Source organism: Podarcis raffonei, chromosome 8 (genome assembly GCF_027172205.1).
Source record: "Podarcis raffonei isolate rPodRaf1 chromosome 8, rPodRaf1.pri, whole genome shotgun sequence".
NCBI lineage: Eukaryota > Metazoa > Chordata > Lepidosauria > Squamata > Lacertidae > Podarcis > Podarcis raffonei.
In genome coordinates this window covers 14,246,623-14,390,801 of record NC_070609.1, presented here as the reverse complement: position 1 = coordinate 14,390,801, position 144,179 = coordinate 14,246,623, and the positions used below count along the sequence as shown (strand labels likewise).

General features: G+C 42.7%; 4 protein-coding genes across 4 annotated transcripts; all 4 read left to right on the top strand.

Annotated features, from left to right (window-relative positions):
• Positions 1–30,562: 30,562 nt before the first annotated feature.
• On the top strand, positions 30,563–51,664 carry LOC128418375 (phospholipase A2 inhibitor and Ly6/PLAUR domain-containing protein-like). Its single transcript, XM_053397985.1, has 4 exons — positions 30,563–30,644; positions 35,177–35,326; positions 37,885–38,031; positions 51,495–51,664. Exons 1-4 carry the CDS (start codon positions 30,593–30,595, stop codon positions 51,662–51,664), a joined length of 519 nt encoding a protein of 172 aa, XP_053253960.1. The 5' UTR covers positions 30,563–30,592.
• Positions 51,665–55,643: 3,979 nt separating this feature from the next.
• Positions 55,644–70,385, top strand: LOC128419200 (phospholipase A2 inhibitor and Ly6/PLAUR domain-containing protein-like). The gene is made up of 5 exons (XM_053399620.1): positions 55,644–55,935; positions 59,727–59,849; positions 61,997–62,146; positions 62,632–62,778; positions 70,222–70,385. Exons 1-5 carry the CDS (start codon positions 55,644–55,646, stop codon positions 70,383–70,385), a joined length of 876 nt encoding a protein of 291 aa, XP_053255595.1.
• Positions 70,386–86,501: 16,116 nt separating this feature from the next.
• LOC128419199 (uncharacterized) lies at positions 86,502–96,444 on the top strand. Its single transcript, XM_053399619.1, has 5 exons — positions 86,502–86,829; positions 91,096–91,215; positions 93,786–93,935; positions 94,418–94,564; positions 96,275–96,444. Exons 1-5 carry the CDS (start codon positions 86,502–86,504, stop codon positions 96,442–96,444), a joined length of 915 nt encoding a protein of 304 aa, XP_053255594.1.
• Positions 96,445–116,936: 20,492 nt separating this feature from the next.
• Positions 116,937–137,165, top strand: LOC128419198 (urokinase plasminogen activator surface receptor-like). Its single transcript, XM_053399618.1, has 7 exons — positions 116,937–117,272; positions 119,087–119,139; positions 120,380–120,438; positions 121,654–121,788; positions 127,901–128,048; positions 135,094–135,239; positions 136,992–137,165. The coding sequence occupies exons 1-7, from the start codon at positions 116,937–116,939 to the stop codon at positions 137,159–137,161; spliced, it is 1,047 nt and encodes a 348-aa protein (XP_053255593.1). The 3' UTR covers positions 137,162–137,165.
• Positions 137,166–144,179: the final 7,014 nt, after the last annotated feature.

Below are 144,179 nucleotides of genomic sequence, written 5' to 3'. Positions count from 1 at the left end.
TATCTGGAGGTCAGTCCATCCGGTCCTGGAGATTTTCCCAATTGCATGTTCTGAATGGCTCCCTCAATTTCTTGGTCAGTTATCTTCTGATTCAAAATCACTCTCCTTTGTTCCGAAGTTTTTTGTAACCCATATTTTTAAAGAAATTCTTCAATTTCTTTTTCGTTCTCCGGCCCTTGTGCATAGAGTTTCCTGAAATAGCTCTGAAAACAGTTTCTAATCTCATTTGGTTTATAAATGTTCTTTCCCTCAACTTCTAAGTTGGTAACCGTATTCTGTTTTTGTCTCTTCTTCAATTGCCATGCCAAAAGTTTTCCACATTTATCTGCCGATTCAAATGTCTTTTGTCTCATTTGTTTTATTTTCCATTCTATCTCTTGATTCATCAATTCCATATATTGTCTCTGATGAAACTTAATTTCTCTCAAAATTTCATGAGACTTTGGTTTAGATCTCAATCTTTTTTCTCCTTCTTTTATCTTTTCCATAATCTTATCCTTTCTCTCATTCTGTCTCTTCCTTTTTACGGCATTCTGTTGTATTAAAAATCCTCTCATGACAGCTTTGCTTGCGTCCCAAACTATTCTTTTTTCCACTTCTGTTCTCAGATTTATCTCAAAGTAGTCCTTAACCGCCTTCTGGGCCTTTTTATATACCTCTTCATCTCTAAATAGGGAGTCATTCATCCTCCATCTGAAGGAACCAGCTGTTGTTGGGTTCATTTCCATCTTTACAGCGTTATGGTCGGAGCAAGTCTTTGGGCAGATTTCCACTTTCTTGACCTTTGCTGCCATCCCACTAGTTATCCATATTTGGTCGATTCTCGTCATTCAGTCCCTGAATGAGGAGAGTGGAGAAGCTTTAAGAGCAATGGAAAGGAAGGAGAAGAAAGGCGGGATTTTGGCGTTCATGGATACGATGTTCCAAGACCCCCAGAGGCAGACTGCCGCTTCCAGGCAATTGCTTAATTTGAGGCTGGGGAGTAGAATAGTGATGCAATTTTGGGTGGAGTTCAATATGTGGTGGCAACAGCTGGAGTGGGGGGAGAAGCTCCTCGTGGCATTGTATCGAGCCGGGCTTAATGGGGACTTACTGGATGAGCTGGCCAGGATGCGCACTCTCCTCATTAGAGAGCATGGTACAGGCTTCTCTCTGCAACTAGATCACCACGCTATGGAATGAAGGATCAGAAGGAGGGGGCCAGGCAGGCAGCCATTAAAGATGGCTGGCATTCCTGACATTTCAGTGCGAAGGTTTGGCAGTATGCCCAGAGACGAACTGGGGGAGGCAGGCTCCAGACTTCACTGGCAGAGCGAGAGAGAAGGAGAAGAAAGAGGCTGTGCTTTGTCTGTGGCACGCCATACTCTGGATGTGTTTTTCTTGTAAACAAACTTACATAAAACTGACAGAGAGTCCTTGCCGCTTATCAGGCTGCATGCCTGCCAGAGATCATTATAGGGGCAGCAGATCTGGCCTGCAAGGAATTCCTTGCCCATTGCTGCTGGCACAGTGGCAGCAACAGCTGCACTCCTTAGAGACCTGATTTACACCTCCCCTCCCAAATCAGGTCACCTCTTCAGTGGGCTCTTGGAGAATTAGGAGGTGCTGCTAGTCTCCTCCATTCCTTGTTTCCTGTGGAGATTATATCTATATCTATATCTATATCATCTATATCTATATCTATGTATCTATCTATCATCTATCTATCTATCTATCTATATCTTTATTGAGGTCCAAAAAACCCATAGAACAACTTCAGAACAAAATACAGTTAAGACAGCCAACCACAAAAGATAGAGAGAAACTGAGGTGGTCATTTTGTTTTGCCTCCAGCTTGATGATCTTTGTTTCTTTTGACCAACTAAAACTCATTGAACACAACAGGGCTAGACAGTTCTCTGCACACCCCTTGAGATTCATCTGCAGTAGCAGAGGGGTCAAGTTCCCAGTCGATGCAAGCAATTTCATCCTCAATATTTTTTGCAAACAAGTCACAGCATTGACAAGTCACAAGTACCCTGCCTGGCTCCCAATGACATGCCCTCCCCATTTTCACCTTGGAGAATACCTCACCCAGCCTCTCACCCTGGGAGATGTCCACTTCTCCACTTCTCAATCTGGTTACTGGCATCAGGTTGAGATTTCCCTCACCACCACTGGCAGCACATTAAGCCTTATTTTATTTTATTTTTTCATTTTATTTTATTGTAAAAGCTCAGACCAATGCTTTCATATTATCATGTGGTTGAGATATCTTAAATTCTAAGATTTGGAGATAGCTGAATACTGTTAGTATCAGAAAATACGAAAGACACACCTATACAAAGGAAATGAGTAGAAAGAGGTATATTTAAATAGAAATAATAGCAGAAATGATGGTAATGGTGATGATGTTAGGGTCTATAAAAGAGAGAACAGCATAAAAGTAGGAAAGAGAGGAGAAAAGAAAGGGGGTAATAAGAGAAAAAGGAAAGGAAAGGAAAGGAGGAAGGAAGGAAGGAGAGGGGAAATAGAAATATGGGGAAGAGAGGAATGTTTCTTTGTTTAAAATGCAGATGAAAGCTGTTCGGAAGGCAGATCACTGAAGATAGGTCATAAGAGGAGATGTTATCTACAAACTTTTCATTCCTGTAGCTTATGAAAAGGACCCATCATTCTAAGAGCTTGTTCTCTTGTTGGCTTCTGATTTCTGTTCAACAAAAGGCCAAACTCCCAGAATATTAGGATGTCACCACTCTTGCTAGCCATTCTTCCCTTCAGGTCCAGGAGACACCTGTGGGTACAAAGGACATCTGGGTGACCCAGAAAGCAGAAACTGTTGCCCGATGTCTCTAGCAAAATATATCACCCAGAGTGCACAAAGAGAGCTGATGTTCTGGTTTGAATCAACACTGTATCCAAATAAGCACAAAAAGTACAGAATACATATTTATTGAATAATAATAATAATAATAATAACAACAACAACAACTGTGAAGTAAGAACCCTGTTACCATCTAGGAATAAAAGATCATAGAAGAAGGTCACTTAAGAATTAGGGAACATTTGGGAAAATGCATACACAGAAAACAACAAATCTGACTTAGTCTAAGCTAGTGTATTTTAACACCAATTTCTGATCCTCAAAGAGATGTGGCAACCATCAGTGAGTACACATTCATTTAAAGTACCTGTTCACTGACAATGTAGGTGTGGCTAGACTGGAAGAGACATCTGGCTGACTCCCACAGAGTTCCTTAAAAAGATTGCATGCAATATGAAAGAAGAGCTTTGTGTTACAATATGGAAATATAGGATTTCTGGGAAAGCATGCACTCTCTATTTCCATAATTTTCTGCTCCTCAATGGAACAGTCCTTCCTAGTTGGAACATTTCCTTGGCCCATAAATCTGTCCAAGTCAGCTCCTTCTTCTTCCATAGGTCACCTGCTGGTTCGTTCTTCCTTGGCTTTTGATCACTCTGGCATTATGAGGGCTTTTCTGAGTATATAGTTTTTCTTTGCACATTTGGTTTAGACTACTGCCTAGGCTAAACAATGCAGAGGTGTGGGAACAGTGCAATGGTTGGGCAAGCCCCTTCTTTCTGGTCTGAAAGAAGCAGCAAAAGGAGGCATTTGTAAGGCTTCTGGCAGAAGGTGTGAGGATTCTGACAGTGTCCTAAGTACTACCCCCTTCTTCCCAAAGCCAGAGCTGGACCATAAAGAAGGCTGATTGTCGAAGAATTAATGCTTTTGAATTATGGTGCTGGAGGAGATTCTTGAGAGTCCCATGGACTGCAAGAAGATCAAACCTATCCATTCTTAAGGAAATCAGCCCTGAGTGCTCACTGGAAGGATATATCCTGAAGCTGAGACTCCAATACTTTGGCCACCTCATGAGAAGAGAAGACTCCCTGGAAAAGACCCTGATGTTGGGAAAGAGGAAGGGCACAAGGAGAAGGGGACGACAAAGGACAAGATGGTTGGATAGTGTTCTCGAAGCTAGCAGCATGAGTTTGACCAAACTGCAGGAGGCAGTGGAAGACAGGAGTGCCTGGTGTGCTCTGGTCCATGGGGTCACGAAGAGTTGGACACGACTAAACAATTAAACAACAATAACAAGTAGTCCTAACATAAATCATGACGCAAAGAGAAGGACACCCCAAGATAGACAGCTTAGTGCAGAATGTCCTCTGTGCCTTCTGTGCTGTGTGTGGCTAAAATGTACCTTGGGTGGTGGGAAATGAGGGTATTGCTCTGTCCCTCAACAGTTAAACATAAGGGGAACATGCTGGATCAGGGCAATCACCCCTCAAGTCCAGCATCTCAACAGATCCCTGTGGGAAGCCTGAAAGCTGGACTTGACTGCGACTGTGACAATATTCTGTCCATCAGCAATTCGCAGGTACCAAGTATTCAGAGGCAAACTTCCTTTGACAGTAGAGGTAGAACATAGCCTTTGTGGGTAACTTTGCCCTGCCTGAATTTCTCTAATCCTCTTTTTAAGTCATCTAAATTGGTGGCCATCAATGCCTCCTGTTAGAGTTGCCATATTTTGAAGAGCAAAAAAGAGCACAGCCAGGGTTCTTCTTATCCTTTGAAAATGGTAGATGGGATTTCAAGCGGGTATAAATAACTAGCTGGGGTAAATTCAAAGCAATGTGGCTTAGGAGAGTCATCACCAAACGGAACAGCTTAGTCAAGGTATCTCTCCCTGTCCTGACAATCTGACACAATTAGACCAAGGAGGGGCAAAGTTCTGTAAAATGATTTAATTAGCTCCCAGTAATGATCTTGGAGTCATTGTATTCTATTCATTGCCTACCAGTGTGTCCCTGACACCTTTCAACAGCCCTGAGGTATGTCTAGCTTTTCCAGCTGAGCAGTGACCTGAGCAGTACCTTGAGGCTTTCATTGCACTTTGATTAGTGGCCTGGAAGATTGTACATTGTTCTTTCCAGTTCAGTAAGGCCCTACATCAAGTAAGAGCAAAGACAGAGGCACTGGCTCAGAATATACCTTTATCCATCAAGGAGCCATCAACTTCCCATAGACCTTTGATGTGATAGTATTAGCAGTTTGTGCACAACTGGAAGGGAAAGGAGAATGTTAGCCGCTTTGAGACTCCTGAAGGGGAGTGAAAGGCGGGATATCAAATCCAAACTCTTCTTCTTCTTCTTCTTCTTCACATGTCTGTAGCAAATGAGGGCTATAGCCAGGCACTGAAGAATATGGTTTCCTGTCTCAGCCATTGTGGGGAATCCTTAGATGGAGGCTATTTTGAGGGGCTTTTCTGTAGGTGATCTCTGGGCTTTTGCCCTCACCTATTTTGCTCTAAATTGCTTTCTTGAGTGTCTTCACCATTTACATTTAAATTGTAAATTATTTATATCAAAAAAGAAATCTGAGAAGTGTCTATCAACAACTAATGAGATCATAGACAATTCCTACGCTGAGCTTTGAATTTCAGTATGTTCCTCTTTATCTTTGTGGTGAACAAACAACACCCATTCCCGGACCTCACTGAACTATTTGTTCCCAAGTGTTGCCTGCGCCATGAGTCCATGGCCTATAAATTCCTCCAGGTAAGCCTCTACCTGCATCCATCTCTGTTCTGAGTCTCTTAATCTTTCTAGAAGGATGAAGGCACTCCTGAGCACATGCCTCCTCTTGGCCCCACTTTCTGCAGGTAAGATGGGGAACATTTAATTATCTTGGAACAGATCACATTAACCCACTTAACCCACAGTAACCCACTGGTGAGGATCCAGAGGATTCTGGATTACCTATTACTACTCGTTGGTTGTGGAAATCTGAGAAGCTGAATTTAAAAGAGCCCGTGTGCTGTTGTGATTAGAGTGTTAGACAAGGATCCAGGAGGCCAGGGTTTGAATCCCCACTCAGCCACGAAGCTCACTGGGGGATCCTAGACCAGTCACTATACCTTGGCTTAACCTACTTTACAGGAATCTTCTGAGGATAAAATGGGGAGGGGAGAACTATGCACACAGCCTTGAGCTTCTGGGAGGAAGTGACTGCAGATAAATAAATAAATTGGAAAAAATAGAAATTAAGAGCAAGTGACATTGATTTATTGGTTCATCCCTAGTCCAGGATCCTGTCCTCACACTGGCCAACCCAATGACTATGGGAAGCTCACAATCAGGACCTCAGCACAGCAGCATTCTGCCTTACCGTGGGTTCCAGCAACTGAAAGAGGAAATATGTTACTTTTGCTATTGGAGGTAGTACATAGCCATCATGATTTGTAGCCACTGAGAGTCTTAGTTTAATTGTACCCAGATCTAAGCTTGTAACCAAACAGTGGGAATAAAATGTATTTAAGTGAGAGTCTGGATGGGAGGAAAAGTGGGCCATGGAAAGGGAGGGTTAACCTCCCCACCTCTTGGAAATAATTCAGCCAGTGTTCTGAATGATGACTTCGAGAGTTTTAATTAATGAATGTTTATTCATTTCATTTCATTTCATTCTATTAAAATGCTTTTAAAATTGAACCCCTTTTAAGTTAAAAGTTTTAATTTACTATCACCGCCTCCTCTTAGTCTCATTAAGCAAACCGCAAAACCAACTAATAATAATGTTAGTTATCATAATAATCCATGAAGTAAACTTTTGCTTCTGTCTTCAGTATTACCTCTGGACTGCAGATATGCTTATAACAATACTGGAATGACATACGATGGCTATCTTAAAACAACTTGTGACTGGAAAAGAGGTTCCTGTGTTGCCAGTGTTCTGCGTACAAATATAAGTAAGATTTTCCTGCCATTTTGTCTTTTGCTGTTGGATTAGATCCAGGTTAAGATTGTTGAACTTTAAGGGTTCTACTAGCATATAGAAGTCTATGCTAGGACAACTCACCCATGAAAAAAGTGAGTTGAGGAAGCTGTAGCACTTCAACTATAGATGAATTAGAACTCCCATCAGCTTCAGCTAGCCTGGCCACCAGTCAGGGATGATGGGAGATGTAGTCCAACAACATCTGGAGGATCACAGCTTCCCAATCCTGAAGTAAGCAATGGTTTGTAAATGAAAATGGGGAACCTAACATCACCTGATCACAATCAGTGGCTGGATCTGGGTGCTGTTCTCCAAGCTTGGACACTTTGATTTGCATTAATGAGAAATCCCTGCTTACCCTTCTAAAAGTTTTGACTGTTTACAATGGTTTTTAAGATACATTATAAATTTTCCCCATTCCTTATTAAAATTCCAGTCTTCCTGTTTTCTGATTCTTCTAGTCATTTTTGTCAATTCAGCATAATCCCTCAACTTAATCTGCCATTCTCCTCTAGTAGGGAGTTCATCTTCTTTCCATTTCTGGGCCAATAACATTCGTGCAGCCGTGGTCGCATACATAATTAGTCATTTCTGTTCCCTTGGGATTTCGGCACCTAGGATTCCTTAAAAAAAAGCTTTAGGGGGTTTTTAAATAAAAAAGTTATTTTAAACATTTTTTAACTCATAATAAATCATTTCCCGAACCTCCAATACGATCTTACATGTCCACCACATTTCTAACATACAATTGACCCAGTTTTGTACATTTTTGCTAATTTACTGCTATTTACATCATTTTCAAATAATTTTTTTTCAGCATGTAACATGCTGTAAATTTTAAATCCCAATCCGATAACTTCTCCCACGCTGTAAATTGTATGTTATCCCCAAAATCTCTGGCCCATACTAGCCATTAAGTATACATTGATATCAGTTTCTTTACTTTTAATACAGTTTTTATTGTTTGCTTTATGCATTAAAGCTGGAAAACATTTTGATATTTTTCTTTCTATGATATAGTGGTGTATACATATTTTAATTAATAAAAAAGGAACAGCCCATCACTTTAGACTGACAAATTTAATAACACTTTGTATATTGTTAGTTTGAAAAGGTCCTCATTCAGACAATACAGACAATACAAAAAAAAATGGAACCATTGCAACGAATGTGCCTGAGTAACAATAGACCTGCATATTTCCCGCCCCCACCCCCAAACTGGGTATTTCTTTCAAATTCTTTTTCATAGTGAAACCCCAAGTGCAACTTTCGAATAAATGCTCGTCATCCAGATTCTGTTCCTCAGGCAATTACAGCTTCACTGCAGGCGATGGTAAATTCTTTCAGATGAAGAAGCACTGCTGCAAGACGGAACTGTGTAACAATGCAATTCTCAGCCGTAAGTTTCTGCATCATTTTAGAATCCTTAACATGTTAAGGCTGTGCACTGGATTTGGCCAAGGCCTGGATCCTTAGTCAATCAGCAGTATTCAGAGGACCTGTGCCTCATTCAAATGGGGTGAGCAGCTCAAGACTATTAGGGACTCTCAAGGTCAGGCAGGATGGGGAGGCAGGCATGAGGAGAAACTGTGAAAAAGAGGGACCTACTGGGCAACCACAGCTCTGCCTGAGAAGGGATGGGTTGCCTAACACTAACCTTATACCCGGTAGTCTTAGGGCGGTTCACTAAAACTCACAGGTTATTGCTGAAGAGCAGAAGAGAGACATAATCTCTGTACAAAAATAGGGTTCTAAGATCCTATAATTTCAAAGAGGCTACACCATAACCAATGGCATGAAAACCTTCAGAGAGATCAAGAAGGAAAAGAAAGTTCACACTCCCCCCACCTGAATTTTGGGAAAGATAATTCATCTCAGAGACCAATGGTGACTTTGTCCCATGCTCAGTCCTGAACCCGGACTGTGTCCAGATTATATTTCATCCATGAGTATGTGCAGCTACCCCACCAAAACTATAAGGGCCTAGGGTGGGTTACAATAATATAACACAGAGATACAAAAACAGACAAAACCATTAACAGCCTCACTATACATTTGATTTTGGCAGTTCCTGGCCGCAACATGCTGGCTGAAAATGGTTTGCAGTGCCCAGCCTGCTTCTCCAAAGGAAAGAAAAAGTGTAAAAGTGAGAAGACCATCAACTGCCTTGAGAATGAGACCCAGTGTGTTGTTTTTAAAGGATCTCTTTCTAGAGGTAACATTGCTACTCAGATGGGGAAAGGGCCTAGTCATCAGATGGTTCATGCAGACTCCCTCCTGTTCTCCTATTCTCCCTCCCACCCTTTCCCTTTCCCTTGCATGTTTCTGGAAAAATGAGAGGGACCACATCTTTCACTGGCCCCACTGTGCACCATTCCTTAGTGTTTTGCCTGCCTACACTGTATCCTTTAACACTCATAATGCCACTAGCTTGTCCAGAAGAAGGATTGAGAGTGAGATGTGTATATAAAATACCCTTCTGAACAAAAGTAAAAAGTGCATTCATGGCTTCACCCCAGTTGCATCTGGATCTCTCCACCACTGGAATGTAGTCCAGGACAAAATTTATTCCTCTTCCTGAAAAAACATATTATGTAAAAGGATTGTAATTTTGTTGTTTAGTCGTTTAGTCATGTCCAACTCTTCGTGACCCCATGGACCAGAGCACACCAGACACTCCTGTCTTCCACTGCCTCCCACAGTTTGGTCAGACTCATGTTAGTAGCTTCAAGAACACTGTCCAACCATCTAGTCCTCTGGCACCCCCTTCTCCTTGTGCCCTCCATCTTTCCCAACATCAGGGTCTTTTCCAGGGAGTCTTCTCTTCTCATGAGGCGGCCAAAGTATTGGAGCCTCAGCTTCATGATTTGTCCTTCCAGTGAGCACTCAGGGCCAATTCAGGGCTCAGGGGATTGTAATACATTTCCTTAAATTTTGTGACAATGAGCGGTATCTGGCTAACTCAGACCATTACTGCAAGGATTTATAGTGCATCAGAATTCATGTATATTCATGTTCCAGTGAAATTATGATATTTTTCAGATTTCTTAAATATGCACATTTTAATACTAACTTAGTAAAATTCCCTTTTTAGCATCACAGGCATCCTCTCCTATTCCCTGGGTAAAGGACTAATGTCAACATTTGTTTTCTTTTTTCCCTAGCTCTCTTTGAGGAGCACGATTTCACTTTCCAAGGTTGTGGAACAACAGATTTTTGTGCACTCGGGAAAAATGGAAGAGGTGTAACTGGAGCGGGGAGCTTTCTCCTTTTAGTTATCCAAAAAAGCTGTTATAATGCTTCACGAATCTCACACTAGCTTGAATATGAAGGGTAAATGGGACAGTGTAGACCCCTCCTTGTGTATTCCAAAATTCATGGCAATGAGAGGGAATTAGAGGCCTAGTGGTGAAATCCAGGACTCAGGATCTCTGGTTCTTACTTTTTTGCTTTTGGTGGCAGTAAAGCGAAGCAAGGGGCAGAGAAAAAGGATTCAGAACTGTCAGTTTGCATTTCTTGGTGCAGAAAATATTGATCTGGTGTATAATAATAATAATATAATATTTTTATACTCCGCCCATCTGGCTGGGCTTCCCCAGCCACTCTGGGCAGCTCCCAACTGAATATTAAAACACAATACAGCATTAAACATTAAAAACTTCCCTAAACAGGGAGGCCTTCAGATGTCTTTGAAAAGTAAGATAGTTGCTTATTGCCTTGACATATGATGGGAGGGCGTTCCACAGGGCAGGCACCACTACCGAGAAGGCCCTCTGCCTGCAGACATCTTCCCTATTCTGATTAATTCAAGGGGGCTCTGGAAACTTCTCTGTATGAAAGAAACAAGCAGAAGGGTCATGATGTTTAGGTAACTCCTTCAGAGAAGCTTAGTACTGCTGGCTTGAACTGGTTCTGTTATCTCTTTTTTAAGGTCATATTAAGAGGCCAGAAGGAGCCCGGGTTTCATTTCTCTTTCTATATCTCTTCCTTCTGGTGTGGAGTTCCGTATATAGTGTTAAAGTTTAGACTTATTGTAAGTTATTGTAAGTTTATGTGAAGTCTGCTGCAACTGGATTTCTTGTGGACAGTGCCAATCCTGAATGCATTGTATATGTGACCATTGTGTTCATTTGCCTTCAGTAGCAGTAAAACTCTGCTGGATGAAATATTAATTGCCTCCGGTCTATTTTTGGGGGAATCCTAAAACGTGTTTAAGTTTTTACTCTGCTAACTATACATAGGGATCTTCTCTGGATTGATATTGAGTAGAATTTCCATGACAGTTGTGTGGGAATTGTGTATTATAACTACAAAGAACCCTGCAATGTTTCAATAAAAAATACTTAAGTTTTCATTATGTTCATTACAATACGAAATAAATGGTTATGGGAAATAAAATGCCGGATCTCAGATCTGTTTCTTTCAGATACAAATGCAAGTATTATTTATTGGTTTAGCCAAAGAGATTACAAAAGATAAAATACATAAAAGAGGTTAAAAACAAAATACATTGCACAGAGTTCATACACAGAGTCTCATATGACAGAGTTCATACACTGGAGTTGTAGAGCTGTAAAAGCTTTTCCCCATTTGGTATTTGTAATGCTGGTTACATACTGAGGGTGAGGGGGCTGAATGAGTAGTCTGGCATTCTAAAGTGCAGGACTGTCCCAACCATGAGGCTAGGTGTGACAACCATCTTAGGCGGCTGGGTCCATAAGAGCAGAAGATCTGGCCTCCAGAGAATTCCTTGTCCACTGCTGCTGCCTCAGTGGCAGAAACAGCTGCACTGCACTCCTGAGAGACCAGATTGGCCCCTTCCCCCAAAATCAGGTCACCTCTTCAGTGGCCTCTTGGGCAATAGACAACAGGGCCAGACTGTGCTCTGCATACCCCTTGAGATTCATCTGCAGTAACAGAGGGGTCAAGTTTCCAGTGGATGCAAGCAATTTCATCCTCAATAATTTTTGCAAACAAGTCACAGCATTGACAAGTCGCAAGCACACTCCCTGGCTCCCAATGACATGCCCTCCCCATTTTCACCTTGGAGAATTCCTCACCCAGCCACTCACCCTGGGAGATGGCCACTTCTCCACCTCTCAACCTGGTTACTGGCACCAGGTTGAGATTTTCCTCTGGGCCCAAGCACACATGCATATTGTATAAAGGTGCAAAACCCTTCTTTCACACTCTGTGAAACATAAATGCACAGTTTTTTAAAAAAAAACTGGGCAACTGCACGCCACCTGCTTGTGACTCCTGAGCCTTCCCCGATCTCCTTCCCCTTCCCCCTTTGTTTGACAGATCAGGGGAGGCTCGGGAGTAACGGGCTGACGGCCGTTGCCCAGAAGGGGCCAGCCTGGGAGTGCAGTTGGCTCTGCTTGGTTTCAGTAGCTGCTTGCTGTTTGCTGCCGTGGGGCCACGGTAGAGAGCAACTCCTGAAGCCAGCCAAAGCCAACTGTGCTAACAGGCTGGCTCTGGGCTGCTGAGGCTGCCTCTGCCACATTTCCCAGGGACAGATTTGCAAATCTGGGGACATTCCAGGGACAGAATTTGTCCAGGGACAGATTTGCAAATCAGGGGACTCTCCCCGGGAACCGGGGACATCTGGTAACCCTACAATAGGAGGTGCTACTGATCTCCTCCCACTCTTGTTTCCAATGTAGCTCTTTGTTCCTCACCTCTTGCATTCTTCCTGATGTCAATCTTAACTCAACCCTTCTTTCCTGGAATGGAGAGGCACAATTTTGTGGTTTGCCTCATCTGGCAACATGTCTTGGGGAAGCCTTGCCAAGGAGCACATTTGACCAGACAGGCAGAAGTGTGATTAGCACAGAAATCATGATTTTAAATATGAGATTTCCTGAACTCATCCAGCTCATCTCTCCTGAAATTGAACTATAGGCCAGGGCATGACAACCGGTCTGTCTGTCTCTCCTAGATGCCTTCAGACAGGGTGCCATAGACAGTGTCCCGTCCCCCAAATTCCACGGACTGAGCAACCTGGCAGGAAACCTTGGTCATGCTTACAACAGGCACCACTAGTTTAAGGATAATACCTCCTGTCAATTGCTTATGCCTAACCCCCCAGAGTTTGATGGATGATGTCATATGATAAAGTAGGAGGAGGAGGAGGAGGAGGGTTTGGAGTTGATATCCAGACCCTATGGAGTCTCAAAGCGGCTAACAGTCTCCTTTCCCGTCCTTCCCCACAACAAACACTCTGTGAGGTGAGTGAGGCTGAAAGACTTCAGAGAAGTGTGACTAGCCCAAGGTCACCCAGCAGCTGCAGGTGGAGGAGCGGGGACACGAACACGGTTCACCAGATTACGATTCTACTGTTCTTAACCACTACACCACACTGGCTCTCTTAACCCTTAACATAGCCACAAATCACACACAATATCACCGCTGAATATCGCCTCCTCGTGGCAGCAAATCCCCCAATGCTGCTTGGCCAGCAAGTGCTCTAGGGAGCGTTTCTTGCCCACGGTGCTGTGGGGAGGGGGGAGCAGCTGCCCACTTTGCCAAAACCCAGGAACGGCCCTGCTGGGGCGATGGTACATGTGCCAACAGAGAGGGCCACCAGGCCATTGTTTGCAGGATCATGGAGAACTCTAAGAGATCAGCTTCCTCTAATGATGGCTGGAGTCAGTGGCGGAGGAAGGGAGGGGTGCCGAGAGACAGGGCGAACCGCCTGGCAGCGCACGCGCAGCGCCCACACTGACGATGCCCTACAGCTGGAGGGGGGAGGCAGTGGGCAGACAGCGTGGAGCCTGCGGGCTCTTGAGATGCATGGCTTGGGCATGCTGCAGGCCCTGCGGAGAGTGCCACCTGCCATATTGTCACCACCCATCAGGGTGACACCCGAGGCGGACTTCACCCACCACACCCCACTTCCTACGCCCCTAGCTAGAGTTTCTTTTCTTTCTTTCTTTTAAAAATTTTTTTTATTAGGCTTTTGGTCCCTTTGGAGAAGCAGTCTGGGCATGTTATATTATTGTAATTCACCCAAGGGCTTTACAGTTTTGGTGGGGCACCTGCAAGTATTATTCGATGAAAAGATTATCTAGACCCAATCTGGTTTTAGGACTGACATTGGGACAGATTCAGGAGAGGCCTATTTAATTTTTGTTTATTTATTTAAGTGTGTGTGCAGTGCAATATCATAAAAGGAAAAAATATCAAAATGTTTTTCACATAAACATTAAATACATAAAAGAGATAAAAGAACCCTTAAGTTAAACGATCTTAACCTGGATCTAATCCAACAGCAAAAGACAAAAAGTAAGGCAAATCTTACCTAGATTTGTATGCAGAACACTGGCAGAACAGGAATATTTACTGGAGTCACGACGTCTTGTTAAATTGCCATGTGGTGTCATTGTAGTTTCGGATATATCTGCACATCAGAGGTAATGCTGAGGACAGGAGCAAAATATTACTTTGTGGATTATTAACATCAGTATTATTTGGTTTTGTGGTTTGCTTAATGAGACACAGCAGAGGAGATGATAGTGAATAAAAATGTTTAAATTAAGAGCGGTTCAATTTAATAAGCATTTTAATAAAATAAAATAAAATAAAACACCCATTAATTAAAATTCTTGAAGCCATTGTCCAGAAAACTGGTTTAATTATTTCCAAGAGGTGGGGAGGTGAACCCTCCATTTACCACGACCAACTTTTCCTCCCATTCAGACTCTCACTTAAATATATTTTCTTCCCACTGTTTGGTTACAAGCTTAAATCTGAGCACAATTAAACTATGGAATTTTCTACAAGACATAGTGAATGCCACCAATTTGAATGGCTTTAGAAGGGAATTAGGCAAATTGATGGAGAATAAGACTCTCAGTAGCTACAAATCATGTGGCTCTGTCCCAGCTCCTCCAACCTAACAGATTCAAAGCATACTAGTGCAAGCAGATAAAGAGGAACCTTTGTGACGGGAAGCTAAATGGCGTTTCTGTGGGCTCTTGCTTCCATCACAGTGTTCCATTACATCAGAAGTGGTTCAGTCACGCTGACCACATGACCCGGAAAGCTGTCTGTGGAAAATTGTCAGCTCCCTTGGCCTGAAAGCGAGATGAGAGCCGCAACCCCATAGTCGCCTTTGACTGGACTTATCCATCCAGGGCTCCTTTACCTTTTCCTTTTTTACTGTCACATCCAAAGTCTATGGGAAGTTGCTGGGTCCTTCATGGATAAAGAGCAATATACTGATCAAAGTGCAATGAAAGCCTCGGGACTTCCGGGTGGCGCCATCGGAAAATGGCTGACTCCCCTTAAACGGAGGGGACTGGCTCCGCGGAAACTGGGGTTCTTACCGCTACGGCGCAGCGGGGACCCGTAAAAACCACAGGCGGGTGAAGCCTGTGGCCGTGGGACTCGGCGGGCACCTTTTTGTGCCCCCCCAATCGGCAAAGGAGCTCAATTTTGGGTCCCGGAGCTGAGCGGGGAAGTGGCGCTGTGCTGTGAGTCGTCTGCTTGTTCCGTGGAGTGAAGCCGCTAAGCCGTTGCCGGAGAGCGCTGCCTTCTTCCTTGAAATTTGAAACCAAGACCAACGATCCGTGAGTAGGATTAATTTGACAATTAAAGGAATTGACTTAAAAGATTTGGCACCGAAGGCGGAGAGGTATAAAAAGGAAGTCTGCCTCCCGTTTTTTGTAAAGAAGTAAAGCAATGAAGTTGTAAGCAGGAATTTAAAAGGACGTTGTTAAAGCTTGCAATCCGAACATTAAACAAGTTTCAACCCCCCCTCTGATGCAGGGAGAGGAGGGGGGAAAGATCTGAACAGCATTTCCCTGTAAAAAGAGAGAGAAAAAGCAGCTAAATCCACTGCTCAAACCCCTGAGATCGGCTGCCGTGAACTGTAAATACTGCTTGGGGAAGTGTGCTGTCGCTGAAAGTATCTCTACCTTGCAACAACTAACTCTGCATTTGAGGATATAACTAAGATACATTTTTATTGTTTGGTTTCTCCTGATTTGAAAGTAACATCTTACAAATAAATTGAAACAAAAAAACAAAAACGTTGTCCTTTGGAGACTGGGGGACGAAAAGGAAAGTAAGTGACTTTAAAAACATTATTGGTTGCTGTTAACATTGTGTCCCCCTAGAGGAACTTGGAATGCTGCAACTGCAGCTGGATTAAGGGAATTTTCCATTTCAAAATAAGCTTTGTCTCTGAGTGTGGGACTGACCTTGAAAGACTCTGACTCTGATTTTGAATGCGCAACTGACCTTGGCTTCTATTTGGAGGTTATGGCTGATGGGAAAGACAAATTAGAGTCTCAACAAGCAACCAGATCTGGGAAAGTTTTGCGTACAGATATTGGACTGCAGAGGAGAGGTTCAGTACCCAGCTCCTCTGGTTTGCCAACAACAACAACACCATTGGTACAACCTAAATCTAAAGGTATGGCGGCTGATGATGCTTTAGCTCAAGCTCTGAGTAGAATAAATGAGTCTTTGGACAAAATAAGTAGACAACTCGCTGAAGCATCAAATAAAATTGATCAGAACACTACAAGTATCAATCAAAATACCACAAGTATCAATAACTTGGGTCAGAAAGTAAACACTAATACTGAGACCATCGAGAGGCTAGTCCAGGAATCATCTTCAATACGAAAAACAGCTGATGAGGCAAAAGAAATTGCAACCTACACAGCTACTGTGGTAGAAGAGAAGATACCACCAATACATAGACAACTACAGGAGCATAAATCAACTCTTTCCATGTTTGAACTGAGAGAGAAACAGACAAATTTAAGGGCCAGGGCGATCCCTGAATTGGAGAAGAATAATCTGATTGAATTCCTTACAAAAGAGTTTGCTGATTTTTGGAACCCTGACTTAGAGAAGGACAGTTTCAAGATAGTGAGTGCTTTCAGACTGGGGAAAGGAGGGAGAAAGAACAAAGTAAGAGATTGTCTGATTACCTTTCGAACTAAAGAGGAGAGGGATAAAATTTTGAGCTTACACTTCCAGAAAACCTTGGTAATACATCAGTCAAGAGTGGAACTATTTAAGGATATTCCGAAACATCTTTTGGACCTTAGGTCCAATTATAAAGACTTGACTGCTCTGCTGAGAAGCAACGGAATCCTCTTTAGGTGGGAATTCCCTCAAGGTCTGTCTTTCAGTTATAAAGGCAAGAAGATAAGAATAAAATCAGAGGACGACAAAACAAAATTTTGGAGAGACCACGGAGAAGATCTGCAGAAGAAAGCTCAAGGAGAGCTAAGAACACTTGTAAGTGAAACCTTGGATATACCAGATCTTCCTCCTGAGTTAAAAGAGCGGCTGAAGAAGGTGGTACCACCAACAGACCAGGAACAGGCACTGGGTGCAGTGGGAGGAGAAGCATAGTACCTACACCATGGCTCTGCAACTACTAAGCTGGAATTGTAATGGTCTAAATTCCCCTCAGAAGAGGAGATCTGTATTTCATTTATTAAAAAAGGAGCAATTGGACTTGATTTGTTTACAAGAAACTCATATAATAAGATCACACAGGAAATTGTTGGTTAACAAAAGACTTGGTCAGGAATTTATTTCATCGGATAAAGTGAAAAAAAGAGGAGTTGTTATATATGTAAAAGAAAGATTGCAACCGAAATTCATATTTAAAGATGACCAAGGAAGAATTGTGGCAGTCGAAATTCAAATACAGGGAGAGAAATTTTTGATAGTAGGTGTTTATGCTCCAAATGAGGGGAAATCTGAATTTTTTAAAAGGTTGCATGAGACCCTGATGGACTATATGGATTACAATCTCGTTTTGTTGGGAGATATGAACGGAGTGGTATCTACACATATGGACAAGGCACAAAAGCAGGTAGTCACCAAGGATGGTAGACTACCGAAGACCTTTTTTGAGATGACAGACAATTTGGATTTAGTGGACATTTGGAGAATAAGGAACCCCTTGGCTAAGGAGGGAACCTTCTTTTCTGAAGCCAAAATGACATGGACTAGAATTGACCAAATATGGGTAACTAGAGGTATGGCACCAAAGATTAAGAAAGTGGAAATCTGCCCTAAAACCTGCTCTGACCATAATGCTGTTAAAATGGAGATGAAATTGATATTAACTGGCTCCTTCAGATGGAGGATGAATGACACCTTGTTTAGAGATGAAGAAATCTTAAAGAAGGCCCAAAAAACCTTGAGAGACTATTTTGAGATAAATATGAATACTGACGTGGAAAAAAGAGTAATCTGGGATGCTAGTAAGGCGGTGATGAGAGGGTTCTTGATACAACAGAATGCTTTAAAAAAGAGAATCCAGAATGAGAAGAGGGAAAAAATTTTGGAGAAAATAAAAGAAGGCGAAAAAAAATTGAGAGCTAAACCCAAGTCACAGGAGATATTGAGAGAAATAAAGTTACATCAAGTGGAACTCATGAAAATGATGAATCAAGAGATTGAATGGAAAATTAAACAAATGAGACAAAAGACATTTGAGTCAGCCAATAAGTGTGGGAAACTCCTGGCTTGGCAAATGAAAAAAAGACAAAAACAAAACACAATTATAAACTTAGAAGTGGAAGGAAGGAATATACAGAACCCAGCTGAAATTAGAAACTGCTTCCAGAGGTATTTTAAACAACTATATACACAAGGGCCACAGAGAGAAATTGATTTGGACCAATTTTTGGTGAAAAATGGATTACAAAAAATCTCTCAAGAAAATAAACTAATGTTAAGTGATAAAATAACTGAACAGGAGATAGAAGGTGCCATCCAAAATATGCAATTGGGTAAATCTCCAGGACCGGATGGACTGACTTCTAGATATTACAGATCTTTAAAGGAATGGTTAGTGCAACCTCTGAAAGAAGTCTGTAATGAAATAATGCAGGGGAAAATGGCACCAGAATCGTGGAAAGAAGCATATATTACACTTGTACCGAAAACAGAGACTGAAAAGACTCAGCTTAAGAACTACCGTCCCATATCATTGCTTAATGTGGATTATAAAATTTTTGCTGACATTTTAGCAAAAAGACTAAAAAAGGTGTTAGTGGAAGTGACACACAAAGACCAAGCTGGCTTTCTCCCAGGAAGACATCTTTCTGATAATGTGAGAAATATAATTAACATTATAGAAAAATTGCAAGAGAATATAAACACTAAGGCAGTTTTGATATTTGTAGATGCGGAGAAAGCCTTTGACAACATTTCTTGGACTTTTATGAAAAAGAATCTACAGGGTATGGGGGTAGGCCAGGGTTTTGAAAATGGTATAAGTGCAATATATTCAGAACAAAAGGCAAAATTAATTGTGAACAATGTGGTGACGGAAGAATTTAAAATAGAAAAAGGGACACGACAAGGCTGCCCAATTTCCCCATTGCTTTTTATATCGGTTCTGGAGGTTTTGTTAAATATGATTAGAAGGGACCAGTTAGTGAAGGGTATACAGGTTGGAGCTAGACAGTACAAACTGAGAGCATTCGCAGATGACCTAGTTTTGACCTTACAGGAGCCAGAATCTAGTGGTAAAAGGGTTTTAGAGCTGATACAAGAATTTGGTCAGGTTGCAGGGTTCAAACTGAACAAGTCAAAAACTAAGGTTTTAGAGAAAAATTTAACACAAACCGAGAGGGAGAGGTTTCAGAATATGACAGGTTTAACAGTGGTTAAGAAAGTTAAATACCTGGGGATCAATATGACAGCAAAAAACGGGAATTTATTTAAAGATAACTATGAAAAATGCTGGGGTGAAGTGAAAAAAGATTTAGAAATATGGTCAAATTTGAAACTTTCCTTGCTGGGCCGTATCGCAGCTATAAAAATGAATGTATTGACGAGAATGCTGTTTCTGTTTCAGGCATTGCAAATTGTGGACAAGATGGATTGTTTCAAGAAGTGGCAGAGAGATATTTCAAGATTTGTCTGGCAGGGCAAGAAGCCTAGAATAAAATTTAAAATATTAACGGACGCAAAGGAAAGAGGTGGATTTGCCCTGCCGGACCTTAAACTTTATTATGAATCAGCAGCTTTCTGCTGGCTGAAAGAATGGCTACTTCTTGAAAACACAGACATTTTGGATTTGGAAGGGTTCAATAATGTATTTGGATGGCATGCATATTTGTGGTATGATAAGATCAAAGCGCATAAAGCATTTAAAAACCGTATTGTTAGGAAAGCACTGTTTAATGTTTGGATAAGGTATAAAGACTTATTGGAAAATAAAACCCCAAGGTGGTTGTCACCGATGGAAGCGAAAGCTCAGAAAAAGCTCAATATGGAGGCTAAATGGCCGAAATATTGGGAAATTTTGGAACAAGATGGAGATAGATTAAAATTGCAGAGTTTTGAGAAATTAAAGAACAAAGTGCGAGATTGGCTCCATTATTAACAGATAATGGAGGCATATAATCTGGACAAGAAAATTGGCTTCCAGGTGGAAAAATCAAAATTAGAAACAGAATTGCTAGATCCCAAAACTAAGATACTTTCAAGAATGTATAACTTGCTGTTAAAATGGAATACGCAGGATGAAACGGTTAAATCTGCAATGATTAAATGGGCACAAGATGTTGGACATGACATAATGTTTGCTGACTGGGAACAGTTGTGGACCACAGGTATGAAATTTACGGCATGTAGTGCCTTAAGAGAGAATATTATGAAAATGATTTATAGGTGGTACATGACCCCGGTCAAGCTTGCAAAAATTTATCACTTGCCCGATAATAAATGTTGGAAATGCAAAGAAAATGAAGGCACATTCTTTCACCTTTGGTGGACGTGCCCAAGGATGAAGGCCTTCTGGGAGATGATATATAATGAATTGAAAAAAGTATTTAAATATACCTTCTTGAAGAAACCAGAGGCCTTTCTCCTGGGCATAGTTGATCAATCGGTGTTAAAGAAGGATAGAACTTTCTTTATGTATGCCACAACAGCAGCAAGAATACTTATTGCAAAACATTGGAAGACACAAGATTTACCCACTTTGGAAGAATGGCAGATGAAGGTGATGGACTATATGGAATTGGCGGAAATGACCGGCAGGATCCGAGACCAGAGGGAAGAGTCAGTGGAAGAAGATTGGAAGAAATTTAAAGAGTATTTACAGAAATATTGTAAAATTAATGAATTTTAGAATAATGTTGGATTAAAATTAAAGAGATTTCTAGCTGTAATGAGTTAAAAGAATATGAAAAAAAAATGGGTTTACAAAAGTAAAATATTAAGAACGTAACAATTTAAGAATAAAGACTTGGGTAGAATAAAGAGGGAAACAAATTGCTGAGTTAATAAAGTGAATTGGAATACAAAAAAGAGAGGTATGAGGAGGTCCAAGAAACAAGTAAATGAAAAATAATGTGATGGAAAGATCTTTTTTCTTTTTTTTCTTTTTTCTTTTTCTGTTTGTTTTTATTTTTTGTAATGTAAAAATCTCAATAAAAATCTTATAAAAAAAAACAAAGTGCAATGAAAGCCTCAAGGTACTGCTCAGGTGACTGCTCAGGTGACTGCTCAGCTGCCAAACTAGACATAGCTGAGGGCTGTTGAAAGATGCCAGGGACACCGGTATGCAGTGAATAGAATACAAGGACTCCAAGATCAACACTGAGAGCTGATTAAATCATTTTCCGGGACTTAATCCCTCCTTGTTTTAATTATGTCAGATTGTTGGGACAGGGAGAGATACTTTGACTCAGCTATTCTGCTTAGTGATGACTGTCCTTGGCCACGTTGTCTTGAACTGAATCCAGCTAGCTGTTTATACCTGCTTCAAATCCCACCCTCCATTTTCAGAAGACAAGAAGAACCCTGCAGTGTAGCAGTATCCTACTTGGAGTGGCTGATCAGATGTCCATGGGTACAGGACTATCATAACAGGAGGGCAGTAACCCACTCCCACTGTTCTCCCCCAGCAACTGGAAAGAGTACATCCCTCAGAATTAATAGCCCCTGATAGCCTCTTCCATAAATGTGACTAGTCCACAGTTAGGTCTATCCAACTGTGGCTTTCATTGCTGATGTGGGTTTTCTATAGCTCAGCCAGTAGAGCATGAGACTCTTAATCTCATGGTCGAGTCCCATGGGGCAAATTGAGGTGTTGGACTAGATGGCCCTTGGTCCTAGAACAATAGGATCCAAAAGGCAGCAGTCTGATTGGTCCTAGAACAATAGGATTCAGAATGCAGCAGTCTGATTGGTCCTAGAACAATGCAGCAGTATGATTGGTTGGCAGGAACCACCCAATCATGCTCCAGATAGAAGTGAATCCACAACCTGATTGGCTTACAGTAGAATTCCGGAATTAGCCAATCATGTGCAGCCCATTGTGTAAATAATGTATATAAAGCAGATACTTTGAGGGGACATTCATTCATTCCTCCTCACTACTATGAGCTGAATAAAGAGCATGAAATCACTTTGCGACTCTGAGTATATTTCACTGGCGACGAGAATGGGATCCCGCTGAGCTGACTGCCACACACAGCACCGCAGCACCGCCACCTGCCGCACTGCTGCCTCGCACCGTGTATCCAGGCTTCAGCTCCGGGACACAAGGAACTCAGAATGGCAACCAACAACAGCTTCTCGCCATTCAACCCAGCATCTGGAGACTGGGAAGCGTACGTCTCCCGTTTCACCTTCCTCCTAGAAGCCAAAGGGGTCACCGATGAAGAAGACGCCAAGAAGAGGGCAATATTCTTCAGCGTCTGCGGAGAGGAGACGTTTGAAATCGCCCGGGCTCTCCTTGTGCCTGAAGACGTTGCTACTGTTGCATACAAAACAATAATGGAACAGCTGAAGGGGCACTTTTCACCACAGCCCTCAGTGGTGGCTCGTCGAAATGCCTTCTACGCAAAGCGGCAAGCCCATGGGGAAACCATAACTGGGTTTGTGACCTCTCTCCGCCAAGCTGCCCGGTTCTGCAACTTCTCAGAGCTGGAGAACATGCTTCATGACCGCCTCGTCGATGGCCTGAAGGATGAGAAGCTGCAACGACGCCAGTGGGCATCCAACCATCCTGAGAGACAATGGAGTGCACCTCGAGCTTTTTTGTGTGTGTGGCTGTTGACTCATGCCAGGTTCAAACACTCAATGCTCCCACACCAGGGAGGGAGTGTTGTTTTCAAATCTTGCTGTGTGTCCACAGCACGTGACTTTTAACATGCCCAGGAGATGGAAGGGATAGAATTCCTCCCATTTTATTCAACTCAGCTGCACACTAGAATTTGACCAGTTTAATCTAGTTAATTAGGCCTGTTTTCAGATCCTCTAATTTCATTATATTTTATAAATATAACCTGTTTACTAATAATCTTCATGTCTTGAGACTCCTTTGGGTATGATGGCCATTCTGAATTACATATGAGTTATTTTTTTTTATCTGAACTTCATGTTCAAAATTTTGTATATTCATGTTCCGATGAAATTATATTTTTCAGATTTCTTAAGTATACACATTTTAAAACTAACTTACTAAAATTCTCATTTAGCCTCACAAGCACAATCTCCTAGTCCCTGAGTAAAGGACTAATGTCAACATTTCTTTCCTTTTTTTTCTAGCCCCTTTTAATTGCCACATTTTCATGTTCCAAGGTTGTGGAACAACAAATTTTTGTGCCATCACGAAAAACAGAAGAAGACTTGGAAGTGGGGGATTTGTCCTTTTTATTACCCAAAAAAGATGTTATAATGCTTCAGGAATCTCACACCAGCCTGAACATGAAGGGTAAATAGGACAGTGTAGACATCCTCCTTGTGTATTGCAAAATCCATGACAATAAGAGGGAACTGGAGACCTAGTGGTGAAATCCTGGACTTCGGATCTTTGGTTCTTTTTTTTTTTTTTTTTGCTTTTGGTGGAGGTAAAGGGAAGCAAGGGGCAGAGAAAAATGGGTCAAAATGTGGGGATTGTAATTTCTACCTACAAAGAACCATATAGCGTATCATTAACAAATAGTTAAGTTTTCATTATGATCATTACAAAACAAAATAAATGGTTATGGGAAATAAAATTTAGGTTCTTAGTTCTGTTTCAGATACAAATGCAATTATTATTTACTGGTTTCACTGAAGCAATTACAAAATCAAATATACATAAAACAGGATAAAAGCAGAATAATTTTTTTTTCATTATAATCATCACTGTCAAGGCGGAACAGACCACTTTTTCAGAGGTGTATGGGCACTTGTCCCTTAATAAAAATTTAATCATATACCCAATCCATCTCTCAGTTGGGAGAATTAAATATTTCAACAAAACTACTGTTAAGTCCTCATAAATGTCACAAACCAGCAAGTAGTTGGGTAAATATTTAGGAACCTTATCTCCATGTAGGCAAACTTTTTCTACATAGAGAATCCAGCGATAGCAACTTTCAACTATGACAGACTTCATACACTGGAGTCGCTGAGCTGTAATTGCTTTTCTCCATTTGGTATTTGTGATCCTGGTTACATAGTGAGGGTGCTGAATGTGTAGTTTGACATATCATGGTGTCGGATTGTCCCACCCATGAGGCAAGGTGTGGCGATCATCTTAGTGGCTGGATCCATAGGGTCGTCAGGAACATGGCACCCCTCAGAAACTGAGCTGAGCTAGCAAAGGGCTAACTCTGCAGATGCAAGCTATGTGTTTGAGTTTAGAGAGGACAGCCCACCCTCCTTCCCAGGGAATAATCTGTTCTCAAGAGGAAGAGATGAAGAGTTGGAAGGCAGGCAACCATCAGATAAGCCAGAGTCTGAGGCGGTGTCTTCTGGGGAAGAAAGGTAAAAAAGGTAAAGGACCCCGGATGATTAAGTCCAGTCAAAGCAACTATGGGATTGTGGCGCTCATCTCGCTTTCAGGCCAAGGGAGTCAGTGTTTGTCCACAGATAGCTTTCTGAGTCATGTGGCCAGCATGACTAAACCACTGTATCCAAATAAGCACGAAAAGTACAGAATACAAACAAACAAACAAACAAACAAATAAATAAATAACAGTGTAGTAAGAACCCTGTTACCATATAGGTATAAAAGATCATAGAAGAAGGTCACTTAAGAATTCGGGAACATTTGGGAAAATACATACACAGAAAACAACAAATCTGACTCAGTCTAAGCTAGTGTATTTTAACACCGCTTTCTGACCCTCAAAGAGATGTGGCAACCATCAATGAGTACACATGCCTTTCCGGGGCACATCTTCCACTGTGATGTGCAACAACTGGTATTAATAGGCTTAATGGCTCTCATACTGAAGGGAAGGTAGCCATCATGACTGCATAAAAAAGAAAATACTGATAAGCTACAAAACTGCTGGCACAAACTTGAATGGCCCCATGGATACAAGCAGGTTCCAGGTTCACCTGATTTCTGGGAAGAGCATGTGTGTGACATGGTAATTGTTGATTACTTTGTGCCTCATTAGGATTAGGTTGTTTCCAGTTCAGTTTTACCATAAAGCCCAAGGGAGGAACACATTTATTTAAAGTACCCATTTACTGGCAGTGTAGGTGTGGCTAGACTGGAAGAGGCACCTGGCTGACTCCCACAGAGTTCCTTAAAAAGATTGCATCCAATATGAAATAAGAGCTTTGTTTTACAATATGGAAATATAGGATTTCTGGGAAAGCATGCACTCTCTACTTCCATAATTTCCTGCTCCTCACTGGAACAGTCCTTCCCAGTTGGAATTCCTATGCAATATTTTTCTTTACAGCATTGGACTTTCCTTTCACTTCCAGGCATATCCACAGCTGAGCAACCTTTCAGCTTTGGCCCAGCCGCTTCATCAGCTCTGAATCTACTTGTACTAGTCGTCCACTCTTCCCCAGTAGCATGTTGGACGCCTTCCGACCTGAAGGGCTCATCTTCCAGTGTCATAACTTTTATATGCCTGTTTTCTTTGTCCATGGAGTTTTCTGGAGTGGCTTACCGGTTCCTGCTCCAGGTGGATCATGTTTGGTCAAAACTTTCCACTATGACCTGTTTATCTTGGGTGGCCCTGCACGGCATAGCTCATAGCTTCTCTGAGTTATTCAAGCCCCTTCGCCATGGCAAGGCAATGATCCATGAAGCGGCAGGCACCAAGTATTCAGAGGCAAACTTCCTTTGACAGTAGAGGTAGAACATAGCCTTTGTGGGTAACTTTGCCCTGCCTGAATTTCTCTAATCCTCTTTTTAAGTCATCTAAGTTGGTAGCCATCACTGCCTCCAGTTAGGGTTGCCATATCTTGAAGAACAAAAAAGAGCACAGCCAGGGTTCTTCTTTGAAAATGCAGGATTGTATTTCAAACGAGTATAAACAGTGAACTGGCTTCAGTTCAAGACAATGTGGATTAGGGCAGTCATCATCAAACAGATCAGCTGAGTTAAAGTATCTCTCTCTGTCCTAACCATCTGACACAATTAGAACAAGGAGGGTCGAAGTTCTGTAAAATGATTTCATTACCTGTCAGTAATGATCTTGGACTCATTGTTTTCTACTCAGTGTCTACCAGTGTGTCCCTGGAACCTTTCAACAGTCCTGAGCTATGTCTAGCTCTACCACTGCAGCAGTCATCTGAGCAGAACCTTGAGGCTTTCATTGCACTTTGATTAGCAGCCTGGAAGATCAGAAAAAGTATATTGCTCTTTCCAATTCATTAAGACCCCACATCAAGTAAGAGCAAAGACAGAGACACTAGTTCAGAATATACCTTTATCCATCAAGGACCAAGCAACTTCCCATAGATCTTGGAGGTCATAGTATTAGCAGTTTAGGCACATGTCTGTAGCAAATGAGGGCTACAGCCACGCACTGAAGAATATGGTTGGCGGTCTCAGCCATAGTGGCAGGAAATTTAAAAACCTTATCACAAACCATTCAAGCACTCTGTTTGCAGTAGAACAACCAAAGCACTAAATTAGTTGTTCTGCTTTAATGATGAGCATTAAACCACTTGACTGGTTGAGAGAATGGCCATGGCAGTGATGAGATGGTTTTTTTACTCAACAAAATGCTTATCAAAAAAAGTTTGAAGAGGGTAAAAAGAAAGAAATATTGGAAGAATTTATTTAAAAACCTGGAAAAGATTCAGAGGTGTTAGTGAACCAAGAAACTGAATGAAAGATTAAAATGTTAAGGCAGATTTTTTAAAAAAAAAAAGCGAACAAATGAGGAAAACTTCTTGCTTGCCAGTTAAAAAAGAAACATGAATTGAATGCAATAAATAAATTGAAAGTAGAAGGGAAAATAATTGATAACCCGAATGACATTAGACAACAATTTGTAAAATATTATATAGAGCTATATCGAGCCAGTAAAGAAAATAAAGATAGAACTGGAGAATATTTAGAGCACATTAAATTACCAAAACAGAAAATCAATTATTTAAACGCACCAATAATATTACACGAAGGGCAACAAGAAATTAACCAATCAAAATTAGGTAAATTGCCAGGGCCAGATTTATCAGCAAAATATTATTAAAAAACTGCAAGATTTTCTGGGACAACTGTTGAAGGATGAAGAATGTAAAAGAGCTAATTTATCAAGATCAAGCTAGCTTTCTTCCTGGCTGACAGATGAAGGATAATATAAGGAAAATTAATTGATACAAATAGAGTATCTGGAAGTCAGGAATGAAAAGCAAGCAGCTTTGATGTTTGTGGATGCAGAGAAGGACTTTGATAATGTGTCATGGACCTTTATGGGGGGAAAATATGGAGATGATGAATTTTGGAAAATCATTCCTAAGGGGAATTGACGCAAGTTATGCAGACCAGAAGGCAATGTTGATAGTCAATAATGTAGTATCAGAAAATGTAAAATTACAAAAGGGAGTAGACAGAGTTTGCCCCTGTTGCCATTACTGTTCATTTTAGTATTAAAGACCCTGGTGAGGAATATAAGATCTGATGAAGAAATAAAAGGTATAACAGTTGAATGCAAAGCATATAAGCCGAGAGCATTTGCAGATGACCTTGTAATGACCGTAGAAGACCCATTGGCAAGTATATCAAGGGTCCTAGATAAAATATCTGAATTTGGTCAGTAGCGGGATTTAAGATAAATAAAAATGAAATGAAAGTACTGGTTAAAAATATGACAGAACAACATAAAAATGAGTTACAACTAGCAACACATTTGAGAATTGAAAAAAAGAAGGTGAACTGTTTGGGGGTTTGGTTGACAGCTAAGAATATAAATTTCTTTAAGGATAACTGTGTATGGAACTATGGAAAGAAATAAAGGGAAATATGGATGCTTGGGGAAGGATGAATTTATCACTATGGGGAAGAATTTCAGCAATGAAAATGAATGTATTCCCAAGAATGTGATTTTTATTTCAAACCATACCCATAGTCAATGGAGCAGAACACTTAAAAACGATGGCAGAAATATCTTTCTAGATTTATCTGGCAGGGGAAGAAATCAAGGATTAAATATAAATTATTAACAGATGCCAAAGAAAGAGGTGGATTTTCACTGCCAGATTTGAAGTTATATTATGAAGTGTCCTGTGTCTGCTGGCTGTGGGAGTGGATAATTTTTTTAATACATATATTTTAGACCTTGAGGGTCATGATAATAGATTTCAATGGCATGCATTTATTTGGTATGAGAAGACTAAAGTGCACAAAGGGTTTTAAAATCATTTGGTAAGGAAATCCATTTTCGCAGTATGGGAGAAATATAAAAACCTGTTAGAAGACACGATGGTGGCTTTCCTCACAGGAAGCAATATCCTTGAAAAAAACTTTTGAAAAAGATGAATGGGCAACCTATAAAGAGTTGCTAATGGAAACAGAACAACAATTAAAGTTGAAAAGATTTGAGGATACAAGACATTTAGTAACAGATTGGTTGCAATACCATCGATTAAATGATGTGTTTAACATTGATAAGAAAAATGGGTTTAGTAAGGAAATTTCAAGGTTTGAAAAATATTTACTGGAATACAATGTGAAGTTACTTTCCAAAATATACATTTTGTTGCTAGAATGGCATACTAAAGATGAGGAAGTTAAATTGGTAATGATAGAATGAAGAAAATATATTGGGCACAATATATTGGGCAGAATATTCAATCTTCAATTTTCATCTTGGGAAAAGTTATGGAGGAGGACTTAAAATTTACAGCATGCTGTGCATTGAAGGAGAACTATATGAAAATGATGTAACACCTACAAAATTAGCAAAGATGTATAGAACTACTTCAAATGTATATTGGAAGGGTACAGAGAAGGAAGGCACATTCTACCACATGTGGTGGATGTGCAAGATAGCAAAAAAATTCTGGGAACTAATATATAATGATCAGAATGAATGTTTAAAATAACGTTGGGGGGGGGGGCAGAAGCTTTTTTACTAGGAATTTCAGGTGGAGAGATACCAAAGGAGCAGAAACGATTATTTATGTATGCGAGGACAACAGTGTGGATACTACTGGCCCAAAGATGGAAAAAAGACAAAGTCTTGACCAGGCACGAATGGTTGATGTAGATGATGGACAACGCCAAAATGGTTAAAATGACCAGGGAAATCAGAAATAAGGAATGGAAAAAAAATTACAATTTACTTAAGAGAACACTGTAAAGAACTAAAAACTTTGACAGGATTTGAGTAACTCTTGCAATGTACTAAAAGCTAAGGTAAAAATGGATTATTTTAAGAAAAATAGAGAAAATAAATGATGCAGTAGAAAAAGTTTGATAATGGAAACCATGGAGGGGTGGAGGGAATCCTAAATGTTGATGATTGTGACTAATGTTTGCATTCAAATGAATTGTGTAAAATTGAATAAAAAAGATTTTCTTTTCTTTTTTTTAAAAAAAGAGAGAATAGCCATGTTTGTGTAGCTCCCCAATAGAGAAAGCTCCATGACCAGTGCTGGCTCTAATCGAGACCTTCCTCTTAGCTGTGTAAGTGGCTGATTCATACCTGGCACACTCAGCCATTGGCACATTCAACTCCTGAGGTCTCACTTCATTCTTTTCACCCTCTGGAAACCACGTCAAAGACAGCAGGATCAGTATTACTGCTTAAAGCCTCCATTGCATCCACAGCCCATTCTACACTTTCCAGCCTTCTTGGAATGGATCTAGTATCCAGGCTTCTCCTGAAGAAGCGTCTCCACCCCACCCCCAATTCAGCCCAAACACTGAGATCTAGTTCTGAGGGCCTTCTGGAGTGCTTTCTCATTGTGAGAAGTGAGGTTAGAGAGAACCAGGCAGAGGGCCTGCTTGGCAGTGGTACCCACACTGTGGAATGACTTCCCATTAGATGTCAAGGAGATAAGTAATTATAGAACTTTTGGAAGACATCTGAAGGCAGTCCTGTATGGGGAGATTTTAAATGTTTGATGTTTTATTAAGTTTCTTCATATACTTGAAGTGGCTGAGATAACCCAATCAGATGGGGTGGGGAGTAGAAATAATAAAATTATTATTATTACTATTAAGAGGAATCCTTAGATGGAGGCCATTTTGAGGGGCTATTTTGTAGGTGGCTTCAGGGCTTTTGCCCTTGCCTATTTGGCTCTAAATTGCTTTCTTGAGTGCCTTCATCATTTACATTGTAAATTGTAAATTATCTATATCGAAAAATAAATCTGAGAAGTGTTTATCAACAACTAATGAGATCATAGACAATTCCTTCACTGAGCTTTGAATTTCAGTATGTTCCTCTTTATCTTGGTGGTGAACAAACAACACCCATTCCCGGACCTCACTGAACCATTTGTTCCCAAGTGTTGCCTGCGACATGAGACCATGGCCTATAAATAACAGCACGTAAGACTCTACCTGCATCAATTCCCTTGTTGATCCATCTCTGCTCTGAGTCTCCTAATCTTTCCAGAATGATGAAGGCACTCCTGAGCGCATGCCTCCTCTTGGTCCTGCTTTCTCCAGGTAAGATGGGGAACATTTAATTACCTTTAGAGGACACTGAAAAGAACTCGCAGCTAGGGAGAGAAGGGGAGTTAGAAGTGCAGATCAACACCCCAGAGAGCAAGGAGGGCAGGGTTACCAAGAGAAAGTAGCAGAGAATTAAGTCATGAATATTTCTTGTGTTGTCATTATGATGGGCCCGAAGACCCTTTTCCCCCTGGCACCGTTGGGCCCGTTCTCTCACTTAAGTATAGTGCACCCAACTCACAGAACACCAATCCCACGGATTTCCACAGTCTACCTGAGATTATCTTGTAGGGGATTTGCATGAAGTAAAACTTAATAATTAGGAGTCTCGGGCAGGATTTGCTCAAATAAACAATAACAATTTTATTTAACAAGGAAGTTCATGACACGAGTAGATAAAACTGAGGATACTTCAGTTTACAATGTTATTTCACTTCAAGGTTTTCTCACTTGTGTCACACTTAATACTTTGGTTATTAACAAGGTGGTACTTTCTGTCAGTTACACACCCCTAGACAACCCTGCTCCTGAGGCACTCCAAGGTTTCACTGGTTTGGGAGTCTTCTCTTACTAGAAGAATCTCTCCCCTCCTGACTGGAATGAGACCTAAGTAGACTGTCTCTTTACAGCTTCTACTTCTCCTGCCTCAACCTCAGCCCCCCAGTTAATTTCTGGCCTAAATACTCTTACAGGACACCACACACTGTCCTTCACTCTAAGCTCAGAGACTCCTTTCTCTAGCATGTGATATTTTCCTCAGAGTGGATGTTTCTGCCCAGAACCAACTCTCACTCCCTATCTTCCCACCTATCCTCTCAATCCCAACCTACTCCAAAACCTCCTCCCAACACTCCCTCCAAAACTCACTCCTCCTTTCTCTCGAAATCCTCTCCTTTTCATCTCCCCCTCCTGGAACATTGGCCAATCAGAGGGTGTCGTACATTAACCCTTTTCTGGCATGGGGAAAAGAAAAAGAAAATTCTTGGGGACCCAACCTGCCCCAGCAAAAACAAACTTTTCCTTCACAGTCATCGGGATAAATGATGTCATAGAGATAAATAATGAATACCTCACAGGAATCTTCTGAGGATTAAATGAGGAGGGGAAAACTATGTACACAGCCTTGAGCTTCTTGGAGGAAGTGGATGCAGATAAAAAAATAAATTGGAAAAATAGAAACTGAAAGTTAGTTAAATTGATACATTGGTTCACCCCTAGTCCAGGATCCTGTCCTCACACTGGCCAACCCAATGATTATGGGAAGCTCACAGGACCTCAGTGCAACAATACTCTGGCTTACTGTGAGTTCCAGCAACTGATATCTGAAATATGCAACTTTTTATACTGGAGTAGTACATAGGCATCATGTTTAGCAGACATTGAGAGTCTTATTTTCCATCAATTTGTTTAATTCTCTTCTAAAGCCATTCAAATTGGTGGCATTGACTACCTCTTGTAGAAAATTCCTCCCCCCCCCCAAAAAAAATTAATAGTTTTCCAAATTTATAACAAACAAATAGAAAAAAGAACACCAAAAAACAAACAAACAAACATTTATCCTAATTTAATAGTTTCACTTTTGTTAACATTGTTGGGTGACTTCCTTGAGTCCCCCTGGCTAAGTTTCCATATAAGTCATTGTAGCAGTTTTCCAAAACTATTTTCACAAATAATTACTTAGTCAATTAACATCTTTCTTTCTTTTCATTTTAACATAACATAGTATTCTACAACATCACATATGTAAATCCTAGGCCTATCTGATACTCGCAAGTAATTCTATTTAGGTTATCTTAACATATTTAGCTAAGTAGTCTTTGAATTTCTTCCATTCCTCTTGGCACTCCTCCTCCTTCTGGTCGCGAACTCTTCCAGTCAGGTCGGCTAGCTTTCAAAAGTCCATCACCTCCATCTGACACTCCTCCACTGTTGGAACTTCTTGTGATTTCCAATTTTTGGCCAACAAAATTCTAGCTGCAGTTGTGGAATACAAAAACAATCTGACATCTTTCTTGGGCAATTCCAAACCTGTTATTCCAAGTAGAAAGGCTTCTGGTTTCTTAATAAATGTATATTTCAACATTTTTTTCAATTCATTATAAGTCTTTTCCCAGAAGTCTTTCACCTTGGGATATTATAGAAAATTCCATAGTTTAATTGTGGTAAGAGGTAATCAAACAGTGGAAAGAAAATGTACTGTATTTAAGTGAGAGTCTGGATGGGAGAAAAAGTGGGTCGTGGGAAAGGGAGAGTTCAACTCCCCACTTCTTAGAAACAATTAAACCAGTGTTGTGGGCAACGGCTTTGAGAGTTTTAATTAATGAGTGTTATACTCATTTCCTTTTATTTTACTCTATTCTGTTAAAATGCTTTTAAAATGGAACCCCTTTTAATTTAGAAGTTTTAATTTACTATCACCTCCTCCTCTTAGTCTCATTAAGCAAACTGCAAAACCAACCAATATAATAATGTTAATGATCATAATAATCCATGAAGTAAACTTTTGCTTCTGTCTTCAGTATTACCTCTGGACTGCAGATATGCTTATAACAAGACTGGAATGACATACAATGGCTATGATAAAACAACTTGTAACTCCAAGGAAGATTCCTGTGTTGCCAGTGTTCTTCGTACAAATATAAGTAAGATTTTCCTGCCTCTTTGTCTTTTGCTGTTGGATTAGATCCAGGTTAAGATTGTTGAACTTTAAGGGTTCTACTAACATATAGAAGTCTATGCTAGGGCAACTCACCCATGAAAAAAGTGAGTTGAGGAAGCTGTCGCACTTCAGCTATAGATGAATTAGAACTCCCATCAGCTTCAGCTAGCCTGGCCACCAGTCAGGGCTAATGGGAGATGTAGTCCAACAACATCTGGAGGATCATAGCTTCCCAATCCTGAAGTAAGCAATGCCTTGCATATGAAAATGGGGAATCTAACATCACCTGATCACAACCAGTGGATGAATCTGCATGCTTATCTCCAAGTTGGAGAACTTGATTACTTTCAACCAGAAATCCCTATTGATGTGATCCCCTTGCCAGTGTGGTGTAGTGGTTAAGAGTGGTAGACTCGTAATCTGGTGAACCAGGTTCGCGTCTCTGCTCCTCCACATGCAGCTGCTGGGTGACCTTGGGCCAGCCACACTTCTCAGCCCCACTCACCTCACAGAGTGTTTGTTGTGGGGAAGGAAGGGAAAGGAGAATGTTAACCGCTTTGAGACTCCTTCGGGTAGTAATAAAGCGGGATATCAAATCCAAACTACTACTACTACTACCCTTCTTCTTCTTCTTCTTCTTCTTCGTCTTCTTCCTTGTTCCTGATTAACCCACCCCTTCTACCGTGGAGGACATGGGTGCCATTTCTGGTTTGTTTGAGGTGCCAAAATGCCTTGGGGCAATCCTGGGTGGGATGGTGGTGCTCACTTGACCATCTGTTCCAACATCACTGCTACATTCTTGGAGGGAGAGGGGCAAGTGGGCAGTAAGGTTGGTGCAATGCAAGTGTCTTGCCAAGTGTCTTGTGTTCAACAACAGGAGTTCCGTGAAACATGCCCCAAACCTGCAAACTGTTATGATCGACTAGCAGAGAGAGTGCAGTGTATGTCAGATGTATTTTCAGATGTATAGGAGAAGGCATGAGTCCTCGTGCTTGAAATTTGATGTGAAATGAAGTTCTGCATACATTCCAAATTTAAAGCATTATACAAATTAATTGCAAACATAAAAACAGAGGCTGGTCCTATGGATTAAGGAGGCAAGAGACTACTGCTTGTGGCAGAGAGCTGAACTCATAAATGCATGCAGAAAACTATTCTGTTCCACCAGGGTTATGCAGATCATTAAGAATAGATCTTTCCACATGTTGGCTATTTGCAGATTAGTTGCGCTGCAGAAAGCATGCTGGGGAGACCACACATTACAAGGAACACAAATATAACTTTTGCTAGGTTTTAATAACAAAAACTCCTTTTACATTAATTATAATATATCAATAAGCATGACCCATCCACCAAGGCAGTGAGAGAGCTAGGTGCTGCTTTTTATATACTATACTCAACAGCTTAATTACCACACCTTAACAGCACCTGCTATACTGCTTCACAGCTGTAAAACTAGGTCACGTTATTTGCTCTGGCCCTTAAAGAAATACACATCTTGTGGAACAATAACGAACCTTCAAATTTAAATAAACCATTCAACCTACACTGGTTAATTGATATCTATCTATTTACTTTTAATGTTTTTTTTATTGTATCTCTTATGTATTATTACTGAAAATCATTTTGATATTTTTTCCTTTTATGTTATAGCAGTGCACACGCATTTAAACAAACAAACAAACAAACAAACAGCACCTCACTTTAGATTGCCAAATTTAATAATACTTTCCATATTGTTAGTTTGAAAAGGTCCTGATTCAGGCATCAAAGAAAATTGGAACCATTACAATGAATGTGCCTTAGGAGCAATAGTCCTGAATATATTCCCCAGATCTAGATATTTCTTTCAATTTCTTTTTCATAGTAGAACTCCGAGCGCAACTTTTGAATAAATGCACGTCATCCGACAATTGTTTCTCAGGCAATTACAGCTTCACTGCAGGGGATGGTAAATTCTTTGAGATGAAGAAGCACTGCTGCAACACTGAACTGTGTAACAATGCAACTCTCAGCCGTAAGTTTCTGTATAATTTTAAAATCCACAACATGTTAGGGCTTTGCATTGGATTTGGCCAAAGGCTGGATACGTAGTCAGTCAGCAGTACTCAGAGGACCTGGGCCTCATTCAAAAGGGGTGAGCAGCCCCAGATGGCTATATGAGTTGAGCAGCTCAGCACTATTAGGGCCTCTCAAGGGGTGGAGAGGCAGGCAGGACGAAGAAGCAGGCATGAGGAGAAACTGTGAAGAAGAGGGACCTACTGGGCAGCTACATCTCTGCCTGAGAAGGGATGGGTTCCCTTTCCAACCAGGCCTCTCCTTTTTTTAATTTAATATTTATTAGGATTTTCAAAAAACACACAACAAACAAAAACAAGAAATAAACAAAACAAAAGAGAAAAAAACAAACACAAAAATACAAAATATTCAAAACTTAACACCAATAAAAACACATAAAAGTTTCTGATACTTATTGTTCTTAACCTTATTTCTCAGACCTCCTCACACCTCCCCTTCTTGTATTCCCATTTAAATTGTCAGTTCAGCAAGTCCTTAACTTATTTCTTTACCTTAACTTATACATTTATTCTAACTTACTATTGTTTTACTTTCCTTCTTTTTTCCATTTCCTCCATTTATTTTTAACAATCTTATTTTCAATTAATTTAAAAAGAAAAAACCAATTTTACCTTATTAAAAACACACATCCATACTTATACCCCATTAATTATTCTTAAACCTTTTTCCTGAAGTCGACCGACATTTCCCTTCCACGATTTGCCCAATTTCCTTACCATTAACTAAATTATAAAAAACAAATTATCCTTATACACCCTTTGGATTCCCAACCTCCGCCCACCCTTTTCCCGGTTCCAGACCCCAACCAATGTCCATCAGTCTTTATGTTATTTATTTAGCCTGGAGATCTCACGACTTCCGGGTTGGCGCCATTGTTTAATGGCGGATTCCCTCCGAGCTCCGGAGGGAATCGGCTCCGTAGCGTCTGGGTCTGGCCGCTGCGGCGAAGCGGGGACCCTTAAAATCACAGGCGCGGATGCCTGTGAACACAGAGACTCGGCGGGCACCATTTGCGCCCCCCCAATCTGCGACGGAGCCTTTTTAAAGGCTTCGGAACGGAGGCAGGGTGAGGCGTGGTGCTGAGAGTACTCCCTCGCCTACGGAGTGAAGCCGCAAGCCATAGACAGAGAGCGCCAACTTCTTCCAAGATCGATTGGACTCTAAAATATAAACCCGTGAGTAATACGGAGATTGGGACTTTATAAAAAATTTTAATTCTGGATTTGGAACGAGCGGGAAGGGGCTAAAAAGGAAGTCACCCCCCCCTCTTTGTAAACAATTTAAAGCAAAGGACTGAGCAGCTAAGGTCGAAAGAATTTGCTTCTTGTTTTTTTTAATGAAAAGATTTTGATTTCACGGTTTTGACACTATAAGAAGATTTACTGGAGGATAAAAAGAACTTGGGGACTGAAATTTTACCCCCCCCCCCAGACCCGGGAACGCCCTATGAGAAAGCCTGGTGTATGGAAGATTTTGACAGCTGTCAAGTGAGCTGTTAGTCAGCTAGCTGTCAGCTGGAAAAAGAAAACATTGTTTCTGCTGTTTCTGCTGGTTTATTTGGTACAACTTTGTTAAAAACAAGGAGGGCTGATACAAAATAACTGGACTTTTGGTTTTGAGCTGAAAGGAACATTAAGGAACTAAAATCCCTCTAGAGGGGGAATAAGGACATTACACTACAAAAATGACTGGAGTATGTAAATTCCAAGCAGAACTAGACAGAGTTTTCGTTCTCTTGGGAAACTTGAAAGATGAATACAATGCTTTGTCTACAAACGTATCATTACTACACTGGACAGTAAACAACAGCTTGGAGCCTGTTAAGGACTTGAAACAGGAAGCCTATTTAACTGAACAAATAAATGAAACTGAAAGCGTAGAAACGATGGAGCAATGTGTTGTTTTTGAAGAAAATGAAGGAGGAGCAGGAGATTTGCAGGAGTTAAAGGAGAGTTACAACATGAGGCCTGACATGATGACAAAAAAGGATAATAAAAATTGGATGTGGAAAGCCTGGTCTGAATGGGAATCTGGAAAATGGAAAGATCTCCTCGGGAGGAGACCTGAAGACCTGAGGATTACAAATTGGTTGAAGGTGAAAGCTGGAGCTTTGGGGACATTTGGATCTGTAAGAAATCTGAAACAAGAGTTGGAGCACCCCATAGGCTTTGCTTTTAAGTATGGAGGACTGGCTGGAAGCAACATGGATTCTGTTGGGCCGGAGCCCCTCCGAGACTTGGGGCTTAACATTAAGGATCATCAAAGAGACCGGCGGAAAGGAACTGAGAGAGATATAAGGGCAACCAGGCCTCTCCTGAATCTGTCCCAGTGTCAATCTTAAACCCAGACAGGGTCTAGATAATCCTTTCATCCAATAATACTTGCAGGTTCCCCACCAAAACTGTAAAGCCCTTGGGTGAATTACAATAATATAACATACAGGTACAAAAACAAATAAAACCATTAACATGCTCACTATACTTTTGATTTTGGCAGTTCCTGATCGCAACATGCTGGCTGAAAATGGCCTGAAGTGCCCAGCCTGCTTCTCCGAAGGAACCACACAGTGTAAAAGTGAGAAGACCATCAACTGCCTTGGGAATGAGACCCAGTGTGTTGTTTTTAAAGGAGCTCTTCATATAGGTAACATTGCTACTCAGACAGGGGGGAAGGGCCTAGTCATTGGCTGGGTTATACAAACTCCCTCCTGTTCTCCTATTCTCCCTCCCCCCGTCTTCCCTTTCCCTTGCATATTACTAAAAATGTGAGAGGGATCACATCTCTCACTGGCCCCACTCTGCAACCATCCTTAATGTTTTGCCTACCTGGACTGTGTCCCTTAACTCTCATAATGCCACTTACTTGTCCAGAAAGAGTATTCAAGGCGAGATGTGTATATAAAACACCGTTCTGAACAAAAGTAAAAAGTGCATTCATTGCTTCACCCCAGTTGCTTCTGGGTCTCTCCACCATTGGGTTGTAGTCCAGGACAAAATGTGTCCCTCTTGCTCAAAAAGCATATTTATTATGTAAAAGGCATGTAATAAGTTTCCTTAAATTCTGTGACAATGAGCAGTGTCTGGCTAACTCAGCCATTAGTGCAAGGATTTACAGTTGTGCAACAGGATTTCCGCTCTCTTCTGCCTGTATGGGTTCTGTATCTTCCCAAAATCTGCTCCACAGAATTGGGGAAAACCCCAGAATGTATTTAGGTGGACAAATAGAGGGAGGATATACTCAGTTCCACAAGCATACATCATTTTGCTGATGTCATGATTTAGCTACATTAGTAAAGATATAGCATTTTTTATTTATTAAAACACTGTGACACCAGATGGCATGATGGAATCCCATCTTTCGTCATTCGCATTTGCTTGTATGAAGTTTGCAATGCATTTAACTGAATCGCACTTTTGATGTGTCTAGATCCAGCCTTAGATGGATACCTCCCTATCAACATAGTTTTGAGGAATAATGCTGTTTGGAGACAAGGCAAATTTGCCAAATCCCTCCTTTCTGAAAAGAAGAGGGTATTTGGAATGAACGGGGGAAGGGAATCTGGGTTGATTTGCCCCATAAAGGAAGAGGCAGAATCAAGGCCCTTCGAGCTGCTTCTGCCCTACATTCTTTCTTCTTATCCTTCTCCTGCCCTTTATAGCCTGGGCTGTGCAAATTTCTCTTCTAAGGGCTGAGTAAGAATTCTGAGAGGAGTTCCTAATTGGCTTTTGCAGTACCCCCTTTTCACTTACTTCATGTTAGATGGGTTTAACATGAAACTTGTAAAATAAAAGGAGGATTCACTGGATGCTTAGATCACAGTTTGGGACAATGAGGAAGCCTCAGTGGGCATCCAACCATCCTGAGAGACAATGGAGTGCACCTCCAGCTTTTTGCTTGTGTGGCTGTTGACTCATGCCAGGTTCAAACACTCAAGGCTCCCACACCAGTGAAGGGAGTATTGTTTTCAAATCTTGCTGTGTGGCCACAGCATGTGGCTTTTAACATGCCCAGGAGATGGTAGGGATAGAATTCCTCTCCTTGTTTCTTTTTTCTTTTTTGCAACTGACATGCACACAAGAATTTGATTTGGTTAATCTTGTTAATTAGGCCTGTTTTCAAATCCTCTTATTTCATTATATTTTATAAATATAACCTGTTTACTAATAATCTTTGTGTCTTGAGACTCCTTTGGGTATGATGGCAATTCTGAATTACATATGAGTTATTTTTTTACCTTAACGTCTGATGTTGAAAATTTTGTATATTCATGTTCCAATGAAATTATGATATTTTTCAGATTTTTTAAATATACACATTTTAAAACTAATTAAAATTCTCATTCACTGTCACAGGGTAAAGGTCCCTGGTTAAAGGACTTAGTCAATATTTGTTTTCTTTTCCCTCAGCTTTTGCTAGGCTCCACCGTATCACGTTCCAAGGTTGTGGAACAACAGATTTTTGTGCCATTCCGAAAAACAGAAGAAGACTTGGATCTGGGGAATTTGGCCTTTTTATTACCCAAAAAAGATGTTATACTGCTTCAGGAATCTCACGCCAGCCTGAACATGAAGGGTAAAAAGGACAGTGTGGACCTCCTCCTTGTGTAGTGCAAAATCCATGGCAATGAGGGGGAATTGGAAGCCTAGTGGTGAAATCGAAGACTTAGGATCTGTGGATCTTTCTTTTTTGCTTTTGGTGGAGGTAAAGGGAAGCAAGGGGCAGAGAAAAATGGGTCAAAATGTGGGGATTGTAGATTCTAACTACAAAGAACCCTGTAGTGTATCATTAACAAATAGTTAAGTTTTCATCATGATCATTACAAAACAAAATAAATGGTTATGGGAAATAAAATTTTGATTCTTAGTTCCGATTCAGATGCAAATGCAATTATTATTTATTGGTTTAGCTGAAGCAATTGCAAAATCAAAAATACATAAAACAGGATAAAAGCAGAATTATTTTTTCTCCTTATAATCGTCACTGTAAAGGCAGAACAGACCACTTTTTCAGAGGTGTATGGGCACTTGTCCCTTAATAAAAAGTTTATCATATACCTATTCCATCTCTCATTTGGGAGGTTTAAATATTTGAACAAAACTTCTCTTAAGTCCTCATAGATGGGACCAACCAGCAAGTAGTTGGGTAAATATTTAGGAACCTTATCTCCATGTAGGCAAACTTTTTCTACATAGGGAATCCAGCAATAGCATCCTTCAACTATGACAGACTTCAGACACTGGAGTCACAGAGCTATAAATGCTTTTCCCCATTTGGTGTTTGTGATGCAGGTTACATAGTGAGGGTGCTGAATGTGTAGTTTGGCATATCAAGGTGCAGGATGGTCCCACCCATGAAGCAAGGTGTGGTGACCATCTTAGGTGGCTGGATCCATAGGAGCTGTCAGGAACATGCCCCCCCCCCCAGCACAGCAGGACAGTCAGCCTCAGAAATTGAGCTGAGCTAGCAAAGGGCTAACTCTGCAGACGCAAGCTGTCTGTTTGAGTTTAGAGAGGACAGCCCACCCCTCCTTCCCAGAGAATTATCTGCTTGTTCTCAAGAGGAAGAGAGGAAGTGTTGGAAGCCAGGCAACCATCAGATAAGCTAGAGTCTGAGGCAGTGTCTTCTGGGGAAGAAAGGTAAAAAAGGTAAAGGATCCCTGGACGATTAAGTTCAGTCATAAGCAACTATGGGGTTGTGGCACTCATCTCGCTTTCAGACCAAGGGAGTCAGCACTTCTCCACAGATAGCTTTCTGGGTCATGTCGCCAGCATGACTAAACCGCTTGTGGTGCAATGGGACACTGTGACGGAAACCAGAGCACACGGAAATGCCATTTACCTTCCCACCGCAGCAGTACCTATTTATCTACTTGCACTGGTGTGCTTTTGAACTGCTAGGTTGGCAGGAGCTGGGACAGTACAACGGGAGCTCACCCCGTGATCGGCAAGCCCAAGAGGCTCAGTGGTTTAAACCACAGTGCCACCTGCATCCCTCTGGGGAAGAGACAGGCCCGCCATTCAGTCCCTGAATGAGGAGACTGGAGAAGCTTTAAGAGCAATGGAAGGGAAGGAGAAGAAAGGCGGGATTTTGGCGTTCATGGATACGATGTTCCAAGACCCCCAGAGGCAGACTGCCGCTTCCAGGCAATTGCTTAATTTGAGGCAGGGGAGCAGAACAATGATGCAATTTTGGGCGGAGTTCAATATGTGGTGGCAACAGCTGGAGTGGGGGGAGAAGCCCCTCGTGGCATTGTATCGAGCCCGGCTTAATGGGGACTTACTGGATGAGCTGGCCAGGACGCACACTCTCCTCATTAGAGAGCATGGTACAGGCTTCTCTCTGCAACTAGATCACCACACTATGGAATGAAGGATCAAAAGGAGGGGGCCAGGCGGGCAGCCATTAAAAATGACATTTCTGCACGAATGTTTGGCAATATGCCCAGAGAGGAACTGGGGGAGGCAGGCTCCAGACTTCACCAGCAGAGCGAGAGTGAAGGAGAAGAAAGAGGCTGTGCCTTGTCTGTGGCACGCCATGCTCTGGATATGTTTTTCTTGTAAACAAACTTACATAAAACTGACAGAGAGTCCTTGCTGCTTATCAGGCGGCTTGCCTGCCACAGATCATTATAGGGGCAGCAGATCTGGCCTGCAAGGAATTCCTTGCCCATTGATGCTGCTACAGTGGGAGCAACAGCTGCACTCCTTAGAGACCAGATTTACACCTCCCCTCCCAAATCAGGTCACCTCTTCAGTGGACTCTTGGAAAATTAGGAGGTGTTGCTTGTCTCCTCCATTCCTTGTTTCCTGTGGAGATATATATATATATATATAATCTTTATTGAGGTCCAAAAACCCATAGAACAACTTCAGAACAAAATACAGTTGAGACAGCCAACCACAAAAGATAGAGAGAAACTGAGGCAGTCATTTTGTTTTGCCTCCAGCTTGATGATCTTTGTTTCTTTTGACCAACTAAAACTCATTGAACACAACAGGGCTAGACTGTGCTCTGCATACCCCTTGAGATTCATCCGCAGTAACAGAGGGGTCAAGTTTCCAGTGGATGCAAGCAATTTCATCCTCAATATTTTTTGCAAACAAGCCACAGCATTGACAAGTCACAAGCACCCTCCCTGGGTCCCAATGACATGCCCTCCCCATTTTCACCTTGGAGAATTTCTCACCCAGCCTCTCACCCTGGGAGATGGCCACTTCTCCACCTCTCAACCTGGTTACTGGCACCAGGTTGAGATTTTCCTCTGGGCCCAAGCACACATGCATTTTGTATGAAGGTGCAAAGCCCTTCTTTCACACTCTGTGAAACATAAATGCACAGAGTTTTTTTAAAAAAACTGGGCAACTGCACGCCACCTGCTTGTGACTCCTGAGCCTTCCCTGATCTCCTTCCCCTTCCCCCTTTGTTTGACAGATCAGGGGAGGCTCGGGAGTAACGGGCTGACGGCCATTGCCCAGAAGGGGCCAGCCTGGGAGTGCAGTTGGCTCTGCTTGGTTTCAGGAGCTGCTTGCTGTTTGCTGCCGTGGTGCCACAGTAGAGAGCAACTCCTGAAGCCAGCCAAAGCCAACTGTGCTAACAGGCTGGCTCTGGGCTGCTGAGGCTGCCGCTGCCACATTTCCCAGGGACAGATTTGCAAATCTGGGGACATTCCAGGGACAGAATTTGTCCGGGGACAGATTTGCAAATCGGGGGACTCTCCCCGGGAACCGGGGACATCTGGTAACCCTACAATAGGAGGTGCTACTGATCTCCTCCCACTCTTGTTTCCAATGTAGCTCTTTGTTCCTCACCTCTTGCATTCTTCCTGATGTCGATCTTAACTCAACCCTTCTTTCCTGGAATGGAGAGGCACAATTTTGTGGTTTGCCTCATCTGGCAACATGTCTTGGGGAAGCCTTGCCAAGGAGCACATTTGACCAGACAGGCAGAAGTATGATTAGCACAGAAATAATGATTTAAAATATGAGATTTCCTGAACTCATCCAGCTCATCTCTCCTGAAATTGAACTATAGGCCAGGGCATGACAACCGGTCTGTCTGTCTCTCCTAGATGCCTTCAGACAGGGTGCCATAGACAGTGTCCCGTCCCCCAAATTCCACGGACTGAGCAACCTGGCAGGAAACCTTGGTCATGCTTACAACAGGCACCACTAGTTTAAGGATATTACCTCCTGTCAATTGCTTATGCCTAACCCCCCAGAGTTTGATGGATGATGTCATATGATAAAGGAGGAGGAGGAGGAGGAGGAGGGTTTGGAGTTGATATCCAGCTTTATCACTACCCTACGGAGTCTCAAAGCGGCTAACAGTCTCCTTTCCCGTCCTTCCCCACAACAAACACTCTGTGAGGTGAGTGAGGCTGAAAGACTTCAGAGAAGTGTGACTAGCCCAAGGTCACCCAGCAGCTGCATGTTGAGGAGCGGGGACACGAACACGGTTCTACTGCTCTTAAACACTACACCACATTGGCTCTCTTAACCCTTAACATAGCCACAAATCACACACAATATCACCGCTGAATATCGCCTCCTCGTGGCAGCAAACAATCCAACCAATCATGGTGTTTGGGGGGTGGGGACAGTGTGGTAAAATATCAGCTGGTTGGCTGGCGTACAAATCCCCCAATGCTGCTTGGCCAGCAAGTGCTCTAGGGAGCGTTTCTTGCCCACGGTGCTGTGGGGAGGGTGGAGCAGCTGCCCACTTTGCCAAAACCCAGGATCGGCCCTGCTGGGGTGATGGTGCATGTGCCAACAGAGAGGGCCACCAGGCCATTGTTTGCAGGATCATGGAGAACTCTAAGAGATCAGCTTCCTCTAATGATGGCTGGAGTCAGTGGCGGAGGAAGACTTTCCAGCACCCAGGGAGGGGTGCCGAGAGACAGGGCGAACCGCCTGGCAGTGCACGCGCAGCGCCCACACCGACAATGCCCTACAGCTGGGGGGGGAGGCAGTGGGCAGACAGTGTGGACCCTGCGGGCTCTTGAGATGCATGGCTTGGGCATGCTGCAGGCCCTGCGGTGAGTGCCACCTGCAATATTGTCACCACCCATCAGGGTGACACCCGAGGCGGACTGCACCCACCACACCACACTTCCTACGCCCCTAGCTGGAGTTTCTTTTCTTTCTTTCTTTTTTATTTTTTTTATTAGGCTTTTGGTCCCTTTGGAGAAGCAGTCTGGGCATGTGTCAGCGCTGCCCAAGGTCCCAGCTCACACAAGACCAACGCTGCTTCTTTCTCTAGTATAAAAGTCTTTATTGAAGTTCAGTTTCACTTCCACACGCGCAGCGTGCAACGCTACGTCTGTACCTTAGACCGCCGAAGCTCCATCTGAATCTCCTCCCCCCTGACACCAGTTTAAGATTCTAGCCTTACTCCACCTCTTCCTCTGTTCCTTCCTTCTCTGGGTCCGCCTGCTAGTCGGAGTCTCAGCCTTCCTAGACTCCTCTGACGCTGAGTCCCCTGACTCTTCCTCCTCCCTCCTTCGGGCTTTTGGACCTGGCTCCCAATCCGGATCTTCTGCTGCCCCGCGCTCCTGCACATTTGAACTTGGCGCGCGCGCGCAGCCTCCCACTTTCCTTCTGACCGTTACACTTGTGTCACTGCTCCCTCTTTCGGGGAGGCTAGCTGGACCTGGCCTTCCCTCCGTTTCCCCATCTTCCGATGGGGGCGTGGTTATCCCTGACTCATCTTCTCTCCCCGCTGGAGGAGAGGCTGGTCCTGACTCATGTGACTCTTCCCCCCCACTGTGCTCTGGTGGGAGAACTGGTCCTGATCCTCCGCTGCTCCCTTGGGAGTCCCCGCTGGCCCCTTGTTTCTGGAGCGTCACCCCTGGGACTCCCCTTGCCCTTACCATAGACGCCCCCTTCTGGGAATCTTCTGATTCGCTGGAGAAGCTCATGGAATCTCTCGGGTCACTGTCATATTCCCCTACGCTCCCCTCGGATTCCTCTTCTCCGCTCTCTATTTGCTCTCTCCCCTGTGCTTCTGCTCCTGAGCCTCTGACAGCATGTTATATTATTGTAATTCACCCAAGGGCTTTACAGTTTTGGTGGGGCACCTGCAAGTATTATTCGATGAAAAGATTATCTAGACCCAATCTGGTTTTAGGACTGACATTGGGACAGATTCAGGAGAGGCCTATTTAATTTTTGTTTATTTATTTAAGTGTGTGCAGTGCAATATCATAAAAGGAAAAAATATCAAAATGTTTTTCACATAAACATTAAACACATAAAAGAGATAAAAGAACCCTTAAGTTAAACGATCTTAACCTGGATCTAATCCAACAGCAAAAGACAAAAAGTAAGGCAAATCTTACCCAGATTTGTACGCAGAACACTGGCAGAACAGGAATATTTATTGGAGTCACAACGTCTTGTTAAATTGCCATGTGGTGTCATTGTTGTTTCGGATATATCTGCACATCAGAGGTAATGCTGAGGACAGGAGCAAAATATTACTTTGTGGATTATTAACATCAGTATTATTTGGTTTTGTGGTTTGCTTAATGAGACACAGCGGAGGAGATGATAGTGAATAAAAATGTTTAAATTAAAAGCGGTTCAATTTAATAAGCATTTTAATAAAATAAAATAACACCCATTAATTAAAATTCTTGAAGCCATTATCCAGAACACTGGTTTAATTATTTCCAAGAGGTGGGGAGGTGAACCCTCCATTTCCCACGGCCAACTTTTCCTCCCATTCAGACTCTCACTTAAATATATTTTCTTCCCACTGTTTGGTTACAAGCTTAAATCTGAGCACAATTAAACTATGGAATTTTCTACAAGACATAGTGAATGCCACCAATTTGAATGGCTTTAGAAGGGAATTAGGCAAATTGATGGAGAATAAGACTCTCAGTAGCTACAAATCATGTGGCTCTGTCCCAGCTCCTCCAACCGAGCAGATTGAAAGCATACTAGTGCAAGTAGATAAAGAGGAACCTTTGTGACGGGAAGCTAAATGGCGTTTCTGTGGGCTCTTGCTTCCATCACAGTGTTCCATTACATCAGAAGTGGTTCAGTCACGCTGACCACATGACCTGGAAAGCTGTCTGTGGAAAATTGTCAGCTCCCTTGGCCTGAAAGCGAGATGAGAGCCGCAACCCCATAGTCGCCTTTGACTGGACTTATCCATCCAGGGCTCCTTTACCTTTTCCTTTTTTACTGTCACATCCAAAGTCTATGGGAAGTTGCTGGGTCCTTCATGGATAAAGAGCAATATACTGATCAAAGTGCAATGAAAGCCTCAAGGTACTGCTCAGGTGACTGCTCAGCTGCCAAACTAGACATAGCTGAGGGCTGTTGAAAGATGCCAGGGACACACTGGTATGCAGGGAATAGAATACAAGGACTCCAAGATCAACACTGAGAGCTGGTTAAATCATTTTCCGGGACTTAATCCCTCCTTGTTTTAATTATGTCAGATTGTTGGGACAGGGAGAGATACTTTGACTCGGCTATTCTGCTTAGTGATGACTGTCCTTGGCCACGTTGTCTTGAACTGAATCCAGCTAGCTGTTTATACCTGCTTCAAATCCCACCCTCCATTTTCAGAAGACAAGAAGAACCCTGTAGTGTAGCAGTATCCTACTTGGAGTGGCTGATCAGATGTCCATGGGTACAGGACTATCATAACAGGAGGGCAGTAGCCCACTCCCACTGTTCTCCCCCAGCAACTGGAAATAGTACATCCCTCAGAATTAATAGCCCCTGATAGCCTCTTCCATAAATGTGACTAGTCCACAGTTAGGTCTATCCAACTGTGGCTTTCATTGCTGATGTGGGTTTTCTCTAGCTCAGCCAGTAGAGCATGAGACTCTTAATCTCATGGTCGAGTCCCATGGGGGGAATTGAGGGGTTGGACTAGATGGCCCTTGGGGTCCCTTCCAACTCTACAATTCGATGATTAAACTGAAGAATTTTGCTGATGCAGATTATGCTTTGCTTCAGCAGAATTTCTGATGACCTGGAAAAGCTAAACTAATTTATCTAGGCCTATATAGCAATGCAACATCTTCCTTGATAGCCAAGGATGCTTCTCAAGTTTGTACCCCATCCCTCACTAATAAATATATTTGGCTGGAAGGATGGGAGGCAGGGGGAGGATATTTTAGCAGACCTTGCCCATACCTTTTGCTCATTCTCCATTTGTTTCTGGCAAGACTTACTGTTATGTACTGAGTTGAATAGGATCCAAACTGCAGCAGTCTGATTGGTCCTAGAACAATAGGATCCAAAAGGCAGCAGTCTGATTGGTCCTAGAACAATAGGATTCAGAATGCAGCAGTCTGATTGGTCCTAGAACAATGCAGCAGTATGATTGGTTGGCAGGAACCACCCAATCATGCTCCAGATAGAAGTGAATCCACAACCTGATTGGCTTACAGTAGAATTCCGGAATTAGCCAATCATGTGCAGCCCATTGTGTAAATAATGTATATAAAGCAGATACTTTGAGGGGACATTCATTCATTCCTCCTCACCACTATGAGCTGAATAAAGAGCACAAGCCTCAAGTGGTACCATAAGGGTTTTAAAATAAAACAGCTAATACATGTTATTAGTGGTTTGGCTTCCTTGGGTTAAAATTGAACTTGAGTCCGCAATACCCTCTTCTTAAACCCTCCTAGGCATGCACTGGTAAAACAGATGACCCAATCTTGCATATGACTTTCCAGATATGGATGCAACTTTGGCCCCTGTCTGTCCAGTGATAATCAATAACTTTCAGTTTGTATAGCCCAAGGATGTGGACAAGGTCCTTGGAAATGTGAGAGCTAATGCATGTGGCAAGCAGGAAAACTTAGGCTGTTTTTCTGGCTCGGAGTAAAAGAAAGGGATGGGGGAAGGATATAATGAAAGGCAAGGAGGGCTGGTGATGTCTCCCCCCCCAAGCTCCAACACACAGTTTGGCTGCTTCACTTACTAACATTCTTCAGCATCCTCACTGAACTCCCTTTCCCCAGCATTCATTTCAGGCTTTGACTTTTTCTGCTTAGTCTTCTACATCTTTAGGCATGCTGGGTGGGGCTCAGGAGGAATAAATGGATGCACGAGGGTGTCGCGAATTCCTCACGGCGCTTTTTAGCGAAACGCTCAGAGTCCCAGGTTTTTCCAGTGCAGTCTTTTTAATGTGAGCTATATACAGGTATTTACAAAAACAGTCCATACAGAGTACCTGCTCCTTAAGGCAAACGAATACTCTCCACCACAGCACCCCGACACCACAGCACAACCACCACTTACTGTTGCACAGGCTTTCCTTTTAAAACAGGTGATAGCCAATCACATTAATCACACTCCTGCTGAGTCACTCTGACCCAGCACTTCGCAGAGTATTGCATCATCCTGTTGAAGCCTGCAGACTTACTCAGTATCCTGCGAATCCCAACAGAGGGCTGAGAAACTTGAGCCATCATTAAAATAACAGAAGCCTTTTTGTTAGGTAGAACAGGTGAAGAGTTACCAAGAGAAGAAAAAAGACTTTTTATGTATGCAACAACGGCAGCTAGAATGCTACCAGCCCAGTGATGGAAGGAAGGAGAAGTACCAACAAAAGAAGAATGGCAGATGAAACTGATGGAGTATATGGAGATGGCAAAACTGATGGGGAAGATCCGAAATCAGGAAGATCAAGTATTTACTAAAGGCTGGAGTAAATTTGTAATTTACTTAAAAGACCACTGTAAATGCTTAAAATATTTGGCAGGGATGTAAGGACACTTGTAATGTGGAATTATTTATGATAAATATGGTTAATTAATAGATAGATAATGGTAAAAGATGCGGCAAACATACATTTAAATATGGAATCCATGGAGGGAAGGAAGGAGGTCTGAAGGTTCAAAAGAACCTTTTATTTGAATGTTTGAAAAGGTTGTTTTATATATATATAATTATCAAAAAACTAATTAAAAAATACTGTAAAAAAGAAAGAATGAAAAAAACCCCACCAGCTAGGGGTGCAGGAAGCATGGTGTGGTGGTTGTGGTCCGCCTCGGGTGTCACCCTGAGGGGGGTGACAAAATGGCAGGCAGCACTCACCACAGGGCCTGCAATGCACCTGAGCTACACGTCTCGGATGCCCGCAGGCTCCGCACTCTCTGCCCTCCAGAAGTGCTGTCTGTGGACAAACGTTAGCTCCCTCGGCCTGAAATCGAGATGAGCACTGCAACCTCATAGTCTCCTTTGACAGACTTAGGACACTTGTAATGTGGAATTATTTATGATTATTATGGTTAATTAATAGATAGGTAAAGGTAAAGGGACCCCTGACCATTAGGTCCAGTTGTGACTGACTCCAGGGTTGAGGCGCTCATCTCGCTTTATTGGCCGAGGGAGCTGGTGTACAGCTTCCGGGTCATGTGGCCAGCATGACTAAGCCACTTCTGCCAAACCAGAGCAGCACACGGAAATGCCGTTTACCTTCCCGCCGGAGCGGTACCTATTTATCTACTTGCACTTTGACATGCCTTCAAACTGCTAGGTTGGCAGGAGCCGGGACCAAGCAACGGGAGCTCACCCCATCGTGGGGATTCAAACCACCAATCTTCTGATCGGCAAGTCCTAGGCTCTGTGGTTTAACCCACAGCGCCACCCACGTCCAAATTAATAGATAGGTAATGGTGAAAGATGTGGCAAATTACTTCACTGCTTCACCCCAGTTGCATTTGGATCTCTCCACCATTGGTTTGCAGTCCAGAACAAAATGTGTCCCTCTTGCTCAAAAAGCATATTTATTATGTAAAAGGCATGTAATAAGTTTCTCTAAATTCTGTGACAATGAGCAGTATTTGGCTAACTCAGACCATCAGTGCAAGGATTTACAGTTGTGCAACAGAATTTCTGCTCTCTTCTGCATGTATGTGTTCTGTATCCTCCCAAATGTATATAGGAGGACAAAGAGAGGGAGGATATACTCAGTTCCACAAGCATACATCATTTTGCTGATGTCACGATTTAGCTACATTAGTAAAGATATAGCATTTTTTATTTATTAAAACACTGTGACACCAGATGGCATGATGGAATCCCATCTTTCGTCAATCGCATTTGCTTGTATGAAGTTTGCAATGCATTTAACTGAATCACTTTTTTGATGTGTCTACATCCAGCCTTAGATGGATACCTCCCTATCAACATAGTTTTGAGGAATAATGCTGTTTGAAGACAAGACAAAATTGCCAAATCCCTCCTTTCTGAAAAGAAGAGAGAATTTGGAATGAATGGGGGAAGGGAATATGGGTTGATTTGCCCCATAAAGGAAGAGGCAGAGTCAAGGCCATTTGAGCTGCTTCTGCCCTACATTCTTTCTTCTTATCCTTCTCCTGCCCTTTATAGCCCAGGCTTTGCAAATTTCTCTTCTAAGGGCTGAGTAAGCATTCTGAGGGGAGTTCCTGATTGGCTCCTGCAGTCCCCCCTTTTCACTTACTTCATCTTAGATGGGTTTAACATGAAACTTGTAAAATAAAAGGAGGATTCTCTGGATGCTTAGATCACAGTGGTGCAATGAGGAAGGCTCAGTGGGCATCCAACCATCCTGAGAGACAATGGAGTGCACCTCCAGCTTTTTTTTGTGTGTGGCTGTTGACTCATGCCAGGTTCAAACACTCAATGCTCCCACACCAGGGAGTGAGTGTTGTTTTCAAATCTTGCTGTGTGTCCACAGCACGTGACTTTTAACATGCCCAGGAGATGGAAGGGATAGAATTCCTCCCATTTTATTCAACTCAGCTGCACACTAGAATTTGACCAGTTTAATCTAGTTAATTAGGCCTGTTTTCAGATCCTCTAATTTCATTATATTTTATAAATATAACCTGTTTACTAATAATCTTCATGTCTTGAGACTCCTTTGGGTATGATGGCCATTCTGAATTACATATGAGTTATTTTTTTTTATCTGAACTTCATGTTCAAAATTTTGTATATTCATGTTCCGATGAAATTATATTTTTCAGATTTCTTAAGTATACACATTTTAAAACTAACTTACTAAAATTCTCATTTAGCCTCACAAGCACAATCTCCTAGTCCCTGAGTAAAGGACTAATGTCAACATTTCTTTCCTTTTTTTTCTAGCCCCTTTTAATTGCCACATTTTCATGTTCCAAGGTTGTGGAACAACAAATTTTTGTGCCATCACGAAAAACAGAAGAAGACTTGGAAGTGGGGGATTTGTCCTTTTTATTACCCAAAAAAGATGTTATAATGCTTCAGGAATCTCACACCAGCCTGAACATGAAGGGTAAATAGGACAGTGTAGACATCCTCCTTGTGTATTGCAAAATCCATGACAATAAGAGGGAACTGGAGACCTAGTGGTGAAATCCTGGACTTCGGATCTGTGGTTCTTTTTTTTTCTTTTTTCTTTTGCTTTTGGTGGAGGTAAAGGGAAGCAAGGGGCAGAGAAAAATGGGTCAAAATGTGGGGATTGTAATTTCTACCTACAAAGAACCATATAGTGTATCATTAACAAATAGCTAAGTTTTCATTATGATCATTACAAAACAAAATAAATGGTTATGGGAAATAAAATTTAGGTTCTTAGTTCTGTTTCAGATACAAATGCAATTATTATTTACTGGTTTCACTGAAGCAATTACAAAATCAAATATACATAAAACAGGATAAAAGCAGAATAATTTTTTTTCATTATAATCATCACTGTCAAGGCGGAACAGACCACTTTTTCAGAGGTGTATGGGCACTTGTCCCTTTATAAAAATTTAATCATATACCCAATCCATCTCTCAGTTGGGAGAATTAAATATTTCAACAAAACTACTGTTAAGTCCTCATAAATGTCACAAACCAGCAAGTAGTTGGGTAAATATTTAGGAACCTTATCTCCATGTAGGCAAACTTTTTCTACATAGGGAATCCAGCGATAGCAACTTTCAACTATGACAGACTTCATACACTGGAGTCGCTGAGCTGTAATTGCTTTTCTCCATTTGGTATTTGTGGTCCTGGTTACATAGTGAGGGTGCTGAATGTGTAGTTTGACATATCATGCTGTCGGATTGTCCCACCCATGAGGCAAGGTGTGGCGATCATCTTAGTGGCTGGATCCATAGGGTCGTCAGGAACATGGCACCCCTCAGAAACTGAGCTGAGCTAGCAAAGGGCTAACTCTGCAGATGCAAGCTATGTGTTTGAGTTTAGAGAGGACAGCCCACCCTCCTTCCCAGGGAATAATCTGTTTGTTCTCAAGAGGAAGAGATGAAGAGTTGGAAGGCAGGCAACCATCAGATAAGCCAGAGTCTGAGGCGGTGTCTTCTGGGGAAGAAAGGTAAAAAAGGTAAAGGACCCCGGATGATTAAGTCCAGTCAAAGCAAATATAGGATTGTGGCGCTCATCTCGCTTTCAGGCCAAGGGAGTCAGTGTTTGTCCACAGATAGCTTTCTGAGTCATGTGGCCAGCATGACTAAACCACTGTATCCAAATAACCACGAAAAGTACAGAATACAAACAAACAAACAAACAAATAAATAAATAACAGTGTAGTAAGAACCCTGTTACCATATAGGTATAAAAGATCATAGAAGAAGGTCACTTAAGAATTCGGGAACATTTGGGAAAATACATACACAGAAAACAACAAATCTGACTTAGTCTAAGCTAGTGTATTTTAACACCGCTTTCTGACCCTCAAAGAGATGTGGCAACCATCAATGAGTACACATCCCTTTCCGGGGCACATCTTCCACTGTGATGTGCAACAACTGGTATTAATAGGCTTAATGGCTCTCATACTGAAGGGAAGGTAGCCATCATGACTGCATAAAAAAGAAAATACTGATAAGCTACAAAACTGCCGGTGCAAACTTGAATGGCCCCATGGATACAAGCAGGTTCCAGGTTCACCTGATTTCTGGGAAGAGCATGTGTGTGACATGCTAATTGTTGATTACTTTGTGCCTCATTAGGATTAGGTTGTTTCCAGTTCAGTTTTACCATAAAGCCCAAGTGAGGAACACATTTATTTAAAGTACCCATTTACTGGCAGTGTAGGTGTGGCTAGACTGGAAGAGGCACCTGGCTGACTCCCACAGAGTTCCTTAAAAAGATTGCATCCAATATGAAATAAGAGCTTTGTTTTACAATATGGAAATATAGGATTTCTGGGAAAGCATGCTCTCTCTATTTCCATAATTTCCTGCTCCTCACTGGAACAGTCCTTCCCAGTTGGAATTCCTATGCAATATTTTTCTTTACAGCATTGGACTTTCCTTTCACTTCCAGGCATATCCACAGCTGAGCAACCTTTCGGCTTTGGCCCAGCCGCTTCATCAGCTCTGAATCTACTTGTACTAGTCGTCCACTCTTCCCCAGTAGCATGTTGGACGCCTTCCGACCTGAAGGGCTCATCTTCCAGTGTCATAACTTTTATATGCCTGTTGTCTTTGTCCATGGAGTTTTCTTGGCAGGGATACTGGAGTGGCTTACCGGTTCCTGCTCCAGGTGGATCATGTTTGGTCAAAACTTTCCACTATGACCTGTTTATCTTGGGTGGCCCTGCACGGCATAGCTCATAGCTTCTCTGAGTTATTCAAGCCCCTTCGCCATGGCAAGGCAATGATCCATGAAGCGGCAGGCACCAAGTATTCAGAGGCAAACTTCCTTTGACAGTAGAGGTAGAACATAGCCTTTGTGGGTAACTTTGCCCTGCCTGAATTTCTCTAATCCTCTTTTTAAGTCATCTAAGTTGGTAGCCATCACTGCCTCCAGTTAGGGTTGCCATATCTTGAAGAGCAAAAAAGAGCACAGCCAGGGTTCTTCTTTGAAAATGCAGGATTGTATTTCAAACGGGTATAAACAGTGAACTGGCTTCAATTCAAGACAATGTGGATTAGGGCAGTCATCATCAAACAGATCAGCTGAGTTAAAGTATCTCTCTCTGTCCTAACCATCTGACACAATTGGAACAAGGAGGGTCGAAGTTCTGTAAAATGATTTCATTACCTGTCAGTAATGATCTTGGACTCATTGTTTTCTACTCAGTGTCTACCAGTGTGTCCCTGGAACCTTTCAACAGTCCTGAGCTATGTCTAGCTCTACCACTGCAGCAGTCATCTGAGCAGAACCTTGAGGCTTTCATTGCACTTTGATTAGCAGCCTGGAAGATCAGAAAAAGTATATTGCTCTTTCCAATTCATTAAGACCCCACATCAAGTAAGAGCAAAGACAGAGACACTAGTTCAGAATATACCTTTATCCATCAAGGACCAAGCAACTTCCCATAGATCTTGGAGGTCATAGTATTAGCAGTTTAGGCACATGTCTGTAGCAAATGAGGGCTACAGCCATGCACTGAAGAATATGGTTGGCGGTCTCAGCCATAGTGGCAGGAAATTTAAAAACCTTATCAGAAACCATTCAAGCACTCTGTTTGCAGTAGAACAACCAAAGCACTAAATTAGTTGTTCTGCTTTAATGATGAGCATTAAACCACTTGACTGGTTGAGAGAATGGACATGGCAGTGATGAGATGGTTTTTTTACTCAACAAAATGCTTATCAAAAAAAGTTTGAAGAGGGTAAAAAGAAAAAAATATTGGAAGAATTTGTTTAAAAACCTGGAAAAGATTCAGAGGTGTTAGTGAACCAAGAAACTGAATGAAAGATTAAAATGTTAAGGCAGAATTTTTTTTAAAAAAAAAAGCGAAGAAATGAGGAAAACTTCTTGCTTGGCAGTTAAAAAAGAAACATGAATTGAATGCAATAAATAAATTGAAAGTAGAAGGGAAAATAATTGATAACCCGAATGACATTAGACAACAATTTGTAAAATATTATATAGAGCTATATCGAGCCAGTAAAGAAAATAAAGATAGAACTGGAGATAATTTAGAGCACAGTAAATTACCAAAACAGAAAATCAATTATTTAAATGCACCAATAACATTACACGAAGGGCAACAAGAAATTAACCAATCAAAATTAGGTAAATTGCCAGGGCCAGATTTATCAGCAAAATATTATTAAAAAACTGCAAGATTTTCTGGGACAACTGTTGAAGGATGAAGAATGTAAAAGAGCTAATTTATCAAGATCAAGCTAGCTTTCTTCCTGGCTGACAGATGAAGGATAATATAAGGAAAATTAATTGATACAATAGAGTATCAGTATCTGGAAGTCAGGAATGAAAAGCAAGCAGCTTTGATGTTTGTGGATGCAGAGAAGGACTTTGATGACGTGTCATGGACCTTTATGGGGGGGGGGGAATATGGAGATGATGAATTTTGGAAAATCATTCCTAAGGGGAATTGACGCAAGTTATGCAGACCAACAGGCAATGTTGATAGTCAATAATGCAGTATCAGAAAATGTAAAATTACAAAAGGGAGAAGACAGAGTTTGCCCCCTGTTGCCATTACTGTTCATTTTAGTATTAAAGACCCTGGTGAGGAATATAAGATCTGATGAAGAAATAAAAGGTATAACAGTTGAATGCAAAGCATATAAGCCGAGAGCATTTGCAGATGACCTTGTAATGACCGTAGAAGACCCATTGGCAAGTATATCAAGGGTCCTAGATAAAATATCTGAATTTGGTCAGTAGCGGGATTTAAGATAAATAAAAATGAAATGAAAGTACTGGTTAAAAATATGACAGAACAACATAAAAATGAGTTACAACTAGCAACACATTTGAGAATTGAAAAAAAGAAGGTGAAACTGTTTGGGGGTTTGGTTGACAGCTAAGAATATAAATTTCTTTAAGGATAACTATGTATGGAACTATGGAAAGAAATAAAGGGAAATATGGATGCTTGGGGAAGGATGAATTTATCACTATGGGGAAGAATTTCAGCAATGAAACTGAATGTATTGCCAAGAATGTGATTTTTATTTCAAACCATACCCATAGTCAATGGAGCAGAACACTTAAAAACGATGGCAAAAATATCTTTCTAGATTTATCTGGCAGGGGAAGAAATCAAGGATTAAATATAAATTATTAACAGATGCCAAAGAAAGAGGTGGATTTTCACTGCCAGATTTGAAGTTATATTATGAAGTGTCCTGTGTCTGCTGGCTGTGGGAGTGGATAAGTTTTTTAATACATATATTTTAGACCTTGAGGGTCATGATAATAGATTTCGATGGCATGCATTTATTTGGTATGAGAAGACTAAAGTGCACAAAGGGTTTTAAAATCATTTGGTAAGGAAATCCATTTTCACAGTATGGGAGAAATATAAAAACCTGTTAGAACAGAAGACACCGTGGTGGCTTTCCTCACAGGAAGCAATATCCTTGAAAAAAACTAATGCAAAAAGTGAATGGGCAACCTATAAAAAGTTGCTAATGAAAATATAACAACAATTAAAGTTGAAAAGATTTGAGGATACAAGACATTTAGTAACAGATTGGTTGCAATACCATCGATTAAATGATGTGTTTAACATTGATAAGAAAAATGGGTTTAGTAAGGAAATTTCAAGGTTTGAAAAATATTTACTGGAATACAATGTGAAGTTACTTTCCAAAATATACATTTTGTTGCTAGAATGGCATACTAAAGATGAGGAAGTTAAATTGGTAATGATAGAATGAAGAAAATATATTGGGCACAATATATTGGGCAGAATATTCAATCTTCAATTTTCATCTTGGGAAAAGTTATGGAGGAGGACTTAAAATTTATAGCATGCTGTGCATTGAAGGAGAACTATATGAAAATGATGTAACACCTACAAAATTAGCAAAGATGTATAGAACTACTTCAAATGTATATTGGAAGGGTACAGAGAAGGAAGGCACATTCTACCACATGTGGTGGATGTGCTAGATAGCAAAAAAATTCTGGGAACTAATATATAATGATCAGAATGAATGTTTAAAATAACGTTGGGGGGGGGCAGAAGCTTTTTTACTAGGAATTTCAGGTGGAGAGATACCAAAGAAGCAGAAACATTTATTTATGTATGCGAGAACAACAGTGTGGATACTACTGGCCCAAAGATGGAAAAAAGTCCTGACCAGACGTGAATGGTTGATGTAGATGATGGACAACGCCAAAATGGTGAAAATGACCAGGGAAATCAGAAACCAGGATATAGTCACTTTAATAAGGAATGGGAAAAAATATACAATTTACTTAAGAGAACACTGTAAAGAATTAAAAACTTTAATAGGATTTGAGTAATGCTTACAATGTACTAAAAGCTAAGGTAAAAATGGATTATTTTAAGAAAAATAGAGAAAATATATGATGCACTAGAAAATGTTTGATAATGGAAACCATGGAGGGGTGGAGGGAATCCTAAATGTTGATGATTGTGACTAATGTTTGCATTCAAATGAATCGTGTAAAATTGAATAAAAAAGATTTTCTTTTCTTTTTTTTAAAAAAAGAGAGAATAGCCATGTTTGTGTAGCTCCCCAATAGAGAAAGCTCCATGACCAGTGCTGGCTCTAATCGAGACCTTCCTCTTAGCTGTGTAAGTGGCTGATTCATACCTGGCACACTCGGCCATTGGCACATTCAACTCCTGAGGTCTCACTTCATTCTTTTCACCCTCTGGAAACCACGTCAAAGACAGCAGGATCAGTATTACTGCTTAAGGCCTCCATTGCATCCACAGCCTATTCTACACTTTCCAGCCTTCTTGGAATGGATCTAGTATCCAGGCTTCTCCTGAAGAAGCGTCTCCACCCCACCCCCAATTCAGCCCAAACACTGAGATCTAGTTCTGAGGGCCTTCTGGAGTGCTTTCTCATTGTGAGAAGTGAGGTTAGAGAGAACCAGGCAGAGGGCCTGCTTGGCAGTGGTACCCACACTGTGGAATGACTTTCCACTAGATGTCAAGGAGATAAGTAATTATAGAACTTTTGGAAGACATCTGAAGGCAGTCCTGTATGGGGAGATTTTAAATGTTTGATGTTTTATTATGTTTCTTCATATACTTGAAGTGGCTGAGATAACCCAATCAGATGGGGTGGGGAGTAGAAATAATAAAATTATTATTATTACTATTAAGAGGAATCCTTAGATGGAGGCCATTTTGAGGGGCTATTTTGTAGGTGGCTTCAGGGCTTTTGCCCTTGCCTATTTGGCTCTAAATTGCTTTCTTGAGTGCCTTCATCATTTACATTGTAAATTGTAAATTATCTATATCGAAAAATAAATCTGAGAAGTGTTCATCAACAACTAATGAGATCATAGACAATTCCTTCACTGAGCTTTGAATTTCAGTATGTTCCTGGGGAAAAAAACACCCATTCCCGGACCTCACTGAACCATTTGTTCCCAAGTGTTGCCTGTGACATGAGACCATGGCCTATAAATAACAGCACGTAAGACTCTACCTGCATCAATTCCCTTGTTGATCCATCTCTGCTCTGAGTCTCCTAATCTTTCCAGAATGATGAAGGCACTCCTGAGCGCATGCCTCCTCTTGGTCCTGCTTTCTCCAGGTAAGATGGGGAACATTTAATTACCTTTAGAGGACACTGAAAAGAAATTGCAGCATGGGAGAGAAGGGGAGTTAGAAGTGCAGATCAACACCCCAGAGAGCAAGGAGTGCAGGCTTACCAAGAGAAAGTAGCAGAGAGTTAAGTCATGAATATTTCTTGTGATGTCATTATGATGGGCCCGACGACCCTTTTCCCTCTGGCACCGTTGGGCCCGTCCTCTCACTTAAGTATAGTGCACCCAACTCACAGAACACCAATCCCACGGATTTCCACAGTCTACCTGAGATTATTTTGTAGGGGATTTGCGTGAAGTAAAACTTAATAATTAGGAGTCTCGGGCAGGATTTGCTCAAATAAACAATAACAATTTTATTTAACAAGGAAGTTCATGACACGAGTAGATAAAACTGAGGATTCTTCAGTTTACAATGTTATTTCACTTCAAGGTTTTCTCAGTTGTTTCACACTTAATACTTTGGTTCTTAACAAGGTGGTACTTTCTGTCAGTTACACACCCCTAGACAACCCTGCTCCTGAGGCACTCCAAGGTTTCACTGGTTTGGGAGTCTTATCTTACTAGAAGAATATCTCCCCTCCTGACTGGAATGAGATCTAAGTAGACTGTCTCTTTACAGCTTCTACTTCTCCTGTAAACTAGTGTTGTCGGCAATGGCTTCAAGAGTTTTAATTAATGAGTGTTTTACTCATTTCCTTTCCTTTTATTTTATTCTGTTAAAATGCTTTTAAAATTGAACCCCTTTTAATTTACTATCACCTCCTCTTCTTAGTCTCATTAAGCAAACTGCAAAATCAACTAATAATAATGATAATGATAATGATAATAATAATAATAATCCATGAAGTAAACTTTTGCTTCTGTCTTCAGTATTACCTCTGAAATGCAGATTTACTTATAACAACACTGGAATGACCTACAATAGCTATCTTAAAACAACTTGTGACTCCAAGCAAGATTCCTGTGTTGCCAGTGTTCTGCGTACAAATATAAGTAAGATTTTCCTGCCTTTTTGTCTTTTGCTGTTGTATTAGATTAGGGTTCTATAGCATATAGAAGTCTATGGTAGGGCAATTCACCCATGAAAAAAGTGAGTTTCGGAAGCTGTAGCACTTCAGCTATAGATGAATTAGAACTCCCATCAGCCTCAGCTAGCCTGGCCATCAGTCAGGGATGATGGGAGATGTAGTCCAACAACATCTGGAGGATCATAGCTTCCCAATCCTGAAGTAAGCCATAGCTTGCATATGAAAATGGGGAATATAACATCACCTGATCACAACCAATGGCTGAATCTGGGCGCTTATCTCCAAGCTTAAGGAACTTGATTTGCATCAACATGAAATGAATAATGAACTCCAATTTAGTTTTGGTTATCAAACTAGACAATAAGCCTAGAATATAACATGAATATCCCCTTTGCCATAAATGACATTGAAATTGAGACTCCTTTCACAGATATATAAAAAAAGCTGAGCAATTGGGATGGGAAACGAAGGTGCTTCACACTTTCATGGCTCCCCCTCTCCCCTCAAGTAATTTTGAAATAACTCTCAGTGATGAAATGATTAGGAAGGAACCATCATTACGGGAGTATTCTTGCAGTTCACCTATTAAAAAGGGTTTCCATTACCCAGCTTGATTCAGTGTGGGCCCCTCCAACCTGATGAACTTCTTTCATACTTCAACCATTGGTTAAGGTTGTTTTGATCCCCTTGCTTGATCCTGATTCACCCACCCCTTCTACCTAGAAGGACATGGGTGCCATTTCTGGTTCGTCTGAGGCGCCAAAATGCCTTGGGGCAATCCTGGGTGGGATGGTTCCAACATCTGGGTGGGATCTGTTCCAACATCACTGGTACATTCTTGGAGGGAGAGGGGCAAATGGGCAGTAAGGCTGGTGCAATGCAATGTCTTGCCAAGTTTCTTGCACTGGGCAACAGGAGTTCAGGGAAGCATTTCCCCCACCCTGCAAACTGTTATGATCGACTAGCAGAGAGAATGCAGTGTATGGCACATGTATTGTCAGGTGTATAGGAGAAGGCATGAGTCCTTGTGCTTGAAATTTGATGTGAAATGAAGTTCTGCATACATTCCAAATTTAAAGCATTATACAAATTAATTGCAAATATAAAAAAAGAGGTTGGTCCTATGGATTATGGAGGCAAGAGACTACTACTTGTGGCAGAGAGCTGAACTCATAAATGCCTGCAGAAAACTATTCTGTTCCACCTGGGCTATGCAGATCATTAAGAATAGATCTTTCCACACTGGTTAATTGATATCTATTGATTTACTTTTAATGTGGTTTTTCTTATATTTTTTACCATATTTTTCGCTCTATAGGACACACTTTTCCCCCTCCAAAAATGAAGGGGAAATGTGTGTGCGTCCTATGGAGCGAATGCAGGCTTTCGCTGAAGCCTGGAGAGCGAGAGGGGTTGGTGCGCATCAACCCCTCTCGCTCTCCAGTCTTCAGGAAGCTATCCGCAATCCTTCAGAGCACGGTGGGAACTCCCGCCAGGCTCCGAAGGCTTGCGGATAGCAGCCTGCAGCCCGAAGCCCGGGGTGCGGGCTTTGGGCAGCTGCACAACTTTGTCTCCGCTCCAGGACCTGTTCTGGGGGCTGGGGTCGGTGGAAGCTCGGGCTTCCACCACCCCAGCCCCACGGCAAAAATCGAAGCCCCACACAGCCTCTCCTGGCTGGAGAGGTTGTGTATGGCTAAAGAGGAAGCCAAGACAGCCAGCGGGATGGATCCCACTGGCTGTCTTGGTTTCTTTGCTCTTTGGGGCTGGGGGGAGGGGAATAAAACTAGGTGCGCCCTATGGTCCGGTGCGCCCTATGGAGTGAAAAATACGGTATGTATTATTGCTGGAAAACATTTTGATATTTTTTCCTCTTATGTTATAGCAGTGCACACACATTTAAACAAACAAACAAACAAACAAACAAACAAACAAACAAACAGCACCTTACTTTAGATTGCCAAATTTAATAATACTTTCCATATTGTTAGTTTGAAAAGGTCCTGATTCAGGAATCAAAGAAAATTGGAACCATTACCAAGAATGTGCCTTAGGAGCAATAGTCCTGAATATTTTTCTCAGATCTAGATATTTCTTTCAATTTCTTTTTCATAGGGGGACATCGAGTGCAACTTTTGAATAAATGCACGACATCCTACGATTGTTTCTCAGGCAATTACAGCTTCACTGCAGGGGACGGTAAATTCTTTGAGATGAAGAAGCACTGCTGCAACACTCAACTGTGTAACAATGCAACTCTCAGCCGTAAGTTTCTGTATAATTTTAAAATCCACAACATGTTAGGTTTTTCATTGGATTTGGCCAAGGGCTGGATACTTACTCAATCAGCAGTACTCAGAGGACCTGGGCCTCATTCAAAAGGGGTGAGACCGCCCCAGATGGCTATATGGGTTGAGCAGGTCAGCACTATTAGGGCCGACTCAATGGGTGGGGAGGCAGGGAGGGCGAAGAAGCAGGCATGAGGAGAAACTGTGAAGAAGAGGGACCTACTGGGCAGCTACATCTCTGCCTGAGAAGGGATGGGTTCCCTTTCCAACCAGGCCTCTCCTGAATCTGTCCCAGTGTCAATCTTAAACCCAGACTGGGTCTAGATAATCTTTTCATCCAATAACACTTGCTGGTGCCCCACCAAAACTGTAAAGCCCTTGGGTGAATTACAATAATATAACATACAGGTACAAAAACAGATAAAACCATTAACATGCTCACTATACTTTTGATTTTGGCAGTTCCTGATCGCAACGTGCTGTCTGAAAATGGCCTGAAGTGCCCAACCTGCTTCTCCAAAGGAGCCACACAGTGTAAAAGTGAGAAGACCATCAACTGCCTTGAGAATGAGACCCAGTGTGTTGTTTTTAAAGGATCTCTTTCTAGAGGTAACATTGCTACTTGGGCAGGGGGAAAGGGCCTAGTCATCGGATGGGTCATGCAGACTCATTCCTGTTCTCCTATTCTCCCCCTCCCTTCCCTTTCCCTTGCATATTACTAGAAATGTGAGAGGGTCCACATCTCTCACTGGCACCATTCTGCACCCTTCCTTAGTGTTTTGCCTGCCTGGACTGTGTCCTTTAACTCTCATAATGCCACTTGCTTGTCCAAGGAGTATTCCCCTTGGCTAGGGAGGGCGGGGTATAAATAAATAAAAATTATTATTATTATTATTATTATTATTATTATTATTATTATTATTATTAAAAAACACCCTTCTGAACAAAAGTATAAAGTGCATTCATTGGGCACTTCCGGTCAGCGCCAGCGACCGAAATGGCGGATTCCCTCTGAGCTCCGGAGGGAATCGGCTTTGCGGAGCTGGGTTCTACCGCTGCGGCAAAGTGGGGACCCGAAAAAGTCACAGGTGGGGAAGCCTGTGAACCGGAGGCTCGGCAGGCTCCATTTGTGCCCCCCTCCGCTGCGAAGGAGCCTTTTTAAAGACTCCTGAACAGACTGGGGGAGAGCGGCGCGGAGCTGAGAGCTGTCTAACCGTCTCCGCAAAGTGAAGCCGCACAGCCAGGGTCGGAGAGCGCTGATTTCTTCGCTGGACTATTGGATACCAAAAAAACCTACCCATGAGTAGGATTTAGAGACTTATTTGGAACAAATTTATAAAGAATTTGGCACCGAAACGGGAAAGGTAAAAACAGGAAGTCTGCCTTCCCGGACTGTTAAGAGATCAAAGCAAAGGGACTTTAAAGCTGTGACTGAGAAAGACGTTTTTGAAAGGATTAAAATCTAGCACCAAAAAGGAAATTTCCCCCTCTGTTTGCAGGGACAGTGGGGAGAGACTTAAGAGATACCTGTCCTGCAAGAAAAGTGAGATTAAAAGTATATCTGCTGATTTTAAAACCTGGAAACGGACTGCCTTTGACAGGGAAGCTGATCAGTGGGAAGAACTGTCAAAACTGCAAGAGTAAAAAAGTTCTGACTTAACTCTGCAAAGGAAACTTTGTATAGAATTATGTTGGAAAGTAAAGTAACTTTTTAGGACTTTGAAAACTGGACTTTAGAGATATTGGGGACCTATTAGGACTTTATTTGTTTAAAAGTTGCAAAATGAAGCTGGAATGTGTCCCCTAGAGGTGACTATGTTGCAATAACATCTGAGTCAAGTAACCAAGCTGTGGAAAATTCCTTTTCAAAACAAACTTCCTAGGCGTGGGACTGACCTTGGGTTGTGTATGAGAGTGTTATGGCAGATGGAAAAGGGAAGATAGAGCTGGCACAGGAAAAAACCACCAGCTCTGGTAGACAATACAAGACTGACACTACACATCAGAGAAGGGCCTCAACAGCTGGAGCAGCGGGTACAGCAGGAGTTGCTGCCTCACAGGCAAAATCAAAAGTTATGTCATCCGAAGAGTTATTGGCTCAAGCATTGGGCAAGATAGATGCATCTTTGGAGAAATTAGCCAACCAGGTTGCAGAGACAAATAGACAAGTGGCTGAGACAAATAAACAAGTAGCTGAGGCCTCAGCAAAAATTGATCTGAACACCTCAAGTATCAATGAATTGGGAAAAAGGTGAATTCTAATACACAGTCTATTGAAAAACTATTGGAGGAATCGGCCTCAACTAGAAAGTTAGCGGAGGAAGCCAAGGAAATTGCAACCGCTGCTCAAGAGAAGATACCACCGGTATATAAGAAATTAGAAGAGCATGACCTGACATTGTCCATGATAGAGTTACAAAGGAAGGAGAGGAATTTAAGACTTAGAGGCGTACCAGAAAGTGAGAAAGATAACTTGGTAGACTTTCTCACAAAGGAACTGTTACAATTTTGGCAGCAAGACCCGGGGAAGGAAGAATTCAAGATAGTGAGTGCATTTAGACTTGGTAGAAGACAAGGAAAGAATAAAGCAAGAGACTGCTTGATCATTTTAAGAACAAAGGAGGAAAGGGATAAAATTCTGAAACTGCACTACCAAAGAACTCTGGAAATTGAAGACGCCTTCATGGAAATGTTTAAGGATATACCTAAACATATTTTGGATGTAAAGGCCTACTACAGAGATTTGGTCATTCTGCTGAGAAGAAATAGAATACTTTTCAGGTGGGAATTTCCCCAAGGTCTGTCTTTTAAATTCAGAGGAAAGAAAATAAGAATAAGGACAGTAAACGATAAGGACAAGTTTTTGAAAGATTACGAAGAGGACCTACAGAAGGAAGTGGAGTCTGGTGAGGACCCATCAGCGTTAGGAAAAGGAATTTTGGACATAGCAAATTTATCATTTGGATTCCCTGGTTCAGGGAAAGACAAGCCACCGACAGAAGAAGAACAACAACTTGGTGCAGTGGGAGGGAAAACTAAGTAACCAACCATGTCTCTGCAACTTTTAAGCTGGAATTGTAATGGACTGAATTCCCCTAGAAAGAGAAAAGCTGTTTTTCACATATTAAAAAAAGAACAATTGGACTTGATTTGTTTACAGGAAACACATGTAATGAGGCTACACAGGAAAATACTCATCAATAAAAGATTAGGACAAGAGTTTATTTCATCAGACAAAGTTAAAAAGAGAGGAGTGGTGATATATGCAAAGGAGAAACTTTTACCGAAATTTATTTTTAAAGATGAGCAAGGAAGATATTTGGCAATTGAAATTCAGTTCCAAGGAGAGAAATTTTTGATAGTAGGGGTGTGTGCACCGAATGAGGGGAAATCTGATTTTTTCAAGAAGTTGCATGAGACTCTTATGGACTTTATGGACTATAACATAATTTTGATGGGAGATATGAATGGAGTTGTATCTACTAATATGGACAAGGCGCAAAAACAGGTAGTCACCAAAGATGGTAGACTACCAAAAACTTTCTTTGAAATGACTGATAACATGGACTTGATTGATATTTGGAGAACTAAGAACCCCCTGGGGAGAGAGGGAACTTTTTTCTCTGAAGCCAAGATGACATGGACCAGAATTGACCAAATTTGGATTACTAGAGGAATGGCACCGAAGATAAAAAAAGTGGAGATCTGCCCTGAAACTTGCTCTGACCATAATGCTGTAAAGATGGAGATGAAGCAAACAACAACCGGCACCTTTAGATGGAGGATGAATGACACCTTATTTAGAGATGAAGAAGTGTATAACAAGGCCCAAAAGACTTTAAGAGATTATTTTGAAATAAATTTGGCAACAAATTTTGAAAAAAGAGTAATCTGGGACGCAAGTAAAGCTGTGATGAGAGGGTTTTTGATACAACAGAATGCATTAAAAAAGAGAAGGCAAAATGAGAAAAAAGATAAAATTTTGGAGAAAATAAGAGAAGGTGAGAAAAAATTGAGAGTCAAGCCAAAGTCGCAGGAGATCTTGAGAGAAATAAAGGTTTATCAAATACAATATATGGAACTGATGAACCAGGAAATAGAATGGAAAATCAAACAGATGAGACAGAAGACATTTGAATCGGCGGACAAAGGTGGGAAATTACTGGCTTGGCAATTGAAAAAAAGACAAAAACTGAACACCATTACAAACCTGGAAGTAGAAGGAAAAGACATACATAATCCAAATGAGATTAGAAATTGCTTCCAGAAGTACTTTAAACAACTATATGCACAAGGGCCACAGAATGAAAGGGGTATTGATGAATTGTTGAAAACAAATGGATTACAAAAAAATTCACAAGAAAGTAAAGTATTGTTGAACTGTAAAATTTCTGACCAAGAGATAGAAGGTGCCATCCTAAATATGCAATTGGGCAAGTCTCCGGGACCGGATGGGCTGACTTCCAGATATTATAGATCTTTGAAGGATTGGTTAATCCAACCTTTGAAGGAGGTCTGCAATGAAATTTTGGAAGGGAAAAGGGCACCAGAAACGTGGAAAGAGGCCTATATTACACTTATACCGAAGACAGAGACTGAAAAGACTCAACTTAAGAACTACCGTCCCATATCCTTATTAAATGTGGATTACAAAATTTTTGCTGATATTTTGGCTAAGAGATTGAAAAGAGTATTGATTGAAGAGATTCATAAGGACCAAGCGGGCTTTCTACCGGGAAGACACCTATCTGATAATTTGAGGAATGTCATTGACATTCTGGAAAAGTTAGAAGTGAACATAAACACTAAAGCGGTTTTGATATTTGTGGACGCGGAAAAAGCCTTTGACAACATTTCTTGGAGTTTTATGAAAAAGAACCTACAGGGTATGGGGGTAGGCCAAGGTTTTGAAAATGGTATAGGTGCAATATATTCTGAACAAAAGGCTAAATTAATTGTAAATAATGTGGTTACGGAACAATTTAAGATAGAAAAAGGGACAAGACAAGGGTGCCCAATTTCCCCATTATTTTTTATATCGGTCCTGGAGGTTTTGCTGAACATGATTAGAAGGGACCGGCTGGTTAAAGGTATTCAGGTCGGAGCCAAACAGTATAAATTGAGAGCATTTGCAGATGACCTAGTTTTGACGTTACAGGAGCCAGAATCTAGTACCAAAAGAGTTCTAGAACTAATTCAAGAATTTGGTCAGCTGGCAGGATTTAAACTGAATAAGTCAAAAACTAAGGTTTTAGAGAAAAACTTAACATTGTTTGAAAGAGAGAAGTTTCAGAATGAAACAGGTTTAACTGTTGTGAAGAAAGTGAAATACCTGGGGATCAATATGACAGCTAAAAATGGGAATTTGTTCAAGGATAAATATGAAAAATGCTGGATGGAAGTGAAAAAGGATCTAGAAATTTGGTCTAATTTGAAGCTTTCCTTGTTGGGTCGAATTGCAGCTATAAAGATGAATGTATTGCCTAGAATGTTGTTTTTGTTTCAAACACTGCAAATTGTGGACAAGATGGACTGTTTCAAGAAGTGGCAGAAAGATATTTCTAAATTTGTCTGGCAGGGCAAGAAGCACAGGATAAAATTTAAGATTTTAGCTGATGCAAAAGAAAGGGGTGGATTTGCCCTGCCAGACTTTAAACTTTATTATGAGTCAGCAGCGTTTTGCTGGCTGAAAGAGTGGTTGCTTCTTGAGAACGCAGACATTTTGGACTTAGAAGGTTTTAACAATGTTTTTGGGTGGCATGCATATTTGTGGTATGACAAGGTTAAAGCACATAAAGCATTTAAAAATCATATTGTTAGGAGATCTTTGTTTAATGTCTGGATTAGATATAAGGATTTATTGGAAAATAAAACCCCAAGGTGGTTGTCGCCAATGGAAGCGAAAGCTCAGAAAAAGCTCAATATGGAGGCCAACTGGCCGAAATATTGGGAAATTTTAGAACAAGAAGGAGACAGGTTGAAACTACAGAGTTTTGAGAAACTAAAAAACAAAGTGCAGGACTGGCTTCATTATTATCAGATAATGGAGGCTTACAATTTGGACAAGAAAATTGGCTTCCAGGTGGAAAAATCTAAATTAGAAACAGAAGTGTTAGAACCTAAAACTAAGATCTTGTCAAAAATGTATAAGTTGCTGTTGCAGTGGAATACGCAGGATGAAATGGTTAAATCTGCAATGATTAAATGGGCACAAGATATTGGTCATAACATTATGTTTGCTGACTGGGAACAGTTGTGGACCACCGGTATGAAATTTACGGCATGTAATGCCTTAAGAGAGAATATTATGAAAATGATATATAGGTGGTACATGATACCAGTCAAGCTTGCTAAAATTTATCACTTGCCCAATAACAAATGTTGGAAATGTAAGGAGACTGAAGGTACATTCTTTCACCTTTGGTGGACGTGCCCAAAGATTAAGGCTTTCTGGGAGATGATTTATAATGAAATGAAAAAGGTATTTAAATATACCTTCTTGAAGAAACCAGAGGCCTTTCTCTTGGGCATAGTCGGCCAATTGGTGCCAAAGAAGGACAGAACTTTCTTTATGTATGCAACAACAGCAGCAAGAATACTTATAGCAAAGCACTGGAAGACGCAAGATTTACCCACTCTGGAAGAATGGCAGATGAAGTTGATTGACTGTATGGGACTGGCAGAAATGACTGGCAGAATCCGCGACCAGGGAGAAGAGTCGGCAGAAGAAGATTGGAAGAAATTTAAGGACTACTTAAAGAAACATTGTAATATTATTGAATGTTGAAGGGGGTTGGATTGAAATTAAGTGGTCTTTAGCTGTTATGGTAAAAGATTATGGAAGAAATGTTTTCTTTTTTTTTGTATAAATAATGTTTAAGTCATAATAATTTAAGAAGTTGAATAGAAAACAAGGTGTTAGCTGATTGTGATGCTAAGAGATTAGGATTTGCGGGATAAATAATTTGAACTAGAAAACAAGAACGGGAGGTATGAGGAGGTCAAGGAAGTATGTTTTTGAAAACAGGCTTTGAAAATTTTGTGTTTTTAATATTTTTTCTTTTCTTTATGTTTTCTTTTTTTGTTTGTATAAAATGGAAAACCTCAATAAATATCTTATTTAAAAAAACCATAAAGTGCATTCATTGCTTCACCCCAGTTGCATCTGGATCTGTCCACCATTGGCTTGCAGTCAAGGACAAAATGTCCCCCTTGCTCAAAAAGCATATTTATTATGTAAAAGGCATGTAATAAGTTTTCTTAAATTCTGTTACATTGAGCAGTATCTGGCTAACTCAGACCATTAGTGCAAGGATTTACAGTTGTGCAACAGAATTTCCGCTCTTGGAAACTTGTAAAATAAAAGGAGGATTCTCTGGATGCTTAGATCACAGTGGGGCAATGAGGAAGCCTCAGTGGGCATCCAACCATCCTGAGAGACAATGAAGTGCATCTCCAGCTTTTTGTTTGTGTGTCGCTGCATCACACTGTTGTCTCATGCCATGTTAAAACACTCAAGGTTGCCACACCAGGGAGGGAGTGTTGTTTTCAAATCTTGCTGTGTGGCCACAGCATGTGACTTTTAACATGCCCAGGAGATAGCAGGGATAGAGTTCCTCCCATTTTATTGCAACTCAGCTGCACACAAGAATTTGATCTGCTTAATCTAGTTAATTAGGCCTGTTTTCAGATTCTCTACTTTCATTATATTTTATAAATAAAATGTCAGAGGCTGGACTGAGGAGGAATGGTGGGAGCTGCCCTCTACTTTTCTGATTTCTTGAAGCCTGACAGATAAACTGTTTATTAATAATCATGAGACTCCTTTGGGTATGATGGCAATTCTGAATTACATATGAGCTTCTTTTTATCTGAACTTCATGTTGAAAATTTTGTATATTCATGTTCCAATGAAATTATGATATTTTTCAGATTTTTTAAATATACACATTTTAAAACTAACTAATTAAAATTCTCATTCACTGTCACAGGCAGAATCTTCTAGTCCCTGGGTAAAGGACTTATGTCCATATTTGTTTTCTTTTCCCTCAGCTTTTACTAGGCTCCAAGATTTCACGTTCCAAGGCTGTGGAACAACAGATTTTTGTGCCATCCACAGAAGAAAACTTGGATCTGGGGGATATGTCCTTTTTATTACCGAAAAAAGATGTTATAATGCTTCAGGAATCTCACACCAGCCTGAACATGAAGGGTAAATAGGACAGTGTAGACCTCCTCCTTGTGTATTGCAAAATCCATGGCAATGAGGGGAAATTGGAGGCCTAGTGGTGAAATCCAGGTTGCAGGATCTGTGGTTCTTTCTTTTTTGCTTTTGGTGGAGGTGAAGCAAGGGGTAGAGAAAAATGGGTCAAAATGTGGGGGTTGTAGATTCTAACTACAAAGAACCCTGTAGTGTATCATTAACAAATAGTTAAGTTTTCATTATGATCATTACAAAACAAAATAAATGGTTATGGGAAATAAAATTTTGATTCTTAGTTCTGATTCAGATACAAATGCAATTATTATTTATTGGTTTAGCTGAAGCAATTACAAAATCAAAAATACATAAAACAGGATAAAAGCAGAATTATTTTTTCTCCTTATAATCGTCACTGTAAAGGCAGAACAGACCACTTTTTCAGAGGTGTATGGGCACTTGTCCCTTAATAAAAAGTTTATCATATACCCAATCCATCTCTCATTTGGGAGGTTTAAATATTTGAACAAAACTTCTCTTAAGTCCTCATAGATGGGACAAACCAGCAAGTAGTTGGGTAAATATTTCAGAACCTTATCTCCATGTAGGGAAACTTTTTCTACAAAGGGAATCCGGTGATAGCATCCTTCAACTATGACAACTTCATACACTGGAGTCACAGCTGTAAATGCTTTCCCCCATTTGGTATTTGTGATGCAGGTTACATAGTGAGGGTGCTGAATGTATAGTTTGGCATATCAAGGTGCAGGATGGTCCCACCCATGAAGCAAGGTGTGGTGACCATCTTAGGTGGCTGGATTGATAGGGGTCGTCAGGAACATGGCCCCCCAGAGCACAGCAGGACAGTCAGCCTCAGAAATTGAGCTGAGCTAGCAAAGGGTTAACTCTGCAGACGCAAGCTGTCTGTTTGAGTTTAGAGAGGACAGCCCACCCCTCCTTCCCAGAGAATTATCTGCTTGTTCTCAAGAGGAAGAGAGGAAGTGGTGGAAGCCAGGCAACCATCAGATAAGCCAGAGTCTGAGGCGGTGTCTTCTGGGGAAGAAAGGTAAAAAAGGTAAAGCACCCCTGGACGATTAAGCAACTATGGGGTTGTGGCGCTCATCTCGCTTTCAGGCCATGGGAGTCAGCGCTTCTCCAAAGATAGCTTTCTGGGTCATGTGGCCAGCATGACTAAACCGCTTGTGGTGCAACGGGACACTGTAACGGAAACCAGAGCACACGAAAATGCCATTTACCTTCCCACCACACTTATCTACTTGCACTGGTGTGCTTTTGAACTGCTAGGTTGGCAGGAGCTAGGACAGAGCAACGGGAGCTCACCCCGTGATCGGCAAGCCCAAGAGGCTCAGTGGTTTGGACCACAGCGCCACCCGCATCCCTCTGGGGAAGAGACAGGCCAGCCATTCAGTCCCTGAATGAGGAGACTGGAGAAGCTTTAAGAGCAATGGAAGGGAAGGAGAAGAAAGGCAGGATTTTGGCGTCATGCATACGATGTTCCAAGACCCCCAGAGGCAGACTGCCGCTTCCAGGCAATTGCTTAATTTGAGGCAGGGGAGTAGAACAGTGATGCAATATTGGGCGGAGTTCAATATGTGGTGGCAACAGCTGGAGTGGGGGGAGAAGCCCCTCGTGGCGTTGTATCGAGCCGGGCTTAATGGGGACTTACTGGATGAGCTGGCCAGGATGCGCACTCTCCTCATTAGAGAGCATGGTACAGGCTTCTCTCTGCAACTAGATCACCACGCTATGGAATGAAGGATCAGAAGGAGGGGGCCAGGCAGGCAGCCATTAAAGATGGCTGGCATTCCTGACATTTCAGTGCGAAGGTTTGGCAGTATGCCCAGAGACGAACTGGGGGAGGCAGGCTCCAGACTTCAGTGGCAGAGCGAGAGAGAAGGAGAAGAGAGAGGCTGTGCTTTGTCTGTGGCATGCCATGCTATGGATGTGTTTTTCTTGTAAACAAACTTACATAAAACTGACAGAGAGTCCTTGCCGCTTATCAGGCTGCATGCCTGCCAGAGATAATTATAGGGGCAGCAGATCTGGCCTGCAAGGAATTCCTTGCTCATTGCTGCTGCCACAGTGGCAGCAACAGCTGCACTCCTTAGAGACCAGATTTACACCTCCCCTCCCAAATCAGGTCACCTCTTCAGTGGGCTCTTGGAGAATTAGGAGGTGCTGCTAGTCTCCTCCATTCCTTGTTTCCTGTGGAGATTTTATATATATATATATATATATATATATATATATATATATATATATATATATATATATATATATATAATCTTTATTGAGGTCCAAAAACCCATAGAACAACTTCAGAACAAAATACAGATTCATCTTGAGATTCATCTGCAGTAACAGAGGGGTCAAGTTCCCAGTCGATGCAAGCAATTTCATCCTCAATATTTTTTGCAAACAAGTCACAGCATTGACAAGTCACAAGCACCCTGCCTGGCTCCCAATGACATGCCCTCCCCATTTTCACCTTGGAGAATACCTCACCCAGCCTCTCACCCTGGGAGATGTCCACTTCTCCACTTCTCAATCTGGTTACTGGCATCAGGTTGAGATTTCCCTCACCACCACTGGCAGCACATTAAGCCTTATTTTATTTTATTTTTTCATTTTATTTTATTGTAAAAGCTCAGACCAATGCTTTCATATTATCATGTGGTTGAGATATCTTAAATTCTGAGATTTGGAGATAGCTGAATACTGTTAGTATCAGAAAATACGAAAGACACACCTATACAAAGGAAATGAGTAGAAAGAGGTATATTTAAATAGAAATAATAGCAGAGATGATGGTAATGGTGATGATGTTAGGGTCTATAAAAGAGAGAACAGCATGAAAGTAGGAAAGAGAGGAGAAAAGAAAGGGGGTAATAAGAGAAAAAGGAAAGGAAAGGAGGAAGGAAGGAGAGGGGAAATAGAAATATGGGGAAGATAGGAATGTTTCTTTGTTTAAAATGCAGATGAAAGCTGTTCGGAAGGCAGATCACTGAAGATAGGTCATAAGAGGAGATGTTATCTACAAACTTTTCATTCCTGTAGCTTATGAAAAGGACCCATCATTCTAAGAGCTTGTTATCTTGTTGGCTTCTGATTTCTGTTCAACAAAAGGCCAAACTCCCAGAATATTGGGATGTCACCACTCTTGCTAGCCATTCTTCCCTTCAGGTCCAGGAGACACCTGTGGGTACAAAGGACATCTGGGTGACCCAGAAAGCAGGAGCTGTCTCCAGAAAAATATATCACCCAGAATGCACAAAGAGAGCTGATGTTCTGGTTTGAATCAACACTGTATCCAAATAAGCACAAAAAGTACAGAATACATATTTATTAAATAACAACAACAACAACAACAACAACAACAACAACAACAACAACAACAACAACTGTGAAGTAAGAACCCTGTTACCATCTAGGAATAAAAGATCATAGAAGAAGGTCACTTAAGAATTAGGGAACATTTGGGAAAATACATACACAGAAAACAACAAATCTGACTTAGTCTAAGCTAGTGTATTTTAACACCAATTTCTGATCCTCAAAGAGATGTGGCAACCATCAGTGAGTACACATTCATTTAAAGTACCTGTTCACTGACAATGTAGGTGTGACTAGACTGGAAGAGACATCTGGCTGACTCCCACAGAGTTCCTTAAAAAGATTGCATCCAATATGAAAGAAGAGCTTTGTGTTACAATTTCAATATCTAGGAATTTACTTTCAGTATAATATGGGATGGAAAGCGCATATCACATACTTACAAAATAAGGGCAAAAGCCCTTATCTACGCTCTATTACGCTTTTTCTTTACAGAGGGGGCTATGCATGTTCCATCTGCCTTAAAAGTTTATAGTGCAAAAGTGGTTGCAACTATGGCCTATGCGGTCCCTTTATGGGGCGCTTTTGTAAACCTCATGCCTCTGGTGACATTGCAAAATCTTTTTCTCAGACGCCTTTTGAAACTACCCTCCTGTGTAAGCAACTCGGCTATTCGCTTAGAACTTAAGACCCCCTCCTTAGAGATCCTGATGTGGAGACATGCCTTTAATTACTGGCTGTCCCTTTGGCATAAATTGCCCAATTACCATCTTACCAGCCCATGGGCAACAAAAATCCATTCCAAACTGTTCTCTTATGGAATCTCTCCTTCCGATATACTAAATTTAGATCTAATTACAGCAAAAAAGGTCATCAAACAAAGATTGGAGGAGGTTGATTTGCCACAAAATCTTACTACAGGTGGAGGAACATGTTCCCCGATAAATCAGGGCATTACATTTATGTCCCAGATACCTCGATATCTGTCTACCTTATCGTTTGTGTCGCATAGATTCGCTTTTGTTAGAGCCAGATTTAATGTGTTCCCCTCAAATGTGCTGAGTAATAGATTTACTAACGGTAAAACCTCTGTTTTATGCGCATGTGACAACAAATCAATAGAATCTCTTTATCATATCTTGTTTAATTGTCCTTTATATATTGTTCCCCGATCAAGGATTCTGAGTTCAATCATCTTGGAAACTGTTGCTAAACCACCTGAATTACATCTAGCCTATCTACTCCAGGACATTGACTCTTATAGAACATTACAGATTGCCAGATTCCTGAATTCAGTTCTTTCATATAAAAGACTTCATGGAATGCTGCATGACTATTAAAAATCTAGTAAACTCTATCCACCATCTTTATATTCAAGGCCACAATATGGTACATCTAGAGATTGTATGTAACGTGAAGGAGATTATGCGTTGAAATATTTTAGTTGATATTTTAGAATGTAAAATGCTATTTTATTTATTGATTGGTTTTACCTTGTGGGCTTATAGCCGAATAAAGTATTATCTATCTATCAATCTTTTTTAAGGTCATATTAAGAGGCCAGAAGGAGCCCGGGTTTCATTTCTCTTTCTATATCTCTTCCTTCTGGTGTGGAGTTCCGTATATAGTGTTAAGGTTTAGACTTATTGTAAGTTATTGTAAGTTTATGTGAAGTCTGCTGCAACTGGATTTCTTGTGGACAGTGCCAATCCTGAATGCATTGTATATGTGACCATTGTGTTCATTTGCCTTCAGTAGCAGTAAAACTCTGCTGGATGAAATATTAATTGCCTCCGGTCTATTTTTGGGGGAATCCTGAAACGTGTTTAAGTTTTTACTCTGCTAACTATACATTGGGATCTTCTCTGGATTGATATTGAGTAGAATTTCCATGACAGTTGTGTGGGGATTGTGTATTATAACTACAAAGAACCCTGCAATGTTTCAATAAAAAATACTTAAGTTTTCATTATGTTCATTACAATACGAAATAAATGGTTATGGGGGGGGGGGAAATGCCGGATCTCAGATCTGTTTCTTTCAAATACAAATGCAAGTATTATTTATTGGTTTAGCCAAAGAGATTACAAAAGATAAAATACATAAAAGAGGTTAAAAACAAAACAAAATACATTGCACAGAGTTCATACACAGAGTCTCATATGACAGAGTTCATACACTGGAGTTGTAGAGCTGTAAAAGCATTTCCCCATTTGGTATTTGTAATGCTGGTTACATACTGAGGGTGAGGGGGCTGAATGAGTAGTCTGGCATTCTAAAGTGCAGGACTATCCCAACCATGAGGCTAGGTGTGACAACCATCTTAGGCGGCTGGATCCATAAGAGCAGGAGATCTGGCCTCCAGAGAATTCCTTGCCCACTACTGCTGCCTCAGTGGCAGAAACAGCTGCACTGCACTCCTGAGAGACCAGATTGGCCCCTTCCCCCAAAATCAGGTCACCTCTTCAGTGGCCTCTTGGGCAATAGACAACAGGGCTAGACTGTGCTCTGCATACCCCTTGAGATTCATCTGCAGTAACAGAGGGGTCAAGTTTCCAGTGGATGCAAGCAATTACTTCCTCAATATTTTTTGCAAACAAGTCACAGCATTGACAAGTTGCAAGCACACTCCCTGGCTCCCAATGACATGCCCTCCCCATTTTCACCTTGGAGAATTCCTCATCCAGCCACTCACCCTGGGAGATGGCCACTTCTCCACCTCTCAACCTGGTTACTGGCACCAGGTTGAGATTTTCCTCTGGGCCCAAGCACACATGCATATTGTATAAAGGTGCAAAACCCTTCTTTCACACTCTGTGAAACATAAATGAACCTGCTTGTGACTCCCGAGCCTTCCCTGATCTCCTTCCCCTTCCCCCTTTGTTTTGACAGATCACGGGAGGCTCGGGAGTAACGGGCGAATGGCCGTTGCCCAGAAGGGGCCAGCCTGGGAGTGCAGTTGGCTCTGGTTGGTTTCAGGAGCTGCTTGCTGTTTGCTGACGTGGTGCCACGGCAGAGAGCAACTCCTGAAGCCAGCCAGAGCCAACTGTGCTAATAGGCTGGCTCTGGGCAACATGTCTTGGGGAAGCCTTGCCAAGGAGCACATTTGACCAGACAGGCAGAAGTGTGATTAGCACAGAAATCATGATTTTAAATATGAGATTTCCTGAACTCATCCAGCTCATCTCTCCTGAAATTGAACTATAGGCCAGGGCATGACAACCGGTCTGTCTGTCTCTCCTAGATGCCTTCAGACAGGGTGCCATAGACAGTGTCCCGTCCCCCAAATTCCACGGACTGAGCAACCTGGCAGCACTTGTTTAAGGATAATACCGCCTGTCAATTGCTTATGCCCAACCCCTCAGAGTTTGATGGATGATGTCATATGATAAAATAGAAGGAGGAGGGTTTGGATTTGATGTCCAGCTTTATCACTACCCTACAGAGTCTCAAAGCGACTAACAGTCTCCTTTCCCATCCTTCCCCACAACAAACACTCTGTGAGGTGAGTGAGGCTGAGAGACTTCAGAGAAGTGTGACTAGCCCAAGGTCACCAAGCAGCTGCATGTGGAGGAGCGGGGACACGAACACGGTTCACCAGATTAAGAGTCTACTGCTCTTAACCACTACACCACACTGGCTCTCTTAACCCTTAACATAGCCACAAATCACACACAATATCACCGCTGAATATCGCCTCCTCGTGGCAGCAAACAATCCGACCAAACATGGTGTTGGGGGGGCAGTGTGGTAAAATATCAACTGGTTGGCTGGCATACAAATCCCCCAATGCTGCTTGGCCAGCAAGTGCTCTAGGGAGCGTTTCTTGCCCATGGTGCTGTGGGGAGGGGGGAGCAGCTGCCCACTTTGCCAAAACCCAGGATCGGCCCTGCTGGGGTGATGGTGCATGTGCCAACAGAGAGGGCCACCAGGCCATTGTTTGCAGGATCATGGAGAACTCTAAGAGATCAGCTTCCTCTAATGATGGCTGGAGTCAGTGGTGGAGGAAGACTGGGGTGCCGAGGGACAGGGCGAACCGCCTGGCAGCGCACGCGCAGCGCCCACACCGATGGTGCCCTACAGCTGGGGGGGGAGGCAGTGGGCAGACAGTGTGGACCCTGCGGGCTCTTGAGATGCATGGCTTGGGCATGCTGCAGGCCCTGCGGTGAGTGCCACCTGCAATATTGTCACCACCCATCAGGGTGACACCCGAGGCGGACTGCACCCACCACACCCCACTTCCTATGCTCCTAGCTGGAGTTTCTTTTCTTTCTTTCTTTTTTTAAAAATTGTTTTATTAGGTTTTTGGTCCCTTTGTAGAAGCAGTCTGGGCACTTCAAACCATTTTCAGCCAGCACGTTGCGATCAGGAACTGCCAAAATCAAAAGTATAGTGAGCATGTTAATGGGTTTATCTGTTTTTGTACCTGTATGTTATATTATTGTAATTCACCCAAGGACTTTACAGTTTTGGTGGGGCACCAGCAAGTGTTATTGGATGAAAAGATTATCTAGACCCAGTCTGGTTTTAGGACTGACATTGGGACAGATTCAGGAGAAGCCTGTTTGGAAAGGGAACCCATCCCTTCTCAGGCAGAGATGTAGCTGCCCAGTAGGTCCTTTTTTAAAACAATTTCTCCTCCTGCCTGCTTCTTCATCCTGCCTGCCTCTCCACCCCTTGAGAGGCCCAAATAGTGCTGAACTGCTCAACCCAACCTCTAGCCATTTTGGCTGTCTCACCCCATTTGAATGAGGCACATATCCTCTGAGTACTGCTGCTTGACTAAGGATCCAGCCCTTGGCCAAGTCCAGTGCAAAGCCCTAACATCCTAAGGATTCCAAAATGATGCAGAAACTTACAGTTGAGAGTTGCATTGTTACACAGTTCAGTGTTGCAGCAGTGCCTCTTCATCTGAAAGAATTTACCATTCCCTGCAGTGAAGCTATATTCACCTGAGTCACAGTACCTGGTTACTGCGAATGCATTCAGAAATTGCACTCGGTGTCCCCCTATGAAAAAGAATTTGAAAGAAATATCTTGATCTGGGAAAAATATGCAGGTCTATTGCTCTTAAGGCATATTCAATGTAATGGTTCCAATTTTCTTTGATGCCTGAATCTGGACAATGTGGAAAGTGTTATTAAATTTGGTAATTTAAAGAGAGGTGCTATTTAATTTTTGTTTATTTATTTAAATGTGTGTGCAGTGCAATATCATAAAAGGAAAAAATATCAAAATGTTTTTCACATAAACATTAAATACATAAAAGAGATAAAAGAACCCTTAAGTTAAACGATCTTAACCTGGATCTAATCCAACAGCAAAAGATAAAAAGTAAGGCAAATCTTACCTAGATTTGTACGCAGAACACTGGCAGAACAGGAATATTTATTGGAGTCACAACGTCTTGTTAAATTGCCATGTGGTGTCATTGTTGTTTCGGATATATCTGCACATCAGAGGTAATGCTGAGGACAGGAGCAAAATATTACTTTGTGGATTATTAACATCAGTATTATTTGGTTTTGTGGTTTGCTTAATGAGACACAGCAGAGGAGATGATAGTGAATAAAATTTTTTAAATTAAAAGCGGTTCAATTTAATAAGCATTTTAATAAAATAAAATAAAATAAAACACCCATTAATTAAAATTCTTGAAGCCATTGTCCAGAACACAGGTTTAATTATTTCCAAGAGGTGGGGAGGTGAACCCTCCATTTCCCACGGCCAACTTTTCCTCCCATCCAGACTCTCACTTAAATATATTTTCTTCCCACTGTTTGGTTACAAGCTTAAATCTGAGCACAATTAAACTATGGAATTTTCTACAAGACATAGTGAATGCCACCAATCTGAATGGCTTTAGAAGGGAATTAGGCAAATTGATGGAGAATAAGACTCTCAGTAGCTACAAATCATGTGGCTCTGTCCCAGCTCCTCCAACCTAGCAGATTGAAAGCATACTAGTGCAAGTAGATAAAGAGGAACCTTTGTGACAGAAAGCTAAACGGCGTTTCTGTGGGCTCTTGCTTTCATCACAGTGTTCCATTACATCAGAAGTGGTTCAGTCACGCTGACCACATGACCTGGAAAGCTGTCTGTGGAAAAGCGAGATGAGAGCCGCAACCCCATAGTCGCCTTTGACTGGACTTAACCATCCAGGGCTCCTTTACCTTTTCCTTTTTTACTGTCACATCCAAAGTCTATGGGAAGTTGCTGGGTCCTTCATGGATAAAGAGCAATATATTGAACAAAGTGCAATGAAAGCCTCAAGGTACTGCTCAGGTGACTGCTCAGGTGACTGCTCAGCTGCCAAACTAGACATAGCTCAGGGCTGTTGAAAGATGTCAGGGACACACTGGTATGCAGTGAATAGAATACAAGGACTCCAAGATCAACACTGAGAGCTGATTAAATCATTTTCCGGAACTTAATCCCTCCTTGTTTTAATTATGTCAGATTGTTGGGACAGGGAGAGATACTTTGACTCAGCTGTTCTGTTTAGTGATGACTGTCCTTGGCCACGTTGTCTTGAACTGAATCCAGCTAGTTGTTTATACCTGCTTCAAATCCCACGCTCCATTTTCAGAAGACAAGAAGAACCCTGCAGTGTAGCAGCATCCTACTTGGAGTGGCTGATCAGATGTCCATGGGTGCAGGACTATCATGACAGGAGGGCAGTAGCCCACTCCAACTGTTTTCCCCCAGCAACTGGAAACAGTACATCCCTCAGAATTAATAGCCCCTGATAGCCTCTTCCATAAATGTGACTAGTCCACAGTTAGGTCTATCCAACTGTGGCTTTCATTGCTGATGTGGGTTTTCTTTAGCTCAGCCAGTAGAACACGAGACTCTTAATCTCATGGTCAAGTCCCATGGGGGGGGGAATTGAGGGGTTGGACTAGATGGCCCTTGGGGTCCCTTCCAACTCTACAATTTGATGATTAAACTGAAGAATTTTGCTGATGCAGATTATGCTTTGCTTCAGCAGAATTTCTGATGTCCTGGAGAAGCTAAACTAATTTATCTAGGCCTATATAGCAATGCAACGCCTTCCTTGATAGCCAAGGATGCTTCTCAAGTTTGTACCCCATCCCTCACTAATAAATATATTTGGCTGGAAGGATTGGAGGCAGGGGGCAGGTATTTTAGCAGACCTTGCCCATACCTGTTGCTCATTCTCCATTGGCTTTCTGGCAAGACTTACTTAACATTTTCATTCCAGAAGGGAAGAGAAGCAGGATGGATTGCCTGACCTTATACCACCTCAGAATTAAAGGAGGCCTGGGAGCTACAAGCCTCAAGTGATAGCATAAGGCTTTTAAAATAAAACAGCTAATACATGTTATAAGTGGTTTGGCTTCAGTTCCTTAGGTTAAAATTGAACTTGAGTCCCCAATATCCTCTTCTTAAACCCTCCTAGGCAGGCACTGGTAAAACAGATGACCCAATCTTGCATATGACTTTCCAGATATGGATGCAACTTTGGCCCCTGCTTGCTAGTGATAATCGATAACTTTCAGTTTGTATAGCCCAAGGATGTGGACAGGATCCTTGGAAATGTGAGAGCTAATGCATGTGGCAAGCAGGAAAACTTAGGCTGTTTTTCTGGCTTGGAGTAACAGAAAGGGATGGGGGAAGGATATAATGAAAGGCAAGGAGGGCTGGAGATGCCTCCCCGCCCCAAGCTCCAACACACAGTTTGGCCGCTTCACTTACTAACATTCTTCAGCATCCTCACTGAACTCCCTTTCCCCAGCATTCATTTCAGGCTTTGACTTTTTCTGCATGAGGGCTGAGAATCTTGAGCCATCATTAAAATAACAGAAGCCTTTTTGTTAGGTATAACAGGTGAAGAGTTACCAAGAGATGACAAAAGACTTTTTATGTATGCAACAACAGCAGTGAGAATGCTGCTAGCCCAGTGATGGATGGAAGGAGAAGTACCAACAAAAGAAGAATGGCAGATGAAACTGATGGAGTATATAGAGATGGCAAAACTGATGGGGAAGATCCGAAACCAGGAAGATCAAGTATTTACTAAAGGCTGGAGTAAATTTGTAATTTACTTAAAAGACCACTGTAAATGGTTAAAATATTTGGCAGGGATGTAAGGACACTTGTAATGTGGAATTACAGTGGTGCCCTGCAAGACGAATGCCTCGCAAGACGGAAAACTCGCTAGACGAAAGGGTTTTCCGTTTTTTGAGCTGCTTCGCAAGACGAATTTCCCTATGGGCTTGCTTCGCAAGATGAAAACATCTTGCAAGTTTGTTTCCTTTTTCTTAACACCATTAATACAGTTGCAACTTGACTTCGAGGAGCAACTCATAGAATGCAGTGTACATAGTAGCCTTTTTTGAGGTTTTTAAAGACTTTGGTGATTTTTGAAGCTTTTCCAAAACTTCTTTTGCAGCCATTTGGTAAGTTAAGCTTTTAAAACTTTTTTTTGGGGGGTTGGATTTTGGGTTGGGGTGTTTGGAATTCAAGGACTTGGTGTTGGGGAGGGGTTTGCAAGAATCTGGAAGCTTGTGTGTTTTTTTCCTGCATTTTTATGATTTTTTGTGACCATTGGGGCACTCTGCTGATTTTTAAAAAAAATTCTGGATTTGAATTTCTGTGTGCTGGGTGGCTGGGGGAACAGTTGGGGAGGGGTTTGCAAGAATCTGGAAGCTTGTGTTTTTTCCCCCTGCATTTTTATGATTTTTTGTGGCCATTGGGGCACTCTGCTGATTTTTTCAAAAAATTCTGGATTTGAATTTCTGTGTGCTGGGTGGCTGGGGGAACAGTTGGGGAGGGGTTTGCAAGAATCTGGAAGCTTGTGTTTTTTTCCTGCATTTATATGATTTTCTGTGACCATTGGGCCACTCTGCTGTTTTTTTTAAAAAAATCTGGGTTTGAATTTTGAAATGCTCTTTACAGTATGTGTGACTTTAAAGAGCACTTAATAAACTCTTGTTGTACCAAATTTGGCTTTGTTTGGACTTTTTTTGACCGTAGGAACGCATTAATTGATTTTCAATGCATTCCTATGGGATTTCGTGCTTCGCAAGACGAAAAATTCGCTAGACGAAAAAATTCACAGAACGAATTAATTTCATCTTGCGAGGCACCACTGTACTGATAAGCTACAAAACTGCCGGCACAAACTTGAATGGCCCCATGGATACAAGCAGGTTCCAGGTTCACTTGATTTCTGGGAAGAGCATGTGTGTGACATGCTAATTGTTGATTACTTTGTGCCTCATTAGGATTAGGTTGTTTCCAGTTCAGTTTTACCATAAAGCCCAAGGGAGGAACACATTTATTTAAAGTACCCATTTACTGGCAGTGTAGGTGTGGTTGGACTGGAAGAGGCACCTGGCTGACTTCCACAGAGTTCCTTAAAAAGATTGCATCCAATATGAAATAAGAGCTTTGTTTTACAATATGGAAATATAGGATTTCTGGGAAAGCATGCTCTCTCTATTTCCATAATTTCCTGATCCTCACTGGAACAGTCCTTCCCAGTTGGAATCCTTGGTCACCTTTCCTTGGCCCATAAATCCCTCCAAGTCAGCCTCTTCTTGTTCCATAGGTCATCTGTTGGTTCATTCCTCCTTTGCTTATGAGGGCTTTCCTGAGTAAATGTTTCTTCCATGCACAGATAGTTTTGACTACTGACCATGCTAAACAATACAGAGGTGTGGGAACAGTGCATTGGTTGGGCAAGCCCCTTCTTTCTGGTCTGAAAGAAGCAGCAAAAGGAGGCATTTGTACGCTTTCTGGCAGAAGGGGTGGGGATTCTGACAGGGTCCTAAGTACTATCCCCTTCTTCCCAAAGCCAATAAGCACTGCTAAGTAGTCCTAACAAAAATCATGACGCAAAGAGAAGGACACCCCAAGATAGACAGCTTAGTGCAGAATGCCCTCTGTGTCTTCTGTGCTGTGTGTGGTTAAAAAATACCTTGGGTGGTGGGAAATGATGGTATTGCTCAATCCCTCACCAGTTAAAGTTGAACGTGCTGGATCATGGCAATCACCCCTCAAGTCCAGCATCACAACAGATCCCTGTGGGAAGCCTGAAAGCTGGACTTGACAATATTCTGTCCATCAGCAATTCCCAGGCACCAAGTGTTGTTTAGTCGTTTAGTCGTGTCCGATTCTTTGTGACCCCATGGACCAGAGCACGGCAGGCACTTCTGTCTTCCACTGCCTCCTGCAGTTTGGTCAAACTCATGCTGGTAGTTCCGAGAACACTGTCTAACCATCTCGTCCTCTGTCGTCCCCTTCTCCTTGTGCCCTCCATCTTTCCCAACATCAGGGTCTTTTCCAGGGAGTCTTCTCTTCTAATGAGTTGGCCAAAGTATCTTTTAAAATTTTAAATAGTTCAGCTGGAATATCATCGCTTCCACTGGCCTTGTTATTAGTAGTGTCCATGTGTAGAGTCGTCTCTTGTGTTGTTGGAAAAGAGTAGCTGGATTTCTGTGATGTTAAAAGGTCTGCCTTGGATTCGTATCGAGATCATTCTATCATTTTTGAGATTGCATCCCAGTACAGCTCTTGGCACTCTTTTGTTGACTATGAGGGCCACTCCATTTCCTTTACGGGATTCTTGCCCACAGTAGTAGATATGATGGTCATCCGAACTGAATTCGCCATTCCCGTCCATTTTAGTTCACTGATGCCCAGGATTTCAGTATTTATTCTTGCCATGTCATTTTTGACCACATCCAACTTACCTAGGTTCATGGTACTTACATTCCAGGTTCCTATGCAATATTTTTCTTTACAGCATTGGACTTTCCTTTCGCTTCCAGGCATATCCACAGCTGAGCAACCTTTCGGCTTTGGCCCAGCCGCTTCATCAGCTCTGAATCTACTTGTACTAGTCGTCCACTCTTCCCCAGTAGCATGTTGGACGCCTTCCGACCTGAAGGGCTCATCTTCCAGTGTCATAACTTTTATATGCCTGTTGTCTTTGTCCATGGAGTTTTCTTGGCAGGGATACTGGAGTGGCTTACCGGTTCCTGCTCCAGGTGGATCATGTTTGGTCAAAACTCTCACCTATGACCTGTTTATCTTGGGTGGCCCTGCACGGCATAGCTCATAGCTTCTCTGAGTTATTCAAGCCCCTTTGCCACGGCAAGGCAATGATCCATGAAGGGGCAGGCACCAAGAATTCAGAGGCAAACTTCCTTTGACAATAGAGGTAGAACATAGCTTTTGTGGGTAACTTTGCCCTCTATTTCTCTAATCCTCTTTTTAAGTCATCTAAGTTGGTAGCCATCACTGCCTCCAGTTAGGGTTGCCATATCTTGAAGAGCAAAAAAGAGCACAGCCAGGGTTCTTCTTTGAAAATGCAGGATTGTATTTCAAACGGGTATAAACAGTGAGCTGGCTTCAATTCAAGACAATGTGGATTAGGGCAGCCATCATCAAACAGATCAGCTGAGTTAAAGTATCTCTCTCTGTCCTAACCATCTGACACAATTGGAACAAGGAGGGTCGAAGTTCTGTAAAATGATTTAATTAGCTCTAAGTAATGATCTTGGACTCATTGTTTTCTATTCAGTGTCTACCAGTGTGTCCCTGGAACCTTTCAACAGTCCTGAGCTATGTCTAGCTCTACCACTGCAGCAGTCATCTGAGCAGAACCTTGAGGCTTTCATTGCACTTTGATTAGCAGCCTGGAAGATCAGAAAAAAGTATATTGCTCTTTCCAATTCATTAAGACCCCACATCAAATAAGAGCAAAGACAGAGACACTAGTTCAGAATATACCTTTATCCATCAAGGACCAAGCAACTTCCCATAGATCTTGGAGGTCATAGTATTAGCAGTTTAGGCACATGTCTGTAGCAAATGAGGGCTACGGCCACACACTGAAGAATATGGTTGGCGGTCTCAGCCATAGTGAGAGGAAATTTAAAAACCTTATCACAAACCATTCAAGCACTCTGTTTGCAGTAGAACAACCAAAGCACTAAATTAGTTGTTCTGCTTTAATGATGAGCATTAAACCACTTGACTGGTTGAGAGAATGGCCATGGCAGTGATGAGATGGTTTTTTTACTCAACAAAATGCTTATCAAAAAAAGGTTGAAGAGGGTAAAAAGAAAGAAATATTGGAAGAAGTGATTTAAAAACCTGGAAAAGATTCAGAGGTGTTAGTGAACCAAGAAATTGAATGAAAGATTAAAATGTTAAGGCAGATTTTTTTTAAAAAAAGCGAACAAATGAGGAAAACTGCTTGCTTGGCAGTTAAAAAAGAAACATCAATTGAATGCAATAAATAAATTGAAAGTAGAAGGAAAAATAATTGATAACCCGAATGACATTAGACAACAATTTGTAAAATATTATATAGAGCCATATCGAGCCAGTAAAGAAAATAAAGATAGAACTGGAGATAATTTAGAGCACAGTAAATTACCATAGATTCCAAAAGAGTAAATCAATTATTTAAATGCACCAATAATAATACAGGAAGGGCAACAAGAAATTAACCATTCAAAATTAGGTAAATTGCCAGGGCCAGATTTATCAGCAAAATATTATTAAAAAACTACAGGATTTTCTGGGACAACTGTTGATGGATGAAGGATGTAAAAGAGCTAATTCATCAAGATCAAGCTAGCTTTCTTCCTGGCTGACAGATGAAGGATAATATAAGGAAAATTAATTGATACAATAGAGTATCTGGAAGTCAGGAATGAAAAGCAAGCAGCTTTGATGTTTGTGGATGCAGAGAAGGACTTTGATAATGTGTCATGGACCTTTATGGGGGGAGGGGAATATGGAGATGATGAATTTTGGAAAATCATTCCTAAGGGGAATTGACGCAAGTTATGCAGACCAACAGAGCATGATGACAGTCAATAATGTAGTATCAGAAAATGTAAAATTACAAAAGGGACAAGACAGAGTTTGGCCCCTGTCACCATTACTGTTCATTTTAGTATTAGAGACCCTGGTGAGAAATATAAGATCTGATGAAGAAATAAAAGGTATAACAGTTGAGTGCAAAGCATATAAGCTGAGAGCATTTGCAGATGACCTTGTAATGACCGTAGAAGACCCATTGGCAAATGTACCAAGGGTCCTAGATAAAATATCTGAATTTGGTGAGGTAGCGGGATTTAAGATAAATAAAAATGAAATGAAAGTACTGGTTAAAAATATGACAGAACAACATAAAAATGAGTTACAACTAGCAACACAATTGACAATTAAAAAAAAAGGTGAACTGTTTGGGCGTTTGGTTGACAGCTAAGAACAGAAATTTCTTTAAGGATAACTATGTATGGAACTATGGAAAGAAATAAAGGAAAATATGGATGTTTGGGGAAGGATGAATTTAGCACTATGGGGAAGAATTTCAGCAATGAAAATGAATGTATTGCCAAGAATGTTATTTTTAATTCAAACCATACCCATAGTCAGTGGAGCAGAACACTTCAAACGATGGCAAACATATCTTTCTAGATTTATCTGGTGGTGGTGGGGAACCAAAGATTAAATATAAATTATTAACAGGTGCCAAAGAAAGAGGTGGATTTTCACTGCCAAATTTGAAGTTATATTATGAAGTAACCTGTCTCTGCTGGCTGTGGGAGTGGATAATTTTTTTAATACATATATTTTAGACCTTGAGGGTCATAATAATAGATTTAGATGGCATGCATTTATTTGGTATGAGAAGACTAAAGTGCACAAATGGTTTTTAAATCATTTGGTAAGGAAATCCATTTTCGCAGTATGGGAGGAATATAAAAACCTGTTAGAGCAGAAGACACCATGGTGTCTTTCCTCACTGGAAGCAATATGCTTGAAAAAAACTAATGCAAAAAGTGAATGGGCAACGTATAAAGAGTTGCTAATGGAAATAGAACAACAATTAAAGTTGAAAAGATTTGAAGATACAAGACATTTAGTAACAGATTGGTTGCAATACCATCAATTGAATGATGTCTTTAACATTGATAAGAAAAATGGGTTTAGTAAGGAAATTTCAAGGTTTGAAAAAGATTTACTGGAATGCCCAGAATAAAATTTAAGATATTAACTGATGCAAAAGAAAGAGGGGGGTTTGCCCTGCCGGACTTAAAACTGTATTATGAATCAGCGGCTTTTTGCTGGCTGAAAGACTGGCTACTTCTTGAGAACACAGACATTTTGGACTTGGAAGGGTTCAATAACAGGTTTGGTTGGCATGCATATATATGGTATGACAAGGTAAAGACTCATAAAGGTTTCAAGAATCATATTGTTAGGAAAGCACTATATAATGTCTGGATTCAGTATAAAGACTTGTTGGAAAATAAAACCCCCAGGTGGTTGTCACCAATGGAAGCAAAGGAAGTGAAAAAACTTAATATGGAATCCAAATGGCCAAAATATTGGGAAATTATAGAACAAGAGGGGGGAAAGGTGAAACTACAGAGTTACGAGAAATTGAAGTCCAAAGTAAGAGACTGGCTTCACTATTACCAGATAAATGAAGTATTCAAACAGGACAGGAAAATTGGCTTCCAGGTGGAAAGATCAAAATTAGAAACAGAATTGTTAGAACCCAATACTAAGAACTTGTCAAGAATGTACAACTTGCTGTTGAAATGGAATACACAGGATGAAACGGTTAAATCAGCTATGATTAAATGGGCACAAGATATTGGTCATGACATTATGTTTGCTGACTGGGAACAGTTATGGACCACCGGTATAAAGTTTACGGCATGTAATGCCTTAAGAGAGAATATTATGAAAATGATTTGTAGGTGGTACATGACCCCAGTCAAGCTTGCAAAAATCTATCATTTGCCCAATAATAAATGCTGGAAATGTAATGAAACTGAAGGTACTTTCTATCACCTTTGGTGGACGTGCCCAAGGATTAAGGCCTTCTGGGAAATTATCTATAATGAAATTAAGAAGGTGCTTAAGTGTACCTTTCATAAGAAACCAGAGGCTTTTCTCCTGGGCATGGTAGGCCAATTGGTGTCAAAGAAAGATAGGACGTTTTTTATGTATGCTACAACAGCAGCAAGAGTTCTTCTAGCAAAGTATTGGAAGACACAAGAACTATCCACGCTGGAAGAGTGGCAGACGAAGGTGATTGACTATATGGGACTGGCTGAGATGACGGGCAGAATCCGTGACCAAGGGAAAGAGACGGTAGAAGAAGATTGGAAGAAATTTAAACTTTATCTTAAGAACTGTTGTAAAATTATTGAGTGTTAAAATGTCATGGGTAAGGTAAAGCAGATTTGCAGCGATAAATGATTGGGTAAGAGAAAAAGGTTAAAGAAAGTGAATTATAAGTAATTGAGATCAGGGGTTGCTGAAAAAGTTTAAAACAGGGATGCAGAAAAGGGAGGCATGGGGAAGTCGTCGAAATTGGGTATAAGGAAAAAAGGTTATGAAATTATACATGTTTATATGTTTGTTTGTTTTTGTATTGTTGTTTGTAATGTGTTATAATATATGTTGGAAAATTAATAAAAATTTTATTTAAAAAAAAAAAGATTTACTGGAATGCAATGTGACGTTACTTACCAAAATGTATAAGTTGTTGCTAGAATGGCATACTAAAGATGAGGAAGTTAAATCGGTAATGATACAATGGGGAAAAGATATCGGGCACAATATTCAATTTTCATCTTGGGAAAAGTTATGGAGGGAGGACTTAAAATTTACAGCATGCTGTGCATTGAAGGAGAACTATATGAAAATGATGTAACCCCTACAAAATTAGCAAAGATATATAGAACTTGTTGTTTAGTCGTGTCCGACACTTCAAATGTATATTGGAAGTGTACAGAGAAGGAAGGCACGTTCTACCACATGTGGTAGATGGGCAAGATAACAAAAACATTCTGGGAAATGATATATAATAAGCAGAAGAAATGTTTAAAAAAACGTTTTTTTGGGGGGAGAAGCTTTTTTACTAGGAATTTCAGATGTAGAGATGCCAAAGTAGCAGATTATGTATGCGAGGACAACAGCGTGGATACTACTGGCCCAAAGATGGAAAAAGATGGAAAAAGTCCTGACCAGACGTGAATGGTTGATGTAGATGATGGACAATGCCAAAATGGCGAAAATGACCAGGGAAATCAGAAACCAGGACATAGTCACTTTAATAAGGAATGGAAAAAAATATACAATTTACTTAGGAGAACACTGTAAAGAACTAAAAATTTGACAGGATTTGAGTAACGCTTGCAATGTACTAAAAGCTAAGCTAAAAATGGATTATTTTAAGAAAAATAGAGAAAATATATGATGCAGTAGAAAGTATTTGAAAATGGAAACCATGGAGGGATGGAGAGAATCCTAAATGTTGATGATTGTCACTAATGTTTGCATTCAAATGAATCGTGTAAAATTGAAGAAAAAAGATTTTCTTTTCTTTTTTTAAAAAAGAGAGAATAGCCATGTTTGTGTAGCTCCCTAACAGAGAAAGCTCCATGGCCATTGCTGGCTCCAATTGAGACCTTCCTCGTAGTTGTGTAAGTGGCTGATTCATACCTGGCACACTCGGCCATTGGCACATTCAACTCCTGAGGTCTCACTTCATTCTTTTCACCCTCTGGAAACCACGTCGAAGACAGCAGGATCAGTTTTACTGCTTAAAGTCTCCATTGCATCCACAGCCCATTCCACACTTTCCAGCCTTCCTGGAATGGATCTGGTATCCAGGCTTTTCCTGAAGGAGCATCTCTACCCCACTCCCAATTCAGCCCAAACACTGAGATCTAGCTCTGAGGGCCTTCTGGAGGTTTTCTCACTGTGAGAAGTGAAGATAGAGGAAACCAGGCAGAGGGCCTTCTTGGAAGTGGTACCCACACTATGGAATGACCTCCTATTAGATGTCAAGGAGATAAGTAACTATAGAACTTTTGGAAGACATCTGAAGGCAGTCCTGTGCAGAGAGATTTTAAATGTTTGATGTTGTATTATGTTTCTGTATATGCTTGAAGGCACCCAGAGTGGCTGAGGTAACCCAGTCAGATAGGGTGGGGAGTAGTAATAATAAAATTAGTATTATTACTATTAAGAGGAATCCTTAGATGGAGGCCATTTTGAGGGGCTATTTTGTAGGTGGCTTCAGGGCTTTTGCTCTTGCCTATTTGGCTCTAAATTGCTTTCTTGAATGCCTTCATCATTGACATTGTAAATTGTAAATTATCTATATCGAAAAATAAATCTTAGAAGTGTCTATCAACAACTAATGAGATCATAGACAATTCCTACGCAGAGCTTTGAATTTCAGTATGTTCCTCTTTATCCTCACTGAACCATTCAGTATGTTCCTCTTTATCCTCACTGAACCATTTGTTCCGAAGTGTTGCCTGCGACATGAGACCATGGCCTATAAATAACTCCAGGTAAGCCTCTACCTGCACCAATTCCCTTGTTGATTCATCTCTGCTCTGAGTCTTCTAATCTTTCGAGAATGATGAAGGCACTCCTGAGCGCAAGCCTCCTCTTGGTCCTGCTTTCTCCAGGTAAGTTGGGAAACATTTAATTACCTTTGGAGGACACTTGCAGCTTGGGAGAGAAGGGGAATTAGAAGTGCAGATCAACACCCCAGAGAGCAAGGAGTGCAGGGTTACCAAGAGAAAGTAGCAGAGAGTTAAGTCATGAATATTTCTTGTGATGTCATTATGATGGACCCGACGACCCTTTTCCCTCTGGCACCGTTGGGCTCGTCCTCTCACTTAAGTATAGTGCACACAACTCACAGAAAACCAATCCCACGGATTTCCACAGTTTACCTCAGATTATTTTGTAGGGGATTTGCGTGAAGTAAAACTTAATAATTAGGAGTCTCCGGCAGGATTTGTTCAAATTAACAATAACAATTTTATTTAACAAGAAAGTTCATGACACGAGTCGATAAAACTTAGGATTCTTCAGTTTACAATGTTATTTCACTTCAAGGTTTTCTCAGTTGTTTCACACTTAATACTTTGGTTCTTAACAAGGTGGTACTTTCTGTCAGTTACACACCCCTAGACAACCCTGCTCCTGAGGCACTCCAAGGTTTCACTGGTTTGGGAGTCTTCTCTTACTAGAAGAATCTCTCCCCTCCTGACTGGAATGAGACCTAAGTAGACTGTCTCTTTACAGCTTCTACTTCTTCTGTAAACTAGTGTTGTCGGCAATGGCTTCAAGAGTTTTAATTAATGAGTGTTTTACTCATTTCCTTTCCTTTTATTTTATTCTGTTAAAATGCTTTCAAAATTGAACCCCTTTTAATTTACTATCACCTCCTCTTCTTAGTCTCATTAAGCAAACTGCAAAATCAACTAATAATAATGATAATGATAATAATAATAATAATCCATGAAGTAAACTTTTGCTTCTGTCTTCAGTATTACCTCTGAAATGCAGATTTACTTATAACAAGACTGGAATGACCTACAATAGCTATCTTAAAACAATTTGTGACTCCAAGCAAGATTCCTGTGTTGCCAGTGTTCTGCGTACAAATATAAGTAAGATTTTCCTGCCTTTTTGTCTTTTGCTGTTGGATTAGATTAGGGTTCTACAGCATATAGAAGTCTATGGTAGGGCAACTCACCCATGAAAAAAGTGAGTTTAGGAAGCTGTAGCACTTCAGCTATAGATGAATTAGAACTCCCATCAGCCTCAGCTAGCCTGGCCATCAGTCAGGGATGATGGGAGATGTAGTCCAACAACATCTGGAGGATCATAGCTTCCCAATCCTGAAGTAAGCAATAGCTTGCATATGAAAATGGGGAATATAACATCACCTGATCACAACCAATGGCTGAATCTGGGCGCTTATCTCCAAGCTTAGGGAACTTGATTTGCATCAACATGAAATGAATAATGAACTCCAATTTAGTTTTGGTTATCAAACTAGACAATAAGCCTAGAATATAACATGAATATCCCCTTTGCCATAAATGACATTGAAATTGTCACAGATCTATAAAAAAAGCTGAGCAATTGGGATGGGAAACGAAGGTGCTTCACACTTTCATGGCTCCCCCTCTCCCCTCAAGAAATTTTGAAATAACTCTCAGTGATGAAATGATTAGGAAGGAACCATCATTACGGAAGTATTCTTGCAGTTCACCTATTAAAAAGGGTTTCCGTTACCCAGCTTGATTCAGTGTGGGCCCCTCCAACCTGATGAACTTCTTTCATACTTCAACCATTGGTTAAGGTTGTTTTGATCCCCTTGCTTGATCCTGATTCACCCACCCCTTCTACCTAGAAGGACATGGGTGCCATTTCTGGTTCGTCTGAGGCGCCAAAATGCCTTGGGGCAATCCTGGGTGGGATGGTTCCAACATCTGGGTGGGATCTGTTCCAACATCACTGGTACATTCTTGGAGGGAGAGGGGCAAATGGGCAGTAAGGCTGGTGCAATGCAATGTCTTGCCAAGTTTCTTGCACTGGGCAACAGGAGTTCAGGGAAGCATTTCCCCCACCCTGCAAACTGTTATGATCGACTAGCAGAGAGAATGCAGTGTATGGCACATGTATTGTCAGATGTATAGGAGAAGGCATGAGTCCTTGTGCTAGAATTTTGATGTGAAATGAAGTTCTGCATACATTCCAAATTTAAAGCATTATACAAATTAATTGCAAACATAACAAAGAGGTTGGTCCTATGGATTATGGAGGCAAGAGACTACTACTTGTGGCAGAGAGCTGAACTCATAAATGCCTGCAGAAAACTATTCTGTTCCACCTGGGCTATGCAGATCATTAAGAATAGATCTTTCCACACTGGTTAATTGATATCTATTGATTTACTTTTAATGTGGTTTTTCTTGTATCTTTTATGTATTATTACTGGAAAATATTTTGATATTTTTTCCTTTTTGTTATAGCAGTGCACACACATTTAAACAAAGAAACAAACAGCACCTCACTTTAGATTGCCAAATTTAATAATACTTTCCATATTGTTACTTTGAAAAGGTCCTGATTCAGACATCAAAGAAAATTGGAATTATTACAATGAATGTACCTTAGGAGCAATAGTCATGAATATTTTCCCCAGATCTAGATATTTCTTTCAATTTCTTTTTCATAGTGGTACTCCAAGTGCAACTTTTGAATAAATGCACGACATCCGACCATTGTTTCTCAGGCAATTACAGCTTCACTGCAGGGGACGGTAAATTCTTTGAGATGAAGAAGCACTGCTGCAACACTGAACTGTGTAACAATGCAACTCTCAGCCGTAAGTTTCTGTATAATTTTAAAATCCACAACATGTTAGGGCTTTGCATTGGATTTGGCCAAAGGCTGGATACGTAGTCAATCAGCAGTACTCAGAGGACCTGGGCCTCATTCAAAAGGGGTGAGCAGCCCCAGATGGCTATATGGGTCGAGCCATTCAGCACTATCAGGACCTCTCAAGGGGTGGAGAGGAAGGCAGGATGAAGAAGCAGGCATGAGGAGAAACTGTGAAGAAGAGGGACCTACTGGGCAGCTACATCTCTGCCTGAGAAGGGATGGGTTCCCTTTCCAACCAGGCCTCTCTCCTGAATCTGTCCCAATGCCAATCCTTAACCCAGACTGGGTCTAGATAATCTTATTTTCAAAATAATACTTGCTGGTGCCCCACCAAAACTGTAAAGCCCTTGGGTGAATTACAATAATATACAGATACAAAAACAGATAAAACCATTAATATGCTCACTATACTTTTGATTTTGGCAGTTCCTGATCGCAACGTGCTGGCTGAAAATGGCCTGAAATGCCCAGCCTGCTTCTCCAAAGGAACCACACAGTGTAAAAGTCAGAAGACCATCAACTGCCTTGAGAATGAGACCCAGTGTGTTGTTTTTAAAGGAGCTCTTCAGATAGGTAACATTGCTACTCAGACAGGGGGGAAGGGCCTAGTCATTGGCTGGGTTATGCAAACTCCCTCCTGTTCTCCTATTCTCCCTCCCCCCGTCTTCCCTTTCCCTTGCATATTACTAAAAATGTGAGAGGGACCACATCTCTCACTGGCCCCACTCTGCAACCTTCCTTAGTGTTTTGCCTACCAGGAATGTGTACTTTAACTCTCATAATGCCTCGCTTGTCCAGAAGGAGGATTCAGAGAGAGATGTGTATATAAAACACCCTTATGAACAAAAGTAAAAAGTGCATTCATTGCTTCACCTCAGTTGCTTCTGGATCTCTCCACCATTGGGTTGCAGTCCAGGACAAAATGTGTCCCTCTTGCTCAAAAAGCACATTATGTAAAAGGCATGTAATAAGTTTACTTAAATTCTGTGACAATGAGCAGTATCTGGCTAACTCAGCCATTAGTGCAAGGATTTACAGTTGTGCAACAGGATTTCCGCTCTCTTCTGCCTGTATGTGTTCTTTATCCTCCCAAATGCATTTAGGAGGACAAAGAGAGGGAGGATATACTCAGTTCCACAAGAATACATCATTTTGCTGATGTCATGATTTAGCTACATTAGTAAAGATATAGCACTTTATATTTTTTATAACACTGTGACACCAGATGGCATGATGGAATCCCGTCTTTGGTCAATCGCATTTGCTTGTATGAAGTTTGCAATGCATTTAACTGAATGACTTTTTTGATGTGTCTAGATCCAGCCTTAGATGGATATCTCCCTATCAACATAGTTTTGAGGAATAATGCTGTTTGGAGACAAGAGAAATTTGCCAAATCCCTCCTTTCTGAAAAGAAGAGAGAATTTGGAATGAATGGGGGAAGGGAATCTGGGTTGATTTGCCCCATAAAGGAAGAGGCAGAATCAAGGCCCTTCGAGCTGCTTCTGCCCTACATTCTTTCTTCTTATCCTTCTCCTGCCCTTTATAGCCTGGGCTGTGCAAATTTCTCTTCTAAGGGCTGAGTAAGAATTCTGAGAGGAGTTCCTAATTGGCTTTTGCAGTCCCCCCTTTTCACCTACTTCATGTTAGCTGTGTTTAACATGAAACTCGTAAAATAAAAGGAGGATTCTCTGGATGCTTAGATCACAGTGGGGCAATGAGGAAGCCTCAGTGGGCATCCAACTGTCCTGAGAGACAATGGAGTGCACCTCCAGCTTTTTTTGTGTGTGGCTGTTGACTCACGCCAGGTTCAAACTCCCACACCAGGGAGGGAGTGTTGTTTTCAAATCTTGTTGTGTGGCCACAGCATGTGGCTTTTAACATGGCAGGGAGATGGCAGGGATACAATTCCTCCCATTTTATTGGTACTCAGCTGCACACTAGAATTTGATCTGGTTAATCTAGTTAATTAGGCCTGTTTTCAGATCCTCTACTTTCATTATATTTTATAAATACAACCTGTTTATTAATAATATTTGTGTCTTGAGACTCCTTTGGGTATAATGGCAATTCTGAATTACATATGAGTTATTTTTTTACCTTAACTTCTGATGTTGAAAATTTTGTATATTCATGTTCCAATGAAATTATGATATTTTTCAGATTTTTTAAATATACACATTTTAAAACTAACTAATTAAAATTATCATTCACCATCACAGACAGAATCTTCTAATCCCTGAGTAAAGGCCTTATGTCACTATTTGTTTTCTTTCCCCCCAGGTTTTACTAAACACCACGATTTCACGTTCCAAGGTTGTGGAACAACAGATTTTTGTGCCGTCCGGAAAAACAGAAGAATGTTTGGAACTGGGGGATTTATCCTTTTTATTACCCAAAAAAGATGTTATAATGCTTCAGGAATCTCACACCAGCCTGAACATGAAGGGTAAATAGGACAGTGTAGACCTCCCCCTTGTTGCAAAATCCATGTATTGCAAAATCCATGGCAATGAGGGGAAATTGGAGGCCTAGTGGTGAAATCCAGGACTCAGGGTCTGTGGTTCTTTCTTTTTTGTATTTGGTGGAGGTAAAGGGAAGCCAGGGGAAGAGAAAAATGGGTCAAAATGTGGCGATTGTGAATTCTAAGAAGCCTGTATCGATACAAAGAACCCTTTATTGCATCATTAACAAATAGTTAAATTTTCATTGTGATCATTACAAAGCATAATAAATGGTTATGGGAAATAAAATTTTGGTTCTTAGTTCTGTTTCAGATGCAAATGCAATTATTATTTATGGGTTTAGCTGAAGCAATTTCAAAATTCTAAAATACATAAAACATAAAATTTCTCTCATTATAATCGTCACTGTAAAGGCAGAACAGACCACTTTTTCAGAGGTGTATGGGCACTTGTCCCTTAATAAAAAGTTTATCATATACCCAATCCATCTCTCAATTGGGAGGTTTAAATATTTGAACAAACCTTCTCTTACATCTTCATAGATAGGACAAACAAGCAAGTAGATGGGTAAATATTTAGGAACCTTATCTCCATGTAGGCAAACTTTTTCTACAGAGGGAATCCGGCGATAGCATCCTTCAACTATGACAGACTTCATACACTGGAGTCACAGAACTGTAAATGCTTTCCCCCATTTGGTATTTGTGATGCAGGTTACATAGTGAGGGTGCTGAATGTATAGTTTGGCATATCAAGGTGCAGGATGGTCCCACCCATGGGGCAAGGTGTGGTGACCATCTTAGGTGGCTGAATCCATAGGGGCTGTCAGGAACACAGCCCCCCTCAGAAATTGAGCTGAGTTAGCAAAGGTCTAACTCTGCAGATGCGAGCTGTCTGTTTGGGTTTAGAGAGGACAGCCCACCCACCCCACCTTCCCAGGGAGTAATCTGTTTGTTCTCAAAAGGAAGAGAGGAAGAGTTGGAAGCCAGGCAACCATCAGATAAGCCAGAGTCTGAGGCTGTATCTTCTGGGGAATAAAGGTAAAAAATCCCTGGACGGTTAAGTCCAGTCAAAGGCAACTATGGGGTTGTGGCGCTCATCTCTCTTTCAGACCAAGGGAGTCAGCGTTTCTCCACAGATAGGTTTCTGGGTCATGTAGCCAGCATGACTAAACTGCTTCTGGTGCAACGGGACACCGTGACGGAAACCAGAGCACACAGAAATACTGTTTACCTTCCCACCACAGCAGTACCTATTTATCTACTTGCACTGGTGTGCTTTTGAACTGCTAGGTTGGCAGGAGCTGGGACAGAGCAACGGGAGCTCACCCCGTGTTCGGGAACCTTGGGGTTTTATTTTCCAGTAAGTCTTTGTATCTTATCCAGACATTAAACAATGCTTTCCTGACAATATGGTTTTTAAATGCTTTATGTGCCTTAACCTTGTCGTACCACAAATATGCATGCCACCCAAAAACATTGTTACAACCTTCCAGATCCAAAATGTCTGTGTTCTCAAGAAGCAGCCAGTCCTTCAACCAGCAGAATGCTGCTGATTCATAGTAAAGTTTAATGTCTGGCAGGGCAAACCCACCTCTTTCCTTTGCATCGGTTAATATTTTAAATTTTATTCTGGGTTTTTTGCCCTGCCAGACAAATTTGGAAATCTCTCTCTGCCACTTCTTGAAACAATCCATCTTGTCCACAATCTGCAAAGTCTGAAACAAAAATAACATTTTTGGCAATACATTCATCTTTATAGCTGCAATTCGACCCAACAAGGAAAGCTTCAATTTAGACCAAATTTCTAAATCTTTTCTAACTTCTGACCAGCATTTCTCATAATTATCTTTAAAAAGATTCAGATTTTTCGCAGTCATATTAATCCCAAGGTATTTCACTTTCTTAACCACAGTTAAACTTGTTTCATTCTGAAACCTTTCTTTTTCCATTGATGTTAAATTCTTCTCTAAAACCTTAGTTTTTAGCTTATTTAATCTAAATCCTGCCACATGACCAAATTAATTTAACATCTTTCTTGGGCAATTCTAAACCTGTTATTCCAAGGAGAAAGGCCTCTGGTTTCTTAATAAATGTATATTTCAACATTTTTTTCAGTTCATTATAAATCTTCTCCCAGAAGTCTTTCACCTTGGGACAAGTCCACCACATATGGAAAAAAGTACCTTCTTTTTCTTTACATTTCCAACAAAGATTATCACTTTTGTGATAAATCTTTGCTAATTTTACAGGGATCAAGTACCATCTATACATCATATTCATAATGTTTTCCTTTAACATCGTACATGCAGTGAACTTAACCCCTTTCCTCCATAGCCTCTCCCAGTCCTCCATCATTATATTATGTCCCACATCCCTTGCCCAATCAATCATGACCGATTTAACTTGTTCATCCTTTGTATGCCACTCCAACAACAAACTGTACATTTTAGACATATTCTTATCATTAGTATCTAACAACTCCGTTTCCAATTTGGTTTTTTCTGTTGCAAAACCATTTCTCTTATCCATCTTATATAATTCGTTAATTTGATAATATTGCAACCAATTCACTTTATCTTTAATTTGTTCAAATGGTTTTAATTTAAAACCTTCCTGATTCTCTAACAACAAATCTGAATACCTCAACCATTTCTTTTCCATATTTAACTTTTTTGGGGCCTGTGCTTCCATTGGTGAAATCCATTTTGGTGTTTTTCTTACTAAGAGATCTTTGTATCTAGTCCATACATTGTATAATGTCTTTCTAATTACATGATTCTTAAAACCCCTGTGGGCCTTTACCTTGTCATACCATAGATATGCATGCCATCCAAATCGATTATCCAGTCCCTCCAAGTCTAACACATCATCATTCTCTAATTGAATCCAATCCTTGATCCAACAGAATGCAGCAGCTTCAAAGTATATCTTCAAATCTGGCAGGGAAAAGCCCCCTCTTTCTTTTATATCTGTAAGTAATTTATATTTAATTCTAGGTTTTTTCCCCTGCCAGATAAATTTAGACACTACCTTCTGCCATTCTTTAAAACATTTGACATTATCAAGGATTGGTAAAACTTGAAATAAGAACAACATCTTCGGCAATACATTCATCTTAACCACCGATATTCGGCCCATCAATGAGAGTTTTAGATTTGACCATACCTCAAGATCTCTCTTGATTTCATTCCATAATTTTTCATAGTTATCTTTGTAAAGATTCAAATTCTTTACCGATAAATTCACACCCAAATATTTAACTTTTTTTCACCGAAGCAAGGCCTGTCCTTTCAAAAAGGTTTTTTCTTTCGTCATTATCTAAGTTTCCCCCCCAAAACTTTGGTTTTGCTCTTGTTTAATTTAAATCCTGCTACCTGCCCAAACTCTTGAATCAGCTCCAGTGCTTTCACTGCACTGGTTTCTGGATCTTGTAAAGTTAAAACCAAATCATCAGCAAAGGCTTTTAATTTATATTGCTTGGATCCTACTACAATGCCTTTAACCTCCTCCTCTTTCCTCAACATGTTTAACAAAACCTCCAGAACAGAAATAAATAGCAGAGGGGAAAGCGGGCACCCTTGCCTGGTTCCTTTCTCAATTTTGATTTCCTCTGAGACCACATTATTAACTATGATTTTTGCTTTTTGTTCAAAATAGATCGCATTAATACCATTTAAAAATTTCTGGCCAACCTCAATTCTTTCTAGATTTTTCATCATAAATAACCAAGAAACATTATCAAAAGCCTTTTCAGCATCAATAAACATTGACATTGCTTTACAATTTCTTTTCGTTTCCAACCTTTCTATTATATCAATTATATTTCTAATGTTATTGTGATGGGATGGTGAGCTGCTTGTGCGTAAAATCCTAGTCCCTCAGAGTTTGGCTAAGTCCACAAACCTCTGTTTCTGACGGAGCTCCTTAAGCATGGCTCCATCAGTCGCTCGTTGAATCGGACAGTGGGCGTTTACAGAACTTCTTCCAGCATAAAAGCTCCTTAACGGAAACGCGTCTTCTGGACTCTCGGCGTGACAGTTTCCGGCGAGGAGTGGGTGTCCCTACAGGAGGTCTTGAAACCTCCCCACTGTTTTCGCTTGAAGTGTCTCTGAGCCCTCCCTCCGACTCACTTTCCCTTGGAACTCCACTTCTCCCCCTGCTGGTCCCCTCCTCAGCTGAATGGTCTCTCTCACCCTCCGTGAGCCCTTTCACCTCCTGCGTCTCAGATGGCAGTTCCCTGACATCCACCTCCCCTCCAGGGCCCCCTTCACCCCCTTCCCTCCCCTCCTCTGCGGGAGGCGAGGGAGCAAAACCCCTGAAGGAACCTCCCTCATCTTCCGAAGTTTCGAACACTTCCCTCCACCTCTTGCTGTTTCCGGTTTCCAAGTACTCCTCCTCATCGGAGTCTGTTCCTCCTTCCAACTCCGATTCCCTGAATCCTTCCAGTTCCTCCCCATCGTCGGTGGTGCCAAAGTACTCCCTCCGGAACCTCGCTATTGGCTGAGGTTTCCTGGGGAACCTTTGGTGGAACGTTTCGATCAAGATCTCGTCACGGACCTCCTCTGCCGTCACCCAGGTGTTTTCCGACTCCGGTTCCCCTTCCCACGCGACCAAATACTCCACCTGATTACCCTTCCACCTGGAGTCGATGATTTCCGCCACATGGTTGCTGCTTTCCCTTTCTTCTATGGCTGGCCCCCGTGTGGATACCCCTTCACCTTCCCCTCTATATGGTGACAGTAATGACCTGTGGAATACTGGGTGCAGTTTCATGTGGTTCGGTAACCGGAGTCTGAAAGCCACTGGGTTGACCTGTTGGATGACCTCAAATGGTCCCAATCTTTTGGGTCTCAATTCCTTGCAACCCCCCTTGAACGGCAACCCTTGGGTTGATAGCCAGACCTGACTCCCCACCCTAATGGTTTCACCTTCCCTTCTGCTCTTGTCTGCCTGCCTCTTATATTCTTCTTTGGCCCTTTCTAAGTTGAGTTGGAGTTGACGATGGATCGCTTCCATTTCTTCTACAAAATGTTCAGCGGCCGGGACACTCCATCTCTCCCCTCCTCCCCCTGGAAACGCCCTGGGGTGGTACCCATAATTAGCCAAAAAGGGGCTCATCCCGGTGGACACATTCTCTGCATTATTGTAAGCAAATTCCGCTAGCGCCAACTTTTCGACCCAATCGTTCTCTCTGTCATTGACATAACACCTCAGGTATTGTTGGAGGATACCGTTTGCCCTCTCCGCCTGCCCATTGGTCTCAGGGTGCCTGGCAGTCGAAAAGTTGACCTCTACGTGCAACAAGCTCATAAGTTTCCTCCAGAATCTGGACGTGAACTGTTTCCCTCTGTCGGAGACCACCCTCAAGGGGGCGCCATGCAGCCTAAAAATATGTTCTACAAACAATTTCGCTGTCTCTTCCGCCGTGACTGCATGTGAGCAAGCTACAAAGTGACCCATCTTAGTTAACAGGTCTACTACGACTAGTATGGCGGTTTTCCCCTGGGATTTAGGCAGGTCAGTCATAAAATCTATCGATACCGCCTCCCACGGTCGTTCTGGTGTGGGCAACGGTTCTAATAACCCCGCTGGTGCCCGCCTTTCTCCTTTGGCTCTCTGGCATTGGTTACACCTTCTCACATACTCCCGTACATCCTCCCTCACCTTGGGCCACCAAAACTCCCTGGTCACCAACCACATGGTCTTGTGTTGCCCAAAATGCCCCGCTGTGGGATTGTCGTGCAGCTGTTTGAGTACTCTCCCCCTCAATTCCCCTTCGGGTATATATAGAGCCCCTTTGTAATACAATGCCCCGTTTCTTTCTTCAAAACCTCCGGGGTCTTCTCCCTCTCTCCTTAAACCTCTGAGCTTATCCTGGGCGTATTCATCATTTACCGTTCCCTCTACCAGTTCTCTTTGCCCCACCCAGGCCGCCCCACACACCCAGTGGTCCTCTGGGATAATATGTCTCTCTTCAGGCGCTCCCTCCCCCTCCAAATATTCAGGTTTGCGAGAGAGAGCGTCCGCTCTGATGTTTTCTGGACCTGGCACATAGCAGGTTTCAAAATGGAATTTGGAGAACTCCTGGGCCCATCTCACTTGTCGTTGGTTGAGCACTCGTGCCGTTCTCCAATACTCCAAATTCTTGTGGTCCGTACACACTTGCACCTTATGCTGTGCGCCAATTAGTAAGTGTCTCCATCTCCGGAACGCTTCGTGAATGGCGAGTAGTTCTCGGTCATATACGGTGTAGTTCCTCTCGGATTTGTTCAGCTTACGTGAAAAGAAGGCACACGGTCTCCATTCCGACTTATTGCTCCCTGGCTGAAGCAGCACCGCCCCCACCGCCCGGTCTGAGGCATCAGTTTCCACTCTCATGGGTTTTTGTAAATCCACATGCAGGAGCTGTTCTTCCGAAGCGAATGCCCTTTTCAATTCCTCAAATGCTTGCTCCGTCTCCGCCGTCCAAACGAATTTCTTCTTGCTGCTTAGACAGTCCGTGATGGGAGCCGTTAAGTGGGCAAAGTTCTTGATGAATTTACGGTAAAAGTTCCCAAACCCTAAGAACCTTTGCACATCCTTTTTCGTTTTCGGTGTCTTCCATTCCAGCACCGCCTGGACCTTGCCTGGATCCATGGCTAATCCCTTGTCTGATAAGCGGTACCCCAGGAATTCCACCTCCTTGGTGTGAAACTGACACTTCTCCAATTTCACCCACAGCTGGTTTGCTTGCAGCTGGCTCAGCACTTCCCTGACATCCTTTACATGCTGCTCCTCATTCTCTGAATATATCAGCACGTCATCGAGGAAGGCCACGCAATTCTTGTAGAGCAAAGGTCCCAGGACATGGTTCATGAGCGATTGAAAACAGGCGGAGCCTGATTGCAATCCGAATGGCATAACGAGATATTCAAAAGCCCCCAAAGGGGTGAACATGGTGGTTTTCCATTCATCCCCTTTCTTTATTCGTATCAGGTTGTATGCCCCTCTCAGGTCCAATTTCGTGAATATCTTTCCCTTCCTCACCCTGGTCAAAATGTCATCAATCCTGGGCATGGGGAAAGTCACTGGTTCTGACACGGCATTTAGCCGCCGGTAGTCCACTACAAGCCTGGGTTTATCCGTGTTTTTTTTGTCCACAAAAAACACTGGGCTCCCCCCCACCGCTCTGGACTCTCTGATGAAGCCCCTCTTCAGGTTTTTATCAATAAACTCCCTTAACTCCTGCATTTCCCTGTCTGACATGGCGTACAGCTTGCCCACGGGGAGCTGGGCCCCAGGGACCAGGTTAATTTGGCAGTCAAAGTCTCTATGCGGTGGTAGTTTATCTGCTTCCCTTTCGCTGAAGACCTTGCTCAGATCAGCGTATTGTTTGGGCACCTTCCCTTTGTCTGCCACTTCCGTCCCTGCTAGAAAGGCTTTTGCCCCTTCTGGCACCTTTCCCTCTCTGCAATGTTCCAGGCAATGTGCTGACCCGAAGGAGACCACTCTCTGATGCCAGCCCACTAGCGGGTCATGCAACGCTAGCCAGCTCATTCCCAAAATGACGGGAGCCCCTCCCAGGGTGGCCACATTGAACGCTATCCTTTCGGTGTGCCTGGCCACCCTCATAACCATTGGGACGGTCTGTAGACTAACTTCTCCTCCCAACAGCTCCCTCCCATCGATCGTGGTCACCTGCAGGGGGTTGCTTAAAGGGAGTGTCTGTATCTGGTGTTCAGCTGCAAACTCCTTACTCATAAAATTACAGGAGCTGCCTGAGTCCAACAGCGCCTTTGTCTTTAGTGGGTATCCGTTTGCCAGCTCTAGCAACACCTCTATTACTAGGGCTGGTCTTGGAGGTTCCGGAGTGGGCACTTTTACTGCTCCTTGGCCTGGCTGCAGTGCCCCGACGGTGGCAGCCAGGCGTTGGCTTTTACTGGCTCCTGGACTCCCTCCTCCTTCCCCCCAACAGCTCCCGCCATCCCTTGCCATTCCTTTCTTTGCGGGCAGACTCTGGCAAAGTGACCTGGCTGCTGGCAGAGATAACATTTCTTGGCGCTCTTTCCCTCCTTCTTCCTCCCTTCACTGGGATTTGAAACTGCGCGCGCGCGCGCTGTTCCAACTTCCATCGGCTCTCCTGGCGGGAAACTTGGCTCTGGAATCTCTGGAATGCTGAAATCCCTCCAACGCTCTCCTTTCCCCTCCCGCTTCTCCAAGGCTCTTGCCTCCTGGCGCGCTCCAATGGTCAGCGCTGATTTGGTCAGCTGGTCCATAGACTCCGCCCTGGGCGCCCGGGAAAGTTCGTCTTTCACCGCCGAAGAAAGCCCTTCTTCAAAGAGCATTTGAATGGGTTCCGCCGATAGCTCCCATCCCAATTTATGTATCAACATTGTAAACTCAGTCCAGTACTCACGAACCGATCGGCTCCCCTGTTTGCAAGCCATCAATTGTCTGCGCACCAGTCCCTGTTCAATCTCGCTGGAAAACATCAAATCCATGGCGCGAAAAAACTTCCTCGTGTCCTTCAGCATTTCACTATTCCCTGCCATCAGGGGTCTAACCCAGTCTCTCGCCCCCCCCTTCGAGATGGCCAATCACAAACGCCACTCGCGATGCCTCGTCGGGAAAGTCGTTAAACTGCAGCTCGAGAGCATACTGCATCTCTGTCCTAAAGGCTTGATAGTTCCTGGGGTCCCCCCCAAACTTCTGCACCAATCCTGGCATCTTTCTTGCTAGTGGGGCGCCTTTTGTCTTATCTGCATCCTGCGCCCTCCTTTCCTCTAGCCTCGCCGTTTGCAGCGCTAGCTGGAGCTCCAACACCCTGTACCTTTCTTCCAGGCTTGGACCCTCTCCAACTCCTCCTGCTCCCCCGGCTCCGGCTGGGTTGCTCATGATGCCTCTTTGCACAAGCTGCTTTCAGGGACTGTCCGATTGCTGTGATGGGATGGTGAGCTGCTTGTGCGTAAAATCCTAGTCCCTCAGAGTTTGGCTAAGTCCACAAACCTCTGTTTCTGACGGAGCTCCTTAAGCATGGCTCCATCAGTCGCTCGTTGAATCGGACAGTGGGCGTTTACGGAACTTCTTCTAGCATAAAAGCTCCTTAACAGAAACGCGTCTTCTGGACTCTCGGCGTGACAGTTTCCGGCGAGGAGTGGGTGTCCCTACAGGAGGTCTTGAAACCTCCCCACTGTTTTCGCTTGAAGTGTCTCTGAGCCCTCCCTCCGACTCACTTTCCCTTGGAACTCCACTTCTCCCCCTGCTGGTCCCCTCCTCAGCTGAATGGTCTCTCTCACCCTCCGTTAGCCCTTTCACCTCCTGCGTCTCAGATGGCAGTTCCCTGACAGTTATCTTTCATATGTCTCCCAGGCAGAAATCCTGCCTGGTCCTTATGTATATAATTTGATAGAACCTTTTTTAATCTATTGGCCAAAATGTTTGCAAAGATTTTATAATCCACATTAAGTAATGAGATTGGTCTATAATTTTTTTTACATCGGATCTATCTTGATCTGTTTTTGGAATCAGAGTGATAAATGCATCTTTCCAGGTTTCGGGAGCTTTGTCCCCTCTTAGAATATAATAATAATAATAATAATAATAATAATAATAATAATAATAATAATAATATATTATTTATACCTGGCCCATCTGGCTGGGTTTCCCCAGCCACTCTGGGCGGCTTCCAACTGAATATTAAAAACAGTACAGCATCAGACATTAAAAACTTCCCTAAAGAGGGCTGCCTTCAGTTGTCTTTTAAAAGTAAAATAGTTGTTTATTGCTTTGACATCTGCTGGGAGGGCGTTCCACAGGGCAGGCACCACTACCGAGACGGCCCTCTGCCTGGTTCCCTGTAACCTTACTTCTCGCAATGAGGGAACTGCTAGAAGGCCCTCGGCGCTGGATCTCAGTGTCCGGGCTGAACGATGGGGGTGGAGACGCTCCTTCAGGTATACAGGACTGAGGCCATTTAGGGCTTTAAAGGTCAGCACCAACACTTTGAATTGTGCTGATCTCTCAGAACCGGTGTTATGTGGTCTCGGCGGCCACTCCCAGTCACCAGTCTAGCTGCCGCATTCTGGATTAATTGCAGTTTCTGGGTCACCTTCAAAGGTAGCCCCACGTAGAGCGCGTTGCAGTAGTCCAAGCAGGAGATAACTAGAGCATGCACCACTCTGGCAAGACAGTCCGCGGGCAGGTAGGGTCTTAGCCTGCGTACCAGGTGGAACTGGTAGACAGCTGCCCTGGACACAGAATTAACCTGTGCCTCCATGGACAGCTATGAGTCCAAAATGACTCCCAGGCTGCGCACCTGGTCCTTCAGGGGCACAGTTACCCCATTCAGGACCAGGGAATCCCCCACACCCACCCGCCCCCTGTCCCCCAAAAACAGTACTTCTGTCTTGTCAGGATTCAACCTCTATCTGTTAGCTGCCATCCATCCTCCAACAGCCTCCAGGCACTCACACAGGACCTTCACCGCCTTCACTGGTTCTGATTTAAAGGAGAGGTAGAGCTGGGTGTCATCTGCATACTGATGAACACCCAGCCCAAACCCCCTGATGATCTCTCCCAGCGGCTTCATATAGATATTAAAAAGCATGGGGGAGAGGACAGAACCCTGAGGCACCCCACAAGTGAGAGCCCAGGGGTCTGAATACTGATCCCCCACCACCACTTTATGGACACGGCCCAGGAGAAAGGAGCGGAACCACCGTATAACAGTGCCCCCAGCTCCCAGCCCCTCTAGACGGTCCAAAAGGATGTTATGGTCGATGGTGTCAAAGGCCGCTGAGAGATCCAGCAGAACTAGGAAACAGCTCGCACCTTTGTCCCTAGCCCGCCGGAGATCATCAACCAGCGCGACCAAGGCAGTTTCAGTCCCATGGTGAGGCCTGAATCCTGATTGGAAGGGATCCAAATGGTCCGCATCCTCCAGGCGTGCTTGGAGTTGTTTGGCAACCACCCGCTCAATCACCTTGCCCAAGAATGGTAAATTTGAGACTGGGCGATAGTTGGCCAAATTGGCTGGGTCTAAAGATGTTTTTTTAAGAAGCGGTTTAATGACCGCTTTCAGCAGGTCTGGGAAGCCTCACAGGGACTGCGGCGCTCTGCTGCCCAGGAGGACTCTCCTGTGTGAGTGTCTGAGGGCCCTGCTCTTGCCGCTTACCAACTACCTGACCCAGGGCAGGGCCTGAAGCCTCACAGGGACAGCTGCGCTCTGCTGCCCAGGAGGACTCTCCTGTGTGAATGTCTGAGGGCCCTGCTCTTGCCGCTTACCATCTACCTGGCCCAGGGCAGGGCCTGAAGCCTCACAGGGACTGCTGTGCTCTGCTGCCCAGGAGGACTCTCCTGTGTGAGTGTCTGGGGGGCCTGCTCCTTCCTGCCACTTACCACCTGGCCCAGGGCAGGGCCTGACGGGCCTCACTAGGACAGTTGCTGTTACTGCTGGAGGGGTGCAGAGTGCTTTTAAAATGTTTTAAATATTTTCTTTTGAATTTTTTGTATGTGGGGGGGGTGGGGGTGGGATGGATGTTTATTGGGCCTGGGAATTTGTTTGATTTTATGTTTTTGTAATTTTTACTGTTTTTTGTTTGTATTGTTTTATTCGTTTGTTTTTTTTAAGGTGTTATTTTGTTCTTAAGGGGAGGGGTCAGGGCTGCCGGGGAGTAGGTCCCAGCCAACAAAATGGCTGGGGCATGTTCCACAGGGGGGGATGCACTGGGACAACCGATCTCAGTGATCACGGGTAGGAGGAGGAGTTACGCTAAGACCAGACCATGTCATTACAGAGGAGGCAGGTTTAGTCGTTGTCTGAGGACTATCCCTGCCTCCGGGTCTGGTCCTGACCGGATGGATACTAGAATCAGCAAGGGATACCCACATGACCTGAAGGTGCTGCTGTGCAATGCCAGGTCAATGATTCATAAGACCACTACCATCCATGACTTGATCATGGATGGAGGACTTGACCTGGCATGTGTAACAGAGACTTGGTTGGATGAAGTAGATGGGCCTGTCCTTGCCGCTGCTTGTCCACCAGGTTTCTCATATGCACAGCAACCCAGGTCATGTGGGCGGGGGGGGGGGGTTGCAGTGATTTTTAGGAAGTCATTAGTTTGCACCAGGCGTCCTATTGGGAAGACCCAGTTTTCTGAGTGCATGTTCTCGAAGTTGGGCAATAGGGGCAGTACAGGATTCCTTTTGGTGTACCGACCTCCCCGCTGCACCAAGGATTCCCTGCCCAAGCTGCTTCAGGTCGTGGCGGATATGCTCCTGGAGACACCTAGCTTGGTTGTCCTAGGGGATTTTAACATCCATGCCAACACGACCTTACAAGGGGCTGCTCAGGACTTCGTGGAAAGCATGGCCTTCATGGGGCTGTCCCTGAATAAGTCTGGCCCAACCCATAGCCACGGACATGCCTTGGACCTGGTGTTTACCTCTATGGATGTTGGTGATTTGACACTAAGTAAAAGCAAAATGAAAGAAGTGCCATGGTCAGATCACTTCCTGGTGCAACTGGACTTCTCTGCGACCCATCCCCTCTGCAGGGAGGTGGGACCGATTTGGATGGTCCGCCCCCGCCACTTAATGGATCCAAATGGTTTCCAGAGAGTGGTAGGGGATGCTTTATCCCATGTTGCTGGCCTTTCAGCCGATTCCCTGGTGGCCCGCTGAAATGTGGAGTTAACCAGGGCTATTGACTGTTTGGCTCCGAAGCGCCCTCTCCGATGGCATGGAGCCCAGGCAGCCCCGTGGTTTTCCATGGATCTGAGGGCAATGAAACAATTGTTGAGATGGCTAGAGTGCCGGTGGCGGATAACTCATTCCGAATCTGACCGGACACAGGTTAGAGCTCAACGTCGAGCCTACCAAGTGGCGATAGCGACAGCGAAGAAGACTTTCTTCGTCGCCTCTATTGCATCTGCAGAAAACAGCAGCAGGAGACTTTTTCAGGTGGTTCACAATTTAGCGGAACCACCTGCGACATCGGGGCCCAGTACAGGCCACATGATCTCCTGCAATGATTTCGCAAAGTTTTTTGCAGATAAAATCGCTCAGATTTGGGAAGAAGTAGACTCCACAGTGGGAGCAGGGCCAGGGCGGGAGAGTGCTAGAGTCCTGTCTAGTCAAGTTGTGTGGGATCAATTCCAATCTGTTACCTCCGAGGATGTGGACAGGCTGCTTGGACGGGTGAAGCCAACCACCTGTCTCCTGGATCCTTGCCCATCCTGGCTTATAAAAGCTAGCCGGGAAGGACTGGGCGATGGGCTTCGTGGGGTGGTGAATGCTTCCCTCTGTGAGGGAGCTTTCCCAGACCCGCTGAAAGAGGCGGTTATTAAACCACTTCTTAAAAAACCATCTTTAGATGCGGCCACAATGGCCAATTATCGCCCAGTCTCAAATCTTCCATTCTTGGGCAAGGTGATTGAGCGAGCGGTTGCCAAACAACTCCAGGCACACCTGGAAGAAGCGGACCATTTGGATCCCTTCCAGTCGGGATTCAGGCAACATCATGGGACTGAAACTGCCTTGGTTGCACTGGTTGATGATCTCCGGCGGGCTAGGGACAAAGGTGAGAGCTGTTTCCTAGTTCTGCTGGATCTCTCAGTGGCGTTTGATACCATCGACCATAACATCCTTCTGGACCGTCTTGAGGGGCTGGGAGCTGGGGGCACTGTCATACAGTGGTTCCGCTCCTTCCTCCTGGGCCATGTTCAGAAAGTGGTGGTGGGGCATGAGTATTCAGACCCCTGGGCTCTCACTTGTGGGGTGCCTCAGGGTTCTGTCATCTCCCCCATGCTTTTCAACATTTATATGCAGCCACTGGGAGAGATCATCAGGAGGTTTGGGCTGGGTGTTCATCAGTATGCGGATGATACCCAGCTCTACCTCTCTTTTAAATCAGAACCAGTGAAGGCGGTGAATGTCCTGTGTGTCTGGAGGCGGTTGGAGGATGGATGGCGGCTAACAGATTGAGGTTGAATCCTGACAAGACAGAAGTACTGTTTTTGGGGGACAGGAGGCGGGCAGGTGTGGAGGATTCCCTGGTCCTGAATGGGGTAACTGTGCCCCTGAAGGACCAGGTGCGCAGCCTGGGAGTCATTTTGGACTCACAGCTGTCCATGGAGGCAGAGGTCAAATCTGTATCCAGGGCAGCTGTTTACCAGCTCCGTCTGGTACGTAGGCTGAGACCCTATCTGCCTGCAGACTGTCTCGCCAGAGTGGTGCTTGCTCTGGTTATCTCCCGCTTGGACTACTGCAATGCGCTCTACGTGGGGCTACCTTTGAAGGTGACCCGGAAACTACAACTAATCCAGAACGCGGCAGCTAGACTGGTGACTGGGAGCGGCCGCCGAGACCATATAACACTGGTCTTGAAAGACCTACATTGGCTCCCAGTACGTTTCCGAGCACAATTCAAAGTGTTGGTGCTGACCTTTAAAGCCCTAAACGGCCTCAGTCCAGTATATCTGAAGGAGCGTCTCCTCCCCCATCGTTCTGCCCGGACACTGAGGTCCAGCTCCGAGGGCCTTCTGGCGGTTCCCTCACTGCGAGAGGCCAAGTTACAGGGAACCAGGCAGAGGGCCTTCTCGGTAGTGGCGCCCGCCCTGTGGAACGCCCTCCCATAAGATGTCAAAGCGATAAACAACTACCTGACATTCAGAAGACATCTGAAGGCAGCCCTGTTCAGGGAAGTTTTTAATATGTGACATTTTAGTGTATTTTTCATCTTTGTTGGAAGCCGCCCAGAGTGGCTGGGGAAACCCAGCCAGATGGGCGGGGTAAAAATAATAAATTATTATTATTATTATTATTATTATTATTATTATTATTATTATTACCTTTTATCCTCAGGAATTTTCTGCATTTCATTTGCCACAAGAAATTGCTCAATTTTATCCTTATCTTCTTTACCTTCTTTATACAGCTGTTTAAAGTATTTCTGAAAACATTTTCTTATATCTGCAGGGTTTTCCATCAGATACAATGTTTGTAATAGTACTTTGCTTCTGTCTCTTTTTTAATTGCCAAGCCAACAATTTCCCACATTTATTTGCAGATTCAAAATTTCTCTGTTTCATCATTTTAATTTTCCATTCTATTTCCTGGTTAATAATTTGAGAAAATTGAATCTGCAATGCTTTAATTTCTTTTGGAATCTGTTGACTCTTTGGCATTAATCTTAAACTTTTCTCTTTGTCTTTTATTTGAGACAGAATTTTCTCTTTTTTCTCATTCTGTATCTTTTTCCTTATTGAGTTCTGTTGTATGAGGAAACCTCTCATTACTGCCTTACTTGCATCCCAAATGACTCTTGTTTCAACCTCTGTGTTCATATTTAGTTCAAAATAGTCTTTTAGAGTCTTTTGGGCCTTACTAAAAATCTGTTCATTCCTCAACAACTCATCATTCATCCTCCATCTAAAGGAACCCTGCAGGTATAATTTCATCTCCAAAACCACTGCATTATGATCTGAGCAAGTCTTAGGGCAGATTTCTGTTTTTGTAACCTTTGGAACCAAATCTCTAGATACCCATATGTAGTCAATTCGCGAGAAATAGATTTGAATTTGAGAAAAAAGTGAAATCTTTCTCCATTGGATTTCGTAGCCTCCATATGTCCGATAAATCGTATTTATCAGTCATATCAAAGAAAATCTTTGGTAGTCTGCTGGAACTTGGATTTTTCTGTCCCTGTGTTTTATCCATTAATGTTGATACTACTCCATTCAGGTCTCCCATTAAAATCAATATGTAATCCATATAATCCATGAGTTTTAAGTCCAGATTCTTAAAGAATTCCACTTTGCCATCATTTGGTGCATAAATTCCCAGCAAAAGAAATTTATCGCCTTGTGCCGTAATTTCAACTGCAATGTACGTCCCTTCCTCATCTTAAACTGCAATTTGGGGTTCCATTTTTCTTTAACATAAAAAACCACGCCTCTTTTTTTCACTTTGTCGGATGAAATAAATTCCTGCCCAAGTTTCTTATTTTGGAGAATTTTCCTATGAAGTCTTATAACATGTGTTTCTTGTAAACAAATTATATCCAAATTCTGTCTTGCCAATACGTGATAAACTTGGTTCCTCTTAAAATGTGAATTTAGATCATTCACATTCCAGGAGTAGATTTTCAAAGACATCCTGATTTGTTAGGGGCCCACTGCCCCTGCCCCTGATGAAGGAGAACTTTCCAGTCCAAGCTCTTTTGCGTCTTTCTCCAAAAATATTTCTTTCTCTCCGACAGTTGTTATTCTTTGTTTCCTTCCTTAAAATTTAAAAGATAGTCCTTCCGGGAACTCCCACCTGAAGAAAATGTTCTTTCTTCTTAGGGCACTGGCCAAATCCGTATAATTATTTCTCAGGGCCAAAAAGTATGTCGGAATATCTTTAAACAGAATTATTCCCTTCTCCTCTATCTTTAAACTTTTTTTATAATAGTTGCCTAAAATAATGTCTCTCTGCTCTTTAGTTTTAAAAATCACCATACAGTCATGTGTGATCTTAGCATCTTTTTAAAGTCCAAATCTGTAGGCCTTGTCTATCCAGGAATTTAATTCTTCTTTTCAGAGGCCCCAGTATGCTGCAAATTCTTCAATTAACCAATCCTTCAAATTATCCCGCTCTTTCTGGCGTACGCCCCTCAATCTCAGATTACATTCCTTCTGTTTTAGCTGCTGAGACGCAATTGAAATTTAAGATTGTCGCTGATTTATCTCTAAGTCAGGAATTCTCCCAGTTTCCAAATACGCCAGTCTTGACTCATGGGCTGATGCGTCAAATCTTGTCTTAATTGAGCAAAGTCACTTTTTAATTCCTGTATAGACTTTTGATTTCCTCTTACTTCTGTTTTAATTTCCTGAAGCAATTGCAACACAGAGTCCTCAAAAGACGGTGACTTAGAATCCCTCCTTGCTTTGGTTTTTGTTTTCTCTGTCCTCTCTCCTTTCTCTCCCCCATCCATAACTTGCAGTTCTTTTGTTCAAGGTCAGTCTCAAATACAAAGGGGAGATAAGGAGACAGACAGTTTCTCTTCTCAAGCCTCTCCACCAGTCTTAATATACCAGTCAACAGTCTCTGTAACTTGTAATCCTTTCTTAATTCCCTAGAATTTACAATTTATATCTGGGGGTAGAGGTATTGTTTAAAAGAGAAAGGGAAAAGCCTTTGAGTTCGAGCAGCTGCAGTTACTTTTTTCTCCCCAAGTAGGAAAACAAAAGTTGAAAGTGTCCTTTTCTTTATGATGTCACAATGGAGTCTAGTCTTCCCGACTGAGTAGTCCGCTTCCACAAAGAAAATACCTCATAAATCCAAACTGTCTGCAAGGATTAAAACAATCTGAAAAGTATCTCCCCCCTACTAGAAGGAGGAATACAAAGGTTAACTTGAAAGTCTTTAGAAAGTCGTAAATTTTAGATCACGGCTTTGGCTAATGTAGCTGTTTTGTCTCTTAATCAGAGGAAGGGACTGACCTCCGTTTTTTTTTAAGCCCGTCCTTTCCAAATGAATGTCCAAATTTTTAATTTATTACTCACTCTTTTCCAATCATAGTTGCTTGGAGAAATTGGACGCTCACGATTGCCGGACTCGGAGCTTCATGCGATGAAGGCAACAAGTCTATTCCCAAGTGCCTCCGTCTCCAACCCCACCCGCTCTCGGAGCCCTTATCAAGAGCTTACCGGGGGGTGAGGGAGTTGTTCCAGGCACCGCAGGAACACCAAGTCCTCGGAATGCTCAATCCGAGGTTTTTAAGGGGTACCACGTCGCTCTAGCAGTTTCCCCAACCTTCAAAGCACCGGTGCTCTTTCCAGCGAAAGAGCTCACCCTTCCAGCAGAACGGGCAGCCAACACGGAAGTCTGATTATTTTTCTCAATATGTTTGGATTTACGTATTGCAGAAAATGCAGGGAAGCCTGAAATCTAGACTTGACTGTGACAATATTCTGTCCATCAGCAATTCCCAGGCACCAAGTATTCAGAGGCAAACTTCCTTTGATGGTAGAGGTAGAACATAGCCTTTGTAGGTAACTTTGCCCTGCCTGAATTTCTCTAATTATCTTTTTAAGTCATCTAAGTTGGTAGCCATCACTGCCTCCTGTTAGGGTTGCCATATCTTAAAGAGCAAAAAAGAGCACAGCCAGGGTTCTTACCTTTTGAAAATCGAGGATTGGATTTCAAACGGGTATAAACACTGAGCTGGCTTCAATTCAAGAAAATGTGGATCAGGGCAGTCATCATCAAACAGATCAGCTGAGTTAATGTATCTCTCTCTATCCTAACAATCTGACACAACTGGAACAAGGAGGGTTGAAGTTTTATAGAATGATTTAATTAGCTGTCAGTAATGATCTTGGAGTCATTGTATTCTATTCAGTGTCTACCAGTGTATCCCTGGAACCTTTCAACAGTCTTGAGCTATGTCTAGCTCTACCACTGCAGCAGTCACCTGAGCAGTACCCTGAGGCTTTCATTGCACTTTGATTAGCAGCCTGGAAGATCAGAAAAAGTACATTGCGCTTTCCAATTCATTAAGACCCCACATCAAGTAAGAGCAAAGACAGAGACACTAGTTCAGAATATACCTTTACCCATCAAGAACCAAGCAACTTCCCATAGATCTTGGATGTGATAGTATTAGCAGTTTATGCACATGTCTGTAGCAAATGCGGGCTACAGCCACGCACTGAAGAATATGGTTGGCAGTCTCAGCCATTGTGGGAGGAAATTTAAAAGCCTCATCACAAACCATTCAAGCACTTTGTTTGCAGTAGAACGACCAAAGCACTAAATTAGTTGTTCTGCTTTAATGATGGGCATTAAACCACTTGACTGGTTGAGAGAATGGCCATGGCAGTGATGAGGTGGTTTTTTTACTCAACAAAATGCTTATCAAAAAAAGTTTGAAGAGGGTAAAAAGAAAGAAATATTGGAAGAATTGATTTAAAAACCTGGAAAAGATTCAGAGGTGTTAGTGAACCAAGAAACTGAATGAAAGATTAAAATGTTAAGGCAGATTTTTTTTAAAAAAAAATGCAAACAAATGAGGAAAACTGCTTGCTTGGCAGTTTAAAAAGAAACATCAATTGAATGTAATAAATAAATTGAAAGTAGAAGAAAAAATAATAGATAACTCGAATGACATTAGACAACAATTTGTAAAATATTATACAGAGCTATATCGAGCCGGTAAAGAAAATAAAGATAGAACTGGAGAATATTTATTTAGAGCACAGTAAATTACCATAGATTCCAAAAGAGTAAATCAATTATTAAAATGCACCAATAATAATACAGGAAGGGCAACAAGAAATTAACCAATCAAAATTAGGTAAATTGCCAGGGCCAGATTTATCAGCAAAATATTATTAAAAAACTACAACATTTTCTGGGACAACCGTTGAAGGATGAAGGATGTAAAAGGACGTAAAAGAGCTAATTCATCAAGATCAAGCTAGCTTTCTTCCTGGCTGACAGATGAAGGATAATATAAGGAAAATTAATTGATACAATAGAGTATCAGTATCTGGAAGTCAGGAATGAAAAGCAAGCAGCTTTGATGTTTCTGGATGCAGAGAAGGACTTTGATAACGTGTCATGGACCTTTATGGGGGGGGGAATATGGAGATGATGAATTTTGGAAAATCATTCCTAAGGGGAATTGACGCAAGTTATGCAGACCAACAGGCAATGTTGATAGTCAATAATGCAGTATCAGAAAATGTAAAATTACAAAAGGGACAAGACAGAGTTTGACCCCTGTTGCCATTACTGTTCATTTTAGTATTAAAGACCCTGGTGAGGAATATAAGATCTGATGAAGAAATAAAAGGTATAACAGTTGAATGCAAAGCATATAAGCCGAGAGCATTTGCAGATGACCTTGTAATGACCGTAGAAGACCCATTGGCAAGTATATCAAGGGTCCTAGATAAAATATCTGAATTTGGTCAGGTAGCGGGATTTAAGATAAATAAAAATGAAATGGAAGTACTGGTTAAAAATATGACAGAACAACATGAAAATGAGTTACAACTAGCAACACAATTGACAATTGAAAAAAAGAAGGTGAACTGTTTGGGCGTTTGGTTGACAGCTAAGAGTATAAATTTCTTTAAGGATAACTATGTATGGAACTATGGAAATAAATAAAGGGAAATATGGATGTTTGGGGAAGGATGGATTTATCACTATGGGGAAGAATTTCAGCAATGAAATTGAATGTATTGCCAAGATGTTATTTTTATTTCAAAGCATACCCTTAGTCAGTGGAGCAGAACACTTCATAATATATTATGAAGTGTCCTGTCTCTGCTGGCTGTGGGAGTGGATAATTTTTTTAATACATATATTTTAGACCTTGAGGGTCATGATAATAGATTTAGATGGCATGCATTTATTTGGTATGAGAAGACTAAAGTGCACAAAGGGTTTTTAAATCATTTGGTAAGGAAATCCATTTTCGCAGTATGGGAGAAATATAAAAACATGTTAGAACAGAAGACACCATGGTGGCTTTCCTTACAGGAAGCAATATCCTTGAAAAAAACTAATGCAAAAAGTGAATGGGCAACCTATAAAGAGTTGCTAATGGAAATAGAACAACAATTAAAGTTGAAAAGATTTGAGGATACAAGACATTTAGTAACAGATTGGTTGCAATACCATCAATTTAATGATGTCTTTAACATTGATAAGAAAAATGGGTTTAGTAAGGAAATTTCAAGGTTTGCAAAAGATTTACTGGAATGCAATGTGAAGTTACTTTCCAAAATGTATAAGTTGTTGCTAGAATGGCATACTAAAGATGAGGAAGTTAAATCGGTAATGATACAATGGGGAAAAGATATTGGGCACAATATTCAATTTTCATCTTGGGAAAAGTTATGGAGGGAGGACTTAAAATTTACAGCATGCTGTGCATTGAAGGAGAACTATATGAAAATGATGTTACACCTACAAAATTAGCAAAGATGTATAGAACTACTTCAAACGTATATTGGAAGGGTACAGAGAAGGAAGGCACGTTCTACCACATGTGGTGGATGTGCAAGATAACAAAAACATTCTGGGAACTGATATATAATGATCAGAAGAAATGTTTAAAATAACGTTTGGGGGGGACAGAAGCTTTTTTACTAGGAATTTCAGATGTAGAGATACGAAAGGAACAGAAACGATTATTTATGTATGTGAGGACAACAGCGTGGATACTATTGGCCCAAAGATTGAAAAAAGTCCTGACCAGACGTGAATGGTTGATGTAGATGATGGACAACGCCAAAATGGTGAAAATGACCAGGGAAATCAGAAACCAGGATATAGTCACTTTAATAAGGAATGGGGAAAAATATACAATTTACTTAAGAGAACACTGTAAAGTACTATAAACTTTAATAGGATTTGAGTAATGCTTGCAATGTACTAAAAGCTAAGGCAAAAATGGATTATTTTAAGAAAAATAGAGAAAATATATGATGCACTAGAAAATGTTTGATAATGGAAACCATGGAGGGGTGGAGGGAATCCTAAATATTGATGATTGTCACTAATGTTTGCATTCAAATGAATCGTGTAAAATTGAATAAAAAAAGATTTTCTTTTCTTTTTTTAAAAAAAGAGAGAATAGCCATGTTTGTGTAGCTCCCTAATAGAGAAAGCTCCATGGCCATTGCTGGCTCCAATTGAGACCTTCCTCGAAGTTGTGTAAGTGGCTGATTCATACCTGGCACACTCAGCCATTGGCACATTGAACTACTGACGTCTCATTTCATTCTTTTCACTCTCTGGAAACCACGTCGAAGACAGCAGGATCAGTTTTACTGCTTAAGGTCTCCATTGCATCCACAGCCCATTCCACACTTTCCAGCCTTCCTGGAATGGATCTAGTATCCAGGCTTTTTCTGAAGGAGCATCTCCACCCCACCCTAAATTCAGCCCAAACACTGAGATCTAGCTCTGAGGGCCTTATGGACATTTTCTCATTGTGAGAAGTGAGGTTAGTGGGAACCAGGCAGAAGGCCTTCTTGGGAGTGGTATCCACACTGTGGAATGACCTCCTATTAGATGTCAAGGAGATAAGTAACTATAGAACTTTTGGAAGACATCTGAAGGCAGTCCTGTATAGGGCGATTTTAAATGTTTGATGTTTTATTATGTTTCTGTATATGCTTGAATGCACCCAGAGTGGCTGAGGTAACCCAATCAGATGGGGTGGGGAGTAGAAATAATAAAATTATTATTATTACTATTATGAGGAATCCTTAGATAGAGGCCATTTTGAGGGGCTATTTTGTAGCTGGCTTCAGGGCTTTTGCCCTTGCCTATTTGGCTCTAAATTGCTTTCTTGAGTGCCTTCATCATTTACATTGTAAATTGCAAATTATCTATATCGAAAAAGAAATCTGAGAAGTGTCTATCAACAACTAATGAGATCATAGACAATTCCTTCACTGAGCTTTGAATTTCAGTATGTTCCTGGGGGAAAAAACACCCATTCCCGGACCTCACTGAACCATTTGTTCCCAAGAGTTGCCTGCGACATGAGACCATGGCCTATAAATAACTCCAGGTAAGCCTCTACCTGCACCAATTCCCTTGTTGATCCATCTCTGCTCTGAGTCTCCTAATCTTTCCAGAATGATGAAGGCACTCCTGAGCGCAAGCCTCCTCTTGGTCCTGCTTTCTCCAGGTAAGATGGGGGACATTTAATTACCTTTAGAGGACACTGAAAAGAAATTGCAGCATGGGAGAGAAGGGGAGTTAGAAGTGCAGATCAACACCCCAGAGAGCAAGGAGTGCAGGGTTACCAAGAGAAAGTAGCAGAGAGTTAAGTCATGAATATTTCTTGTGATGTCATTATGATGGACCCGACGACCCTTTTCCCTCTGGCACCGTTGGGCTCGTCCTCTCACTTAAGTATAGTGCACCCAACTCACAGAAAACCAATCCCACGGATTTCCACAGTCTACCTCAGATTATTTTGTAGGGGATTTGCGTGAAGTAAAACTTAATAATTAGGAGTCTCGGGCAGGATTTGCTCAAATAAACAATAACAATTTTATTTAACAAGGAAGTTCATGACACGAGAAGATAAAACTTAGGATTCTTCAGTTTACAATGTTATTTCACTTCAAGGTTTTCTCAGTTGTTTCACACTTAATACTTTGGTTCTTAACAAGGTGGTACTTTCTGTCAGTTACACACCCCTAGACAACCCTGCTCCTGAGGCACTCCAAGGTTTCACTGGTTTGGGAGTCTTCTCTTACTAGAAGAATCTCTCCCCTCCTGACTGGAATGAGACCTAAGTAGACTGTCTCTTTACAGCTTCTACTTCTCCTTTCTCAACCTCAGCCCCCCAGTTAATTCCTGGCCTAAATACTCTTACAGGACACCACACACTGTCCTTCACTCTAAGCTCAGAGACTCCTTTCTCTAGCATGTGATATTTTCCTCAGAGTGGATGCTTCTGCCCAGAACCAACTCTCACTCCCTATCTTCCTACCTATCCTCCCAACCTCACTCCCAACCTACTCCAAAACCTCCTCCCAACACTCCCTCCAAAACTCACTCCTCCTTTCTCTCCAAATCCTCTCCTTTTCAATTCCCCCTCCTGGAACCTTGGCCAATCAGAGGGTGCCATACATTAACCCTTTTCTGGTATGGGGAAAAGAAAAAGAAAATACTTGGGGACCCAACCTGCCCCAGCAAAAACAAACTTTTCCTTCACAGTCATCCGGATAAATGATGTCATAGAGATAAATAATGAATACCTCACAGGAATCTTCTGAGGATAAAATTGGGGTCGGGGGAGAGAACCATGTACACAGCCTTGGATGCAGATAAATAAATAAATTGGAAATTAGAAACCGAAAGTAAGTTAAATTGATAGATTGGTTCACCCCTACTCCAGTATCATGTCCTCACACTAGCCAACCCAATGATTATGGGAAGCTCACAGGACCTCAGCGCAACAACACTCTGGCTTACTGTGAGTTCCAGCAACTGATATCTGAAATATACAACTTTTTATACTGGAGGTAGTACATAGGCTTCATGTTTAGTAGCCACTGAGAGTCTTATTTTCCATCAATTTGTCTAATTCTCTTCTAAAGCCATTCAAATTGGTGGCATTAACTACCTCTTGTAGAAAATTCCTCCCCCCCCCCCAATTTTTTTTTATTAGTTTTCCAAATTTATAACAAACAAATTGAAAAAAGAACACCAAAAAACAAACAAACAAACATTTATCCTAATTGTAATAGTTTCACTTTTGTTAACTTTGTTGGGTAACATTCTTGAGTCCCCCTGGCTAAGTTTCCATATAGGTCATTGTAGCAGTTTTCCAAAACTATTTTCACAAAAAAATTACTTAGTCAATTAACATCTTTCTTTCTTTTCATTTTAACTTAACATAGTATTCTACAACATCACATATGTAAATCCTAGTCCTATCTGATACTCACAAGTAATTCTATTTAAGTTATCTTAACATATTTAGCTAAGTAGTCTTTGAATTTCTTCCATTCCTCCTCCTTCTTCTGGTCGCGAACTCTTCCAGTCAGGTCGGCTAGCTCCCAAAAGTCCATCACCTTCATCTGCCATTCCTCCACTGTTGGTACTTCTTGTGATTTCCAAGTTTTGGCCAACAAAATTCTAGCTGCAGTTGTGGAATACAAAAACAATCTGACATCTTTCTTGGGCAATTCCAAACCTGTTATTCCAAGTAGAAAGGGTTCTGGTTCCTTAATAAATGTATATTTCAACATTTTTTTCAATTCCTTATAAATCTTTTCCCAGAAGTCTTTCAGCTTGGGATCTTGTAGAAAATTCCATAGTTTAATTGTGCTAAGATGTAAATTTATATCCAAACAGTGGAAAGAAAATGTATCGTATTTAAGTGAGAGTCTGGATGGGAGAAAAAGTGGGTCGTGGGAAAGGGAGAGTTCACCTCCCCACTTCCTAGAAACAATTAAACCGGTGTTGTGGGCAATGGCTTTGAGAGTTTTAATTAATGAGTGTTTTCCTCAATTCCTTTTACTTTATTCTGTTAAAATGCTTTTAAAATTGAACCCCTTTTAATTTAGAAGTTTTAATTTACTATCACTTCCTCCTCCTAGTCTTATTAAGCAAACTGCAAAACCAACTAATAATAATGTTAATGATCATAATAATCCATGAAGTAAACTTTTGCTTGTGTATTCAGCATTACCTCTGAACTGCAGATATACTTATAACAAGACTGGAATGACAAACAATGGCTATGGTAAAACAACTTGTGACTCCAAGGAAGATTCCTGTGTTGCCAGTGTTCTGCGTAGAAATATAAGTAAATTTTCCTGCCTTTTTGTCTTTTCCTGTTGGATTAGATCCAGGTTAAGATTGTTGAACTTTAAGGGTTCTACTAGCATATAGAAGTCTATGCTAGGGCAACTCACTCATGAAAAAAGTGAGTTGAGGAAGCTGTAGCACTTCAGCTATAGATGAATTAGAACTCCCATCAGCCTCAGTTAGCCTGGCAACTTGTCAGGGATGATGGGAGATGCAGTCCAACAACATCTGGAGGATGTTACGAAAAAGGATCAATGCAGCAGCGAGCTCCAGGTGGCTGAAAAGCCAAACAGGATGTTGATGTTTTGGGACTGTACCGTGGGAACAAAGGACAGTCTATTCAGTGTACTGAGCACCGGATGTTAGCTCAGAGTGTCACATGATCTGTACTGGAAGTTCATGGGAGGAGTTTTCTCTCTCTGCTGTTGGTGATGAGAGAGTGCAGTCACATTTTCTCTGTACTGCTGGAAAGACAGGAATAAAGGCATGTAAATACATTTCTGTCTGTCTCTTTCCCCTCCCTGGCGATGGAGGGGAGGAGTGGTGTGTTCTTCTCACGTTGAGGAGGATCGCCGATTGAGATCTCGCCTGATCTTGCCGGGAGTCGCAGACGGGGAGTTCAACAAGGAATCAAGCCGGGTGCCTGGAGAAGGGCCAATTCCTCTGATAAGGCTTGATATTCCGACAACTGGTAGCATTAGCCGATGGTTATCTGATCCATGGGAATCAGCATGAGAGGTGAGAGGTCGATGGATCGTTTGCCATCCTCTGCACCAAAAGAAGATAAGATAACGTCTGCGTGCAGCCAGAAGCTGAACAGACGGCTGGACACCGAGAGGAGGAATGTCCGAGCAACGGAGCCCCAAAAGGTATGCTGAATTTCGGGCTAAAAAGTGTGAATGCAGATTGATTCATTCTCTGGTTCACGGGAGCTGCGTTTGGAAAAACAGCTCTGAGAGCAAAGGCTTGCATACCAGGAATTCTTGTGGTTGATAAGATTTCCTGTCTGAAGAAAGGTATGCACAGTTGCTAGGCAACGCCTGTCAGTAAAGTGGAAAGTTACTGGCTCAGTCAGAGAGCCTGGGAAGTGGAATTGTTTTGACTATCTTAGCAAGGACTTTAAAACAGCGTGCAGTTTGCCTGCCAGTGTAGGCAGTAAACAACCCAAAATAGACTTTTGGATTTTACTGGCTTGAGAGTGAGAGCAGAGACTTGGATTCAGAATGGATGCCAAGAAGGGGGGAGATTTACCCTATCCACCTCCCCTGACTAATGACAATTATTCATCTTGGTCTGTAAAGATGAAGGCCCTGCTGCAGAATCAGAGGGTCTTTGAGGTGATTGAGAACCCAATCCCTGCAGTTCCAACGCGACATTGGGAATCACAGAATCTAAAGGCCAGGACGGCTATAATTCTGTGTGTCTCAGATAGCCAATTGGTGCATATTCAGAATCTAGAGTATGCGCGAGAGATTTGGGAGACGCTGCGTAGAACACATCAGAGGGATGCTGGTTCTTCAGCGTTGCTGTATTTTGAGAAGCTGACCAATCTGAGGCTTGCGCCTGATGGAGATGTTCAAGCACACCTGACGGAGATGAAATATCTGCGCCAACAGATGGTGGAACACAATTTCCGTCTACAGGAGGAAGTGTTTTGCTTCATGATGATAAACAGCCTAAATCGGACAGACAAAACGGTTGCCAGTCAGCTTGGTTCCCTTCCGGCTCAAGATTTGACCGCGGAGAGGGTGTGTGCCGTTGTTTTGAATGAACACGACCGCCTTGCTGCGCTGGAAGTAAAAGACAGGGGGAGGGAGGAACGGAGTTCTAATTCCCCCACAGATGTTGCTACTGGAGAGAATGCTGTAGCTTTGAACGTTGTCCGATGTTACAATTGTGGACAGGCTGGGCACCTTCAGCGGAACTGTAAGAAGCCACGCCAGCCAAAAGGAGCTAAGGGCCGCTCAGCAAAGCCTGAGGCGTCAGGCAAAAGTCATACCAAGCCTTCGGTGAAACCTGCAAAGGCTTTGATGGCGAAAGGAACCACGCCAGATGTTGGGAACTCGTTTGTAATCGACACTGGATGTACTTTTCATATGTCCCCACACAGAGGACTATTTTCAACGTTTAAGAAGCAAAGCTTCGCTGTGAAACAGGCCAACGGTCAGGAGCTGGAAGCGACCGGGATAGGGACTGTGTATCTTAAGAGTCTGAACTAGGCTATAAACAATGTTTACTTGGTTCCTGAATTGAAGTTCAATCTGCTGAGTGTTTCGCAGATTGCAAAGAAAGGACTGAAACTGTCCTATGATGCTGAGAGCTGCAAGATCTTCAAAGATGGAGAGTTGTATCTTTCTGCCAGAGAGAAAGATGGGCTGTATTTGTTGACTTATGACCAAAGTGATTACATGGAATGTAATTCATCTGTGTCTAACCTAATTTCTCCCGCAGGTGTGACCAAAACGAGCGCCGAGAAGATGGCCAGGGTCGACAGAGCGTTTCAGTGGGTGTATGCTGATGTGATAGGTCCTCTAGAACCATCTAGAGGCAAAGCAAGATTTTATCTTGTGTGTGTGGATCATTTCACTAATTTTGTCTGGATTTATGTGTTACAGAGGCCACAGGAAGCCTTGGAAAGGTTTCAGGAGTTTTGTGACAAGGTTGAAAATATGCATAATGCTAACATTGATTTTCTTTTCACAGATGAGAAGCAAATATTTCTTTTACAGGATTTTCAGGAGTTCCTGCAGAAGAAAGGGATAAGACACAAGGTTGCTGTTTCAGCGGAAGCGTGGAACAGGGGTGTCTGTGTACTGGTGAACAAAGAATTGCAAAAGGGGATGAATGCGCAATTGCTTAGTTCACATTTGCCACATGAGTACTGGGCGGAGTCGCTAATGTCGTTTTGTTATACGTGGTTGAGAAAGGTTTCAAAAGAGTTGGGAAGTTCTCCTTTTGAGAAACTGTTCCAGAGAAAACCTTCTGTTGCCCATTTCAAGGTTTTTGGGTCTCATGTGAGGACAGAAGCTCCAGGTGGAGTAAAGAATGCCAGAGGCATTTTTGTGGGATATGAAAAGGGTCTCTACAGAGTAATTTTGTCTGAATCTGGACAGGTGATTCTCACAAAATTTCTAGAGAGTGCTCCTGAACAGGAGAGAGTGATAGTACACACATTTCCCACAGAGGGCAATTCAGATGATGATAATTTTACAGAGTACAGTGGTACTGAGAGCGACAGTGATAGCTCGGAGAGCTCAGTTGTCACAGTCATTGAGAGGAAATCTCACACAATGGATAGACCTTCACAGGTGAAGGACGAACCACTGTTTACCATTGGAACTGGTTCTCCAAAGAGTCCTGAGACTGAACCAGTGAGCAGAGAGAATCAGCACCTCATACGAAGGTCTGAGAGAGTTACAAAGGGTGTACCACCCAAGAGGTACTCAAAAGAGTTTGCTAACTTAGCTATTGCATGTGTTGCTGTTGTACACAACCGAGGACAGGTTGGAGCTGTGTCTAAGTCAGAGACAAAGACACAACAGAGAGTTGCTAGCCAAGGTAATGCAGATGCGCTCATTCCTTGGAAGCCAGACAACCAGAGAGGTACACTGGGGAAACCAGTGGCGAGGAGTTCCAAGGGTGGAACTGTAACAACAGGGGAGTGTTATGTGTATAACAACTGTTTGTTTTCTTCTCTGGATCACGCTTTGCTTGCCGCAACACGCATTGATTCTTTTGGGGGAGGATGTTACGAAAAAGGAGCAATGCAGCAGCGAGCTCCAGGTGGCTGGAAAGCCAAACAGGATGTTGATGTTTTGGGACTGTACCGTGGGAACAAAGGACAGTCTATTCAGTGTACTGAGCACCGGATGTTAGCTCAGAGTGTCACATGATCTGTACTGGAAGTTCATGGGAGGAGTTTTCTCTCTCTGCTGTTGGTGATGAGTGCAGTCACGTTTTCTCTGTACTGCTGGAAAGACAGGAATAAAGGCATGTAAATACATTTCTGTCTGTCTCTTTCCCCTCCCTGGGGATGGAGGGGAGGAGTGGTGTGTTCTTCTCACGTTGAGGAGGATCGCCGATTGAGATCTCGCCTGATCTTGCCGGGAGTCGCAGACGGGGAGTTCAACAAGGAATCAAGCCGGGTGCCTGGAGAAGGGCCAATTCCTCTGATAAGGCTTGATATTCCGACAGAGGGTCATAGCTTCCCAATCCTGAAGTAAGCAATGGCTTGTATATGAAAATGGGGAATCTAACATCACCTGATCACAACCAGTGGCTGAATCTGCGTGCTTATCTCCAAGCTTGGAGAACTTGATTTGTATCAACCAGAAATCCCTATTGACCCAAAACAATGAACTCCAATTTAGTTTTGGTTATCAAACTAGACAATAAAACTAGAATATAAACTGAATATTCCCTTTGCCATAAATGACATTGAAATTGAGAGTCCTTTCACAGATCTATAAAAAACTAATCAAAAGCTGAGCAATTGGGATGGGAAATGGAGGGGCTTCACACTTTCATGGCTCCCCCTCCCCCCTCAAGTAATTTTGAAATAACTTTCAGTGATGAAATGATTAGGAAGGAACCAACATTAAGTATTCTTGCAGTTTGCCTATTACAAAGGGGTTCTGTTATCCAGCTTGATTCAGTATGGGACCCTCCACCTGACGAACTTCTTTCATACTTCAGGCATTGGTTGATTTGATCCCCTTGCCAGTGTGGTGTAGTGGTTAAGAGCGGTAGACTCGTAATCTGGTGAACCAGGTTCACGTCTCCGCTCCTCCACATGCAGCTGCTGGGTGACCTTGGGCCAGTCACACTTCTCAGCCCCACTCACCTCACAGAGTGTTTTTGTTGTGGGGGAGGAAGGGAAAGGAGAATGTTAACCGCTTTGAGACTCCTTCGGGTAGTAATAAAGCGGGATATCAAATCCAAACTCCTCCTCCTCTTCTTCTTCTTGCTTGTTCCTGATTAACCCACCCATTCTACCCTGGAGGACATGGGTGCCATTTCTGGTTTGTCTGAGGTGCCAAAATGCCTTGGGGCAATCCTGGGTGGGATGGTGGTGCTCACTTGACCATTTGTTCCAACATCACTGCTACATTTTTGGAGGGAGAGGGGCAAGTGGGCACTAAGGTTCGTGAAATGCAAGTGTCTTGCCAAGTGTCTTGTGTTCAACAACAGGAGTTCAGTGAAGAATGCCCCGAACCTGCAAATTGTTATGATCGGCTAGCAGCTAGAGTGCAGTGTATGTCAGATGTATTGTCGGATGTATAGGAGAAGGCATGAGTCCTCGTGCTAGAAATTTGATGTGAAATGAATTTCTACATACATTCCAAATTTAAAGCATTATACAAATTAATTGCAAACATAAAAACAGAGGTTGGTCCTATGGATTAAGGAGGCAAGAGACTACTGCTTGTGGCAGAGAGCTGAACTCATAAATGCCTGCAGAAAACTATTCTGTTCCACCAGGGCTATGCAGATCATTAAGAATAGATCTTTCCACATGTTGGCTATTTGCAGATTAGTTGCACTGCAGAAAGCATGCTGGGAAGACCACACATTACAAGGAACACAAATATAACATTTGCTAGGTTTTAATAACAAAAACTCCTTTTACATTAATTATAATATATCAATAAGCATGACCCATCCACCAAGGGAGTGAGAAAGCTGCTTCACAGCTGTAAAACTAGGTCACGTTATTTGCTCTGGCCCTTAAAGAAATACACATCTTGTGGAACAATAATGAACCTTCAAATTTAAATAAACCATTCAACACCACACTGGTTAATTGATATCTATCTATTTACTTTTAATGTTGTTTTTATTGTATCTCTTATGTATTATTACTGAAAAACATTTTGATATTTTTTCCTTTTATGTTATAGCAGTGCACACGTGTTTAAACAAACAAACAAACAAACAGCACCTCACTTTAGATTGCCAAATTTAATAATACTTTCCATATTGTTAGTTTGAAAAGGTCCTGATTCAGGCATCAAAGAAAATTGGAACCATTACAATGAATGTGCCTTAGGAGCAATAGTCCTGAATATATTCCCCAGATCTAGATATTTATTTCAATTTCTTTTTCATAGTAGAACTCCGAGCGCAACTTTTGAATAAATGCACGTCATCCGACAATTGTTTCTCAGGCAATTACAGCTTCACTGCAGGGGATGGTAAATTCTTTGAGATGAAGAAGCACTGCTGCAACACGGAACTGTGTAAGAATGCAATTCTCAGCCGTAGGTTTCTGTATAATTTTAAAATCCACAACATGTTAGGGCTTTGCATTGGATTTGGCCAAAGGCTGGATAGGTAGTCAATCAGCAGTACTCAGAGGACCTGGGCCTCATTCAAATGGGGTGAGACAGCCCCAGATGGCTATATGGGTTGAGCCATGCAGCACTATTAGGGCCTCTCAAGGGGTGGAGAGGCAGGCTGAAGAAGCAGGCAGGAGGAGAAACTGTGAAGAAGAGGGACCTACTGGGCAGCTACATCTCTGCCTGAGAAGGGATTTCCAACCAGGCTTCTCCTGAATCTGTACCAATGTCAATCCTAAACCCTGACTGGGTCTAGATAATCTTTTCATCCAATAATACTTGCAGGTTCCCCACCAAAACTGTAAAGCCCTTGGGTGAATTACAATAATATAATATACATGTACAAAAAACAGATAAAACCATTAACATGCTCATTATTCTTTTGATTTTGGCAGTTCCTGATCACAGCTGTCAGAGGCTCAGGAGCAGAAGAGCAGGGGAGAGAGCAGATAGAGAGCGGAGGAGAGGAATCAGAGGGGAGCGTAGGGGAATATGACAGTGGACCGAGAGATTCCATGAGCTTCTCCAGCGAATCAGAAGATTCCCAGGAGAGGGCGCCTATGGTAAGGGCGAGGCGAATCCCAGAGGGGACGATCCATAAACAAGGAACCAGAGGGGAGTCCCAAAGGAGTAGCGGAGGAGTAGGGCCAGTTTCCCCACCAGAGCACAGTGGGGGGGAAGAGTCACGTGAGTCAGGACCATCTTCTCCTCCATCGGGGAGTGGGGAGAAGGAGGGAAGGCCAGGTCCAGCTAGCCTCCCCGAAAGGGGGAGCAGTGACACAAGTGTAACGGTCAGAAGGAAAGTGGGAGGCTGCGCGCGCGCGCCAAGTTCAAATGTGGAGGAGCGCGGGACAGCAGAAAACCCGGATTGGGAGCCAGGTCCTAAAGCCCGAAAGAGGGGGGGGGAGGAGTCGGGAGAATCAGCGTCAGAAGAATCTCGGAGGGCAGAGACTCCGACTAGCAGAAGGACCCAGAGAAAGAAGGAACAGAGGAAAAGGTGGAGTAAAGCTAGAATCTTAAGCTGGTGTCAGGGGGGCGGAGATTCAGATGGGACTTCTGCGGTCTGACGGATAGATGTAGCGTTGCGCGCTGCACGTCTGGAAATGAGACTGAACTTCAATAAAGACTTTTAAACTTGAGCAAGAAGCAGCGTTGGTCTTGTGTGAGCTGGGACCTTGGGCAGCGCTGACAGTAGGTCCCATCTCGTAAAAACTCTGCAAGCTCACGAAGATAGGCAAAGATGACTACAGAGGAAAAAATCAAGCAATTGCAGGAAGCGGTGTCAACGCTCTACGCAGAATTGGCTGCGTCTAAGAAAAAAGAAGGAGAAACAGCTGCGCTCTGCCAGGATCTGCAAGCCAGGTGGGACAAATGGGGAAAGGAGGGGCAGCTGGGAGCCAAGCCGGAGGGAGTTGCCCTCGGGAAAAGGGGGGCAAGCCTGGTGACCCATTTTGACGGGAACCTGCAGCAGTACCCTAACTTCAGAGCAGAAGTAGTTTTCGCGCTCAATTTGCTTCGGAAAGATTTTAGAGATGAGGAGGAGAAAGTGGGTTTCATAATCACTCATCTGCATGGGGAAGCTAAGTCGTGGCTGCGAACCTTGTTACGCGAAAATGACCCCGCCCTCAAAGATTCAAGCGCCTTTATTGGAGCCATGGACGCTTGCTTTAAATCAATGGTGGATGTGGATGTCGCTAGAAGGGAAATGCATGGATTGCGGCAAGGAAAAGCGACAGTGCGCCAGTATCATTCCCGCTTTTTTGGGTTAGTAAATGTGCTGGGCTGGCAGAAGGACTCAGCTGCCGTCAGGGATCTGTTCTGGGAGGGGCTGAATGGAGCCGTGAAAGATGAGCTGGCGAGGGGAGAGAGACCCCAAAATACAACAGAAGTTGTCCAAAGGGCGCTCGCAATTGGGGTGCGCCTGGAAGAACGCCCGTGGAGCAGGGAGCAGGGGGGAAGAGCAAACACGTCAGTTAGAACGACTCCCTTCCTACCCAGAGAGACAGAGCGCGCTCAGTCCACGCCTGCTCTGATGAGGGGGGAGGAGCCAATGGAAATCGGAGGTGCAAGGGCTCAGACAGCAAGCAGAGCCCAAACACCAGGAGCAGTCAAGGCGAAGGCTCCTAGAGGGAGCAGGAAGTGTTACATCTGCGACAGTGCACTGCACATGGCCAAAGAGTGTCCCCAGAGGCTCCAGAAGCACACTGCAGCCTCAGCAACTGTTAAAGGAGCAATTCAGCAGGAGGAGCAGCCCCAGGGAAACGGAGGAGCCTGGTTGGAGACAGAGGCACTGGGGCTCAACCAGGCGAGTCAGTGAAGCAGTCCCCAGAGATTTTGCAGCCCACGGACCCCCTCCCACCCAAACCAGTGGTGCAACTCACTGCATCGCTCCAGCTGCCCGATGGGCTCACCCTGGAGGTCCCTATTACCATTGACTCTGGTAGCAACGCAGACTTTGTAGGGTTGGACTTCGTCAAGCAGCATCGCATAGCACTCCTGCCAGCCACGACGCCCCTAAATGTTGTCACAGTAGATGGCAGGAAGATACTGGGAGGAGAGGTGGTACAGCAGACACCGCCTCTGGTGATGCAAATTGGGAACCACCGTGAAGTCATCAGTTTCAACGTCACTCACCTGTCGGACACGCCCATAGTGTTGGGCATGAGTTGGCTGGATAGGCACAGCCCGGCATTAGCGTGGTACCAGCGGCAATTGACCTTCTGCTCTTCCTACTGCGCAGCGCATTGCATCCAGACCTGCCAGGAAGAGGAGGGGCAAGAGGATGCACCGCAGCTACACCTAGGCATGGTGCAAGCGGTGCCCAACAAGTACAAGGCCTTTTTGGAAGTCTTCTGCGAGAAGGAAGCAGACAAGCTGCCTCCCCACAGACCCTACGACTGCAAGATTGACCTCCTGCCAGGGGCGACGCTGCCGACTGGGAAACTGTACTCCATGTCTGAAGACGAAATGCAAGAACTCAGGGAGTTCATAGATCGCAATTTGAAGCGGGGATTCATCCGGGAATCCAAAGCAGTGGGGGGCAGTCCCGTGTTTTTCGTGAAGAAGAGAGACACGCCCGAACGGAGGCTCATAGTGGATTATAGAATCATCAATTCCAGGACAAAGCCCACAGCATTCCCCATGCCCAAAATTGACGACCTGCTCGCGACGGTGAGGAAGGGGCGGATCTTCACCAAGTTGGATCTACGAGGGGCCTACAACCTTATACGCATGCGGGAGGGCGACGAGTGGAAGACAGCCATGTTTACGCCTTTAGGAACCTATGAATACAGAGTCATGCCGTTTGGTCTCCAAAATGGCTCCCATTGTTTCCAAGCTTTCATGCACCACGTGCTAGCGGGACTCCTCTACAAGAAGTGCGTCTGCTTCTTAGATGATATCCTGATCTTTTCGGACTCGCAGGAGGCGCACGAGGAGGACGTCAAGGAGGTCCTGCAAAGACTACGGGAGCACAGACTTTACGCCAAACTGGAGAAGTGCCAGTTCGACACGACAGAGGTGGATTTCCTGGGCTACAAGCTGTCCGACAAGGGACTTGCCATGGACAGCGCCAAGGTCCGCTCAGTGTTGGACTGGAAGAGCCCGCGCAACCGGAAGGAGGTCCAGAAGTTCGTCGGTTTCGCCAACTTTTATCGCAAGTTCATCAAGGGGTTCGCGAAGGAGACAGCAGCCATCACGGACACCCTCAGCTCCAAGAAGAAGAAGTTCACCTGGACGGACCAGGCGGAGCAGTCCTTTCGGAGGCTCAAGCGTCTCTTCGCGTCCGAAGAACAGCTGCTACACGTAAACCCCAGCAAACCGATGAGGGTTGAAACGGACGCCTCGGACAGAGCGGTGGGGGCGGTCCTGTTGCAGCAAGATCCGCAAGGGGACTGGAGACCGTGCGCATTCTACTCCAGGAAGCTCAGCACGTCGGAGCAGAACTACACCATCTGGGACAGGGAGTTGCTGGCCATTCATGCTGCTTTCAAGGCGTGGCGGCACTTCCTCGTCGGAGCCAGACACACAGTGCAGGTTCGCACGGACCACAAGAACCTGGAGTACTGGCGCACGGCGAAGTTCCTGAACCAGAGACACATCCGCTGGGCGGAGTTCTTTGCAGATTTCGATTTCCGGATAGAATACATCCCGGGAGACAACAACGTCATGGCGGATGCGCTATCCAGGAAGCCGCAGTATCTCGAGGAAGCGGCACCGGCAGCGGCCAAACACATTTTCGCACCAGAGGTGTGGGCGTGCGCTTCAGCCGCAGTGGACCTGGACGCAGTCCGTCGTGCGCTACAGGCGGATTCGTTTGCGCAATCCAAGATGGAGGAGGTGCGAAACGGCACAGCGAGGGACGACGAGTTCCAGATACGCGACGGACTACTCCTCCGCAAAGGGGCTCTCTACGTACCGGGAGACGACCTTCGTGCGAGAGTCTTGCAGCAGCTGCACGACGCGCCCAGCGCTGGGCACTTCGGCAAGGACAAGACGGCGGAATTAGTCACCAGGGACTTTTGGTGGCCCAAGGTGCGGGGAGAAGTTGCGGATTACGTTTCCAGGTGTGACACCTGCCAAAGGGCCAAGCCAGTACACAGGAAGCCGGCGGGTCTGCTGGAACCGCTGCAGACGCCGCTCGAACCATGGGAGAAAGTGGCCCTGGACTTTGTTACAGATCTGCCCAGTTCGCGCGGCAAAACAGCGGTACTCGTGGTCGTAGACCTCTTCACCAAGATGGCGCATTTCATTCCGTGCGCGAAGGTGGCCACAGCGGAACAGACCGCCAAGCTGTTCATAGACCACGTTTTCAAAGCTCACGGCCTGCCGCGGTCCATCCTGTCCGACCGGGGTCGCCAATTCATCTCGAACTTTTGGCAGAAGCTGCTGGGCATCCTGAACGTCAAGATCAACTTAGCGTCGGCACGACACCCGCAGACCAACGGACAAGCGGAGAGGGTCAACGCCATCATGCAGCAGTACCTGCGATGCTACGCCAATCAACAGCCCTCGACCTGGGTGGACTACCTACCGCTAGCCGAGTTTGCCTACAACAACACGAAGCACGGGTCTACAGGGGTGACACCGTTCTTCGCCAACAATGGGCGCCACCCCAGAACCTTCCCGGGGTTGGAGACCGAGGCAGAGGGGGAGCCACGGGGGGCAGAGCACTTAGCCGCAGAGTTACAGGAGGTCCATGAGCAACTCCGAAGGCACTTGGAACTCGCGAAACACGCCTACAAGATGCAGGCAGACAGGCACAGGAGGGTTGGGGAAGACATACAGGTAGGGGACTGGGTCTGGTTAGCAGCTCAGGCAGTGCCGGCCAGAACGCTAGCTAAGAGGAAGCTAGGACACAAGCAGCTGGGACCTTACCAGGTCGCGGCACAAATCAATCCAGTGGCCTACCGGTTGACACTCCCGGAGGGCTCCAGAATGCACCCAGTCTTTCACAGGTCAGTGCTCACGCCTTACAAGGCGCCCCACAGGTTTCAGGCGCCAGGGAATGCACCAGCTCCACGTAGCCCATCGCCAACAGGGGAGGGACCACAGAGGGCGACGCCACTCAACGAGGTCACAGAGATTTTGGACTCCAGATGGGGGGAAGAGGGAGTTGAATATCTCCTCGCCAGGGAGGGTACTCCGGCCAGCGCCAACGAGTGGGTGCCTTGCTACGCCGTGGAGGAGCACTATCTCAAAGACGAGTTCCATTCGATCTTCCCACACAGACCCATGCCGGCGGAGTATTTCGACGACTGGCTTTTCACACCCACACTGTCAGCCAGCACGTTCCAAGGTTTCTCCTCAGATGAGGAGCCGACGCCGGGGATGAGCTCCCCGGAGGGGTCGCTCTCGGGGTTTGCCACGGACCGCTCCTATTGGTGGGACACTCAACCAGAAGTGGGGTGGAGCAGGGAACTGCTGAGGGGGCCCTTGCACACAGCCTCACCCGAGGGACCGGGTGGAGAGGAGGACATGGACGTGTGGGGGGAGGATCTTGGTTTTGAGCACGACAGCAGAGAAATGGAAGCAGGGGAAGTCGACGTCGACGAACCCATCGTGGGGGGGCCTGATCCCGCGGGCCGGTTGCACACCAGGGGGAGAGAACAGAAGCCAGCACTCACACCCCCAGCGCTGGAGCACCTGGAACCCACACCCGAAGAGGGGGAGGGGGGAAGGGGGGGCTTCGAGGGGGGGATGGATGTCAGAGGCTCAGGAGCAGAAGAGCAGGGGAGAGAGCAGATAGAGAGCGGAGGAGAGGAATCAGAGGGGAGCGTAGGGGAATATGACAGTGGACCGAGAGATTCCATGAGCTTCTCCAGCGAATCAGAAGATTCCCAGGAGAGGGCGCCTATGGTAAGGGCGAGGCGAATCCCAGAGGGGACGATCCATAAACAAGGAACCAGAGGGGAGTCCCAAAGGAGTAGCGGAGGAGTAGGGCCAGTTTCCCCACCAGAGCACAGTGGGGGGGAAGAGTCACGTGAGTCAGGACCATCTTCTCCTCCATCGGGGAGTGGGGAGAAGGAGGGAAGGCCAGGTCCAGCTAGCCTCCCCGAAAGGGGGAGCAGTGACACAAGTGTAACGGTCAGAAGGAAAGTGGGAGGCTGCGCGCGCGCGCCAAGTTCAAATGTGGAGGAGCGCGGGACAGCAGAAAACCCGGATTGGGAGCCAGGTCCTAAAGCCCGAAAGAGGGGGGGGGAGGAGTCGGGAGAATCAGCGTCAGAAGAATCTCGGAGGGCAGAGACTCCGACTAGCAGAAGGACCCAGAGAAAGAAGGAACAGAGGAAAAGGTGGAGTAAAGCTAGAATCTTAAGCTGGTGTCAGGGGGGCGGAGATTCAGATGGGACTTCTGCGGTCTGACGGATAGATGTAGCGTTGCGCGCTGCACGTCTGGAAATGAGACTGAACTTCAATAAAGACTTTTAAACTTGAGCAAGAAGCAGCGTTGGTCTTGTGTGAGCTGGGACCTTGGGCAGCGCTGACAACAGCGTTCTGACTGAAAATGGCCTGAAGTGCCCAGCCTGCTTCTCCAAAGGAACCGCAGAGTGTGAAAGTGAGAAGACCATCGACTGCCTTGGGAATGAGACCCAGTGTGTTGTTTTTAAAGGAGCTCTTCATATAGGTAACATTGCTACTCAGACAGGGGGAAAGAGCCTAGTCATTGGCTGGGTCATGCAAACTCCCTCCTGTTCTCCTGTTCTCCCTCCCCTCCCCTTTCCCTTTCCCTTGCATATTACTAAAAATGTGAGAGGGACCACATCTCTCACTGGCCCCACTCTGCAACCTTCCTTTGATGTTTTGCCTACCTGGACTGTTTCCTTTAACTCTCATAATGCCTCGCTTGTCCAGAAGGAGTATTCAGAGCGAGATGTGTATATAAAACACCCTTCTGAACAAAAGTAAAAAGTGCATTCATGGCTTCACCCCAGTTGCATTTGGATCTCTCCACCACTGGGTTGCAGTCCAGGGGAAAATGTGTCCCTCTTGCTCAAAAAGCATATTTATTATGTAAAAGGCATGTAATAAGTTTCCTTAAATTCTGTAACAATGAGCAGTATCTGGCTAACTCAGCCATTAGTGCAAGGACTTACAGTTGTACAACAGGATTTCCTCTCTCTTCTGCCTGTATGTGTTCTTTATCTTCCCAAATGTATTTAGGAGGACAAAGAGAGGGAGGATATACTCAGTTCCACAAGAATACATCATTTTGCTGATGTCATGATTTAGCTACATTAGTAAAGATATAGCACTTTATATTCATTAAAACACTGTGACACCAGATGGCTTGATGGAATCCTGTCTTTCGTCAATCGCATTTGCTTGTATGAAGGTTGCAATGCATTTAACGGAATCGCTTTTTTGATGTGTCTACATCCAGCCTTAGATGGATACCTCCCTATCAACATAGTTTTGAGGAATAATGCTGTTTGGAGACAAGACAAATTTGCCAAATCCCTCCTTTCTGAAAAGAAGAGAGAATTTGGAATGAACGGGGGAAGGGAATATGGGTTGATTTGCCCCATAAAGGAAGAGGCAGAATCAAGGCCCTTCGAGCTGCTTCTGCCCTACATTCTTTCTTCTTATCCTTCTCCTGCCCTTTATAGCCTGGGCTGTGCAAATTTCTCTTCTAAGGGCTGAGTAAGAATTCTGAGAGGAGTTCCTAATTGGCTTTTGCAGTCCCCCCTTTTCACCTACTTCATGTTAGCTGTGTTTAACATGAAACTCGTAAAATAAAAGGAGGATTCTCTGGATGCTTAGATCACAGTGGGGCAATGAGGAAGCCTCAGTGGGCATCCAACTGTCCTGAGAGACATTGGAGTGCACCTCCAGCTTTTTTTGTGTGCGTGGCTGCATCACACTTTTGACTCATGCCAGGTTCAAACACTCAAGGCTCCCACACCAGGGAAGGGAGTATTGTTTTCAAATCTTGCTGTGTGGCCACAGCATGTGGCTTTTAACATGCCCAGGAGATGGTAGGGATAGAATTCCTCTCCTTTTTTTCTTTTTTTCTTTTTTGCACCTCACATGCACACAAGAATTTGATTTGGTTAATCTTGTTAATTAGGCCTGTTTTCAGATCCTCTAATTTCATTATATTTTATAAATATTACCTGTTTACTAATAATCTTTGTGTCTTGAGACTCCTTTGGGTATGATGGCAATTCTGAATTACATATGAGTGTTTTTTTACCTTAACTTCTGATGTTGAAAATTTTGTATATTCATGTTCCAATGAAATTATGATATTTTTCAGATTTTTTAAATATACACATTTTAAAACTACCTAATTAAAATTCTCATTCACTGTCACAGGCAGAATCTTCTAGTCCCTGGGTAAAGGACTTATGTCAATATTTGTTTTCTTTTCCCTCAGCTTTTGCTAGGCTCCACCATTTCACGTTCCAAGGTTGTGGAACAACAGATTTTTGTGCCATCCCGGAAAACAGAAGAACACTTGGATCTGGGGAATTTGGCCTTTTTATTACCCAAAAAAGATGTTATACTGCTTCAGGAATCTCACACCAGCCTGAACATGAAGGGTAAATAGGACAGTGTAGACCTCCTCCTTGTGTATTGCAAAATCCATGGCAATGAGGGGAAATTGGAGGCCTAGTGGTGAAATCCAGGTTGCAGGATCTGTGGTTCTTTCTTTTTTGCTTTTGGTGGAGGTAAAGGGAAGCAAGGGGTAGAGAAAAATGGGTCAAAATGTGGGGGTTGTAGATTCTAACTACAAAGAACCCTGTAGTGTATCATTAACAAATAGTTAAGTTTTCATTATGATCATTACAAAACAAAATAAATGGTTATGGGAAATAAAATTTTGGTTCTTAGTTCTGTTTCAGATACAAATGCAATTATTATTTATTGGTTTAGCTGAAGCAATTACAAAATCAAAAATACATAAAACAGGATAAAAGCAGAATTATTTTTTCTCCTTATAATCGTCACTGTAAAGGCAGAACAGACCACTTTTTCAGAGGTGTATGGGCACTTGTCCCTTAATAAAAAGTTTATCATATACCCAATCCATCTCTCATTCGGCAGGTTTAAATATTTGAACAAAACTTCTCTTAAGTCCTCATAGATGGGACCAACCAGCAAGTAGTTGGGTAAATATTTCAGAACCTTATCTCCATGTAGGGAAACTTTTTCTACAAAGGGAATCTGGCGATAGCATCCTTCAACTATGACAACTTCATACACTGGAGTCACAGCTGTAAATGCTTTCCCCCATTTGGTATTTGTGATGCAGGTTACATAGTGAGGGTGCTGAATGTATAGTTTGGCATATCAAGGTGCAGGATGGTCCCACCCATGAAGCAAGGTGTGGTGACCATCTTAGGTGGCTGGATTGATAGGGGTCGTCAGGAACATGGCCCCCCAGAGCACAGCAGGACAGTCAGCCTCAGAAATTGAGTTGAGCTAGCAAAGGGTTAACTCTGCAGACGCAAGCTGTCTGTTTGAGTTTAGAGAGGACAGCCCACCCCTCCTTCCCAGAGAATTATCTGCTTGTTCTCAAGAGGAAGAGAGGAAGTGGTGGAAGCCAGGCAACCATCAGATAAGCCAGAGTCTGAGGGGGTGTCTTCTGGGGAAGAAAGGTAAAAAAGGTAAAGCACCCCTGGACGATTAAGCAACTATGGGGTTGTGGCGCTCATCTCGCTTTCAGGCCATGGGAGTCAGCGCTTCTCCAAAGATAGCTTTCTGGGTCATGTGGCCAGCATGACTAAACCGCTTGTGGTGCAACGGGACACTGTAACGGAAACCAGAGCACACGAAAATGCCATTTACCTTCCCACCACACTTATCTACTTGCACTGGTGTGCTTTTGAACTGCTAGGTTGGCAGGAGCTAGGACAGAGCAACGGGAGCTCACCCCGTGATCGGCAAGCCCAAGAGGCTCAGTGGTTTGGACCACAGCGCCACCCGCATCCCTCTGGGGAAGAGACAGGCCAGCCATTCAGTCCCTGAATGAGGAGAGTGGAGAAGCTTTAAGAGCAATGGAAGGGAAGGAGAAGAAAGGCAGGATTTTGGCGTCATGCATACGATGTTCCAAGACCCCCAGAGGCAGACTGCCGCTTCCAGGCAATTGCTTAATTTGAGGCAGGGGAGTAGAACAGTGATGCAATATTGGGCGGAGTTCAATATGTGGTGGCAACAGCTGGAGTGGGGGGAGAAGCCCCTTGTGGCGTTGTATCGAGCCGGGCTTAATGGGGACTTACTGGATGAGCTGGCCAGGATGCGCACTCTCCTCATTAGAGAGCATGCTACAGGCTTCTCTCTGCAACTAGATCACCACGCTATGGAATGAAGGATCAGAAGGAGGGGGCCAGGCAGGCAGCCATTAAAGATGGCTGGCATTCCTGACATTTCAGTGCGAAGGTTTGGCAGTATGCCCAGAGACGAACTGGGGGAGGCAGGCACCAGACTTCAGTGGCAGAGCGAGAGAGAAGGAGAAGAGAGAGACTGTGCTTTGTCTGTGGCATGCCATGCTATGGATGTGTTTTTCTTGTAAACAAACTTGCATAAAACTGACAGAGAGTCCTTGCCGCTTATCAGGCTGCATGCCTGCCAGAGATAATTATAGGGGCAGCAGATCTGGCCTGCAAGGAATTCATTGCCCATTGCTGCTGCCACAGTGGCAGCAACAGCTGCACTCCTTAGAGACCAGATTTACACCTCCCCTCCCAAATCAGGTCACCTCTTCAGTGGGCTCTTGGAGAATTAGGAGGTGCTGCTAGTCTCCTCCATTCCTTGTTTCCTGTGGAGATTATATATATATATATCCAAAAACCCATAGAACAACTTCAGAACAAAATACAGTTAAGACAGCCAACCACAAAAGATAGAGAGAAACTGAGGTGGTCATTTTGTTTTGCCTCCAGCTTGATTATCTTTGTTTCTTTTGACCAACTAAAACTCATTGAACACAACAGGGCTAGACAGTTCTCTGCACACCCCTTGAGATTCATCTGCAGTAACAGAGGGGTCAAGTTCCCAGTCGATGCAAGCAATTTCATCCTCAATATTTTTTGCAAACAAGTCACAGCATTGACAAGTCACAAGCACCCTGCCTGGTTCCCAATGACATGCCCTCCCCATTTTCAACTTGGAGAATACCTCACCCAGCCTCTCACCCTGGGAGATGTCCACTTCTCCACTTCTCAATCTGGTTACTGGCATCAGGTTGAGATTTCCCTCACCACCACTGGCAGCACATTAAGCCTTATTTTATTTTATTTTTTCATTTTATTTTATTGTAAAAGCTCAGACCAATGCTTTCATATTATCATGTGGTTGAGATATCTTAAATTCTGAGATTTGGAGATAGCTGAATACTGTTAGTATCAGAAAATACGAAAGACACACCTATACAAAGGAAATGAGTAGAAAGAGGTATATTTAAATAGAAATAATAGCAGAGATGATGGTAATGGTGATGATGTTAGGGTCTATAAAAGAGAGAACAGCATAAAAGTAGAAAAGAGAGGAGAAAAGAAAGGGGGTAATAAGAGAAAAAGGAAAGGAAAGGAGGAAGGAAGGAGAGGGGAAATAGAAATATGGGGAAGATAGGAATGTTTCTTTGTTTAAAATGCAGATGAAAGCTGTTCGGAAGGCAGATCACTGAAGATAGGTCATAAGAGGAGATGTTATCTACAAACTTTTCATTCCTGTAGCTTATGAAAAGGACCCATCATTCTAAGAGCTTGTTCTCTTGTTGGCTTCTGATTTCTGTTCAACAAAAGGCCAAACTCCCAGAATATTGGGATGTCACCACTCTTGCTAGCCATTCTTCCCTTCAGGTCCAGGAGACACCTGTGGGTACAAAGGACATCTGGGTGACCCAGAAAGCAGGAGCTGTCTCCAGAAAAATATATCACCCAGAATGCAGAAAGAGAGCTGATGTTCTGGTTTGAATCAACACTGTATCCAAATAAGCACAAAAAGTACAGAATACATATTTATTAAATAATAATAATAATAATAATAATAATAATAATAATAATAATATAACAACAACAACAACAACAACAACAACAACAACAACAACAACAACAACAACAACAACTGTGAAGTAAGAACCCTGTTACCATCTAGGAATAAAAGATCATAGAAGAAGGTCACTTAAGAATTAGGGAACATTTGGGAAAATACATACACAGAAAACAACAAATCTGACTTAGTCTAAGCTAGTGTATTTTAACACCAATTTCTGATCCTCAAAGAGATGTGGCAACCATCAGTGAGTACACATTCATTTAAAGTACCTGTTCACTGACAATGTAGGTGTGACTAGACTGGAAGAGACATCTGGCTGACTCCCACAGAGTTCCTTAAAAAGATTGCATCCAATATGAAAGAAGAGCTTTGTGTTACAATTTCAATATCTAGGAATTTACTTTCAGTATAATATGGGATGGAAAGCGCATATCACATACTTACAAAATAAGGGCAAAGCCCTTATCTACGCTCTATTACGCTTTTTCTTTACAGAGGGGGCTATGCATGTTCCATCTGCCTTAAAAGTTTATAGTGCAAAAGTGGTTGCAACTATGGCCTATGCGGTCCCTTTATGGGGCGCTTTTGTAAACCTCATGCCTCTGGTGACATTGCAAAATCTTTTTCTCAGACGCCTTTTGAAACTACCCTCCTGTGTAAGCAACTCGGCTATTCGCTTAGAACTTAAGACCCCCTCCTTAGAGATCCTGATGTGGAGACATGCCTTTAATTACTGGCTGTCCCTTTGGCATAAATTGCCCAATTACCATTTTATTCAGTGCCTTTGGAGAGATGAATTTACCAGCCCATGGGCAACAAAAATCCATTCCAAACTGTTCTCTTATGGAATCTCTCCTTCCGATATACTAAATTTAGATCTAATTACAGCAAAAAAGGTCATCAAACAAAGATTGGAGGAGGTTGATTTGCCACAAAATCTTACTACAGGTGGAGGAACATGTTCCCCGATAAATCAGGGCATTACATTTATGTCCCAGATACCTTGATATCTGTCTACCTTATTGGTTGCGTCACATAGATACGCTTTTGTTAGAGCCAGATTTAATGTGTTCCCCTCAAATGTGCTGAGTAATAGATTTTCTAACGGTAAAACCTCTGTTTTATGCGCATGTGACAACAAATCAATAGAATCTCTTTATCATATCTTGTTTAATTGTCCTTTATATATTGTTCCCCGATCAAGGATTCTGAGTTCAATCATCTTGGAAACTGTTGCTAAACCACCTGAATTACATCTAGCCTATCTACTCCAGGACATTGACTCTTATAGAACATTACAGGTTGCCAGATTCCTGAATTCAGTTCTTTCATATAAAAGACTTCATGGAATGCTGCATGACTATTAAAAATCTAGTAAACTCTATCCACCATCTTTATATTCAAGGCCACAATATGGTACATCTAGAGATTGTATGTAACGTGAAGGAGATTATGCGTTGAAATATTTTAGTTGATATTTTAGAATGTAAAATGCTATTTTATTTATTGATTGGTTTTACCTTGTGGGCTTATAGCCGAATAAAGTATTATCTATCTATCTATCTTTTTTAAGGTCATATTAAGAGGCCAGAAGGAGCCCGGGTTTCATTTCTCTTTCTATATCTCTTCCTTCTGGTGTGGAGTTCCGTATATAGTGTTAAGGTTTAGACTTATTGTAAGTTATTGTAAGTTTATGTGAAGTCTGCTGCAACTGGATTTCTTGTGGACAGTGCCAATCCTGAATGCATTGTATATGTGACCATTGTGTTCATTTGCCTTCAGCAGCAGTAAAACTCTGCTGGATGAAATATTAATTGCCTCCGGTCTATTTTGGGGGGAATCCTGAAACGTGTTGAAGTTTTTACTCTGCTAACTATACATTGGGATCTTCTCTGGATTGATATTGAGTAGAATTTCCATGACAGTTGTGTGGGGATTGTGTATTATAACTACAAAGAACCCTGCAACGTTTCAATAAAAAATACTTAAGTTTTCATTATGTTCATTACAATACGAAATAAATGGTTATGGGGGAAAAAATGCCGGATCTCAGATCTGTTTCTTTCAAATACAAATGCAAGTATTATTTATTGGTTTAGCCAAAGAGATTACAAAAGATAAAATACATAAAAGAGGTTAAAACAAAACAAAATACATTGCACAGAGTTCATACACAGAGTCTCATATGACAGAGTTCTTACACTGGAGTTGTAGAGCTGTAAAAGCTTTTCCCCATTTGGTATTTGTAATGCTGGTTACATACTGAAGGTGAGGGGGCTGAATGAGTAGTCTGGCATTCTAAAGTGCAGGACTGTCCCAACCATGAGGCTAGGTGTGACAACCATCTTAGGCAGCTGGATCCACAAGAGCAGATCTGGCCTCCAGAGAATTCCTTGTCCACTGCTGCTGCCTCAGTGGCAGAAACAGCTGCACTGCACTCCTGAGAGACCAGATTGGCCCCTTCCCCCAAAATCAGGTCACCTCTTCAGTGGCCTCTTGGGCAATAGACAACAGGGCTAGACTGTGCTCTGCATACCCCTTGAGATTCATCTGCAGTAACAGAGGGGTCAAGTTTCCAGTGGATGCAAGCAATTACTTCCTCAATATTTTTTGCAAACAAGTCACAGCATTGACAAGTTGCAAGCACACTCCCTGGCTCCCAATGACATGCCCTCCCCATTTTCACCTTGGAGAATTCCTCATCCAGCCACTCACCCTGGGAGATGGCCACTTCTCCACCTCTCAACCTGGTTACTGGCACCAGGTTGAGATTTTCCTCTGGGCCCAAGCACACATGCATATTGTATAAAGGTGCAAAACCCTTCTTTCACACTCTGTGAAACATAAATGCACCTGCTTGTGACTCCCGAGCCTTCCCTGATATCCTTCCCCTTCCCCCTTTGTTTTGACAGATCACGGGAGGCTCGGGAGTAACGGGCGAATGGCCGTTGCCCAGAAGGGGCCAGCCTGGGAGTGCAGTTGGCTCTGGTTGGTTTCAGGAGCTGCTTGCTGTTTGCTGACGTGGTGCCACGGCAGAGAGCAACTCCTGAAGCCAGCCAGAGCCAACTGTGCTAATAGGCTGGCTCTGGGCAACATGTCTTGGGGAAGCCTTGCCAAGGAGCACATTTGACCAGACAGGCAGAAGTGTGATTAGCACAGAAATCATGATTTTAAATATGAGATTTCCTGAACTCATCCAGCTCATCTCTCCTGAAATTGAACTATAGCCCAGGGCATGACAACCGGTCTGTCTGTCTCTCCTAGATGCCTTCAGACAGGGTGCCATAGACAGTGTCCCGTCCCCCAAATTCCACGGACTGAGCAACCTGGCAGCACTTGTTTAAGGATAATACCGCCTGTCAATTGCTTATGCCCAACCCCTCAGAGTTTGATGGATGATGTCATATGATAAAATAGAAGGAGGAGGGTTTGGATTTGATGTCCAGCTTTATCACTACCCTACAGAGTCTCAAAGCGACTAACAGTCTCCTTTCCCATCCTTCCCCACAACAAACACTCTGTGAGGTGAGTGAGGCTGAGAGACTTCAGAGAAGTGTGACTAGCC

Coding starts and splice junctions, on each gene's coding strand:
- LOC128418375 (XM_053397985.1), top strand. CDS start 30,593: ATGATGAAGGCACTCCTGAGCGCATGCCTCCTCTTGGTCCTGCTTTCT. Junction 30,645..35,176: donor CTTGGTCCTGCTTTCTCCAG/GTAAGATGGGGA, acceptor TCTTTTTCATAG/TAGAACTCCGAGCGCAACTT. Junction 35,327..37,884: donor TAACAATGCAACTCTCAGCC/GTAAGTTTCTGT, acceptor TGATTTTGGCAG/TTCCTGATCGCAACATGCTG.
- LOC128419200 (XM_053399620.1), top strand. CDS start 55,644: ATGGAGATGATGAATTTTGGAAAATCATTCCTAAGGGGAATTGACGCA. Junction 59,850..61,996: donor TGTTCTGCGTACAAATATAA/GTAAGATTTTCC, acceptor TCTTTTTCATAG/GGGGACATCGAGTGCAACTT. Junction 62,147..62,631: donor TAACAATGCAACTCTCAGCC/GTAAGTTTCTGT, acceptor TGATTTTGGCAG/TTCCTGATCGCAACGTGCTG.
- LOC128419199 (XM_053399619.1), top strand. CDS start 86,502: ATGGAGATGATGAATTTTGGAAAATCATTCCTAAGGGGAATTGACGCA. Junction 86,830..91,095: donor AGATAAAATATCTGAATTTG/GTGAGGTAGCGG, acceptor AAATAACTCCAG/GTAAGCCTCTACCTGCACCA. Junction 91,216..93,785: donor CTTGGTCCTGCTTTCTCCAG/GTAAGTTGGGAA, acceptor TCTTTTTCATAG/TGGTACTCCAAGTGCAACTT.
- LOC128419198 (XM_053399618.1), top strand. CDS start 116,937: ATGTTAGAACAGAAGACACCATGGTGGCTTTCCTTACAGGAAGCAATA. Junction 120,439..121,653: donor CAACAACACTCTGGCTTACT/GTGAGTTCCAGC, acceptor TTGTGTATTCAG/CATTACCTCTGAACTGCAGA. Junction 128,049..135,093: donor ATTCTCAGCCGTAGGTTTCT/GTATAATTTTAA, acceptor GACCTTGGGCAG/CGCTGACAACAGCGTTCTGA.